The sequence below is a fragment of the Haliotis rubra genome, unplaced genomic scaffold, assembly GCF_003918875.1.
Source record: "Haliotis rubra isolate DU_JTF1 unplaced genomic scaffold, ASM391887v1 Scf14, whole genome shotgun sequence".
In the NCBI taxonomy this organism is placed as follows: domain Eukaryota; kingdom Metazoa; phylum Mollusca; class Gastropoda; order Lepetellida; family Haliotidae; genus Haliotis; species Haliotis rubra.
The window spans coordinates 4,004,948-4,141,477 of record NW_025765336.1 but is presented as its reverse complement, the minus strand read 5'-3'; the positions used below and the strand labels follow the sequence as shown (position 1 = coordinate 4,141,477).

General features: G+C 39.7%; 5 protein-coding genes across 8 annotated transcripts in view; 3 read left to right on the top strand and 2 right to left on the bottom strand.

Moving 5' to 3' along the window:
* Positions 1-18,851: 18,851 nt before the first annotated feature.
* On the bottom strand, positions 18,852-38,253 carry LOC124268803 (cleavage and polyadenylation specificity factor subunit 6-like). The gene is given in 17 exon segments (XM_046703825.1): positions 18,852-19,199; positions 20,525-20,735; positions 21,064-21,211; positions 21,588-21,703; positions 22,877-22,956; positions 23,297-23,433; positions 24,474-24,546; positions 24,685-24,737; positions 26,533-26,757; positions 27,754-27,865; positions 29,041-29,153; positions 30,740-30,910; positions 31,282-31,451; positions 31,825-31,928; positions 32,356-32,448; positions 33,956-34,033; positions 38,136-38,253. Coding segments are annotated over 16 exon segments (1,938 nt in total). The 5' UTR covers positions 38,193-38,253; the 3' UTR covers positions 18,852-19,199; positions 20,525-20,527.
* A 2,049-nt stretch (positions 38,254-40,302) lies between these two features.
* Positions 40,303-48,277, top strand: LOC124268764. 2 transcript variants are annotated; one of them, XM_046703790.1, is made up of 5 exons: positions 40,303-41,142; positions 42,635-42,747; positions 43,095-43,200; positions 45,396-45,491; positions 45,821-45,902. In XM_046703790.1, the coding sequence occupies exons 1-5, from the start codon at positions 40,425-40,427 to the stop codon at positions 45,823-45,825; spliced, it is 1,038 nt and encodes a 345-aa protein (XP_046559746.1). In that variant the 5' UTR covers positions 40,303-40,424; the 3' UTR covers positions 45,826-45,902. The 2 variants fall into 2 exon arrangements, with proteins under 2 accessions (XP_046559746.1, XP_046559747.1); XM_046703791.1 differs by lacking the exons at positions 40,303-41,142; positions 42,635-42,747 and adding exons at positions 46,789-46,912; positions 47,975-48,277 and having other exon boundaries at positions 43,122-43,200; positions 45,821-45,931.
* Positions 48,278-52,595: 4,318 nt separating this feature from the next.
* Positions 52,596-89,464, bottom strand: LOC124268742 (tyrosine-protein kinase BAZ1B-like). Its single transcript, XM_046703772.1, is given in 34 exon segments — positions 52,596-53,230; positions 54,570-54,629; positions 54,631-54,714; positions 56,049-56,126; positions 56,555-56,763; positions 58,178-58,260; positions 59,390-59,547; positions 60,330-60,395; positions 61,189-61,329; positions 62,369-62,523; positions 63,132-63,249; positions 63,955-64,062; positions 65,671-65,734; positions 66,042-66,206; positions 67,214-67,370; positions 68,268-68,382; positions 68,845-68,911; positions 69,175-69,358; positions 70,197-70,303; positions 71,051-71,208; positions 71,704-71,948; positions 72,950-73,118; positions 73,839-73,935; positions 74,816-74,980; positions 75,761-75,873; positions 77,822-78,394; positions 79,009-79,106; positions 79,108-79,196; positions 79,883-79,959; positions 81,235-81,333; positions 81,789-81,840; positions 85,888-85,990; positions 88,368-88,543; positions 89,279-89,464. Coding segments are annotated over 34 exon segments (4,602 nt in total). The 5' UTR covers positions 89,392-89,464; the 3' UTR covers positions 52,596-53,074.
* A 172-nt stretch (positions 89,465-89,636) lies between these two features.
* LOC124268741 lies at positions 89,637-121,851 on the top strand. Of its 3 annotated transcripts, XM_046703769.1 has the most exons (12): positions 89,637-89,688; positions 93,095-93,255; positions 97,902-98,085; positions 98,870-98,959; positions 102,731-102,817; positions 103,785-103,969; positions 105,460-105,562; positions 106,921-107,004; positions 108,217-108,350; positions 109,641-109,702; positions 117,020-117,151; positions 118,022-121,851. In XM_046703769.1, exons 2-12 carry the CDS (start codon positions 93,095-93,097, stop codon positions 121,486-121,488), a joined length of 4,689 nt encoding a protein of 1,562 aa, XP_046559725.1. In that variant the 5' UTR covers positions 89,637-89,688; the 3' UTR covers positions 121,489-121,851. The 3 variants fall into 3 exon arrangements, with proteins under 3 accessions (XP_046559725.1, XP_046559726.1, XP_046559727.1); XM_046703770.1 differs by lacking the exons at positions 89,637-89,688; positions 93,095-93,255; positions 97,902-98,085; positions 98,870-98,959 and adding an exon at positions 102,058-102,087; XM_046703771.1 differs by lacking the exons at positions 89,637-89,688; positions 93,095-93,255; positions 97,902-98,085; positions 98,870-98,959; positions 102,731-102,817 and having other exon boundaries at positions 103,840-103,950.
* Positions 121,852-126,789: 4,938 nt separating this feature from the next.
* LOC124268763 overlaps positions 126,790-136,530 on the top strand; it is a 13,136-nt gene continuing 3,395 nt past the window's right edge. The window contains exons 1-2 of the mRNA XM_046703788.1: positions 126,790-127,038; positions 131,623-131,775. Of these exons, the coding sequence (XP_046559744.1) occupies positions 131,665-131,775 (111 nt within the window). The 5' untranslated portion in view covers positions 126,790-127,038; positions 131,623-131,664. The remainder of the gene's footprint in view (positions 127,039-131,622; positions 131,776-136,530) is intronic.

Here is a 136,530-nt window from a genome sequence, read left to right as displayed (position 1 = left end):
CAAAGTGTAAAATGGCTGAATATTGATTGACTGTAGATGTAGATGTATTGTTGGAACTGCGAGCTGCATTCTCTCGGAAATGTAATCACCATAAAGGTGTTCACTAATGCTGTAACTTTAGATACAATTGCAAAGAGTCCTTTCCATATTCCGAGCAATATTCCAGAGAACATTGGAACACATGTAATAGATGTTTTGGAATTAGGGAGTTTTGATATCTCTTCAATACAAAATCTCTCTCAACAGCAGTTAGTAAAACGGTTCTTCCCACCAATAAGACATCTTTTATTTAACACTTGCAGTTTGATAAAGTGTAAATCTATGTTTCTTTAAAACATGATTGACTTGATTAAACTATGAATGAGTCAAATCTGAGGCAGCAGCTGAAATGCTTTTTATGCGTCTTGTTGCAGGTATTGTTAGACTAGTTTTGTAAACCAGACGGATTGTTTTTGTTTATATATGTAATGAGATGCAAACAGATCCTTTATAATCCACAATGGCACGTTGTCAGTAGATGACAGTTATTTGTGTTCAAAACATACCAGTGTCCATCTTGTAAAGAACTGGGGTCAGTAATGGTGAAAGTATGCGATGTAACAGCACCTCGGCCTTCATGATGAAAGTCTCAAGAACTTTTAACTTACATTTGTCTTATTACATTCTAATAGTGTATGCTGTTGCATTTTGTGTGAATTGACAAAGAAGACGATGCTAGGCTATACATTCTGCTTTTTACATCTCATGGCATTCAAGTTCTAGAGAAATAATTTCAGCGGCCCAAAAGGGACTTTCTGCAGTGTGAAACTCGACAATTTTTCATCAAATGTGGTTTTGAAGAATGAACATAAAGCTGTTTAGGATCTCCCGACTATTTACCCAAAATATACTGGGAAATTAAAATGTAAATTGCTTCAGGTTGGTTTTTGAAAGATGCTCATAACAAAATTCTTTGGTTCAGTCTGCTGAGTATTGGTATCCTTTTCGGAGAAAGTTTCGCTTTGCGTCCCACAAAGTTGTACCACAATATTAGCTTTATCTGCAGTGGCAAACATGTTGTCTTTGATAATCTTAGGCTAGTTATATTCCATGATGCAAAATGCATTCTGTTTAGAGGAAGCCTGATTGAATCTGAGAGCATAACAACTTTGGGGTCATGAAATTTGTTCCTTTTCTCTAATGTACTGTAAAGGTAACTTGCAGTCTGAAACCCGACATTGTGTGTGCCAGCAAATTTTCTCTGCCACATTCACAGATCTCTCAACAGCTGGGACCCTATTTAAGCCTTGTACAAATGTATCATATCATATGTACAGATATATTTATAAATAAACTATTGCCGTGTATATACTGTGCGTGTGTTATCAATACACTGGTTTCATGGTACAAAAACAGTTGAACAATTTATGGAATCAAATTAAGTTACCATGACCAGGATGCCCTTCTGTTGTGACATTTTGCATGAAAAGAAGTCATTGGTGGACTCTGGGATGGAATTTTACCCATGCTTGCATGACTCATGTCATCGTATCCCATTTGCGTAGATCAATGCTCATGCTGTTGATCACTGGGTTGTCTAGTCAAGACTATTTACAGACCGCCGCGATATAGCTGGCATACTGAGTGCGGTGTTAAGCAACCAACAAATATTAATGGTGGACCTGGAAGAAACTGGTAGCCAACAAAGATATTTAATAAACATGTATTGTCACTGGTTGGAAAAACAAATGTAGCAGAATGAAAATATTCTGTACATACATTTATGTATTTTAAACATGGGTAGATAATTTAGGTAAGTACGGTAACAGATTTTATTTAACTCACCCAAGCCCTCTGTACTAATCCCAAGGTGAAAGAATAATGTAAGTTAGCATGGGGTTCCTGGTCGAGCCATGGCTTGGCCACTGATTGTTTTTATTGTATCTGTAGCATGTGACCAGATCTGAAGTCTTATATACTTCAACATTTCACTACTCTGGTTACTTCAGCACTTCAACTCAGCATTACTATCACAGCACTGCACCTGTTGGGGTAAGTAACATTTATATTTCTTCCGTATTTATATTTATTACAAGGAGGTTAGGAGCTGGTGTTTTCGTCTTAGTTATCTAGAGTTCATCGTTTTAGTTCACCTCTGTGGTAAGAGTTCCGCCCGTAAACCCCGCTTGAAAAGTATTCTATTTATTATGATTATTTCAAGGGTTTAGGTTTAGGGTTTAGATTCAGCATTATGTTAGGTTTAGGTTTAGGGTTAGGATAGGCTTTCTATAAAAAACATCTATTCTTAATATATATCTTAGGCATAGAATGATAATAAAACGGGGGTTACGGGCGGAAATCTTTCCAGCTGATGTCGACTGAGATTGTTAGGTGTGAATACGGTGACTATGCAGTGATTACTGTCATGAGTGGATAATCAAATAAAGAAAACTGCTACGTTACAGCAAACCCACCGTGTTTCAGCCAACACTTATGACAGACATGGGTCATATGGACTGAAAATATCGTTAGTCAGAAAGTATGGACTGAAGAGTGAGTGAGTGATTTTAGTTTTACGCCGCACTGAATATTCCAGACAATAATCGAGTCTGGATCAACAATCCAGGGATCAATAGCATGAACATCGATCTACGAAAATGGGATATGATATGCGTCAACCCAGTCAGCGAGCCACCCGATCCCGTTAGTCGCCTCTTACGACAAGCATGGGTTGCTGAAGACCAATTCTAACCCGGTCCTTCACGGGTATTGGCTGTTCTAAGAGCACTTGTCAGCTGGGATACAGTTGGCCTATCGGGACGGCAGCATTCAGAAATTCACCCCCTTGAACCCAGAATCCATTACTACATGGAAAGATGTAGCATTGGATACTACGTGATTTGCATGAAAAAATGTAGCAATAAATTAAAATCCTTGGTTAAGTTTGATGATAGACTTGACAATGTTTAATTTTTACTGCTGTTAACAACTTTCAACATTTTCAGATATTTTCTTTATTATCATTAATACATAGTATAAGTTGTTGTTTTTTCACCCAAAAAGGTAATGGGTAAAGATTCTAAAAATCTGTGAATGCATAAACAAAGTGTAAATGACCTACCTTCCATTACTATCTTTCATCTGAATATCAGTTATGTGGAAATCTATTTGACATAATTATTTAATACAAGTATACCATGAAAACAAGTGTAGAAGTGAGCACAGCTCACATATCCCCGCTTCCCACTTTGGGACATGGAAATGACTGATATTGATATATATAATGCGAAAAGGATCAACAGCTCACAAGACTTTCTCCTTGACACCATCAAACGGTATATTAGATAATAGTTTTGCCATTTATTGATTACATTAATATATGGAAATAATCACATTTTGCAAAAAATAATAATAATAAACTTGCACAAGACACGTATGTGGGTGGTCATGATTAAATTGTGTATTATAGTTTGGCATGAAATGCATGTGGACCCGGTTTTTTGTAAATATCTCTTCATCCAATGACCCAATCGATCTCAAACTGTGCAAGTGGATGTTTTGTCAGACAACCTAATCACATTGTAAATCACCGATTTTATGCATTTGTATTAAAGAATCTGTCTATGTAACTGTCAACAAAATAAACAGCAGACCGCAGACTGCTTGCAGAGGGAGGGAGCCAATGACCTGTAACAGCGGCAGTGTTGGGTCATAAAGGTAAATGCACGTGCAGTTCATGATAGTTACCTGTGCACTGCACAGTGATAGACCGTTTGGATCATTCACATTGACTACTTCTAGCTGTCATCATGAAAGCTTATTCAGATGATGCTAAACGTTTAATTAGAAATGCGTTCATTTTTTTTTTAAAAGAGAGCAAACGTAGCCAAACCGATTTATCAGGTGTCGGATTACATGAAACGTACAACTTTTGCTCTTGGCATGAAAAAGATCATCGTGCTAAAAATTGTGAAAAATAAACCAACAACCAATAAACAAAACCTTGTACAAAAAGGTAGGCATCCAAAGTTAGATTCTTTTGACATCAGGGTAATCAGAGATGTCATTCGCCGGCTATTTGCTAGAAATGAACACCTCTTCATACCTGTCACGTGCATAGCTGACCTACATTGACGAACGTTGACCTTTATGACCCAACACTGCCGCTGTTACAGGTCATTGGCTCCCTCCCTCTGCAAGCAGTTTGCGTTCTGCTGTTTATTTTGTTGACAGTTACATGGACAGATTCTTTAATACAAATGCATAAAATCGGTGATTTACAATGTGATTAGGTTGTCTGACAAAACATCCACTTGCACAGTTTGAGATCGATTGGGTCATTGGATGAAGAGATATTTACAAACAACCGGGTCCACATGCATTTCATGCCAAACTATAGGTTTGCAGTCTAACTAAACTTAGTCTCAGTATTATTCGTTACACTGCTAGACCGAGTCTAACAAAACCTTGTAGAAGGTCGCGTCAGCTAACCTTTGAGCGACCTATGACAGTCCAATCACACGCGAGACGGCCGAACGGATTTAACCAATCAGACAACGACTACTTGTTAAAGGTCACATGCAACCAAAAAATCAAACATAATTAAAACACAATTATCACTTATTCATGACATATAATATACATTGCTGGTTACGAAAAAATATATAAACAAAATTATAAGCGTACAATCGCAAATCGAAAGTGCAATATTGTGTACTTGGGTTTACTTCCCAAGAAACGAAGCAGCCGGGATACCGAACCCAGTCAGAGCGGGTGGGTGTGCACTCAAGTGTAACGGCTGGTTCATTTGCAGATGCCTTCACGGCTAATTGTGTGTATATATATAGAGAGAGATGTTGGGTTTTGTAAATACATGCTCATTTTTGTGTATAACATTTTGCAATCAACAGACATCATAACATGTCATGTGTTCAAGTATCACACCTGCCTGTCTGTGTAATTACATAATGTGACAGAGACCGAACTCGGGCCATAACTCAATGCATTTTGTTTATGGTGAATAGCCTGATTGGTGTTAAGTTCAAATTGCATGTGGTCAGTGATAGCAGCTGTGTTTTGAATATTGTCATAAGCAGACAGGCAGGCAGACACACAGGTGTCAATAAAACAAGACATTGAGATTTGTCTGTGACAATGACATATCTATATCACAGTTAGAAATTCTGTCAACGCTAAATAATGACATTGCTTTTAAGTATCGAACTGAGAAAGTGTCTCGGTAAGAAGAACGTGTGGTGAAATAGACAAATGAAATCATATAAACAGTTAATTTACTGTCATAACATATAAAAAGCTCGCGCCTGTGAGATATCAACAAAACATTAGAAAAATAGCTCACACCAAAGCCTTCACCGAGTATTCACCCGACAACCCGCTTCCAAGCTGCGCGAACCTATTTACTTGCGCACGTGCTATGAGCGCAGCCCAGCTGTTGAAACCCGTTTTCCCCAGAAAAGTCTGGGGAAAATTAGTGAAACGTTTGAACTCCGATTTCGCGCGTTTTTTATAAGTTGAATTTGCAATTTTGACGATTTGTGTCCATACCGAAAGGTATCAGAATCTGCAAAGTTGTGTTTTACGTTGCATGTGACCTTTAAGGTTCGGCGGGACTTACAGAAGTTTTTGGATTTTCTCTTCCCTGATCGCGGACACTGATCTATCAAAAAATGAAAATCCGCATAAAACAGATATTTGACCTGCAGTATATACGCTTAGGGGTTTCTAATGACATGGTTACTATTAGCTTATATTTCCGCACGATGGCATCCTTGAATATTGACATAAACGCTATTTTCAGAGATTGACTCATTTGTAACATTTGTCTATTTCATGTTTACTCATTGCGTCCTCCATGTGTATCAATCGGAAGCGATCGTGCGGAAAATAGCATTCGGAATCGTTCGAGTTTTTGAGGTAAAGGTTCAAACGGTATGCACGAATGTGAACTTTCGCGATTTGGTAAGGTTTGGTGAACCTAGCATGTATAGCTTCAGAGATATGCTCCGGACAAGATAACCATCGAGTCGTCTTTCCATGGAAACAGCAAAAACATAAATTCTGATAATTTTCAAAACAGCAAAAGGCACATCTATGGGTAATGATTAACGTGTGTGTGAAGTTTGGTGAACCCGGCATGTAAACTTTAAGAGATATGCTCCTTCGGGACGGAAGGACAGTGAAGGCTATATATCCTGTTTCTTCGTAAGCTGGGGTATAAATATATTGACACGTCTAACATTGTTTTCGTGTATTCTTTTCACAAAAAATCTTGTTAAATACAAAATAGTCTATTTCTCAACAGTAGATATTTGTTTTGTGAAATATGTTTAATCACGAAGACCTGAGGTCACTTTCGCTGTAGAGGTTATGATATTAATCAGAAAATGTTTTATAGTGAGCGAGTGTGTTTAATTCTACGCCACTCCGCAATATTCCAGCTATAAGGCGGCGGTCTGTAAATAATAGTCTGGACCAGACAATCAAGTGATCAACAGCATGACCATCGATCTATGCAATATACTGGGATACAATGACATTTGTCAAGCAGGTCAGTGAGTGTGACCACCTTAACATGATAGTGGCCTTTGACAAGCATAGGTTACTGAAGATCAATTCTAAGCCTAATCTTCACGGGTTATTGTTTTGCAAAAGTGAACAAGGCACATGTCAATTTTTCCTGAAACAGTACATGGAAATTATCTTACCTTAGGATTTTTCACTGGATTTTTTTAGCAATGACATTAATTAGTCCACAGAACTGTCAATATTGCTGTTTGACGAGATGTCTGGCAGTATTATGCTCCCATTTACCTCTTCTATGTAAAATTGCCTCTGTTATTGACAGTTCCTTTTTAGTGATGGCAGACGTCTTTGAAGTTAGAAAAGTCATACCTTTAGCACTCTTTCGTCAAGATGTGTATATTGTCAGTGCCAGACAGGTATGTCAATAAAAAGAAAAGAAATATGAATAAACTGGCCTACAAGAGTAAAGCAAAAATAGTTTGTGCTAACTTTCAGCAGGGAACAATCTAGGAAAATGAAACCTATTTTCACCCAGTGCAACCTCAGGTGATAACCTTGTTGCACCAGACAAAAACAGGTTGCACCTCTTGCTCAACATAAAATATCTGAGGTTGTTGAGAGGAATATAGAAGTTGGTATTCAAGTACAAGACAAAATATTATGGAAGTCAACTTCTTGTTTATTCTATACACAGAATAAACAAGTTGATATCCATAATATGTCCTACACATAAAATTACCTGTTATTTTGGGTTTTGATATCTATCTGGGTCTGATATGATCATTTTATATTAATTCATAAAAATTCATGACTTAAACATTAAGTCTCTCATTCAATCACTGTCTGTGTTGTCAATCCAGTCCCTCGTCATTTTGTTCCCAAGCTGAAGTCTTTGAAAAGCAAAATATGGCCATGACTGGGTGAAATTTGGTATAAATATGAGGTTACACTTTGCAGTTTCAGGTTGAACCAGTGAAAGTTCTTAATGCTTAAATCGAAACCTGCACTGGGTCACTTGATTGATACACCTCAAACGATGTGAAAAACTAGTTTGAATTATAACTTTGAAATCTCTACTTTCTGCGGCAACTGAATTGTTTCAATTTTTGTCATTTGTAGAACATAAGATTTATTGTTTATCTAGCTTTCTAATATAAATCTAATTTAGAAAGAGATGATTTCGAATGGACGAGGTGTATTTCTTGATCCAATCATTTCTGGAAACCCAATTACAACAATGCTAGTTTCTTACACTATATCTGGTTTCATCAGCTTCTGTGTAATACATCTCTTTTAACAGGAAAAGGTTTTATGTATCTATCTTTTCAATCATCAGAATTGTCCGTGTAACGATACATAGAACATTAGGTTATTGTTATGACATACATATCTCCCGATTGTTAGAAAATTATTCGAAATTCATTAGCATTTCTGATTTGTCAAAAAAAAGAGGCCAACTACAGATAACACCTTGGTCAATTAACAGTAACCAAGTGAAGGTGATTAAAAGGTTTCATATTTTGACCCGGTGGGTGCAATGCCGTACGTTTTTGTCCGGTATCAGCAATGATGGATTAAATTAGCAAAATATTGTAACTATTTTTCATGATCTGCAATATTTAGCAATTGAATCGTTTTGCAACGTATTCAAGTTCAGATTCTGCTTACCAGCACGTATTTTCAAATATCTATCGTCTTGTCAAATAAAAAGATCGCGAGTTAGGCCACTCCTTCATGCGTTATGTACAGCTGTCAACAATGTCCACGTTGGAAGGGTTGAACAGGATCATTTCCAAGAAAAGCAAGATATGTGGATATCAACTTCTCAAAATAAAGAAGTTGACATCCACAGATCTTGCTTTTCTTATGCATTCCACTTCTAAATGCCCTTCAAAGATAAGGCCATAACCAACTCCACAAATATGTGATTTTTTAAAGACTTACAAGTTACGTTATAAGACCATGTAATCAATTCCAGCAAACTTAGATATATCAAAAGAATTGCAACATAGTTTGTAGGCATCACAATGCATGTGGAGTTGTTTACAAAGTTCCTTGATTATTACGATTCATCCAGCTGATGAACTAACAGCCACGATGTTTTTGTCTATAACTTAATTAACCAAAAGTTGATAATTTTTACAAAATGAGGAACTTCGGCGTCTTCTTTTCACAAAACAAAAATATTAAACTATACGAAATGATTACATTATGAAGAAAATAACAGACTGCCTACCACTCAACATGAAGTGCCTGAAGTTAACAATGGCCGTTGTTTGTGGCTGTTCTCTCTCACTCACACACACACACACACACACACACACACACACAGAGCTAGTTTCTGGCATGTGCCACTCAAAAGCGCTGGAAACGAGTCTGGAAAGACATTGGTCAAGTTCGGTAGGCAGTACTGAACAAATGAGTTTTCAGTTGTGACTTAAATGCTGGTAGATTCTCTTTGCGATCTCAGGTGCATAGGTAGACTGTTCCACACTACTGGACCGGCTTTTGCGAATGAGCGGTCGCCAATGTCTTTGTTCGGGTAGTTGGTACCTCCAGAAAATACTGGGAACCAGACCGTAAGGATCTGGGAGGGTAGTGTTTTTAAGAAGATTTGAAAGGTATCTGGGGGCAAGTCCATTCACACACTTGAACACTTACAACAGTATTTTGTACTGGATCCTGTGAGGGATAAGTCAGGCTGTTCGGGTTTATCACAACTGGGGACACCAAAAATGGGCTTCACACATTGTACACATTGTGAATTGAAACCGGGTCTTCGGCGTGACGAGCGAACGCGTTAACCACTACGCTACCCCACTGCCCCTTGAGGTATATAAATTACTTGAAGTTGTATTAAATATATAAAAATTAAGTATCACTAATTTGATGTGCATTTTAGAAGTTAAAGAAGGTATATACCCATCAAAATTATCATTCTTCTGTGAAAGGCAACGTTGCGACATTCTAAGGACTTTTCAAGCAAGTCACGTTTCACAGAATGAAGAAGTTGTATATCCATCAAAATTATCATTCTTTAAACAATTAGTAGTTTATGTACATCAAAAATCCTACTTGGTAAATATGCATTGCGAGTTTTATTTGGGGATGGCATTATGCTATTATCCTGTCGATTGGGTTTGACACCAGCATTTTGAGGATTTCTTTTTTGTCAAGTGCGCCATCATTCAAACTTAAGCATAGAAAAATCACCATATACCAGGAACAGCTCGTCATGACACTTGTGATGTCAATCTTCTTGCCACTAAGGCAAGTAAATTTTACATTATAAGAATTCAGTAGTAAATGTACAATCTAGAATTGCAAAGATGAAAGATTTATTGTCTTTTTCAGGATTTCATTCTCTTTCCACAATGTGCACGAGTCTGGCTGTGTGTGTGGGCCAGAGCTGGTTTATCACTGCTTGCCCACCGATATACCATACCACACCACAGTTCAACTTGGATACAAGGATCAACTGATTCCTACCTGAAACTCCATGTTTTATACGTTTAATGGCATTCACAAACAAGGGTAACAATGTGTTATGCCATTTGCTTTCAGGTGTCAAGAGCATCTTACCATTCTGCTCTCCTGGTAGATGACACCATCCACGAAGCACAGTTCATATTGCGGCCATTCCTTTTCATCAGGTTTGATCTACCACATTCTGCCCACGTTACCAACATGCCCAATCCATTGACTTGTATGACGTTTGTTTTCAACCACTGACCACAACGTTCGGACGTGTGTAAAGAAGAATCAGTTGACATGACATTTGAAGAGTTGCTAACAAAAATAACTTTTGCATTACTGTTGGTGGACGTCCCTCCATTGTTAAATTACTTTGGTGGTTTTCACGAGTCCAACAATTACATCATTCCTTCACATATTGTTCCCATTTGTATAGTTTGGTTTCTTTTTGGTATCTTTAAATCTATAAAACACTCTGATGATACAGGGTTTTTTATGACCATGGAAAGGTTTTGTTGTTTTATTACATATTATAATCCATTGTTTTTCTTCATTATTGTATGAAAGTTCTTTTAGGGAGCATGCTTCATTATTTCAAGAGTCAAGGGATCACAGTATTGTTAATGACACTTAGATGATTTACTATATACTTGAGAGTGAAATACTGACACAACCATAACCATTGTGGTTAACTGTGATGTTTGCTATATTTATGAAGTATGTGTTGGCATAATCTGTATGTGTATATTTCAAAACCTGCAAAAACTGAAGAACTGACATCCAAAAGCAGTTAATTCAGATCCATATCCTTGTGAAAAAATATATAATATCTCAAATCATAGAAATGTACAACTGAGTTTCTGCTGGATAGTATTTATTTCAGAAATAGGTGAAATTGAAATAGTTGTTCTAGTGTGCATTGAGCAAAGGTGGAATTGGACAGCAAGAAAAAGAAATATCTGCTCAAGAAAAGCCCAGATATCCACTTCACTGAGGATTTTCCTATTAGAAGATATTCCACTTTCTAACTCAACCAACACCCAATTGCACAACACATTCTTGTGAAAACCTCTTCTAGATGTTCATCATATGTCCAAGTTCCCGGTGACAACGATCCAACAACCATGGTATGACACACAGACATGCCTTTAACTTTCTGGACAAGTTTGAGACAAGTCACCGTAAAATACCAGTGAGAATCAAGTTCCATCCAGTTTGTAAGGTAAAGATGGGCCAGAAGTTTTCCCAATGCAAGTAAGATGTATGTGAATTAAAAGTTAACTCTCACGGTATTGGATGCCATTGAAAGATCGCACTGAAATCCTTAAAGTCACAATTGTGTATATACAGAACCCAAAACAAAAAATAAGTGAGTGAGCGAGTATGGTTTTATGCCGCTTTTAGCAATATTCCAGCAATATCACGGCGGAGGACACCAGAAATGGGCCTCACACATTGTACCCATGTGGGGAATCGAACTGAGGTCTTCAGTGTGATGAGCAAACGCTTTAACCACTAGGCTACCCCACCGACACCCCCAAAACAAAAATAAGAAAGTACAACATAAATGCATGAATCTGGAAAATGAAAGCAGTGAATGGTTTCCACAGTGACTTTAAGGATATCAGTACAATGTAATAATACTTCCAACTACAACCAGTAAATATACATTTTCACAAACTTATTACTAAAGATGTACAATGATTTAGACGAAGTTTTCAGGTTCAAGTACGCATAATTTCACTACGGTACTATTTACACGCGACCAGAATTTTATACTACAGTTTATATACTAAGGTGAGGTGAAAGTGGGTTCTACGTCGTGCTTGAGAATATTTCGCTCATATGACGACGTAGTTTAAGAAGTTTTAACAGCATTTTAATCATTGTACTTCCAGAATTAATTTATCCAGCATCATGTGTGATGATTACTGGTGGAAAAATGTCGGGGTTTTGATTTTTTCTTCAGGTCCTCCTCTTCATTTCATAACCCATTGTTTCATCTTAACAAGGCATCCTGGGATATACTGTGACAACAGTATTCAAGTCAACCCCATAACAAGCCTCTTATTTGGGCCATGGTTGACGGAAGGTATCCATAACCACTACTAGGAAAGATGTAAACAGCTCATGTTCAGTTTTCAAGAGATCCCACACACACCAACTGTTGTCTCTGAACATGTGGAAAAAGTGTTACCTACACCAATACAAAGCCTTTGTTTTCACAATGTGTCCATGATCTGGTGGGCGTAAGTTCGTAAGCAGCTTTCATCACTAACCAGGTTCTCGGTCTAAGGAGTGAACTACAACCACATTTCTCTACATATGCTACTCAAAAGAAGTCAAAGAACAATTATTATCACATGACAAAAGTTGTCATAAATTTGGTGTCTTGAATTTCTTTTGAGTAGCATGCACATTATGCAGTACGTAATACACTTGTGGTCTTTGGTATATAATCCAATTTGCATATGTCAATGTTAACTGAAAAACTTACCTGCTGCCGACTTACCTTATCAGGAGATGAATTTGAAAAGATCCCCAATTACGCGCACGCACACACTAAGCCATGCATGCATTCAAGACAACCTCAATGAAAGGTCAATCTAATCTAATCTGGTCAGCATGAAACTGTTGATAGGACATTGTCATCTAAATTGTTTTCAAACAAGACTCTTAAATAACTTCATTCTCAAATTATAAATAAACATCTGATTAGGTTTCATACACTTTTAAAAAGGACAAAAAGGGTTTTATGACCAAACTGTCACTCTCAATTCCATAACTGATGGAAAGCAAAAGTTTCTTTTGGCTTACATACTTTGATGTTGAATGATGCAATCAACAGGAGTCGGGAACAGTAAATGGCACCTGGAGACTTGATCTATGCAATTGGTAAACCACAAAATGAAGTCTGCAAGCCTGGCCACCCGATCCCATTAGTTGCCTCATACAACTAAGGCCTGCTGAAAACCACTTCTTGCAAAGGGTGCCTTTCTAACACTTGTAGACAGATACAAACAGCAAAAACTTCATTCCTCTCACCCAACCTAATGTGTTGCTCTCAATAAAAATTCACAGATGCAACAAGATGAATTAGCTTCCTTCTTGTATTGCATTTTGAACCCTTACACAATACATAAAGTTTTAACATTAGTTAACTTGAACAATTCAGTAGGAATCAGACACGGCATACTTTGATCCTTTTTTAAACTTTAGGAATGCATATGTTACACAAAGATATAAATGAACTCAGACTAGCAAGCAGTAAAACAAATGACTGAGCTAACCTTATGCAGAACAGACCCATCAGCGAGTATGGTTTTACGCCGCTTTTAGCAATTTCAAGGCTGGAGACGCCAGAATTGTGCTTCACACTAACCACAAGGCTACCTCCCACACTCATATATTCACACTCAGTATTTCAACAGTATTTCAGTTATATAATAGTACCAACTTATGTGGGAAACAGACACAAATTTGGTGAAAGCAAAGACAACTTTTAAGCTGAATCAGCAATTTCATAGTTTTGCATAAAAGAATTGACTAGATGGTCATATGCGAAATGTAAAAAAATGCTCCTTTCTTCTCGAACATTCAAACAAATTGTCTTTCCCGATTGATACACAAAATCATGACAATTAAAATTTGTTGTGCAACATGATTTTTCTAAGGGATCTTCCCTTTAGATCAAATAAGAATCTACCAGTCAACAACACATTTGCATATACAAAGTCTAATTTGAGTCAATGTCTTCCATATATTTTTCCAGAGAGAAGGATCGAACAATTATGCAAGTGGGTGACAAATAATGTTTCCCACACATTTTATATAGAAACTTGAGCTTCCAACAACTGACAGCCTGTCTGAGAACTGCTGAACCACATAAGGAATCAAGTGATTACGATTTTACACCACTTTCAGCAATATCATGGCAGGGGAACACCAGAAATGGGCTTCACACATTGTACCCATGTGGGGAATCAAATCCAGGTCTTCAGCGTGACGAGCGAACACTTTAACCACTACTCTACCCCACTGCCCCCACATAAGGAATCAAATTGTCTGAGGTTCTGTTATTTTCAATTTCTGTATGGAAACATTCCCAATTGATAGTATAATGTGATGCAGCAATTCCCATGGGAAAAGTCTATTTAAGAAATGAAAAAAATGCTGTAGCATAACTGAAATGGTGAATCTAAAACCTGTGAATGTGGAACTGTATAAATGTACCAAATAAAACTTACTCTTAGGGGTATTCCACTTATTTATATTCTTGCCCTGATACAACAGTATGCCATATTCCTTCATACTTCAATCATGAAACAGTGCAGAACAATACAGAAACACACTCTGCCGTTTTTCTTGCCACCTTTTCCTACAATTGCCCAAATGTGAGAAATTGGAACAAACATTTTCAAGCAAGACATCACCTATTTGGATAAGTATATTTTTACAAATATTTCTCCACAACAGTATGCATTTATTCCTGGTAGGATGGTGGGTTAGATCCACTGCATTCTACCTCTTGTGATTACGATGGTCAAGCCAGCACACGGATTGTCACCAGCTCATGGTGTTTCAACTGTGATCATTAAAACATCACCACATTGCACCGGGAGGTACTTGAAAGTCCAGGAACACAATACAGTTCCCTCAGTACTGATTTATGAATTACTGCATAGACAAATGGGTGTAACATGCAAGAGTACTGGTATGTTGTAAGTTTGATTAGAGGTTGGACATAAATGGTCTTCAGCTGACAGATCCATGTGGTAAGTTGCCAAATACATCCTCAGATAATGTTCATGACAGATCTGTTGATGTGGAGTGCCTTTCACTCTCACTCAAAAAGAGTGTGTCAGAGTAGCTGAGGGAACCATGTCCAACAGGGCCAATGTGGATGCATAATAATCTAGGCAATCCCACTTAACAGGTGTCTTAGCAAGAGAGCCTGGGACGGGTGAAATTCTAGTGCAAGATTGGTGGTTTGGACAACTTTGGGCTGGTCTTGAAAGTGTCTGTCCAGAGCAATATAAAATTCAAAGGGTGCAGCTAACACGTCTTCTCACTTGAGCTAATATAGGAAAAGATGACAAGTAAAGCACGAGCATGCCATAAGACGTGGGCCGAGGGTGTAAGCAAGTGAATATACATTGATCTACACTGCTTAAATCAAGAAGAAATGTACCATACTGTTACAAGTAATAAGTTAGCATAAGTTCAACACATTTTGTGAAGTATCCTGAAAGGGAAAATGGTCATAAATCAATCGCCAGTCTTCACACACACAATGCCACCTCAGATCTGAAGATTAACACAGTATATGGCTTTGTGTGCATGAAACTGCATCCTTATAGTTCTTGTTTCAAAGTTACATACAAAACTACATTTTTGATAAACTACCACAGCCAACATACCAAGACTGAAAAGTAAGCCAATTTAGAAACTATATTAAACATCTCGACAATTTTTCAACAAGAATCAACCATGAAACAAGATCAACAGATCTAAAGTGTGTTAGAATAACAACAAGGATCTCTGCAGGTATTATCATCCTTAAACACTTCTAATCAATTTCAAATTTGTCAGACTTTTTTCTTCACGATGAAATCCTTAATGGATGATCTGAACCTCTGTGGAAACCCTTAAATGTGAAAAGTATGCAACTTATTTGCATAAAATGTGCTACCAACACAGACGTATGAATGTACGACATGTAAGATTTCAAAACTTGTTTGACACATTGCATTATAGTCATCACTTTCTGTGAAACTACTTTTGTATTTCTACATGGACACAAAGTTTAAAATCTGGGTATATTTGGACTATTAGGGACTATGGATAAATGCAACAAGCACAATTTCCAATTTTGTTTAACAAAGTACCAATGTCTTACTATGATTCCCAACACACGCACAGAATTATACCGTCACACACAACACAACTTTTAACAGTTTGACATCTTTTCCAAGCTTGGTGTTTTAGATTACAGGGTCACCAAGGATCCCCATTTATTTTGTTGAATAATAGGCATATAAAAAAAATCATTTGAGCACTGCAGCCTGCTGGTACATTTTTTGGGGGGTATCTCAAAATGTACTGACATTTCCCAATCCAAACCAAAGTAGTAGTGTCTTAGCATGAACTACATGCAAATGGACACAGTTTACCAGGTGACAATTTCTTATGAAATAATTTCCTATCTCCAAAACACAAACTGTTATATCAACTGATACAATATTGAAAAAGAATATTTCACAAAAGAGAGATTAAAAGCAATTACATATCAAATACAGCGAGAAAAAATAAAATATCTGTATGTGTTAAGAAACAAAACAAACTCTGACTAGGACTACAGAAAAAACTTACCGGTAAATCTTACAAGAGGTAAGAAGTAGACTTATAATTTGTAATGACAGGAAAAATTAATTCTCATGGAACATATTCTGAGAAGCCCACTACCCCATCACTGTAACGGTATTTAACATCAATTTGACATTCTATTAAATTCACGGATCTTCCGAAATCAATAACATGCTCACTTTTGTCGTGTATATTGTGCACAAGTATGAGTATGAATCAACAGGGTTCTTTTAGGTCATATTTACAAATGTTAAGTTATAATAATATCATGAGGGTTGTACTGAAGTCAAACTTCATGTAAATATAGACAATTCATTTGACTTTGGAAAACAAAACATGCAGTCTAAAAGCAAGTCTTATTACTTTAGTAACCATGTGTAAATCAATGAGATTCAAACATGACTGTGAAGTTGTCCATATGTAGATAACAACTTGTCAACTTAAAGGAACTTTTGAAAAAAAGAAGAAATTATGCAAATACAAACATTGTTATATAATTAACTATTACATACCAGTAACTAACTTTTAAAATTTTAACAGACTTGCTATCATTTCAATGGACAACTTCAAATTCAATCCCGATCTTGAAGCAAGAAATTTATAAAAGAAAATCATTAATGCGTATCTAATTATTCATACTTTTTCAATTCATGTAAGTGTCCTCTTTAAAAATCAGCTGCTTAGTAAGGACCCATAGAATCTCACACACCAGGTAACCATCCACCTTGTCCATAATATCACACACAATACCCTAGGGAACCAACTTCTTGCAAAGCAACTGTCTCTCAAATAAATCTGTTATGCCACCAAAATATATATTAACATTATGTCTTAGCAAATATTTCCATTCTCAATTCAAACTGTCATTGATATTTCCTCAAAGTTTTTCTGTCAGTGAATTTTTAACAGCCATCTCATTTGCATAATAGCCTGAACAGGTTGTAAAGGGTAAACAGTTTCCCTAAGTGTGTGGTACAAAATGGAACAGGTTACGGTCATTAAGGATTGCAAAAAATACAAACGACTGAACAGTTATTTCAACTTGGATCTCCTTATATTGTTATTGTGATGGGGTTCTTGCCAAATCAGAGGGTACCAGGTACACCTTCCATTCACACCACTACCTTTCATTAAATGTGCAACATTTCAAGCTTCAGAAGGATTAGTGAATAGAACCCCTTACTATGCTGTGAACAGAACATGTTGTGTTAACTATTCTTGCAATGACATAGTTGCTATGCCACTCAAACAGAACTGTTCAAAGACGATGAGGGATAGCACAATAACACCTATCTGCCACACAGGTAGGTGATACATTATAGGACTCTAGAAGGTAAAGTGTCATGCACGATTGCAAAGGAAATGCTGAAAACAAGCATCAGCTAACAACTTCAGAACATTAAAATCTGCACAGTTTTTGCAATCTGTGCCTCTTATTATTCTCAAATGATAAATTTAAAAAGATCTACCTAAGAATCAATTATTCTAGGAAAGTACTTATTAACTGTGTAAAGCCCATATAAATACCAATATACTCATATTCTAACAGGTATATATGACGGCACCATCCTGTAGTGCTGATGGTATTGGTTCAATACTTACCTGATATTTTTCAAACTTAGACAGTTTGAAACTACTACACAAGTACGTACAACACATTTAATGACAGCCAGCCATAGTTTTAAGCTCTAAGTAATGCAAATAATCAATCTGAAAAACACATCTGTTCATCCAAACAAATTTAGTCCATCAAGTTTCATATTTGCTGCAGGATTCTTTAGAAACTGACCCACAGTTGAGCACAAACACCAAGTTTGATACAAACTACCTTTCAATTTGCTAACTGCAAATGTTTTAAAACTGATCTCTATGTACAGCAAAGAATCATGGCCACAAGATTATCAATTATTGGACAATGCACATGGACGACACAGTGGTATGGTTAAAGCATTCACATATAACCTCAGACTGTCCTACAATGTCTGTGAAACATACACATTTCTACTGTTAACCTGAAAGGTGGTAAGCTTCTCACATTCAGTTTAAGTCAACTTTACACTTTCCTGAACATTAGTTTCCAAAACTTTAAAAACAGTGCTCAGTCAAGGTTGCAAAAATGGTATCTATGAAGTCTTGCTAAGACAGAAGGGTTCCTAAACCATGCCAACTGTTACTGAGGCAGAAATGGAACATTTCTCATGCATACCTCGGTACCATCGGAAACAGTTTACAAGGCATCCCCAAAACTATTGTGGTTCTTACAGCCATCCAATCTGATATTGTTTAGAAGCCGATCTGATTATAGTCAGGACAGATCAATAAATAATATTGCATCTAAAACGCCATGAAATCAGTGAAAACCACAACAATTCTTAAGAGAACAAAGCAGCTTTTGACAATAATCTTAAGATCCATAATATCTAAATTCATCTAACACATTCTAACTAAACCCTTGTGACCAGGAAACATTGTAAATAACAAAACTATACTTATGAGCTAAGAACTTTATTCTGAAAATGAAACAACAGCAATTGGAAAGCGTTAAAACTCCTTCTTGCTACGAGAAGATAAGACGACGAATGATTTCAGTAAAAGCTGCATGATTGTAGCAAGTGTCTTTTCCATGGCGTTGGGAACAAGGAAGTGTGGTGATACTTGAGTCTTTCCACTGTAATCCATAGCTTGAACTCTTGATCCATATATGATGATGAAGTGACGATGACGTTTAACAAGTATTTACGGTACATTCCACAAGATATATCATGTGACAATACAGTCTAATCACTCAATGTAGCATGGGACAATCGGTTCAAATCACATTGGACAGCATGTATAACCTATAAGAAATGGAAAGACAGATTTTCATCCAGAAAAAACATTAAATGGTATTGATGAGAGGTCTAGTTCCCAAATTCCAAATTATTCCATTTTTAGAGCTTAGGATTTTAACAAAAGACAAAATACAACTGCATAAAGGGAAGTCAATAGAAATCCACCAAATCCAAAGATGTTTTCAGTCCAAATTGCTAAAGGCTTTTTTATGCAACTTATAGCATTATTACACAAATAATAGGCTTAAGACGTGGGGAAATTAATCCAGGTGTTGGATTAACCAACCACAAGAGAGATGCATGATCCTTTTTACTCTGAACTGGTTGTAAATCAGTTACCAGTTTTGGAATTTGGGAAGCCAAAGTTATTATGAAGACAATGTCCCCCATCAAAAGTTCAAGTGGAGCAAGCACAATGACACGACAAAATTATGCAATGAAAACAATTCAATTAAACATTCAAATAATCACATCATTGATGTCAAACAGAAGGAAAGGCAATCAAACACAACTGTGTTGACGGTAAATACAACGTTCTGCTAGTGTACATGTAAAGGGGGACTTCAACAAAAAGCCAGTCAGTATGAAGGACAATAATTGACTGGCAAAACCAACTGGGGTACACTAGAATAAAGAAATCTGACAAAGAAACGCATCATTTAAAGTCCCCCCTTAACACAAAGGATAATGCTTAGTATATATTATATATATGCAGAACAGTACAGAAGCTAGTATCTCTCTACTTCAAATACATTTCTATCATTTTGATACAGAACTGACCCCTGGCTAAATCAGAACAATTCCAAATGTAAGGGATCTGCCATGACAAATAACAATGCCCAAAGTTACTTTACAAACACAAACAAGCTTAGGTTGAAACCTTATTCATAAAATGTACTTCTTGAATTCAAAATTTACAGAACTCTGTACGGAATTGGTGGGTTCACTGGTTACCTACAGCCACTCTGAAATGAAATGCTGGAAAGAAAAATCTGTGGGAAGAGCAGCTGGATCACGGAGCATTCAACACTCTGAAAGACAGTCACAACATGAAGCTAGCTGATAAATCAAATCTGTTAAGAGCTGAAGCAAAAAATATTAAAGTACCAGATTTAGAGAGAGAATGAAAAGGAAATCAGCTCTTTAAGCATATCCACAAAGCCATAAAATTTATAAGCCCTGTTATAAAAAATCAATTCATTTGAAAGGTAAATTAGTCTGAATTGTTATACCTCGCTTGAAGTAACTTAGAATAATTATATTGCGAAACTTTCAAATCAGGTCAACTAATTCCAAACAAATGATCAAATGTTTACCTCCAACAAACCGACCTGTTAATGCCGCCTGCTGTAATCTCGCTCTCCCCTATCCCTTTCCCTTTCTCGGTCCCTCTCTCGGTGTCTCTCATCATGGTAGCGATCTCTGTCCCTGCTCCTCTCTCGGTATTCTCGTTCACGACTCTGCGGGACCTGTGACGACTCCTCTTTTCACGGTCAGCGGTCACGATCACGTTCTCGTGACCTAGATCGGCGACTGCTACTGCTCCTGAAACAAGAGTTGAAACAATGGTTATCCCCATATGAATAACCCTATCCGATGAAATATATTCTTTAGAATACATGGTGTGTTACATGCAATGATACAGTGGCATCAATCTTCACAGACAAGTGAGGAAGTAAGTTTAGTTTTACCCTGCTTTAAGCAGTATTCCAGCAATATCATGGCAAGGACACCAGAAATGGGCTTCTCACATTGTGGGGAATCGAACCCGTGTCTGCTGTGTGACAAGAGGATGCTTTAACCACTAGGCTATCCCCTAGGCCCTGAACAATTGTATGATCCAGCAATAGAAGACTATCTTGCTACTCACTTGGATCCATAGGATTTCTCCTCGATGCCATGGAGGGTGTCTTGGAGTGAGCTGATGAGGATCTTGCAACGGTCATCAGCAGCAATCTTTGACTGCTTGATCAAAGAAATTGCTGTCACCAACGTCTCAATAGCACTAGCAAAGTCACCTGCAAAGAAATTAGTTCTGATATTGTATCATCATTGTTAAACCAGGGGAACACCTTAATTCACAGCAACACAACAGTTTAACCTCATAGACTTCATACAAAGAATCCTGTTTTGTGGCTTGGTATGCTTGATGTTATTTAATGCTAAGTCAGCAGTCATAATATCTACAACAGAGCAACGATCTGGCCCTGGGCAAGGCAAATGAAAGGCTTACTGTATGAGCTATGAGCTACAATCCATGGCATCATGGCACTGTGACCCACAGGTGTTAATTTCTATGCACAAAATCTGATTTTTCAGTATGCACTTTGAAGCAAGGAGTTTCGCACACAGATATGCATTCCGTTCACGAAACGTCTGTCTGCAGAACTTTACCTGCACTTGCATCCTGTACAGCCCTATTGATAGCACTGCTGGATACAGTCTTGTTTCTCTGGAAGATCTCCTCAAACTCTTGCTCACTCAAAGCAGGTGGAGGAGGCTCATGTCGACTGAAACCAAGGGAAATTAATACCATATATACTTTATGATTTCCATCCTTATGCCATGATAAAAATAACATGCTTATTTCACTAATTAGTCCTTATATAGAGAACATATAGGAAAAGATATGTAGACTTCTGAAGTGACACAATACCACATCTCATTCAAGGCAAGAAATCATTTTCCAATGAACATGTCAACGTGGGCATGAAACAGAAAAATAATCTAATACAAGGAAGAAAGAATGTCAAAGATTTCCTTGACCTAATTACATCAGAATTAACAGTAGATACATCCACATCCACAAAGTGTACAGCTCATAAAGCCTTTCATAAACATGCATCTGTTCAATCTAATATAGCAGGGTTCTACAACACTTCAACCAATTCATTACTTAACAAGTGTTTGCCACTGATATGGCAATGTCCCCCTCCGCTAAGGAATGGAATATCTATATTTACTACTTTTTATTTTTTGGTCACAAACAAGATGCCTGAAATGACCGGTGTCTGCATAATCACCCAATGTAGGCTGTCGACATAATTGAAAACATTGGGTGCAATGTTTTATGAGATATCGCGTTAACAAGAGTTTGAAAAGTGGTCAAAGTGTCGTGGTGACCTTGAAGATAAGGTCAAGGTCACCCAAATCGACTGGTGTCTGGGTAATCCCCCAATTTCGAAGACATTGGGTCCAACAGTTCATGAGATATCGCGTAAACAAGAATCGAGATGTAAGTACAGACGCCACTGAATACATAGTCCCTCGTTCCGTGTTCCGGCAGGGGACAAAAAGGGGATACCGGTGTAATGGACTTTTACTGACTTTTGTTCAAATTGATTATTTTCCAGTCAAAGAACTGGAATATAGATTCACAAGTGTCATCTTCAAATATTATCCCGGAGAGCAGCTGACAGGTAAGTGACACAATTTGGTGTTATTTCCTCTTTAATCAGAGATTCAAGTATGAAAACAAGGCCCTGACCGTTCTACAGGGATCAGAATGAAGTTTTGAGAAAACTCTGAAAACTAGCGGGGGTTTAGCATCTATCAGATTTAGACGATTCACAAAAATTACCCTTGGCCTTATGAAATTCCCGGAATTCCGCGGAAAATTCTCATCCCTGCTTCTAACTCAAAGCCATCTGTACTGTTTTGCAGCAGCCAGTCAAGGAACTTACCTTTCTGGAGGAGGTCGGCCCATGAATGGATCATTAGGATATGACTGAGGTGGTGGACCCCGTCCATATGGATCACCAGGCTGAAAATAAAAACAATAATGCTTCAAAAACACATTAGCTTTAAAAAAATATATATATATATTAAAAACATTACTTTAGCATATTACCAAAAAGAAGCATTTTAGCCCTAAGGCATTTGCATCATATAGCAGCACTCACACATTAAAATGACAGCAGCATTCCAGTCTTATGGTTTTAAAATGAACAATTATTAAGCAATGGATGAAAATTCATGGGACCAAATTTCCTTGCAAGCTTTTTTCACGCAACTTCAGTAGTTTCCAAGAAACATGATCGTGAAGCTAAGAATATGTACATGTAGCACAACCTGCATGATCATGCATCTACTGTGGTACTTACCGCTGGCCCTGGTGGTGGAGCTTGATTGTGGGGGGGTGGGAAGAAGGCTGGGTTGACATGGGGGGCTGGCGCTTGCATGTGTCCAGGAGGAGGGCCAGGCACGGGTGGCATCTGTGACGGAGGGCCACCAGGGAATCCTGTCGGTAGTCATCAATCAGTTAATAAACAAACATATATGTTTCAAGCAAGTTAACAAGCAGTTACAAACAATGGCTTAACAAAACAAGTCAGGACAAGACAAGTGAATTCTGTAGAGCTATCCTCACTCTTGTTGAACAGGAAAATTTCTATTGTCAGAAAATCATTGGATTCTTTCTATTGTTGTTTCACATGTTTCAAAAACATTACCAACACAAAAAACACTTTACAGCACAAGTCAACTATGAAACATATAACTTTATGGATGACAACTTCTTGTTTATTGCATAGAGCGACGTCATAAACAAGAAGTTGTCTTCCATAAAGTTGTATGTTTCATATTTGACCCTCCAACTTCTAGAATGCCGATCAAACAATTTTAAGTCAATTAATGTCACAGCATTGGAGCATGTCATAACTAAACAAAATAAAAAAATTCACAAAACGACATGACAAGGATAGTGGCCCCAAAACCTCACAGCACACCATTGCACACGGGCAGGCTAACAAAACAGGTTTGAAACTTGATAACATCAGTCAGTGGTATATATTTAATACATATCCTTGCATATATATCAAACATTCATGCTGATATTCTTACACAATAGCACTGGGGTTTTTTCAGGAAGTCATCAGGACCATTGTTAATAATGCCAAATATCCAAGGGTACAAAATATCATACATAGTTTTCATACATACATGTTACAACTTCAGTAAACAAACCAAAGAGCCACACATACAATATTTTCCACAGCACATCTCAAAATTAACATTCTGGTCCTGATAAAATTGTACAGGAATAATTCGGTGGAAATTGAACTGAAATTTGTATAAGCCTAAATTGCAAAAAAGGGATAAATAAAAAAACAAATGCCAAATTCTACAAGCCCTCATAATATTTTTAACATGAGTCCAAATGCCTCAGTGTTAAGGGCTTGTGCAAATTTCCATCCCTGGCCAATTCTCGAGTGCCAGTACATTTGTCAAACCCTGCTGTACAGTGTAATCTCCTAATCCAAATATAACAAAGTGCAGTACCTGGTCCCATAGGTCTTAGACCCGGAGGGGGGACCGGCTGCGGGGGTGGAGGCCCAGCGTTGGGGGAACGGAGCTGAAATAATCAAGGTCACAATCTAAATTCAACAAGGTCCCAATTCCTGAATTACTCATTGGTTGACAACCATGACAAGATCATGTAAAATGTTACATATATATGCAAGTTTTGTGCAAAAAATGAAGTCATTCCTACGCGACAGGCCAAAGGTTGCATTTTTGTACTACTGGAGATTATGTGCACATGCTCTATGGGTAAAAAGTACAGGGATAGAGAAATCCTGTCACAAAAGGAGGCAAAATATATCCCAGGATTCTTAATGTGGATTGGTGTCTAATGAAATCTAAGTGCCATAGGATAAACAAGTAACATCTGAAAATCAAATCAGAGTTGATGCCTTCTGGTTACTTGTATCAAAGAACAGACAAAAACTGGGATAAGCCTTTTTAAAACTGAACAACTCAGAATAAACAGTACGATGATGTTTACAGTCATATAAGAAACCAATTATTGTATACATACGTTTTAGTTTTCATGTTATGAACTGAGGTTAGAATAGTTTTCTAGGGTGGCTACTAATCTAATTACTATCCATACTTTGACCCATTGTTTGCCAACTGATACCCGGATAAGTCAAATTACACTGCAAATATTCACACTGACATATCATTTTTGAACATTTCCTTTCTAAAAGTTAACAACTCTGCATCCTATCACAATATGCTCCATTGAACACTTCAATGATGATGAAACATATTAATTCTACACTAATAATACACTGGTAACTGGTACCAACTGTCACCAACATAGCACTGTCGTATAGCTTAATAAAAATAACTAGTGTGCAACTAGAACCAATATTCCAAACAAAAAACAACTCCTGTAAGAATCTGATTGGACTGAGCTCAGCTGATAAACAAAACAGTAAATTCTACTGAAAATTATGCCAAGAGCAAGTCTGAATGTCTCAAATTTCTTTTTGCTCAGACTGACATGACAGTACATGACAAAAGGTATTTTGGTAAGTAATACACACATCTCATTACATGACATTCATTCGTGGCTGAGCATCTTTTGACAATAAATCAAAACTTTACTCATTTCTAGATGAGGTAGATTAATGAGAGAAGTATTCAATATGCAGTCACCAGGTAAGGGAGGAGGAGAGAGCACCCATCACTGAACATGTGGACAATAGGCTGGGGACATAACATACCAGTTTCTACTTACCTCAGAATCCTTACTACCACAAAATACACAGAATTAGCACCCTGTATATGTCAACTGATTAGCATATTCAATGATTTCCTCATTGATGCAGTCCTCTTACTGAATTACTATATTGCCAAATTTTGAACAGGTAAGGTAACTGCATAGGTTGGGTCAAGTTTGGGTGTAACAATTCCAGACATTGCAATCATGTCCTGATACTGTCAGCAACTGTCAATGTCATTGTTATTGTTCCTGTGAATAGCTACGTCTGGATAACTTACTGATTTGAGAAGTCCCTTTGAATTTATCACATATGGACCTACTTCCTTTGTGTATGTCGCTCATTTGGGACTGACAATTACTTCTGAATTTTTACATACAGAAGGTACATTTCAGCAAGCCTGAGTTTCCATGTTTTGAACATAAGAACATTAACTGATCATTAACATGAGCAAGGAACTATACATTAGCTGCAAAGGTTTTAAAAAACATTTTCTGCCCATTTGATGCTAATAAGGATTCTGATTAGGTATGTATCACCACAACCATGGGTAGAGTTGAAAAGCCCTCAAAGAAATATCTATCTACTTACTAAAATCAAAAACAAGAAAAATGCAACATGACATAGTCTTTTATTACAATATGATTACATCGGAAAAAGACAACCTGTCAACAAGGAAGCCAAGAGTTGTCTGCCCTCACCTTAGGCAACCAAGGTCAACTAAACAGCTAACACCATTTCAAAATGCCTAAAAAACTTCTTGAAAAAATGTATGACATGACACTTCACATAAACTTACCTTATAGTTGCACAACAGTTTTGACACTAACCAGCCAAAATAAATTTCTTGCAATAATTGTAAAGTGTCAAAAGATTCAGTAACCATAGTAACACTACTCTGAGAGTAAAACACAGGGGGGAAATGATTGGCATGCTCTTTTTAAGGATTACAAACAAAATGCAGGAAGAGATGGCCCATGATACCACATAAATAGGAGTTATCTCCCCTAACTTACCCCCCGGGGGTGGAGGTTGACTGGTTACAACCATGGTTTCTAAAAGGCAAATAACAAAAATGGTGCGGATAGTGGGATAAGATAATAAAAAAATAATAAAAAAACCAACCCTGTCTTAAACGATTTAAGGGGATAATTCACTTATTAGAACAAAAGCATAAAAAGACGAAACAAAAAGAACATGCAGAAAAAATGAAACACCCTGTGTAGGATAAATATCAAATGTATGGATAAACATGAAATGTATCATGTACTGTGGCTATTATGAAGCTAAGCAGAAAGATCAATGGTGTTTGTGATAAACATGATCTGAGATGCACATATACTTAAATCTGTCGGAATAAGTTAAATCTAATCCTACCACAAAGTAAATTGACTAGTTGCCCTGGGTATGAAATGACCTACATAAGCAGGATGCAAATTAAGCCAGGAGAAAGCCCAAGACCAGTAATATTTGTTTTTGTCTTGTAGTGATAGTAATGATGGTCCATGTGATAAGAAATAAGTACAGAGTGATGAAATGAATTGGGAAAGGACATCTGGGAGCTGGTTGATACAACTAAATCTTTTGTTCAGAAACTTGTCACATGTCAGATATAGTATGAATGTAAATATCTTGAAGTTCAGTTGAAGTGACTAAAAATATTGAGGTCATAATGATTTGTACTGACGTATCATATGTAGTTTAAATAAAAAACAAATTTTAAGAAAGGTGACTTCTTTTTCATACATTTTCTCAATACCATACATCAATAGCTAATATGAGTTAACACCACATGATACAGCATCAGTAACTCTTCATTATCACTGTGCAGTGATGTGCAGATAACTTTAACAGTTTGTAAAATGCTATGTTCTGACAAAGTGAAGGGTCATCACTAACCTAAACATTGTGGCTTTTGTGCATCATATCAATATCAAAGCTAAAAAACAAGTGCAATACATGTAGGGTATTCCCTGTAGGACCTCCCCCTTTAGTTTGAGTAAAGTCTACATTCATGTCTTGTAACACTGTTTCAATAACTAACAACCTACCTGGAGGTCTATCCCACTCTGGCCTAATAGGTGGGGGCGGACCCCTGGGGTCAGGACCTGGACCTGGGGGACCACGAAGATGGGGAGGGGGTCCAGGGCCCATTCTTGGAGGCTGCAAAAATACAGTCAACTTCTGATACATCGAACTCGAAGGGGACTTCAGGTTTATAGCGAATACTTTTCGAATGTATTTTGAAATGAGATAATTTATATTAGGTTACAATATCAAAATATTTTATGCACCAAAACCTTGTTTCTAATGTTTTTGTGACAGATTCTCATTAATTAAACAAGTGTAGAGTATATTTTTCCTATCATGGAAGTAATTTCATCTTACAATCAGCCTACACATATAATCTCAAGTCACTTAGTAAAATTTGATTTTTAACTGTGAAAGTTCAAGCTGGACCAGTAGTAAGAATAATAACTTATTCATCATGCAATATCACATCGTGTTCTTAATCCAAGCAGATGAAAACAAGAATAGGGGTTAACAAAGGGACTTAATATATGTTTTTCAGTGAATGAATTCATAATATGAGAAGTTGACTGTAATTCATTTCATTGGTCACAAGGCATAACATGACATGGTAAAACAAATTGTCTACCAAAGCTGAAAAAATAAATTATTAAAATTGGCTGAAAGAAGACAATTTTCCCTTGAATGAGCAGTGCACATTCTACATGCAATTGTATGAATCGGACATATACATTTTCATGCTTAGAGCAATATCTTATTTGTATCATGGTTGCTCCAAATCTGTAAACCTCAAACTGACACGCCAGTGACAGCATTATCCACAAACAGGTATGTTACTGATAAGTATCTATCTTTCCAAGAGTTGTGTACCATACATATACAAGTACTTTTTGTATCAATTTATCCCAAAATATCTTGCCCCAAAGACAAGGATCAAGTTCTGTGGACCTTTTCCACCATGAACATCCCATTTTACACAGCAGAGTTCAAATAGTATGTCACATTTCAGTCTACATCCAAAGGAAAGACAAAACTCACATGGTGAAATGGATACCAAATGACATTTTCAATCATTGTTTATAAGAGAATTCCCCATAATGTCTTTAAGGGTTGTTCCCCAAACTCTAAGCTAGATGCAAAGCATATCTGAGAATGCACCTCTGAAGGGAAACAATTTCCATGTACTACACTGGACTGAATTTTGTGAACATTATAAGCCCACCCCACCTTAAAACTTCTTCCTATACTTTGAATAATAGACAAATTGCATCAGTCTAGATGAATGAGTAAGCTTGTCACATACTAACCTCTACCATTCCTGGTGGAGGGGGTCCCTGTGGAGGTCTCAGAGGGGGTCCTCCTGGGGGTGGGAGCCCTCCAGGGGGAGGAAGTTGTGGCGGAGGACCAAGTCTGGGTGGTCCTGAAATCAAAGCAATCGAATAGTCAATAACAATCTTCATATTTCAATTTGTGCAACTAAGCATATACAGTACAACCAGAAATTATTGAGAATTTAAAGATTGTAAATTTGTTATTTTTTTCACTAATTACTCACGTATTAAATGTGAATATTAGCAGAACATAACTCCAGATTCAAAGACAGGGGAACAGTTAGTATTTTGTCAAGTCACCATGGGCAGCAATGCAGGCTTCAATGCGGCAGGGCATACTACTGATCAAAGAAGTTAGAAAGTCGTGGTCCATGCTGTCCCAATATCAGACCACCTCTTCTTTCATTTCAGCAATATTTGTCAGATTTTTCTTATTGACACATTCCTTCACAAGTTAAATTTCGGACTGTACTTTGGGCGATGATACGAAGGTTTTTCAGTTTGTTTGGTCCAGAATTTCAGTGTATTAGGAAACAGCCACACAGAACTTTCATCTGAGAAAATCACATTGTCCCAGTTAAAATTTCTGTGCTGTAAGCACCAGTTCAACCGTCGCTCCTTTTGTTCAGGTTTCATGATCGGTGATGGAATTCCTCGACTTTTCTGCCAACCCACTGCATGCAGCTCAGTTCTAATTGTCGCCTTACAGACAGCCACAGTTTCTCTATCAATCATATCCAGCTTAAGTTTTCTAAACTCCTTCGTTTGTTTTTAGAAACAAGAATACCAAGCCGCCTCCTTTCACTGACCGTCAATTTTCTGGTCCTACCTGCGCCTCCCTGGTGCTCAATGCCATATCCATTTGCAATATTTTTCAAAACACGATAAACAGTGGACAAAGGGATGCCTGTTCTACTTGAAATCACTTTAGCTGATCTGATGTCCTTGTTATAATACTCTAAAATCAACTTCCTCTTCTCTAAATCATCCATACTGAGGATCCCTGAAAATGTTGTCTGCTAGCAAGTAAACAAAGGGGGATAACTCTTCACAAACTAATGAAAAATGATTAACGGAGTTGTCTCTCTTGAATGAAACCAAGCACTTGATAGCTAGTCAAGGTTGTTTATACTAGAAATCCAATTAAACATATTCCTAAAATTCTCAATAATTTCTGGTCATACTATATATATATCTAAATCGCGCCCTGAATAGCACTGTCACAATTCAGGAATGTAAACCATTAAGAGTTTTACAAGTATGATATGTGCTATCTCAAAGTATAGTAATCTGGAAACAAACTGGAAACAAACTGGAAAAATGCTGAAGATTCCTTCACTTCTTCATAGGCACTTGAGTCAGTTGGGTTTTACGCCACTTGTAGCAATATCACAGCAGGGGATGCCAGAAATAGGCTTCACACATTGTACCCATGTGGGAATTGAACCCGACTTAGGCATGATAACCAAACGTGTTAACTACTGAGCTACCCCACCACCCCTAATGAGAATTCAATCAGGGACATAAAAACATGTACCTTTAACACTGCGGTTAGAAAAATGACTTGTCTGTCATGCTTAGTTTCAAACACTTGAAATATGGTTAGAAATAGTTCCATGAATGAGCCCCATCATCAACCTGGCAACACGTCTACCAATACTGCACTGTGACCTACCTCCATACATGGGTGGAGGGCCACCATGAGGGGGTCCAGGTGGGGGTGGACCTTGTGAGACTTGGGGAGGAGGACGCTGCATGCCACGAGGAGGGAAGTTTCCAGGTTTCCCTTGTTGGTTGGGTGGAGGCTGGTTACGAGGATTGCTTCTCTGATTTCTGTTACCTACACCCATATAATCAAAGCTCGTTGAAAACATTAGCATAATGTAACAAAAGTGGCTAGAGTTTTTTGTAGGCCTGGATAATATACATATGAAGAACATATACTCTTATCCACCATCTATATATATATCACCTTAAAAAATATATCCACTGCAAGAAATTATCAAGACATTCGTATAATTATTTTGTGAATCATGTCTTTATTTTGTGAATCATGTCTTTACGACACGATGTTATTATTTTGCAAAACCTTCAAACCATACATGCTTCATACATCTTAGAAAACTATGTCTACATGTGAAGGCTGTTCTTATCAAAGGTCTTATCACATTTCGAACTCAATGACCTAGCCAAATTTACACCACTGAAAAGTCTAACCATTTTGTGGAGGTCCTTCACCGCCCTTCCTGGCTGCGGCCTCAAACTGGCTGAGAGCCTGTCTACTGTAGGGGGTCACCTGGGGCACCTGGCCATGCATCTCCTTCTTGGGCAGCTTCTCAAATATATGCCTGGAGGATGACTCTGAGCCCACCACAACTAGGGCAAAACTGAAATATTTGCATATAATTTCATAATTAAGAATTATATATGTAGTTCTAACTCAATAGAACATAATCTCACATTACACGAAACATTTGTAATTCAAAAAGAGTTGAAAAAAGATGTGGCAACAAGACCGAAGAACACACAATTTGGCCAAAAGAACATTTGAATAAGCCAGAACATTTCTTTCGGTATATAAGTGTGAAGTGTCAAAACATATGGTATATGGAAGACGGTAAGACTAATAGTAGGTAATGTGATATGATTTAAATTTTACACAGCTCCGTGTTCAGACTACCAGGTAAAGTCGTCATAAATGCCCAAGAGTTGAGTTGAGTTCTACAGCTCCCAGCAGTTGCTAAATGAGAGGTGACATACCCTTTGGATTGTCCATTTGCTCTGTTTTCATAAAACTTGATTTCCACGAGGTCATGGACTCCAATGGAAGTCAATGCATCAGTCAAATCTTGATCTGTCGTCCACTGATGAACAAACAAAAACATATCACAAAATGGTCCAACACTGACAATGTAACACAGTAATTTCCTGTACCTCTATCAGCTTCTCACATCACTTCAGTGACTCATACTCCATGGTCATTATAACACAAACTGCTGTGTGGACAGCATATACGATGTGATAACTTCCACAAAGGATTCTAATTATTTCTCAACCTTTCAGTCAACTATGATCTAATATATCAAAATTAAATAACCATTAAATGTCATTCTCAGATCTTAAAGTCACATTTTCTCTAATTCAAAAACAGTTTAAATCCCATTACAGTCCATTCATTCAAATATAATGTGTGAAATCTTGTAAATATCTTTTGGGAATACAGAAATTGTAATGGACATGTGTCATCATAAATTATGCAAGAGCGGACAAAATTGTTACTCTGTAACTCACCCATGTTAAGTTTCCCACATAGCACATGAACTTCTTCCCAGTATATTGTGTGCTGGAAAGCATTGGCGTGTGTGACTTGGAATCTGTATTCCTCTGTGAAAAAAAATCAAATGAAACGGTCACCCCAAAGATTTCCACATATTTTATTTGGGAAGTACAAAACAAGAATGAAAGTCAATGGACCTTTGATATAACTCTGACATCAAAAAGATGATAATGCAGGGAGTCCTGCGATTCAGATATTACCAGAGGTTAGGTGAAATTGGGTTTATCGTCGTGCTTGAGAATATTTCGCTCATATGACGATGTGCATGCGTGTGTATGTGCGGCTGCTTGTACTAGCCCAGACTGAAGCTGGTTTTAAAGTGCTAGCCCACTGAGATACCATGCCGCAGTGAAGCATGAATACCCCACTCAGACACATTATACTGACTCCGAGCCGACCAGTCCTTGTTGTACCTATAAATGCCAAGCGCCAGGCAAGGACCAACAAGTACCATATTTTAACGTCTTTGGGTATGACGCGGTCGGGGGATCGAACCCGCGACCTGCCGCTCTCTCGGCAGACGCTCTAACCACTACGCCACGGAGGCGGTTAGATATTACCACAAGTAATGAAGCTCATAATTACTGGATCAGGGAAGTGGAACTAAGAAATTTGTGAATTTGACCCAGGACAAGCAAACTGTCAAAATTCATGAACATAGAGACTTTTCTGGGTTTCATCTTCTTTTTATTGTTTGGTACCAACTTCTTTACATTGTTTGATGAAACCCAGAAAAGTCTCTATGTTCATCAAATAGCATCTTCTAAAATGCCAATCAAACATCTAATTTGTCACTTGTTAGCAGTCACTAAATTTGTCCAGGTTGACAAATAATGTGTCCTCACCAAAACAGATGTCAACCTTTCATATGCAATATATTGTAAGACTGTTCCTGACACGTAAAATAAATCTGTCCATTGTTAACCTGTAATCATATGAAAACCCTACGGTTTGAAGAGCCAGTGAGACGAATCAGCTGGATTGGCCATACTCCCAATGTTTCACTTATTTATATATCTTTATGAAAGCCCTGAGGCACACTTGATAAAATCCCAATAATAAAAGCTGAACACTTAGGGAGTCCTTGATTACTATACTTTGAAATACAACTGCAGCTGGCCCCAAAGTACACCCAAATAATTTCAAACCATATCAAATTCAATATTAGGCCAGACCAATTTTATTTCTTGTTTTACGGATTTTTGTCCTCAGAAAACCTAAAGGCAGGAGGGGCAAAACATAAAAATAAAAACCACCAGTCAAAGTAATATTCCTTTTAAATACTAAAAGTATTTTACTTTTGGCAATTTATGAAGTGTATATGGGGCAAAAAACAATCTAAAAACATTTCTTGCACATTTACACTTTTGGCCAATAAAAATACTAAAATTTTATTTTTTGAGCGGGGAAAATTATTTTATTTTATTTTCATATTCTTAAAAAAATATGACTGGCGGATCTGTCAAACAAATTAAATTGGTCTGGCCTTACATTAAGCCATGGCAGAATAATTTTTATTGTTATTATTATAACAGTTCATCAGCAAATACTCACATCAATGCCCTCACTACTAGAGCCAGCTGTGATGACATCATCATATAAGTCGTCTCCATGGTTGGCAAAATCTGTGTCCTGAAATGCAACATGAAAACAAACTAGTGATAAATACTTTTGCATAGAAGTGAATAAATACTGTCTAACACAGAACTTGATCATGCAAGTGTTATATCTGATTTTTATTTCATGATATACCTAACTAAGGAGAACAAGAGATGAAAACTTGACACATGTAACTACTAGAGTCAAAAAAGACACAGTAATTGCGTCCCCTATGATCTGATGATTGTACTATATCAAAAGAATTTACAAACACTAATGGTATGGTCTATAGTATGCATAACAATCGATAATTTGCACTGTCACACATAATTATGAATAAAACAAATTATGCATCAGGACACTTATTTCAAAGTTGCCATGTTGCATCAACAGGAGGGAAAATGACCAACTGTAACATTGTTGTCAACACTGTGACTTTATAATTATGGAGCAATGAAGTCAGTTTAATTTAATAGTAATACCACTGCAACAATTGACAATCATCGAAATGATATTGCAATAATGCTTCGTCAAAAAGGAGAGAGTGAGCGGGTTTAGTTTTACGTCGCTTTTTGAAATATACCAGCAATATCACAGCAGGGGACACCACAAATGGGCTTCAAACATTGTACCCACATGGAGAATGGAACCCTGGTCTTCAGCGTGACGAGTGAACGCTTTAACTACTAGGCTACCCCACCGCAACTCGTCAAAGTCATAGTTAACAAAAGATCAAATCACTCAACAAATATCGATTGAAATCTCTTCGCACACAATGATTGGGTAACGGTAACCCCAATAAGACCTCATTTTCATGGTGACTGGACAGAGGCATGCAGTCATGGGCATGATAAACAGAACATGTTTGAATGTATCGTGACAATCACTGTACATTATCATCAGAAAGCACAACATTTACTTCTGTGGAATTTAACTAATAGCACTTATGTCCAGCATCAACACTGTTTGTCTGCACATTGATGAAGTAATGATTATGACAGTAGTAACAAGCTATAACACAAATAAATATTTTTTTTAAATTCTCAAACAATTTCAAAGCACCTGAATGTGGGGTTGGTGCCAACAAGGGAATACATCTTAACTGGAGAAAATTGTTAAATCCAGGTAAAATGGGTCCAACAGCTAACATCGTAGTTTCGTGCAAAGTGATTTTGCTGAAGACTAAGGACAAAAAGATATTTGCATGACTTCATAAACTTTTCAAAGATATTTGCATGACTTCATAAACTTTTCAAAGGTAATTCTTTCAATCATTTCCACTTGGATGAAGCATAAATGCTAATAAAATGCACACAGATATCGGAGTAGTTATCAATTATCATGGTTATGTGGTACCAACATTATGACATGGTAAATTACATTCAGATGTTATATATGAAACTTTTTGAAAGTCTCCATTGATAACAACTAGGGTTGGGTACCACGAAAATTTCAGTACCACGGTATACCAAGGCTTTTGTTCAAGTACCACGGTATACGGTGCGGCAGTAACTACTAACTAATGAATCCAATTGTCTTGTTTAATGATTTTGAATGAATTGGACCATGAGGTAATGTCATAACTATAATAAACAAGTATGAAAAATACAAAAGTGTTTTAGACTTTTTTATTCTGTGAATTTCAGTCATCACAACAGGAAACTTCCACAAGAAGATGAAATCTGAAAACTTCAAAACTGAGCTGACTGCCAAGTTCAACAATTCAAACGTTATGAACAAAATACACAATCTTGTTAATTCCAATAAGTCAATGACATTAAGCTAACAACTTGACAATATCACAAAATGACTTCACAAAAATCACACTGACTAGAAATATTACACGATTCATGGCTGAGCAATGAGATTCTGGAATTCAGCATTATTCAGGTATTAAATTACTAGGAGTGGAAGTTTTAGTTTGCAAAAGCACTCATCACTAGTTATTACTCATCAGTCATCACAAAAAGGAATAGTAAACTGAGATGATATCCTTCACAAACTTCCAAGTTCCATATAAAATTGAAAATTTCAACACTGAACAACAAGTTAACAACAAAGTTACATCAATGCAATTGCCAGTACTTTTCGTTCGAGTATTTTCTTCATTCAACCTACATTGGATAGCGGCATTTTAAAGAAACCATGTAAAGAGAAACTAGTGAGATTTTGCTAAGAAGTATCTTTGTGAAGAGATAATAGTGTTTTATTTAAATGAGAAAAAAACCCCGTTTTCTGCGACCTTCCGTGGTACATACCGGCTCATGCAAAAAAACATGGTTTACCCATAAAACCGCCCATCTCTAATAAGGGTTATAGCTAAAACGGCACCACAGCAGAACGGCACCAAATTTGTTAGGCGAAAACGGCATGATATTGGCGAAAACAGCTACTGATTTCTGGGCTAAAACGGCACCATATATAAAACAAAGTATGACGTTGACTTATGTTTTATTTCATTTCATTATAACATTAGCAAGATTATATCAACATATGAGTCATTCTCAAAATCCGTGCATATTTATGTCAGATGTTTGTATCCGACAAACTTAAGTCAAAATCAAACAAAATTGTTAATGGTATCTAACTTATCCCAGTATCTTCTACAGTATTTACAGTTCGGGAAAATATATTTTTATATTTACTTTACACCACCCAATTTCACTCAATGTTCATGTGTCACAACTCCAGAGGCTGATGTCACAGATGTGGCATTTGAATTTTTTTGTCTTTTTCATAAGCAACAAATATACAATTTCAAAACTCACTGGCCATGTTATATGGTAAAACTAGATATTTTAATATATTTGTACATTAAATAAATATTATCTTTGGATTTTTTTGACACTGAGTTTGACACTGGGCGATTTCAGTTGAGTAAATGTACTTAAAACATCAAAGGTTGCGATGTTTTCACGCTAAATTGGGATGCCCTTTCCAATCACTGTCGGCACAGTAGATGTATTTACTATCTAAACATTCTGAAATCCGATTATCAGCTATGGGATGCCCATTTCCGCAATCCGATTATTTTATAACAAACTAGTTTTCCCCATAAGATTTTAGTTGGTGCTGTTTTCGCCATAAGATTTGTAGCCATTTTTGCCAAGTCGAGGTTCCGTTATGTCCAAATGGTGCCGTTTTTGCCAGGTGCCATTTTGCTATGGTGACGTTTTTAGCCTGAACCCTCTAATAAAAACACTTTGGAATGACACCAAATGTTTTTGCTCACTTCATTGGCTTGCTATCTACATCCACTGAGCTTCGGACAGGCCATGCGATTTTCTGACGGCCAATATCAACACCAAGCAGACGACTTATCACACAGGTTTTGATAGCACTAAAACTTCTTAAAACAGGAAGGTGCTAGTTGATAAACAAGCTCCCAGTAAAGTCACATTTTGTAAATTGCGAACTGTGATTCACAATGGTCAAGCAGAAATGTATATAGTATGTCAACAGAAAACATGTGACGGTACATTTAAAAAATCTGAAATACCATCAGGTATTGGGATATTTTGGCTGCTAATGTTCTTGAAATGAAAACCTTGCAAACCTTAAAAAATAGCACGTAGCAATCAAACTTCAGACAATGTAGTACACTGCAATATTTTTCTGAACTCTTTATTGCAAATATGTCAAACACATTGTCCTTGAGCTGCCCCAAATATTTGCGCAATTTCAAACTGGCATATGCCATAATGCGAAAAAACACAAACAGACCCTTTTCGCCATGCACCCGTACGAAGTGATAAAATGAAACATTGTATTTTAGAAAAAATAATTACTCCGGGGCAGGATGCGTGAAAAATTTTTTGTGGCCGGTGTATTTTTAAACCCTATTTTCAAAAGTCCGGTACAAGTTTTCATAACTGGTGCGAAACAATCGGCCACAATCGAAGTTGAATACATGTTTAAGATATATATTCCCCGCGATAGCCAATTTTGATTTTGCCGGTTTCAGGCAGACGACAAACGACGCTGTGCGCAAGGAAAGCGAAAGCTTGCGTCCATTCTTTGCCCTGCAATTAAGAAACTAGGATGCGATTTTACTTATCGACATTAGTTCTTTCTGCGGCTAAGAAACACTCCAGACAACATCAAATGTTATGGTAACGTGTAAAATATTACGAACCTGATTAAAATCGTCTTCAATATTTGCATACAAATCTATGTCCACACTGTCCGCCATTTTCTTTTCCTTTCAGCACAATGCGTTTTCACTCCGAAGTACGTTGCGAAACTATAAAATCTCGGAGACGAGCACCAAATGTTGAATGCCGAACACATCCGATATATTCCAAATGCATACTCGTGTTACCACTCGCCCCTTTCCGTAATCTCGCCATTCGGCTTGTCCCGGAATAACACGAGTGTGTTACGAATGTTTGGTCACGTTTGCAAGTTACGAATAGCGGCGAGTAGTGACGAATGCGAAAGCCCAAAGCATTAACCAATTATTGAATTACTCAACGTGATGCTAATTCAGTTCTTATAATCTGTCAAATAAAAAAGAGACTAGTTTCATTGTTCAATTACGAGACCGGTTCAAAGCGTCCTGTATCGTATAGACAGAGCCCCAGTTTAGAGCATCATCGGCGGAAATAGACGAACATTACCCGAATGGTCCGCGCTCTTTCTTACGAACAAGTAAAAAACACTGCTGAAGGCAGTAGAAATTGGCGAATTGACAAAGTTTTTTGAAAATATATATCGCCATTTCTGATTTCAGCATTCACATACAAATTCGTATATTGAGATTTTCAGCCCATTTTACTTCAAAGGCGATCACTGCCTAGCTGCTTCCACAATATGGTGAGTGTCAACAAACACTTAACAGAACCTTTGAGTTTTCATTTACAACATAGTCCACACCTTTCAGTTCTCTCTTGGTGTCACTTTCAGACAAAAAGAAAAGTAAATTCTATTTCGACCATTTTGAACAAAATTCTCAAAACCGAGTAATATGAATAGACAGACGAAACATCAACACAGAACAAAATAAGTCCAGGAGCCGATACAGCTTTTTAGTTTTCTGAGAAATGAGTAGTGGTGTGTGCGTGCGTGTGTGCGCACAGTTCATTTTCACCCGCTTTCACGAGAGTTCCAATGGTTATTTAATAAACTTTCAAGACGGGGTTTAAATCCTGCTAAGACAGATATGTAAAATGGAGAGAACAGCTTAATTACACACCACCACTCCCCCGACAGATACGCACTAGTGTTGGCTGAAAAGTTCAACTAAACTATGACAAATCCCTTTCAGTTGTACTTCCTTTCTAATGAATTTGGTTTTTTTGTAATGTATATAGTCTGTTTGCAGTGAAAACGTACCGATGAATTTCACTCTAAACAAAAAAGTAAATCAATTAAACCGAAATTAAGATTGCGCATCCTCATAATTTTACCTTGCCAATTGAACATTCAAATCTCAGAATTTTATTCAACTTAGGATAAAAGTTGTTTAACAAACGATCATAGTTTCAAATCGCTATTATTGGTTTGTATTACAAGGGGGTATGCACATTAGATGAAACACTGGGAACAAGTAGGGCTGGTCTAAGTTAACGCTCATCACGTACAGCACGTGCATTTGTTTCACTGTTCCATCTACTGCGCTTACCCCCTTGTAATACAAACTAATAATAGCGATTTCTCAATTGTGACATACCCTAGGTATCGTGTCTTCAACTTGAGCCTGAGTTTTGTCACAGGGGTTCCAAACTTGCTACGTTGCATGCCACAAATTTTATACAACAAATTGCACCGTGGAAACACGCCTAACGGGATCGGGTGATAACTGATAAGGCTCAACATGGGTGAAACACGTCATCGTATCCCAACCCTGTAGGTTGATGCTCATTATGTCAACCACTTGAATGTCAGGTCCAGATTCGACTATTTACAGACCGTGGTCATAATGGATCCATTTGCATAATGCGATCTCAGCGAACTCCCATACTTACTTTAACAAAGACTTACGATTCTCATTTAGCTCTAAGATCGCTTTGTGCAAGTGGATCCTGGGTCTAGATTTTCGAAGCTCTCTTAGCGCTAAGATAGTCGTAAGTTAATGTTAATGTATGGCACTTACGAATATCTTAGTGCTAAGAGAGCTTCTAAAACCTTGGCCCTGGAAGAGTGCGGCGTAAGCACAACAAAGAAGAAAAATCACTGACGTCATAAGCATTGTTTCTCTTATGACGTCATTGTCATGACATCATTCCTTTCTACAACCGTGACGTCAACGACATTCTCAAGCTGCAAGATGGCGTGCGATGACCATTACGTTTATGTTTATGAAGATGGTTATAGTTCAGACGACGAGGATTTAACAGACGCTTTGGTGACGGGAATTGTCGCTGATGCCTTTAGACATGAAAAAGAAGGCAACAGAAACACAAATCCACGTTTTCAGGACGAGATGTGCACCCCAACCAGCAGTGACATTGACGCGAGTTTACAAACAAGACGGCAGTGTTCAGAAGAATGTTTTCCAACAATCACAATAACGGAGATTACGGATGACGTCAAAACCATAGAGTCATCATCTTACGATGACGTGTGTGGCAGCACCATCCGTCGTACCGTTAGTGAAGGTACCCTTCCCGAGAAGACAGTAAGATTTACACCCACAACGCCCACAGAGCCGCGCCAAGACAAGAAAAAATACCCAACGACTCCGAAATACGCGAACCGGAATTTAGGTCCGTCACTAAGCCCACTAAAATCGCAGGCAACCGACATTTCGTCAGCTAGCGAGGACCAGGGTACAGGTATGACGTGTCTCGGCTGTTTCCCAGAGAGTCCTGGGGACATGTCCCCCCATAATTCCTCCCCCTGTTCACCTGCCCCCCTGACGGATCCGATAAAAGATGCCGAGACCCACATGGTTGCTCTTGAGGAGAACCTTATCAAACTAAACAGTGTTCTTGCCCATGTTGTGGACACGGTCCTTCTGAAGTTGGCAGCAGAACCTTCAATAATATCAGATACACCCACGGATTCCGACAACTCACCAGAAACTGCCAATTTGAAGAATGAAGTTAAGCTGAGCGAGTTTGAACTCCACTTTCAAGATGTACTAGACTTGCTGCAAGGCGTCAATATGAAATGGACAATTCACAAGAAAAACCTTGAAGGTTGGCACTAATTTTAGATCATTTGGGGACCGAACATTCGATATTCCGTAGGGTGGGAGGGGTGGTTATAATTTCACGTGACATTTGTGTAAGACATCCTGCACGTCCACCATACATTACAGAAAACATCTAACCGTGAAGAACCGGGATAGAATTAGTCTTCAGAAACCCATGCTTGTCACAGGAGACGACTAACGGGATCGAATGGTCAGGTTCAATGACTTTGTTGACACATGTCATCTATCCCAATCGCGTAGATCGATACTCATGCTGTAGATCACTGGCTTATCTGGCCCAGACTCCATTATTTACAGACCGCCGCCATATAGCCGGAATATTGCCGAATGCAGCGTTAAACAACAAGCAAAAACAGAAAACATCACATCCGCTTCCAACCTTCAGACCCTTTGCGGTCTAATGCGTGTTATAGGGGAGGCATACTTTGCCCTTTGGATCACACATTTCAAAGATTCCTGACATGCTGAACATTTGGCCGTACATTTTGTGTCATAGATACGTACATTTGATTGTATATTGACGGTGCACAAATATGGGCAGGCAAAGTACGTTCTACCAGAATTCAGCGAGTTTTATAGAATGCCTACATACCTTTATGTAAGTTATATTATATTAAACCGTCGGTTATAGATGGAGAGAGTGCGTATAACGTTTTTGAGAATACTCCGGCCCCCATTTCACAACGCGCAGCGCTAAGGTGATCATAACTCACATACTTTAGCATAGACTTACGACTGTTGTAGCGCTAAGGTGATCGTAACTCCCCCACTTTAGCATAGACTTACGACTGTTGTAGCGCTAAGGTGATCGTAACTCCCACACTTTAGCATAGACTTACGACTGTTGTAGCGCTAAGGTGATCGTAACTCCCTTATTTTAGCATAGACTTACGACAGCCGTAGCGCTACGAATGCTTTGTGAAACGGGGCCCTGGACCAGAAGTACTTTAAAAGCATTTCTTAATATTAACTTGAAATAATATGTGTCAATATTATTATGTCCATTCATTACGTCCATTCATTATTGTTCATGTTTCTGATGGGAGCGGGCGGAAATAAGTAACATAACTTGTGCCCAATCCATTTCAACACTGAATAAAATATGTTCAAACAAAAAGCACTTCGTACACCACACGTATTGTTCGAAATTCTGTCACGTCCCCAAATTTCTGTCTTGTGTCATTAAAAGTCAAACTGAATTCTAAACGATTAATTCCAACATATATTTGTATTCATGGTTATGCTGCTTATAAGGTCTTGATGGTCTGTAAAAAACAGACACGGTGGCCAAATGATCTCGCTACTATTGGGTTTGCGATAAGGCAGGACTTAGTGTTGGCTTATGTCGCAGTTTAATCCTTGGTTTGCCATCTCTGGGTTTTCGTTCTCATGAATGCTGCATCAATGTACAGATGAAAGTGTTCCGAGTGGCGACATTAAACCGACTCACTCATCCACTGCCTTCTTATATCCAGAGTTGCTGAATGAATCCGAACAGCGGGAGGAGGATTACGGCATCATTGGGAAGCGCGCCAAGCAGCAGAAGGACCTCATCCTCAAACTGAAGCACGAGCGGCGTGCCCTGGAGGTGAGTCAGGGCAACTGGTTTGTCACGTGCGATGGATTTTATACTCAGGGCAAGACAGTTGTCACGTGCGACGGTGTGGTGAGAGAGTCATTTAGTCAGGGAGACAAGTTTGTGACGTGAGGTCTGTTTTTTCAGTAAAGGCAAGATGTCTGTCAGTGCAGTTAATCATCGAGTCATCACAACACGCTTGTCACGGGCAGCGGTGATACTTTATGTATTTGACATACCTTCTGCGAGATGCATGCGTGTTATCTGAATAGCTGAATGCTACCATTACCGTTGACTATTATTTATTATTATAAGCTCTTCCCTCTTGTTCCTACCAACTATGTCCTCTGTACATACAGTTGTGTCTGGAGGACAGGGAGTTGGAGTGGATGGCCGTCAAGAAGAGCATCAGAGCCGACTCCAACTTCCTCAAGAACGTGTTGAGAGAAGCGGAGCAGTCCAGAGGTAAACATACCGATGAAAAAAAACCCCGACCAATATTGCCCCAGCAAGTTATTATGTAACGTCACATCGGCAATATCGTTACGTGACGAGTATACCCTGAAATAGAATATATATAGATATTATAAAAACCTGCCGACGAAGGACAGTAAAACAACTAGACAGTCTAAAACATTCTAACTATAGGGGACAACACACTATAAAAACAGGATATAGATCGCCAACAACTGAAGGTAGATCACCATACTAGGGACATGGGGACTTAGAGTACCTTTGCTACCTGCATTGACCCTAGCTGGATTTACACCATCCCTCCAGCCGTTGGCGATTGTAGGAAGAGTTTATCCGAATTTTAAAAGAACAAATATACTACGTTTAAAAAATCAGGTAAGCATCAGTTTAGCTTTGAAAGTTTTCGAACTCTCAGGACCAACATTGCCCCAGCAAAGCTGTTGGTATCGTTACATGAGTATACCCTGCAATTGGACATGTTTGGGACACTTGTTACTGTAAGATAGCCTAAGTAAGTGGTGAACGACTTTGAAACTTATACATGGAATCCACAAATACAGGTGTGTTGCTGGCAGTTGAATGGTAATAGACCCGTGAAGATCCGGGTTAGAATTGGTCTTCAGTAAAGCCATGCTTGTCGTAAGAGGCGACTAATGGGATCGGGTGGTCAGGCTCGCTGGCTTGGTTGACACATCGCATCCCAATTCGTAGAACGATGCCCATGCTGTTGATCACTGGATTGTCTGTCAAGACTCGATTATTTCCAGAGCGCCGCCATGTAGCTGGGATATTGCTGAGTGAGGCATTTATACCCCACCCAGACACATTATAATTGACTCCGAGTTGACAGTCCTTGTTGTAACCATTAATGCCAAGCGCCAGGCAGGGACCAACAAGTACCATATTTTAACGTCTTTGGCATGACGCGCGTTTAGGATCGAACCCGCGACCTTCCGCTCTCCGGGCGGACGCTCTAACCACTACACCACGGAGGCGGTCTCCCACGATTAGGGGATCCTGGGCCGGCTGAACTACTGAATTCTGTTTAAAGGTCACATGCAACGTAAAACACAACTTTGCAGATTCTGATACCTTCGGTATGGACTTACCGAAACAAAGCGTCAAAATGCAAATTCAACTTATAAAGTTGAAAAATAACGCGATGAAAAAAACGCGCTGAAATCGGAGTTCAAACGTTTCACTAATTTTCCCCAGACTTTTCTGGGGAATACGGGTTTCAACAGCTGGCTGCGCTCATAGCACGTGCGCAGTGAAATAGGTTCGCGCAACTTGGAAGCGGGCTGTCTGGTGAATACTCGGTGAAGGCTTTGGTGTGAGCTATTTTCATAATGTTTTGTTGATATCTCACAGGCGCGAGCTTTTTGTATGTTATGACAGTAAATAAACTGTTTATATAATTTCATTTGTCTATTTCACCACACGTTCTTCTTACCGAGTCACTTTCTCAGTTCGATACTTAAAAGCAATGTCATTATTTAGAGTTGACACAATTTCTAACTGTGATATAGATATGTCGCTGTCACAGACAAAACTCAATGTCTTGTTTTATTGACACCTGTGTGTCTGCCTGCCTGTCTGCTAATGACAATATTCAATACACAACTGCGATCACTGACCACATGCAATTTGAACTTAACACCAATCAGGCTATACACCATAAACAAAACGCATTGATTTATGGCCCGAGTTCGGTCTCTGTCACATTATGTAATTACACAGACAGGCAGGTGTGATACTTGAACACATGACATGTTATGATGTCTGTTGATTGCAAAATGTTATACACAAAAATGAGCATGTATTTACAAAACCCAACTTTCTATATATACACACACAATGACCCGTGAAGGCGGTGATCTCGCTAATGAACCAGCCGTTACACTTGAGTGCACACCCACCCGCTCTGACTGGGTTCGGTATCCCGGCTGCTTCTGTTTCGAGGGAGGTAAACCCAAGTACAAAATATTGCACTTTTGATTTGCGATTATACGCTTATAATTTTGTTTATTTGTTTTTCATAATCAGCAATGCATATTATATGTCATGAAGAAGTGATAATTGTGTTTTAATTATGTTTGATTTTTGGTTGCATGTGACCTTTAAGATTAATGGATAGTGTTTATTTACAAAGATCCCAGGCTGACTGATGTGTCTCACGATTTCAGACTCAGGAACTCTATGGAGAGTTCTCGACTCCCTTGTTGCGCGTGCAGTTCGACCGAGAGAAAGCAATTGCCATGGACTCCGCCAAACAGAACAAGGTAACCCATGCAGGTCTCGTACGGTGTCCATTAATCTGACACGAAGTGATATACATGTAATTGGAATATTGTTCATGACTAAAAATATGATCAGGAAGGAATCTGGGAAACCCCAATCATAGGTTTCTGGCACACCTGACGGACTGACGAATTTGATAAAAAGGCAAGGGAGATAATTGATTGAAATAGAATTTCTTTATTACCATCACTAAGACGTTTCTGTGTATTTCAAGTTAAAACAAGACAACGTTTGCCATTTGATAGGTGTTTAGCTTTTTATATTGTGTCACAGCATGATAAATTTGTTTAGAGTTGATATAATGTTTCAGATTAACGAGCTCCACCTGCTGATCTGCCGCCAGCAGCTCCACCTGGCGGAGGTTGAAGAGAGGAACAGAGAACTGGCATGGGAGCTACAGCAGGTGACAGGACACGCCCAGGTATAGGAGTGGTTCCCTAAGTATCACCTAGTGACGCTCTTCACTACCTTCTGCTGCTGCAAAAGTGCTGATGGGCCTTTACGCAATTTTCACTCACTCCCCACCTACTAATTTGATTCGTCCTGTGGTTTCTAGTCCTCCCCCTGTGGTCATTATGAACAAATCAGTTATTCCCATTACTTCAATTTCCACTACCGAATAGAATTGGTCTTCAGCAACACACGCTAACCGGGTGAGGCGACTAACGGGATCGGGTGGTCTGGTCGACACCTGTCATCGTGTCCCATTTGCGATGCTTACGGCGTCAATCACTGGATTGATCCAGACTCGATCCTTTCATAGATCGTCATCAATAGCTGCATCTACTCAATGTTAAGTAACAAACATGCTTCTGCTACTACTACTACTGCTACTATTAAACGTTTGTTGTTTATTGTTTATCGCAGCACACAGTACCTAGCTTTGTGAAGACGGTCTGTTAATAATAGAAAATCCAGTGATTGACATCATGAGCATCGCCACGATGACATGCATCAACCAAGTCAGCGAGCCTTGTAGTGTGAGTGGGTTAAACGTTAAAGTCACATCGGCAGGATTTCAGCTATAGTGAATACCTAGTAGTAGTAGTAGTAGTAGTAGTAGTAGTAGTAGTAGTAGTAGTGTAAGCTATATGGCGGCGGCCTGTAAGTAATCGTGTCTGGACCAGACAATCCAGTAGCAATCAGCATACGATGACATGTAGTAGTAGTAGTAGTAGTAGTAGTAGTAGTAGTAGTAGTAGTAGTAGTAGAAGTTTGTCCTGTTGCTCCTGCTGTGCCTTCTGTTTTCTCACTTTATATCAATGCCTGGTGTTGCAGACTCCGTCACGCGACTGTAACTCCTCCTGTCTGGCAGACGTCCTGTTCTGCGACCACACCATGTACTCTCCGAACTGCTCCACCAACCCCGAGTTCGCCAGTCTACAGACATACAAGATTGGAGGTGCGCATGTCCGAATACCTGTAGCTTGCACAGTTCAAGGGAGCAACCCTTTAGTCACCTCCTACACTACATCCACCCTACCCACCCCTCTGGATCTGCAAGTGTAAATCATCCAGCAAGTCCGACAATCGACTGTTCTCAATTTGTGAAACCAGATGAAAATTCGATTATGAAATTGTCGAATGGTCGGTTGGTCCGTTCTTATTTCCTGTCATCATTGCTTGTTAATAATATTTCAAGTTAAAGAACGTAATTATTTAACGCATAAACATTTCAAATAAAACAAATCTGTTGATATTTCACAAAACAAAATGTACGTTTGAATTCCATAAATGCAAAGGGCTCGGAACTTTCACGATGATACTCTCATGATACCTATACTGCAAACGTAATCGAGCGGTTTTCCTTGATTAATAGCCGTCAGTCGGAATAAATGTCGAAACTCCAATAAACTCCTGGTTTCGATAAAATACACCCGTGAAGATCCGGTTCAGCAACCCATGCTTATAGTAAGCGGATTGCAACGGAACCGAGTGGTCAGGCTCGCTGACTTGCTAATTGTTTGATCGGCATTCAAGAAGTTGGTGAGTCAAAAATGAAACATACAACTTTATGGATGACAACTTCTTGTTTATTACGTCGCTCTATGCAATAAACAAGAAGCTGTCATCCATAAAGTTGTATGTTTCACTTTTTTCTCTGACTTTTGACACATGGTTGGCACGACTTGGTTGGCACGATGTTAATCACTGGATTGTCTGGCCCAGACTCGATTATATTTACAGACCACCGCCCTATAGCTGGGATTAATTCGGTCTGGCATTAAATGACAAACAAACCAAATTCGATATCATACTGGGTAGTTTATATTTTTCCGATATCTATGCGATTGAAAGTGTCTGCAAGAATATACGCGTGTCTCTTTAGCGCTAAGATAGTCGTAAGAATTAACACTAACATACGCCTTAACGGAGCTTCGACTTAATCAACTCTTAATCAAGGAGTTCAAATGTTCTTCTATCTGTTGCGACAACTGTGAATAAAGGAGGCCTGTCGTTTCAGGGACTCACCAAATTCTGAGCAATGATAACGAACGGGTGTTCGATGGATCCAGGCTTTACTCCTTGAAGGGCGACGGATGGGACACACCAGAGGACCTGGCGGAGTTTGACCAAGCCATACTGAAGGAGCTGACAGAGTCAGGGCCAGGAAGCAGGAACTTCCGGTTGGAGGAAACGTCAGTGTAACTGTATCTGTCCCCAGATAGGGCGGGGTGGATGCAGGTACGAGTGCCTCATAGCCAGTACCAACTGAACGTATCTGCTGAAATGTTCTTCTTCTACCTTATGACGCAGCGTCATAACTCTACAGGGCCTAGATTTTCGAAGCTCTCTTAGCGCTAAGATAGTCGTAAGTTAATGTTAATGTATGGCACTTACGACTATCTTAGCGCTAAGAGAGCTTTGAAAATCTAGGCCCAGATCTTCAGCCGATCGAAATGGAGCCGATGAAGTTTTTTACATGCAATGCAGCTTTTCGATTCTCTTTGGGATGGTCTTCAAATTCGTACCATGGTGACTTGAGGTAGCATTCACTTATGACATCAGTCTCATTACTGTGCGTCTTTTTAATAGACTTTCAGTTGTAGCAGTTCATTAGGATCGAACCATTTTGTACCACACTCTTCATGCGTGTTTAAAGTAACTGTTCTTTTCACCTTCACGCTTGCACTTATCGTTGATTTTAAAAGTCGTCCATTTTACAAGTTTCATAAAAGAATCCAATTTCTAAGAGTCAGTGAGTGAGAGAGAGTTAAGTTTTACGCCATTTAAGCAATATTCCAGCAATAGCACAGCGTGGGGACACCAGAAATGAGCTTCACACATTGTACCCATGTGGGGGAAGCGAACCAGTCTTCGGCGTGACGAGCGAATGCTTTGGCCACTAGGCTGGAAACCCCCAATCCACCCATGTCTAAAAATTTGCCACATCTTTCCAGGGCTGTTGTGGAATTTAACGAGACCTCATTCCACAAAACTATCTTTGCTCAAAGGTGAAGGTCACTCCAAAACGTTACCATACATTGGCTTACTAATCATAGTGCTTTGTGGAAAGGAGGAACACTTCGATGTCACAGCGATAACTATACCCTCAATTCAGTGTTATAATTCCACAACATAAAGTTTGGCAATGAGCTGTGATGACAGGGACAACTTGCAGAGGTCAAGTTAGACTGACTGAGTATGGTTTTATGCCCCTTTTAGCAATATTCCAGCAATTTCACAGCGGGGACACCAGAAATGGGCTTCACACATTGTACCCAAGTGGGGATTCGAACCCGGGCCTTCGGCGTGACGAGCAAACGCTTTAACCATTAGGCTACCCCACCACCCAGGTCAAGATGGAACTGGTTGGCACTATGATGAGTAATGGGTTCAATTCCAGCCATGAGAACATTGGTTTATTCCGAGTATCAATGATCAAGTGGCAGTTGCCTGATAAACATCATGAGCAACTACCAAAGGGCGGTGATGACAGCCTACCAAACTACTGCTACTTTTCCCAGGTGTTTTGTCTTGTGTTAAAATAAGATCAGCTGGACTTCACTGACTGACTGACTGAGTTTGGTTTTACGCCGCTTTTAGCAATATTCCAGCAACATCAAGGCGGGGGACACCAGAAATGGGCTTTACACATTGTGCCCATGTGGGGATTCGAACCCGGGTCTTCGGCGTGACGAGCCAACGCTTTAACCATTAGGCTACCCACCGCCCCAGCTGGACTTCAAACTGCGTGACCATGGTAATACCAACTCTACTGAACGTGGAATTGGTTTGTATTTTCACAGACAAGGCAACCTAATTCTTCTCTGAGACGCTGTCCATCTTCAATTGCCATGTACATGGCACAGCAGAATCTCCCCAGGAAACAAAGAACACAAAACACAGCTCAATGTCAAGTTAAGCTTTAATTTAAAGGATGACATGTTATAAATTACTCTTTGTCAGACACACTCTGTCAGCTGCTCTGCAACCTTTAAGTACACACCCTAATATAAAATAGGATACATTAGACCACTAAACAGACGAAAACATTGCCTCTACTTTACAGTTGTAGTTTGTGTGCAACAAAGTCTGAATGAAGCTTCTTGGTATTTACCTAATGGACTGTATAAGTTTTCAAGTTAATGCCCATTTCATTAATCACTATTAGATTAAGCCTATGACTGTTAATCACACTATGGACAGGTCTGTCTGTGTTATGCTACATTCCAGATAGCTGACCTTACCCTGTAAACATACCAATCAAGACGGGACAATCCAATGACTGATAGAATGAGCAAGTGTCCATGCTGTTGGGTGCATTGACATGCCATCAAATGAGTTACCAATAATTACCATCAGATCCATTAAGTTTCCACTTAACAACAGCTGGGATGCTTGGTGAAAATCTAACCCAGACACCCCAGAGTTTCACTTCCTTCACATCAACTGAAATACATATTGCCCTGATATTTCATAATTCAAACCATTTCATGGAGTGTCTTTGTAAATATTCCATTAGTTTTTTTCCTTTCATGTGTCAAAAGTAAACAAAACGAGGGGACCGAGATATTTGCTAAGAGATGGTGTAACCATCTGATTATTACAAAATCATGACCCCAATATCATTACACCAGGACAATACCATTAAAAAGATCAGATTCTAACAAAAATAATTTTCACAGTTGCTGAAAAACCTCGTAACTGCCATCAAGAATGGCAAACCCTACATACTTCTGTGATGAAAGATGATGATACTTTCAGTGTTAGGTTACTTTCATTTTCCCCAGGTAACAATGTTTGAAATAAAAATTATTTCAGAAACATCCTGGGGCTTGTGTCATTGAAAGTAAATACTGTCAAAGTTAATACTCTTTGAAGTTGGCTACAGAAAGTACATGACCATGTTTTTTGCCCTTCAATGCATCCATCACTCATTCTTTCTCTTCAAATATCAATGTAAAACGAAATTCATTTTCAAAGGATCTGCACATTCAAACAGGTAGACTGCAGCTGAAATATCCCATGTTCTTAAATTGTTTGTTTTTTTTAAAAAAAACCCCAAACATTAACAGATTTTTATTAAATTGAATTCATGCTTCTTGATACTTAATTAAAGTAGAGTCATTCGAAACAAAATCGCATACAAAGGTCAGTGATGACACTCTGGTAGATTTCAATCAAAAGAAACATATTCAGTGTACAAGATAGGGCTGGGACGATACATTTAAATTTGATACAGCTATCGTATCGTCGACCGGTGTATCGATACACAACTTTTTCAAAACAATATTATCTTAAACATGTTAAAGTACTTATTTAGAGAAAAATATGCACGTTTTAAAAGTTTACAACTCACGTTAAACCAGCTGTCTGTTCGGTAATATTTGGCCACTACCAGCCATTCATTTTAAATCATGGTACTGTGTCATTCTTTCAAGGTGTATGTATCGTGATATGTATCGTATCGCAGGTAACATATCACGATACGTATCATATCGTGACAAAGTGCCTCTTCCCAGCCCTAGTACAATGTTAAATAAATTCCATCAGTCAGGAAAAAAGAAGGGAAATTCCACTGAGACTTGACGCTGTAGGTGTAATTAAACTGGAACTAGTGCCACAGTAACCCCTGAACCACCTTATAGTACAGGAGACCACCAACAAAACACCTGGGCAAACCTTCTCAATGACTCACTTAACAATATCAATGCAAGTAATTCCTGAATTTGTTGAAAGGCGGATTTGTTGAAATTACTTAATCTCATTAAAACGAAACTTGAGTTTTACGTGCTACTAAACAATGGTGACATCTCATCACGGGTCGTGTCAGAACGGCTTTCATCCAATCAATCAGAGCGTTGCTAACATGATTGGGACAGTGAGAGTCGGAATGAGATTCCTAATCTTAGAACAATTGCTGGCTGTATGACGTATTCCTTCAAACTAATTGCCCTATTGTCACTTCAATGGGATAAACATTTAAAACATAAGAGACTGCCATACAATCTCAGCCACTTATTAAACAATCGCAAAAAAATTTTCTATTGTTCAGTTGCAATCTGAAAATCAATATTTTTCAAAGCATAGTGAAAAATGCCAGTCTGAAGTTCCTGACTGAAAACAAAGTTGCTTCCTGACTGGCAAATGTTGACTTCTTGTTTGTCATTTTATTTGTTAGTCATAGTTTGCAAACCTTTGTTCTGAAATGACCATGATGTGATGTTCTCATTGAACAGCGGTAGCGAGTATCTGATTCTAATGACACTGATATAACTAAATTATTTTTGATACAATTTCAACTGCCTTCATGTATATGTCGGATAATATAACATAATCTGATATCATGTGTCAGTTGACCATGAACCACTCAACAATTCATATCCTAAACCGAGCCTAGGAATAGTTTTAATATGGATGCATGCTTCTGACCACTAAGAATACCAGGTTAATTCTGTCATGAATAAAATGCCTACAATTATTTCTCATGCGTCAGCAATCCCTTTGAAGTGATGGGGTTGAATTCGTGATCACAACTACATTTATACACTTCACATAAAATAATATATAAGTTGACGGATTCGTACCCAAGACTGTACAGTTTACAAAGACAACATGAAAACACTATCTCACGACTAAAATAGAGTATTTACAATGAAATTTTATTTTCAACTGAATTTGTGTATTTTGATGTGAATTGATACATGCTGCTTTTCCTTCTGAAAAACAAAATTACTCGATGTTCCTTTTCAACAAAGTTTAAATATAAAGGATATCTTCACCACCTGATTTCATTTTGTGAAAAAAGTGAAGTGTGAATTCAAATATGTTTACCACATGAATACACTGAACATGTACGCTATTACTACACACATAAATTTCTGCACCAAAGGATATGTACATACTCTTTAACAGAACTAAATATTCACATAACTTGTGCTTTCTTCAGCATTTTGAGATGAGAAAAACAACAACAATGAATTAACTTAATTACTGAACAACTTTAAAATGACAATATGCTAATTTACACCCAATGTACAGATAACTACTTCACAAGAAGCCAGGTACCATGACGACTGAATCCAGGATGGGAAAGATGTACATATGTGACTAAGACTCTTCATCGTCGAGATCGTTTCCGATTGCTGTAGCCATGGTCATCGTAACCATTGGCAACAGGGTCACGACTGTAGTGATAGAAAGGCAACTTCTTGCTGAGTATTTCCACGAACACCTTCTCCACTTCTAGCATACACTGGTAGACCTCGCTGTCCTCCTGCAACACAGAGTGAGTGAGTGAGTGATATATTCTCACACATAGAACCAGAGTTTAAGTATAGTCTTATTTAACAATATCCCACAGTATCATGTTTGGTAATAGCAGAAATGGAAAATATACATGTTCCGATGAGGGGAATTAAACCCAGAACATCACATACTTTTAGAACAAGGTGGAAGTCATCTTTTGTTTGACCTTATTTAAAATCTTTTAACAAAACAAATATCCAAGAATTTCAAAAGATTCCAATACACTTTTGACGCTGGGTGCTATCAGGTGAAGTAGTTCACCGAAGGCCAACATAGACGTTCATTTTGTTTGTTGCTTGTATAACGCCACACTCAACAATATTCCAGCTGTATGGCAGCTGTCTGTAGATAACTGAGTCTGGAGCAGATCATCCAGTGATCATCATCACGAGCAATGATCAATGCTATTGGGATATGATGACCTGCATCAAATCTTTTGCCCACACATCACTGACCCTCAGAGGGTGTACCTCAATAGCCCTTCGGTAGGTGTCAGATGTCAGCCATTTGTCCCCAAAGTGGGGACTTGAGCGCAATCGGTGGATATTATAGAAATTTGTTTGTTTATTTTTTGTTCAACGCCTCACTCAGCAATATTCCAGCTGTATGGTGGCAGTCTGTAAATCTTGGAGTCTGTACCAGAGAATCCAGTGATCAACAGCATGAGCATCGATCAACGCAATTGAGTTACGATGACCTGCATCAACCAAGTCAGCGAGCCTGACCACCCGATCCTGTTAGGTGAGGTGAAATTGGGTTTATCGTCGTGATTATAACGAACTGACAGATAGCATGAACTGTGGGTCCCTGCCACTTGTATATTTTGCTTAAGATAGACTACGGTTATATCGAAGTGTTATTAGTGGTCCCTGTGAAGTGAGGTGAAATGGGGTTTAACGTCGTACTTGAGAATATTTTGCTCATATGACGACGTGCATGCGTGTGTATGTGTGGCTGCTTGTACTAGCCCAGACTTAAGCTGGTTTTATAGTGCTAGCCCACTGAGATACCATGCCGCAGTGAAGCATGCATACCCCACTCAGACACATTATACTGACTTCGATCCGACCAGTCCTTGTTGTACCCATTAATGCCGAGTGCCAGGCAGGGACCAACAAGTACCATATTTTAACGTCTTTTTGTATGACGCGGTCAGGGATCGAACCCGTGACCTTCCGCTCCAACCACTACACCACGGAGACGGTTCGATCCTGTTAGCCACCTCATATGACCAGCATGGGTTGCTTAACATCAATTCTAACCCAGACCTTCAAGAGTGACAGCATGAAGTCAGTGTAACAGCTTACCTTGTTGTACTGAGCAGCATTCCTGAAGACGAGGGCGGTCTCTTTGATGACTTCCTCGGGGGGACGAGTAGCTGAGGCGGGCCAGCTTGTTCTTCATAGTGTGGAAGTCCATGGGATGCTTCACTATCACATAGTAGTCTGGGACCTGTTGGGTGGACATGGGTCATGAGCTGGCATTGTCAGTGAGTGGGTTACCTTTCACTTTAAAGTTATGTCACGAGTCAGCTAAATGTAGGGAGTCGTGGCCATGGATGTTTACCACTTTTTTGAAAGTCACATGCATAGTGAGGTGGTGGATTGAATTGGTTGTTGTTCAAAGACTCAGCAATGTCCCAGCTAAATGGTGGTGTTGTCACTCACTCACTCATGCATAGTGCTAACAAACCAAGTGCCAGAGCAAGCCAGGGATTAAAACCCTGGGTCCTGATCCACAAAACGTTCGTAGCCACAAAACGTTGATAAGCTATAGAGTTACGACAGGTCTTAACGTTACCAACGCTTTGTGGATGGGGACCCTGGTCATTGAATGCTTGCATGCCAAACTTTGCCCATAAAATTATGTTGGAATCTTATAAGAGAGCAATTCCAATGCCTATGACTCAGTATTTTCCAAAATGGTTTCCAATGGCTAGTGTTCATTTATCTTAACTACAGTCCAGCTAATGTGTAAGTATTGCAGTTGCATACTTGGACAAGATTCAAAAGACAGCTGTTACACCAATATCGCATATAAACATACATTTTCTTTTACTCATTTACTGCCAATCAGTCAATACAGCATACAGTGACAGAGGCGGATTAAATACAGCTTGAACGGCATTGAAGATCATTGCACAGATAGAGTGACTGGTACTTCTTACCACCTTAATGCCCATTGCCAGGAGGCAGGGGCACAACAATCATCACCTTGTTAAGGCATCATTTAGTATGATGCAGTAAGGAGATTGAACCACGAACAATGGTGGTGGCGCGTGGTCCTGTGCTCAAAGCTCAGGTCACAAATCGGTTAAGTTAAGCAGCGTCGATCTCGGAGAGTCCTTGGATGGGTGACCGTGTTTGGCAGCTTGACTCCTGAGAGTTTCTAAGACTTGAGTCCTGCCCCACAACGAAGCACATGTGACACATGTGGTCTCACCTTAGGCAAGTGAGTTTGTTCAAAACTGTCTCTGTTCACCCAGCAGGAAAATGGGTACCCGGTGGAAAAAAGTCATATGACTATAACCTTCTAGCGCCTAACAGGCTGCTTGGGTTATCCCGGGTAATAATGTGCTGTGCCTTGATTGTTAGCGCTATGAGCATACCTAGTGTGGAGTTTGGCGCTATATAAATGGACACATTATTATTATTATTACAATCCACTTTTGAGAGCTGCAATATCCACTAGATAACAGATAGGAAATATTCTTGTCGTCAAATGGTTCATCAGCCCACATTAAAACTCCACTTAACGCTATGGAAGATAGTGAGGTCATGACATACCTCTTTCTTGTCCACAGCTTCCAGGAATGGCCACGAGGACTTGTGCTTCATCACCTTGTCTAAAATCTCCTCACATATCTGAAACAAGGACATACCAGCTGACAACAAAGCCATATTTACACAACATAGAGAGAGGATTACATGTTTGACCACAGTTGCTGTTTCGTAACATTGCCCTTAATAAGTCCATCCTTGCAAACAGAAATGAACTACACAAAACTACACCCTGTCCTTTTGACAATACATCTATTAAAATAACCAACACATCAACAAAACACATGGGCAGCTGAAAAACCTTCTGATAAGGTAGTTGAGGTGTCTCGGAAAGCTTGAAGTGATGCAGGGGTCACTCACGAGTTCGAGTATAGTGTTGACTAACCTAGAACATAATTGAGGAGAACTTGGTTTTGACCCCTGAGGTAACATTTCTGATGAGCCCTAGGGATGCAACTGCACAGCCAACTGTGCCCCACAGGATTAAAGAGTGACAAAGCTTAACCACTTACAGAGAGTTCGGATGGAGGTCTACGAGAATAGATGGGCTTTTGGTCCAGTGCTTCGCTGACAGGTTCCCGTTTCCGTGATGATGAACGTGTACTTGACGATGTGGTTTCTTTCTTTGATGAAGCTGATCTTCGACTAGACTTGGTCTGGCGTTGATTTTCAGCATCTGACTCATCCTCCGAAGATGACTGATTGTACTTAACTCTTGCGGCTGGAGACAGGAAGACAACAAGAGTACAGCTTTGGTAACTCAAACTCAATACACATGCATGGCTAAGATTGGGCCACTGATAATTGCAATAGGACATATATTAAACACAAGTTAAATGTATGATGTAACCAGCTCTAATCATATATAAGTAATTGGAATATTTGGAGAGGTATTGAAAAATATGGAAGGATTCTGAATGAATGACAAATGTGGTAGTGCCAACTTCGAAAAACAGCGAGTTTGGTTTTATGCTGCTTTTGGCAATATTTCAGAAATATCATGTTGGGGACACCAGAAATAGGCTTCACACGTTGTCCCCATGTGGGGAATCGAACCCAGGTCCTTGGTGTGATAGGTGAATGCTTTAACCACTGGGCTACCCCACCGCCCCAATAAACAACAGGTGTGTCAGTGGTTGTGATGATGAGATACTTTGCGATCTGTCAGTGAATGATAAGAATGTGAATGACACAGGTTAAAAAAGCGCTTCATATGAGGTGAGGTGAGGTGAGGTGAAATTGGGTTTTACGTCGTACTTGAGAATATTTCGCTCATATGACGACGTGCATGCGTGTGTATGTGTATGTGCAGCTGCTTGTACTAGCCCAGACTTAAGCTGGTTTTATAGTGCTAGCTCACTGAGATACCATGCCGCAGTGAAGCATGAATACCCCACTCAGACACATTATACCGACTCTGAGCCGACCAGTCCTTGTTGTACCCATTAATGCCAAGCGCCAGGCAGGGACCAACAAGTACCATATTTTAACGTCTTTTTGTATGACGCGGTCGGGGATCGAACCCACGACCTTCTGCTCTCCGAGCAGACTCTCGCTCTTCATATGAAGGTATATGTACAATTCTAAACATTTAAAAATACTTGCTGTATTGAATGCACTGTAGTAACGTGAAAATGGAAGGGCTGTTTCAATTGAGTCACATATTCAGTGAATCAAACAGTATCCTTTCCTTTCATGAATTCAATTCACTATTCCCAATCACTTGAATCAAATATTTGGAAGTTTTTTATAAAAAGGAGTGTTTTTACTTGAACAAGGGTGTTATTTATCAAAGCAGAATGGATTGTCAGGCAGGATAATAGTTACAACACTTATATACTGTAGATGGCAGTAATATGGTCACTGATAGCAGTCTTGACAAAGTAACAATGTAAACAAGGTTGAAACATGTCAAAGAATCTATATGGCTTCTGCTATTGCTTCACTGAATATAAAGAACACATACGTATACTGACGTGTATTTGTTACCCCCTGAATCCAGATTGCCATTCAGAGAACCAAGTACCATCTTTAAATGTTTTTCGTATGTGGTGCCAAAGATAGAAAAAGGGAGAAAGCAATTTTGGATACGACAGAAAATTTTATGTGCGGCTCATCTCATTTTCCTTTTTTACCTCTAGGTTTTCTTCGTGAAGATTTTCCTCTGTTCCGTTGACTTCTGGTTCCACCTTTACAGTTCGAACACTCCCAGTACCCCCCTGAAAGTGGACACAGAAATTTAACCAATGACAAATAACAAAACAAACACCACCCAAACAACTCATGACCATGGGCACTGGATAAAGTGAGTGAGTGAGTGAGTTTAGTTTTACGCCGCACTCAGCAATATTCCAGCTATATGTCGGTGGTCTGTAAATAATCGAGTCTGGACCAGACAATCCAGTGATCAACAGCATGAGCATCGATCTCCGCAACTGGGAACCGATGACCTGTGTCAAGTCAGCGAGCCTGACCACCCGATCCCGTTAGTCACCTCTTACGACAAGCATAGTCGCCTTTTGTGGCAAGCATGGGTTGCTGAAGACCTATTCTACCCCGGATCTTCACGGGTCGGGCACTGGATAAAAAAGTGTACATATTCTTGACGTTTTAATACTAAAACAGTACCAGGTCATTCTTGTTCCCATACAGGGATTTACGGGATGCGAATTCCCGCGTCATATACACATAAAAATAGACAATGGACGCAAAGAAATGTATTAGCGCATCCACGGGGACGCAGAAAAAGTCCAAATATACTTTTGGTGAAAATTCTCACTGAGTTTGCAACTAGCAGGGTTATTGTATCATTTGCAACTGAATTATTGTAACAATGTGATGATCATGATACACAATACAATAACAGTATTAATGATAATATTTAAGTGTCTGGGACCCCCATTTTGTAGTACAAGACCCCTGAAAATTAGAGTATGAGTCCCAGGGACCCCTCAAATACAGGACTCAAGGTAAATCCCTGTCCCATACAAAATGAAAAAATGATCTCAAAGGGGCAAGACAGAATCTGGGTTGTGGGTCAGAATTCCCAATTTGCCCTGATTGTTATCCTACCAGCACTGTGATTGCCAGCACTGGCCTAAGGGGTAAATGTACAACACTAGGAACATTGCTGTTTTTCCTCCCAGTTTAGTTTACATGCAATGATAGAATTAAAATACTGTTCAATAGGGGTCATTTCTAAAAAGCTTTTAGTCAACCAAAGAATTATGGTAAGGGGACAAAAAGAAGAAAAGAAAAGGATTTTACATCACATATAGGTACTGAATTTTGATTGATAATTGAATTGTGAATTTGAACTGCCTCCTGTTTTTATTTGTGTGACGTACCTAGGTGGGTGTCGGAGGGGTGGATTGTGGCAGTCTAGATGATAGACAGCAGGACAAACTCCACACTCAATAAGGTCTCCCTCTTCTCCGTCTCCACACTCATAGCACTCCTGGTCATGCTCGATGGCCTCTCGCTCCTCACCGTTGTCACTTTGGTCCTGCAACAACAAACTCCTCCATTAACATCAGCAACAACATCCTCCTCCTCCAACATCATCAGCAACGCCCTCCTCCAACATCAGCAACAACACCCTCCTCCTACATCGCAACAACACCCTCATCCAACATCAGCAACAACACCCTCCTCCAACATCAGCAACAACACCCTCCCACATCAGCAACAACACCCTCCTCCAACATCAGCAACAACACCCTCCTCCAACATCAGCAACAACACCCTCCCACATCAGCAACACCCTCCTCCAACATCAGCAACAACACCCTCCCACATCATCAGCAACAACACCTTGCTACATCAGCAGTGGCAACAACACCTTGTTTCATCAACAACATCAACAAAAAACTTTATCAACATTGACAACACCACGATTTATCAGTACCCAATTTCATCCACATACAAAACCCATTTTCACAAAAACTTTTCAAATTAATCTATTTATGAAAACCCGTGATCACAAGGGACTGACCCTTAGATTTGCAACTGTTCACAAGACATCCAAAAACATTAAGCTACAAATCCCACATAACAAAATATTTCCTCAGAAAAAAACCCTGTACATCTAAATGTAGTGACATTCTATAAACATATCAAACACATAAAATTATCCTTCTTGCAGACTTCGAACTAAAGCCTCCAAACATAATGAAGACATACAAATCTTACAATTCATACAAATGGATACATACAGGGCTTGTAAAGATTATTCAGATTTTCTAATTTCAAACCAGTAAAATACTTCCCATTCAAAAATATACTCACATCGTCTGATTCAGCATCTTCATTGTACCGCTTAACCTCTCGACTGTGCCGTCTCTTGGACTGAGGCTGGAGACAACACAAATATGAGGTCACTGTGCTGTACACATTTTGTTATTAATACTTCAAAATCCATACTAATTCTCCTGTACTTAGGTAGCAAAAGAATAGGTTGAAAGTGATATTGAGATACTGAATTCTAAACAAAATGACTTATGTTTAAAGGGAAACCATATTAATGTCAGTCTTCAACTTAGACTGAGCACCAGGGCCCTCTTTCACAAAGCACTAAGGTAATCGTAAGTCACAAAGGTAACCTTAGGGACCGTTCATAATTTATGGCCGGTGTGTGTGTGTGTGTGTGTGTGTGTGTGTGTGTGTGTGTGTGTGTGTGTGTGTGTGTGTGTGTGTGTTGTGTGTGAGAGTGAGTGAAAATGATGATTTTTATGGAGAAGCATGTACAATGTGAATGACCCCCCCCAAAAACATTTATGTACAAAGTGACCCCCATGCATGTCATGTACAAAATCAATGACCCCAACCCCCTCCAATGTTTTAAGCATAATTTTATGTACAAAATTGCTTACACCCTTCCCCCAGAATGTGTGTAAAAAACCCCCCAAAACAACCCAAAAACAAACAAACAAAAAGAACAAACAAAAAGAAAGAACAAAATGGGTGACCCACCCTTAAAATCATCATCACCCCCCCCCTAGGCACAAATAATGAACGATCCCTTAGTGCAATGTTAAAGAATGGGAGTTAAGGTTAACCTTAGTAAAGGTTGCCTCCGTGAAAGGAGCCGCTGGCTGAGGAGCCTGTCCTCTGCAATGAGAGTTTAAAGTTGAGTTTGTATACTCACTATACAAGCCGGGCAGAACCAGTCTCCCTTGGGGATGTAGAGGAGTGCTGGACGTAGGCAGTACATGTGGAAGGCCTGGTTGCACTCATCACACAGCAGTACGGCCTCGTCGTTACCCTTCTTACGACATATCTTGCATTTCTGGAGGAAATCAGACAAAAGGAACTCATACTGATCTAACTCACAAGAACCAAAAATATTTGGTGTGAAGAAGAATGATTAACAAGGTCAATGGAACAGTGTTAATAGATTTTCATTCTCAGCTCCCTGGGGAGTACACAAACCAAGCTGCCTGTCAGATGGTAGAAGGTCAACAGTCACAATACCATCTTATAGAACAATGTCCTTAATCACTGCTGGGTGAACATAGTGTTACACTTGCTTCAGTTGGTCGGTCGGTTGTTTAACGCCGCACTCAGCAATATTTCAGCTATATGGCAGCGATCTGTAAATAATCGAGTCTGAACCATGTGATCAACAGCATGAACCTCAATCTACGCAATTGGGATACTGACTGACTGACTGACTGAGTTTGGTTTTACGCCGCTTTTAGCAATATTCCAGCAACATCACGGCGGGGGACACCAGAAATGGGCTTCACACAATGTACCCATGTGGGGATTTGAACCCGGGTCTTCGGCGTGACGAGCCAACGCTTTAACCACTAGGCTACCCCACTGCCCCTCCAATTGGGATACCACGACATGTCTCAACAAATTTAGCGAGTCTGACTACCGATCCCGTTAGTCGCCTCTTACGACAAGCATGGGTTACTGAAGACCAATTCTAACCTGGATCTTCACAGGTAATAAATCTAAAAAGCCTAATTAGTTCAGAGTAAGTAGAGTAAGTGTTGTAGCTTGTTGTATTGAAACTCAATAATTCTTCACATGAAGATTATAGCAAGGCTACATCATTAATTCTGAACACTGCTTGAGACATTTCAACAATTTTGTTTTAGTGAGGACATCTTCAATATCATGAAGACCATGAATTGACAGTACAGAAACCTTTATTAATACTTTTCTGTAGTCAGAGTTGGGGAGTACAGCTTAATGTTCCATTAATATCAGCGCTGAGTACAGTAAGACCATATTTTATATTAGAATATCAAGCTGACTGAACTCGTCTGATTTAGTTTCAATTTGAAACTGAATCCCTGGAGTGTGTCCAGACTTACAGCATTTTCGGCTGACTTCTCCCACTTGATGCATGAGTCCAGCATGCCTAACAACACGTGCAGCCTGGAGAACGTGGGGCAGGTCTCCAGGGCTTCAAACCAGTCAGCTACAGCCTTGGAGGCAGTCACGTCCTCCTCCACATCCTCATCTTCATCTGTAATACACACAACACACATTCAATATCATTCTCAAACACAGCGGTGCACAGCCTCGAGACTCACACTGCACCTTACTGTGATACCTAGGTCTGTTTTGTGGTAACATTATAGCGAGTGAGTATGTTTTTACGCCGCTTTTAGCAATACTCCTGCAATATCACAGCGGGGATCACAAAAATGGGCTTCACACATTGTAACCATGTGGGAAGTGAACCTGGTCTTTCAGCGTGACGAGCAAACACTCTAACCACATGGCTACCTCACCACCCCAGCAATATCACAGTGGGAGACACTAAAAATGGGCTTCACACATTGTAGAGGAATCGAGTCTTCGTGACAAGTAAATGCTTTAACCATGAGGCCACCCCACTGCCCTGTAAACATTATAATGAGTTAACAAAACAAATTTCATGTAACTATACAATAAACAATAACATATTGGACTGCTGTTGTTGGAGGCCAAGATTGTGTTGCAAAAGGGCGAAGCTCATGAAGGTGTTATGACATAGTTTGTTCCTCGAGAACAATCACCACCACATGAAATTGAGGACATACATTTTGAACCAGTATCCAACATGCCTGTCATTTCAAATGACTGATCTACCTTTGTCTTCTTCTTCCTTTATTTCTTTGACTTGCGTTGTCGGGACGTTTCTAGGTTTCATGAAACCTTTCAAAAACTTCTCAGCTACATTTTTCTGAACTTCTTTCAAACATGCCCCCTGAAATTAAAACCTGAATATCAGCTTTATTGACACAAAGCACTTTTATCAGGAAAATTAGTCTGACAAGCAACAAGGCAACAAGAAAACACTTGTGTTTATCCAGCATTTCTAATGAAATAGAAAACCAAATTTGTCATAGTGATATTTTATTTAGGAATTCCATGATTAAAATATTCTTCTGAAAAGAAGTTAACGGCCTCTCGATTCGGAAAGACAGAAATTCTGAAAACAACAAAAGCCCCCAAAACAACAACCTCAAAACACACAGATGGGGCATGTCTGACTCATCAGATCCTTGAGATCTATACGGACTCTAACCTATTGTTAACAAAGTCATGTGCTGTCATTAGCTTGATGTTACAAGACAGAAATCAACAACAGATGGCATTTAAACATGTGTCAAGATAGAAATTAAAAATAGAAACAAAAAATAAAAAAATAAAAAATCCCCCCCCCCAAAAAAAAAAAAAAAAGAAATGGAAAAAAAGAGTGATTGAGTGTGGTTTTACGACGCTTTTAGCAATATTCCAGCAACATCACGGCAGGTGACACCAGAAATGAGCTTCACATATTGTACCCATGTGGGAAATCGAACCCGGGTTTTCGGCATGACGATTGAACGTTTTAACCACTGGGCTACCCCAACGCTCCACAAAACCAAGACAAGTGGCTACAGTGACAGACGGAGCATGCCAGACTTACCAGATCCTTGATATCTGTTGCTGAGCTGACTCTGGCCTCCCACTCATCAAACAGCGGTATGCCGCCTAGCCCACCATTTCTCAACCGCAACTCCGCGTCATTCAATTCCTGCATAAACAGACATGACATTCAGTATGAAAACACATAATTTAAGGTCTTCCAAAACTTGAAAAGATAACAGTTGTGATTGGTCAAGCAGCTCATGTTTTGTGTATCCACAGAATGAGTGATTACTTACAGTTAACATCTGAGGCTTATTCAATTTAGGTGAAGCTATGTGATTTTTACTCATGCGGCTGAAGTACTATAAAATAACAGGGCCACCATCCCGAAGGGATATAATTCTATAATGCAAACAGTGACACTTCAGAAAACTTGGATATATGTGTCTAAGGGATGTAACTCTGTAAAGCAAACTGCGGCACCAAAGAGAGCTGGAAGACCTTTGTCTAGGGGATGTAACTCTGCAGAGCAAATTGTGTCACCCATGTCTAAGGGATGTAACTCTGCAGAGCAAACAGTGTCACCCATGTCCACTGCAGAACAAATTGTGACAACCATGTCTAGGGGATGTAACTCTGCAGAGCAAATTGTGTCACCCATGTCTAAGGGATGTAACTCTGCAGAGCAAACAGTGTCACCCATGTCCACTGCAGAACAAATTGTGACAACCATGTCTAAGGGATGTAACTCTGCAGAGCAAACTGTGTCACCCATGTCTAAGGGATGTAACTCTGCAGAGCAAACTGTGTCACCCATGTCCACTGCAGAACAAATTGTCACCCATGTCTAAGGGATGGCAGATGTAACTGTCTGCAGAGCAAATTGAGACAACCATGTCTCTGCAAAGTGTCACCCATGTCTAAGGGATGTAACTCTGCAGAGCAAACTGTGTCACCCATGTCCACTGCAGAACAAATTGTGACAACCATGTCTAAGGGATGTAACTCTGCAGAACAAACTGTGACAACCATGTCTAAGGGATGTAACTCTGCAAAGCAAACTGTCTCACCCATGTCTAAGGGATGTAACTCTGCAAAGCAAACTGTGTCACCCATGTCTAAGGGATGTAACTCTGCAAAGCAAACTGTCTAAGGGATCACCCATGTCTAAGAGATGTAACTCTGCAAAGCAAACTGTGTCACCCATGTCTAAGAGATGTAACTCTGCAAAGCAAACTGTGTCACCCATGTCTAAGAGATGTAACTCTGCAAAGCAAACTGTGTCACCCATGTCTAAGGGATGTAACTCTGCAGAGCAAGCTGTGTCACCCATGTCTAAGGGATGTAACTCTGCAGAGCAAGCTGTGTCACCCATGTCTAAGGGATGTAACTCTGCAGAGCAAGCTGGGTCACCCATGTCTAAGGGATGTAGCTCTGCAGAGCAAGCTCTGTCACCCATGTCTAAGGGATGTAACTCTGCAGAGCAAACTGTGTCACCCATGTCCAAGGGATGTAACTCTGCAGAGCAAGCTGGGTCACCCATGTCTAAGGGATGTAACTCTGCAGAGCAAACTGTGTCACCCATGTCTAAGAGATGTAACTCTGCAGTGCAAACTGTGTCACCCATGTCTAAGGGATGTAGCTCTGCAGAGCAAGCTCTGTCACCCATGTCTAAGGGATGTAACTCTGCAAAGCAAACTGTGGCACCTCAGCAAACCATGCCCACTGAATTTGCGACAAGAAATAATAATCCAGACAAGTTTTCACCACTGACCTTTCTAAACGCGGTGACAAGGTCCTCTTCAGTGATTTCAGTGTCAAGAACATCCCTGTCTGGCCTGATACAAGAGGAAATACTTGAAAGCTTTTACATTTAGATATAGACACAATTCTACTTCCTCCTTTGTGGAGCCACCACAGACACAGAAGAAAGAGAGCATTATTTGTTAAATATGATCGTAATATTTTTTACAATTTTTCTGTCTTGCACTTTTTGAAGCAAGTTTCCAACAGAACACAGAACAAACTTTGATTGCCCACTTTGTACACAAGGTAAAAAAGATATTTAAAATCAAATTGAAGTTTATCTTCGCTGGGATTCACTTCGCAAATACATTTGTTTACTTCTCTGAAAATGTTCCCCACCTCTTTGCGCCATTAATGGCTTTAGACAGCTCGTCATACTTCTTCTCTATCTCAGACTTAAGCTGGCTCTCTCGGATGCCCATCGGCACGAGTGCCTTCAGCAGGGCTTCAAGCTCTTCCACTGTGTCGCAGGTGAACCACAGGTTCTGACCAGGTCGTGGAAAACTGAAACAAATATTGACAGTGTTGTTACGAGTGATGTTACGAACAGCGTATGTGAGTGATGTTACGAACAACGTATGTGAGTGATGTTACGAACAGCATATGTGAGTGATGTTACGAACAACGTATGCGAGTGATGTTACGAACAGCATATGTGAGTGATGTTACGAACAACGTATGTGAGTGATGTTACGAACAACGATGTGAGCGATGTTACTTAACGTATGAACAACGATGTGAGTAATGTTACAAACAAGCGTATAAGTGACGATGAGAGTGATATGTGAGTGATGCTAAGAACAACATATGAGAGTGATGTTACTAAAAAACGATGTGAGTGATGTTGCGAAACAACGATGTGAGTGATGCTGCGAACAACGATGTGTGAGTGATGCTAAGAACAACGTATGAGAGTGATGTTACAAACAGCACGTATGTGAGTGATGTTACTGAACAACGTGATGATGTTACGAACAAAGTATGTGAGTGATGCTAAGAACAACGTATGAGAGTGATGTTATGAACAACGTATGAATAACGATGTGAGTGATGTGATGTTAAGCACGATGTGAGTGATGCTATGTGAGTGATGCTAAGAACAACGTGATGAGAGTGATGTTGCTTAACAACGTATGTGAGTGATGTTACGAACAACGTATGTGAGTGATGTTACGAACAACGTATGTGAGTGATGTTATGAATAACGATGTGAGTGATGTTACGAACAACGTATGTGAGTGATGTTATGAATAAGTATGTGAGTGATGTTACGAACACCAGAAATGGGCTTCACACATTGTGCCCATGTGGGGAATCAAACCTGAGTCTTTGGCGTGACGAGTGAACACTTTAACCACTAGGCTATGCCACAACCCCTTTTCTGATTATAAACCCTCCAAGCAATATATAAAGAGCATAAACTATGAACACAGAGATGTAATGAAAAACACTGAAGGACTTTTTGGGCATTGCACAATAATTTGAACAACTGACGAAGGCTACATGTGTACCTTGTCTCAGTGTCTGATTTCCTCTTCTTTAACTTCAACGGTGTGTTTGGCTGTGATCCCGATGTGACACTATCCGCCTTCTTGGGCGTGCTCGGAGCACTTGACGCCCTATCACCCAATCCTTGACAGTTGTAGTCTATATCTGCATTCACCCAACCTAAAAGAAAGAGAACAAGCATTGTCACTAAGGTGACATAATCCCCCGCTGCAATTTATCAAATCAAACTTAAAAAGTAATGAAAGTTTAAGATGAAGTTAAATGTCAACAAAAACATGACCAGTCAACCTCTCTTGATATCTTGCTCTTTAGTTGTTCAAACACACAAACATTTTCAAGACTGACTTTGACCCTGACATGAATGTCTTAGTGTATGAAATATGCAAAAATGGTACTAAAGAAATTGCTTATTGAAAAATATTTAAGGGAAGTCTTGAAAGTCTATGAAAAAAATCCAGTGAATTCAGGTTAATATGCTGAAATCTTCAAAGTGTCACAGCGACCTTGAAAATTATGTGAAGGTCACCAAAATCAACTGGGCCTTGCACTTTCCCTAGATGAAGCTTGGTGTCAACATTTTCTGTCAACTACACTTCATTTTGAGGCGTTGAGTAAACACAATATGATTGTGAATTCTTTGAATAATGCGAACCGAAGTTGTAATTATCGGTAACTGCCAGTTGTCTGTGGTCTGAGTTTGCCACGACCAGGACCCCATCACAGGGAGTTGGCTTATGCATGATACATACCATTTTGACACTGATTTAAGGGTCAAGTTAGGGGTCATCTTTTCTACGGTTATATACAGTATCTTAATATTACATCTTGACATATACTGAAAACCAGTGTTAAAACACTTGCTTCTTGCCAGAATAATGCAAAACCTGTTTTTTAAGCACGACATCCTGCACCTCCCACCCGAAACCTAAACATCCTGAAGACAATTGTTTTCTGAATTAATATTTGTGTGTGTGCGTGCCTGAAGTGAAAGACTAACAAAACACAACATTATATCAACATTGTACACAAACGTGCAAGTAATGGGTAAAAGGTCACCTTTCTCAATAAACAGCCCAGGTGTAGTACTGTTGAAAATCCAGTACCGACAATGGTTCCTGTCGGTTCCAATCGGGCTCTGTCGTAACACGCTGCGTGCCAGAGTTACACTATCCTGGAACACAAGTCATCAATATCACTAAAACAAAATTGTATCTGTTAGAAAAGGTTGACATAAAGACTCAAGTTTGCCACTTGGCTACTAGAATATCAGTATCCCAACCAAACCATGCTGTAAGATTAATCTTGAACTTGGTGACTGCCATCTGACCATGTCTTTGAGACTAAAGCACAAGGAATTTTCAAGCCTGAAATGCTATTGCTGTATCATATGCTGGCCTGTCAATAAGTAAATCTTGCCAGGAAAGAGTGATGGCCACCATCGGCAACAATTCATATTGTAAGGAGACACTAAGATGCAATTAAGGTCACTATATGCCTGTCCAACTATCTCTAAGTTAAGCTTGATTACAATTAATCAGTGAATCCTAATCAGACGAAGTCATTATATTTTGATATTTTTTAATTTTTTTTAAATTATCCAAAAAAAAATAGATTGCAAAAAGTAGACACATACTTTGTACAATTTCTGCAACTTTTCCCTCTCAAGCTGTTTACGATATTCTTGGTATTCTTTTTCCTTCCTGGAAAATACAAGACAAAATTAGAACAATATTAGATTCCAGTATTTACTTTTCACGCTTTTCATATGCAGGAAATCAAACAGGGGTCTTCAGAGAGACAAGCTATCACCAGCCTCCCCTCAGTTCCCGAATTCAACAAATTGCTTGTGGAATTATGTCATTCGTAAGCAAATGATGTGGTAAAAAGTTACGATTGGCTATAATGATACAAATACTTTGTAGACCAGGGCCCTGTGTCTAAGCTTCACATCTTGTCCACTTACTGCTCTTTTCTCTCTTTCTCCTTCTTCTCCCTCTCAGCGGACTGCTTGGCTGTCATTAGTCGCCTCCTCTTGAGAACGGAAATGAGGTCATCCCCCTCGACGTCGTCCATGGAGTCCCCGGCAGCTGACCCACTGTCAGTCTCACCTTCCTTCTTGCCATAGAAGTGGTTCAGTGTTGCACCTGCTGAGCCCAACAAACATACGTACATATCCAGGGGTGGAAATAAACCACTGCCCGACGTCCAATCCAGTGTTTTTTCAAGTCGGGCAAGCAAATTTGCATATCACGCTGTACCAATGTCCAGTTGACTTTCCTATGTTAATTATGTTATTTATTTAAAATATCAACAAGACAATCGGCCGGTATAGAGGAAAAATGATCAGGGCAAGTGATTTTACATGTGCCACTCTAACGATGTACACTAGCAATTTTAAAGTTATTTCCTCCCCTGATATCACTTGCGTATCAGAATTCTACGTAAATTTGGATAATCATGATTGAAGTAAAATTATCAACACACTGCATTTTCATTCTGAAAATTGTTCCAATAACAGACCCCTAAACATGCCTCTTCTGCGTCTGGGGTGCCCCCTTCTGTTGGTTACTACACGGGAGTTATCTGTCCCTGATCCTTACATTAACTTTAACTCAGCACCAAGTCAAATCATCACACAGGTGGTAGACAGAAAGTCAGGCATGATTGATTGATTGAGTGATTGATCGTTGTTTAACGCTGAACTCAGCAATATTCCAGCTATATGTCAGTGGTCTGTAAATAACCAAGTCTGGTCCAGACAATCCAGTGATCGGCAGCACGAGCATCGTACAAGTAATTGGGATATGATGACATGTGTCAACCAAGTCAGACCACCCGATCCTGTTAGTCGCCTCTTATGACAAGCATGGGCTACTGGAGATCAGTTCTAACCCGGATCTTCACGGGTCTGGGAGACATTGAAGGAAATTATCAGATTTCCTGAAATGATGGTGACAGTAAAACATCCCCCGTGTCTCCACCAACCTGCTGGCTTCTCCTCGGGTTGATCCTCTCCCTTGCCCTTCAATTCGCCCTTCGATTCACCCTTCTTCTTCAGCTTCTCCTCTTTCAGCTCCGCGTTCTTCTGACGACTGAAACATGCACATGCCAATAAATTACAAATTTCGCTGTCATAACTAAGAACAATAGTCAATAAAATATCACAATGGAATGTCATTGAAATCAAGCAATTGTTTTTGCGAGAATGGAAAAAAGAAAAGTGGCCACATACATGGAATATTTCCCAATCAGTCAATAATAAAAGGAGTGGGTCTTTTAATGCATTAATGGTGGGACCAATGTCACTACTTCTGTACAACAGTTTATGTGTGTTAATGATTACATTAACAGTCTGTTTAGCAATAGTTGTTGACATATACTAGTACATTACTAAGAAGTGATGTTTGCATGAGGTATAAACTTGAAACAGGTATGCACCCTCTGAGGATGCTTCAGCTGATAACAAGTGAGTTTAGTTTTATGCCACACTCAGCACAATTTCAGCTAAGGGCAGCGGTCTGTAAATAATCGAGTCTGGGCCAGACAATCCAGTGATCAACAGCATGAGTGAGCGAGTTTAGCTTTACGCCACACTCAGCAATATTCCAGCTATATGGCAGTGGTCTGTAAATAATCGAGTCTGGACCAGACAATCCAGTGATCAACAGCATGAGCATCGACTTGCGCAATTGAGAACGGATGACATGTGTCAACCAAGTCAGCGAGCCTGACCACTCCATCCCGTTAGTAGGCTCTTTCGATAGGCATGGATTACTGAAGATCAATTCTGACCTGGATCCTCACAGGTTTGGCTGAGGTGTAAGGAAGCCATGACTTACGAGAGCTGACTGGCTTCCTGCTGTTTGTTCTCCATGTAGTCCTGCATGGAGTAGGTTCCGAGGATGCGCAGACACAGCCCACTTAACACCTTCAGCTTGGCCTCTGCTTCCAGCTCGTGAAATTCCTGGGTCTCTAACTGATGGATGATCTGGTCCGGCTGCACACATACATTACAGCTCTCAATCATGGACATTCGGAAATAGTGACCCCAAAATGACAAAACAGTGGGCGATTTAGTGAGTGAGTTGTGTTTTACACTGCGTTTACAAGTATTCCAGCAATATTATGGCAGGGGACACCAGAAATGGGTTTTACACAATGTACAGATGTGGGGAATTGAACCCTAGCCTTTGGTGTGATGAGCCAAAGCTTTAACCACTGGGCTACCCCACCACCCAATAGTTGGCCAATAAAAACACTTACAGGAACAGGCGACCTCAGAAATGTTTGAACTAAATGAAAGTTAAACATTTCAGAAGTTAGATTTGTAATTCTCTGAATTTGGCATGTGTCCTTAAAACATCCTCCAAATTTACACATATCAAAAGCAGGTTAAAGTATGCAGAGATTATCATGCAAGCAAGCCACAGAATTATTGGACATACAGTGTGACAAGGCATGACGTTTGTGGAGGCTTCAGAGTCTGACATACCACTTCACTATCATCCTCCTCTTCAAAGGAGTCGTCGGTGTGGCCAGAATCATTCCGTCTGAGACATAACCTAGCCAGCTCGGAGGCAGTGTATGGGTTGACAGGAACGTCGCCCAGCTTCACACGCAGCTCCTTGTAATCTTCAGCGATCTCATCCTGCAGCAACGTCTGTAGCAACACCACCAGGACACGTGCCACGTATGTGGAACCTTGCAGCCCTGAAGCTAGTGCCGACATCAAGTCGTCTGAAATAACAAGGAGTTTGAATGTTGCTAACTGGTGGAGAACAGCTGCAAAATAGCAATATTAAATAAATATTACACCCCAAATTTCATATGATTCAGGGATTTGTCTATGATTCCTAACTAAGTGCAAGCAAACTTGTGTTGAATATTGACAGCTGAGCAGGTCTAGAGGGGTTTGGGTCGCGAAAATTATCAAGAGAAGGAATGTGGTTTTATGCCACTTTAACAAAATACCAGCAATATCACAGCTGGGGAAACAGATATGGGCTTCACTCATTAAATCCATGTTGAGAACAAAACCCTAGGCTTTAGTGTGACGAGTCAACACTTTTATCACATGCAGTATACAGTATATCAAGTGCAATATACTATATATTACATACACTATACGGTGCCATGTGCAGTGTGTGCTGGGCAAACTCCCGGCTGGGTCGTAACACTCATGGTTTTGCCAGATTACCATTTTAGGAACACAGTAAGATTGTCAGGACTGATATATATTCACGCTAACAAGTGCGAGTAGTTAGTAAGAAACTGGGAGCTGAGCACTGAGCTCCTAGTTATACAGCTCACAATAAACCGTGGACCTGCAGACGGACTTGTGTTGTCAGTTTGAGAAAGATCCACCAACAAACAACAACAACCACGTAGTAGAAGACAACCTGAAACTTCTACAATGAAACTTCGAACCAAAACCTTCTACGACGGATACTTTAACCAATAGGCTACCAAACCACCTGGTTGGGTGAGTGAGTTTAGTTTTACGTGGCTTTTAGCAATGTTCCAGCAATATCACAGATGGGGACACCCGGATGGTTACTTCAAAGGTGGGCTCAAAACTGTTCCATCTTTACTGCAGCAAACAGGGTAAGTTATAAGCACAATCAAAGTTACCAGTGCTGGCTAAACTAAATGTAAATGTCAACAATATTCATACTAAAAACAGAAGATTTTATTACAGACTGAAATATTTTTTTCAAATATCTTCAAAGGATAATTACCTGAATAAATAGTATATTCATTATCTGGCATAAGCAGTCCCCCATAGCAACTCAGGAACTCTGTCACCATGGTAACATCACCAAAACATTCATTAGGAATGCCATCTGGTGTAGGAACAGGTTTCGGAGTAGGTAATGGAGATGAGTTCAGGTCAAGGTCTTCAAATCTCTGCAATATCATTAAAATGAAGAAAATATTCATTGAGATAGTGTTGTCAAAGATGTTAAAAACATTTTGTCATAATAGCCCTTTGAATAAACTAACGAACTGAGCGCAGCTTCCCAACAGCCATTGACTATCACAGTCAGAATTGTCTCCCCTTAAAACTTTGCAACAAGAGGTTCTGATAATCCGATATCCGAATGGTAGCTAGCTGTAACTACTTACTATGTAAACCCATTAACTGTTGATTCATTAATCCAGTGCTTCACTCTCCGGATCTGGATGTTAATTAGCAGTAAAGGATTAGCTTATTACACTTGATTTTGCTTCAATAATCTGACGGTACATCAAAAAGGTTCGGACAATCCCCTTACCTCGAAAGCACCATTGACTAGCGCTGATCTTCATCAGTAAACTTCAATGGTAATTGATAAGTGAGGTGACACTTCTGAGTCAAACAGGTCGTCAGTTTGTGATTTTAATCAATTAACAGGTACCAATTTTTGTTAGTTTGAGTAATACCTGCCATGCTTACCTGTTGTATAAATACCATTGTCTCGGTATGTTAAAGGGAAGTAACTCTACTGTAGTGGTGTACATAATGGTTCATTTCAGTAGTCTGTACGTTTCACTATCCGAACGTTTTTGATGAAAAGCGGAAGCGTTCAGAATAACGCGGCCTGACTGTATTACACTTCTAACACCAGAAACGGCAAGAACACCTACCTTTTTCTGCTCCTGCAGTTCATGCTGCTTCTCGGCCTTGACCTTCTGCTTCTTTTCCTTTATGTAGGCATCTCTCTCTTCGGGCGTCATCTTCTGCCTGAACACGTCATCGGGCGTCATTATACAGGGCAATAACATTGAGTGGATTTGAAGTCACACCAGCGTGTTTCAACCACATCATGACCATGAACAGTTTATGTTTAAGAAATACTGGGTATTGGTGTTGGGAATTGGGTGAATCTCACAATTGATGATTGCTTCATTACCAACAAACAATCATCGAAAAAAATTGGTTAGCGTCATTTTTCAGACTTTCCTATCCAGGTTGTTATTGCAGCTATGTATAACATGATGCAACTTGCTACTTTAAAGTGATGACTAATATATCATGCACATAAACTTCCTGGAGTCTTAGAGAAATATTCAGTCATGACTTTTCAGTTAGTGAAGTGAGTTTTCTAAGAATTAAACATGTTTTTAGGCCCTGACAACTTCTAAGATAGTTTCCATCATCAAGTATTTCAAAGACTAAAACAGAGGTTTCAAAATCGTTTATGTTTGATTATGAGAAAATGTGATCGATTGCTTGGTCGATAACATCAGGCCCGGATTTCTCGAAACAAACTTAAGTCTGAGTTTTGACTTAAGTTAGAGTTTTTTACTCAAATTTGAGAAAACGCAGGAAAATTCATTTCCCAGAATGAACTGAAATTGATATTAAACTCAAACATAGTAGACAATTTCAGTTTGGTGGATAAATTACTTAAGTTGTTTGGGCATTTGTACTTTAAAAAATAAATAAAATGCAATTGAGTTAAAAATTCAGCTGTTTCAAATTGTCAAACTCAGTTTGTTTCGAGAAATCGGAGCCAGGTCTTAATATCAGGGCAAGACACCATAAAGGGCAAGAATATTGGGTCTCATGGTCTCAAAAGTTTTTGGGCACAGACTGTGGTCCTACATTGAGAGTTACGTACATGAGCCTCTTTTCCTTGATCTGGTCACACTTCTTGAGAATGATGTCTTTGATGCTGGCCGGCAGGTTGGACTTCTGTTGTGAGGTGAGAGTCAATGCTGCTTGTTTCACCAGCAAAGCATACTTGACACGATAGCGGTCACTCTCAGCGTTCAACTTCAGTAACCTGAAACAAAGAAACATACTTTACATGATACAGGAATTCTCACCCTATTTGTCAACTGTTAAAGTCAAAATGCTAAATATCAAATGCTATTACTTCAGAAGTTTAGTGAGTTAGGAGAGAGTTGGGCCCAACACTGTTTTAATATAAGTTGTATGCTTCTCTCGAGGTTAATATGGTCTGATGTACGCCTTTTTGTAGCAGTGTCACCCAAGCCGGTAGGCGAGGGATTACACTGCTACAAAAAGGTGTACATCAGACCGTATTACCCGAGGGAGAAGCATACAACGTATTTATCTTACCGCCATGTAAACGTATGAAATATTTTATTTTATTTTGAAGATCGATAACCTGGCTACAGACTATATGACATATAAACAAAATGGTGTCTGCCTCTCGACTGGATTTTTAACATCAGTAAAACATATTCTGACAAGCTTAAAACTGCAATAAAATGATTAATTATGTTTAAGTTGAGTATGCAAACGATTCAAAGTATAAAATAGTTTAAGTAAAGCAGTGAATGTCGGTAAAATAAATGTATACATAGTGAACTCTAAAACAGCTAATCGAACGGTTTTCCCACTCCAGACACTGCATGGGTCATATTATGACGTCATACGATTGTTAGCGATACAGCTTCTCAGCGGACAGTTTAGCGGTTAACGTGGCAGCGGGATTACTTCGATTACTTCAATTACCCGGAACACCACTACTAGTCACCCATCTGATTAGAACCTTCCATCAACAGGTTGTACAGCGAGGCCAGCACTGTTTACTTACTTCCTAATGATCTTGGGAGTAGGAGGAGGGGCCGATTTCCTGACCGACTTGCTAGGAGTTCTTGGACTTCCCTTTTTCCCAGCAATGTCTAACAACGTCATCTGCTTCATTCCCTGAAACGATGGCATGGGAACATTCTGGGGTTGTTAAATCCAAAGAGCTACTGTTGTACTGTCATTTCTGATTTTCAAATTTGTAACATACATGAATAATAATACATCATAAAGTTCAAGAGAGATTAGTGATAAAGAAACAAAATGCAAGCTATATTAGTACATAACATTTTCAAATGGTTAACAGGACCGAAGCATATTTAAAGGCTGTCACGTACACATGTATCTGGTATCATCATGATCATGTCGTATGTATATATATGTATTAATATTAAGGCTGTTACGATTCACTGGCATATTCGGTGAATTGAACCGTTAACGTTCATAAATTCAATTCGTTATTCGTGGTCACCAGAATCGGATATTAAGGATTTTTTTAAGGGAGTGTGTTTTACTTGATTGAACCCTTATGTCATTTTTCAAAGTGAGACATGCAAGAATGGAATATGTACTAGCCTTGCAGTAGCGCAAGTCATGTTAGTTTGCCAAGGCCACACATGGTTTGTCGACCATAACTATTACATACCAAATCAGAGTGTCATGAGATCACTGGTTATTGCTGTGACAAATTAACCCTTTCAACATGGGCGTTCCATATTTGGCATCAATCACTTAACTACAATATTGTATTCGTGAATAATTATTCGTATTCTTTTACCCAAAATTCGTGATGCATATCACATTCGCCAAATGGTGTATCCATTGCAGACCTAATTAATCTGATTTAACTTTTGTTGTAAAGGTACTTATTTAGTGAGAGAGAGTCAAAGTGGACATTTGACTAATGATGCTTGCTTGGAGCACTGGTTATTCATGCTAAAATATCAGATCAGGTTTAATGTCTGAAAGAAATACAAGTCCTACAAAAATATCATACACCTAAACCATAAACATTAAATAAGGACTGAAAGTACACATATCTGTTCAGATGACTGTTGAGTGAGTGAGTGAGTTTAGTTATACGCCGCACTCAGCAGTATTCCAGCTAAATAATCGAGTCTGGACCAGACAATCCAGTGATAAACAAGAGCATCGATCTGCGTAATTGGGAACCGATGACATGTGTCAACCAAGTCAGCGAGCCTGACCACCCGATCCCGTTAGTCGCCTCTTACAACAAGCATGGGTTACTGAAGACCAATTCTGACCCAGAGATCTTCATGGGTCAGATGACTGTTGGTTGATTACAGCGTTATGTGGCTCTGGTAACAAACATTGGGTCATTATGCTTATTAGGTCACTACGGAAGTAGTGAGTGAGTGAGTGAGTGAGTGAGTGAGTGAGTGAGTGAGTGAGTGAGTGAGTGAGTGAGTGAGTGAGTGAGTGAGTGAGTGAGTGAGTGAGGAGTGAGTGAATTTAGTTTTAGGCCCCTTTTAGCAATATTCCAGCAATAGAATTTTTCAATAAAGTCAATATTTTCAGTTACGTTGTCAAACCCACATTTAGAAGGTTACTACCAAACATTGTTGGAACGAACCACAATGACCCACCCTCGCTCTTTATTTTTAACATTGCAACAATCAGATTTGTCTCAGCCTCAAAGTAACTTCTCACAATGTGTGCATCCCGCCTGACCCACTTTATCAACAATACATGAATATATCATGGCACGCGGAAACTTACCATACCTTTACAATAGAGTGAGTGAGTGAGTATGGTTTTTCGCCACTTTTAGCAATATTCCAGCAATATCATGGCGGGGGACACCAGCAATGGGCTTCACACATCAATATTCCATCTATATGACGGCAGGCTGTAAATAATTGAGTCTGGACCACACAATCCAGTGATCAACAGCAAGATAGTGAGCCTTACCACTCGATCATTTTAGTAGCCTCTTACGACAAGCATGGGTTACTGAAGATCAATTCCAAACTGGATCTTCATGGATCACAAGCAAACAGAGGTTTCCATAGAATACTAAAAACCAACGTATCTGAAGACATACCTTCTTGGTGGGTGTTCTCTTGACCTTCTTGGTTGGCGTTGCCTGTGCATCCTTCTTGGGTCTGCCTCTCCTTTTAGTACCACTGGCTGCACTCGATTTCCTTCCAGACTTAGACGCCGTCTTTGTGGGTGATTTCTTGGGTGACCTTGACTTTTGAGATCCAGAATCTAACTTTAACTTCTTCTTCTTGGGTGTCAGTTTACTAAGAGGGGTATCGGAATCGGAATCAGATTCTTTCTTTTTCTTCTTCTTTTTCGGCGTCAGCTGATTTTTCAAACTGAGCAAAGGTGTGTCTGAATCTGAATCATTGGAATTTTTCAGATTCGCAAGCACTTCATCGTCTGAGCTTTCACTATCAATAACTATTTCTTCCATAACTTTCTTCTTTTTAACTGGGGATTTCTCCTTTTCTTTCTTCTTTATCTTCGCTTTTACACTTGAGCTTCCTCTTTTGCTATCAGACAGTTTGGAGGACTTTTTCAGTTTTTTAGCAGACATAGGTTGTTTATGTTGCTGATTATGTTTACGTTTTCGCACACCTTCCTCTTCTGCTCGCTTAGCTGCTTCAGCCATCTGCAAGAATAGATAACTTAAAAAATATGTCCATACTTTGAAATGAGTATGTCAATTGTTTCAATGTGTAATAACAGACATCTACATGATACAGGAGTGTTCTATATTATCTTTGTTGTTTAATGCCGACCTCGGCAATATTCCGGTTATATGACTGTAGCCTGTGAATAATCAAGTCTGGACACAACAATTTACCAATATCACTCTGTTGGCCTGTAAACAGAGTATGAACAAGATGATATCACACTGCAAGGGTTAAAAGACAAATAGTTGAAATAACAGCTTGAGCACTGATCCTTTAACTTGGCTCCTATGACCAGCAAAGGTTGCTGGGTAGTAAGTCTCAACCCCATGATAGGTCCTAGATTTACACAGCAACCAACTTCAATGAGTCCTGGACCCTATGATTTGAGTGATTGAGCTAGTATGGTTTTACGTCGCTTTTAGCAAAACTCCAGCAATATCAAGGCGGGAGACACCAGAAATGGGCTTCACACAATGTACGCATGTGGGGAATCAAACCCAGGTCTTCAGTGTGACGAGCGGACGCTTGAACCATTAAGCTTCCAATCCACCACCTGTATAATTTGATAACAGCTGAAAGAACTGCTGACCTTAGCAGGTGAAACAAGGAAGTCGGCAAATTTGCTGGGTAAGGAGTACTTCTTGACCAGTGCATGATCGTTGACGTGGACGTGGTGCCAACACGACTGGTGGATTTTGAAGAATGCCAACACGGAGGGCACTGGCTTGGAAATATGAAGAGGCGCAGCAATTCTTTGGACGGGGGCGATCAACTCGCCTGGAAATATAAATCATGAAAGAAAATGACAAATGGACAAAATCAACAATATTACACCTATACCACAGCCGAGAATGAAGTTTTACATGGGCCAATCCCGGGACAGACAAACCAATGATCAGTATTAAGACAAATGAAGGGCTAAACAACTGTTTCCTAAATTTACTCCTGGTACCCAACTGAGAGTTTATAGGACATGTTTCACATTTCGGGTATCATGTATACAAATTAGAAATCTACTATCATTAGGCTGGACCTAATGAGATATAATCAGGGCTCCAGATAATTTTTCAACATTAGGGGTACGTATTCCTTAATTTTTCAATACAGGAGTACTGGAAAACCATGACTACATTTAGAGTACTGAATGGAATTTAATGGAGTAGCAGTAATCTTGTGTTTCGTTTCATATATGCACCACGACATTGCTAGTCTTGTGTAAACAGGTCAATAAACAATAAAACAATACTTTTTCAGATAAATACGTCTGTAAATGATTCTAAGACCTGTTATGTTTTCTAAATAATTTCCTATTTATATCCGTACATACGCCGATACGGCCGTTATCTGGAGGTCTCATAATACACAATGAAAATGGTCATGTATTTGTGAGTGAATACAACATGGCTCATCATCATCTGGAGACCTGGTGAAGATCAAAGGTTGCTATAGTGAATGTGTCTTACACTAAGTCGCAGGCAGGAATACCGTTGATGATTTTATCTTCCTCATCAAGCTTGATGCTATACTTGTAAGGCAGCAGCTGAAACAATGAATAATGATAGAAAATGTTCACACCTCCTTTATTAGCTGTTTAATGCTGTACTCAAAAATATTCCAGTGCTCTGCAGACTATCAAGTGATTGATGTAATTAGTATTGACGTATGTAACTGGAAATTTTCCCATGAACAAAGACTGACCTTCGACATGACGTGTTCTGACACTAAGGGGTTCCATTCATAATTTATGAGTGAGTGAGTATGGTTTTATGCCGCTTTTAGCTATATTCCAGCAATATCATGGTGGGTGACACCAGAAATGGTCTCCCCACATGGTACCCAAGTGGAGAATCGAACCCAGGTCTTCGGCGCGACGAGCGAATGCTTTAACCACTAGGTTACCCCACCGCCCCTCATAATTTATGGCTCAAGGGGGGTGATGGCAAATTTCATAGAGTAGCATGTACAATGTGAATGACACCAAAAAAAACCCCCCAAAGCCCCAAAAAACCACAAAGTACATGTCAGGTACAAATTCAATGGCCATTTTTCATTTCTGAGATTGACGATGGGATACTGTTTGGCTGACACATATCAACAAGAGGACACAGTACATTTTACATTATTTAAAGACATGAAAATACAGTGAAATCTGCTTATGCTTGTACATCCATTACTATTCATTAGTGGTGTTCCGATGATCGAAAAAAAATCAAAAATCGATCGAAAGAAGGATTAAAAATGATTATCGATTGCAAAAAATATATTTTGATTAATGAGAATTTTGTTGTTTTTGTATAACACACTTGAATTAAGTATACTAACCATTTAATTTGATGAATATTCACAAACATGTGCTCAACAGCTATTCACATTGTAAAATTTTAACCACTCATTGTTTAATTACAATTCCAGTGTCTTACTTGCATGTGTGCATTTCATTGCATGACAGTATTAGTTATAAAAAAAAACCCATTAATTAGAAAAACCCTGGGGAAAAACCCTTAAAATTGGTGATTACATTAAAAATGTATATATTTCGATCATAATCGATAATCATTCACCACAAGTCCTCTGATAATCGATAGTGGATTTGATTTCCGATTCCCAACACTACTATTCATATGTCTTTGCTCGAAAATTATCTGGGAGCTCAACAATACATTTGATGACTTAACCTTGCCAGAAGAGACACTTTGGTCATCGAACTAGTTGGGATGTCATCTTATTTGGGATTTGGGGAGAAAATTGGCCCACTTTTTGTTTTACTCCTCTCAGACTAACGATGTTGTGTCCAATAATAATGTTCAAACCATACCTTTGGGGGGACCCACTTCTTAGGTGAGGACTCCTTCCCTTCCCCAGAACTGTTTTCTTTGTCACTGGAGGGCGAGCTGCAGTTGCTGGTGGGGTTGGCCTACAGGACAGAGTAACATCGTAGTAACATCGTAGTAACGCTATCATCATGATGGCAGAATCGAAGCCACATCATAGTCATGAGTGAGTGATTGACTATGGTTTTATGCAGCTTCTAGCAGTGTTCCAGCAATATCAATTATTCACACACTGTACCATGTTCAATTGAACCTGTGTTCCAGCAAAGTGAGTATAGTGAATATGGGACACCAATATTCCAGAAATGGGGTACACCAGAAATGGGCTCCACACATTGTACCCATGTGGGGAATCGAACCCGGGTCTTCGGCGTGACAAGCCAACGCTTTAACCACTAGGCTACCCCACTGCCCCCATTGCTAAAGTACATAAGCAATATTATAGAGTGATAGCAACACTACTGTCTGATTACAGCAACCGATAGCTAAGTAACACTGCAATGACTTCAATGAGGAACATTGACCAGTCCAAACTTACCTGCACACCACTTGTGTCAATGCTGACAACTGTTCCAGAAAATCCCTTTGCACTGAAAAGACAATTGAAATATTTTATTTAATCTAGCAACTTTGTTAGTATTCAAGATCACATGTTAAACCATTTATGTCAAGTGATTTAAACATGGTTAATTCAGAGCGTTGGCATTTTGGTACAAAGCAGACTCTGACATGTCCGGAGGTAATTCAGACAGAGACAGTCTTTCCCTTTCCATGGATTGCCAATTCTCAGGCAGTGACTCTTTCTCGGATACCAATGAAGAAACAATCGCTAGGTGTTATTTGTTCGAGCCAGACACTAGTGAGTGAAAACAATGATCAGCCTCGCTCATCATGTTTACAGGAAGAAGATGGACTAGTATCTACATACTGGTGAGTGGAATGTAGGAAGAAATTTATGACACAATATTTGACCCCACCTCGCTTATGTGGAAGAAATCGTTATGTTACAAGTTGTGTCATACAAAATACTTTTGGTCATGATTCAAATTCATATTTAACTACAAGTAGAAAGCAGTTTTGAGTTTCGAACTCGATGAAAACAAACCATAATCTAATTGATTCTCGAATTGACGTCACGATTTTTGAAAAAGGGCGCCTCCCTGTAGTGAATATCCGCCAGTATGAGAATAAATGCTAGTTAGATGTGTTTTCAACGAGTTACAAAATCAAAACTACTTTCTGCTGGTAGTAAAATATGTATTTGATTGATGGCCAATAGGTTTTTGCATGACATAGCTTATTACGTAACAATTTCTCTCTTGGAAGTGAGGTGGGTGTCAATATAATACTACTTACAACCTGGCAGGAAAGGAGAAGAAATCATTATGTTACAAGTTGTGCCATGCAAAATCCTTTCGGTCAACAATCATTTACTACAACTCGTAAGTATTTTTTAACTTGATGAAAACAAATCTAAATAGCATTTTCTATCTTGGAAGCGAGGTAGGGGTCGAGCCATCCGATTTTTTAGAGCTGTGACGATATATTGTAGTATCGATACTTTATCGTGATACTTTATCTGACGATAAATATATCGATACATTTTTTCGTATCGTGATATGTATCGTTGACCTTAAAATTGTTCATTTTTATTAGATAATGACGGTTATGTCAAAATTTCTTGCTATTAACATATAAGTTTTTAAAGAAAATACCTAAAGAAAGCATATCATGATATGCATCGAATCGTATTGTTTCAAGATATCGCGATACGTATCATGGGCGTGCCCATTTTGATGCTTGTGTGCATAACAGGAACTACTGTTATAGATAACACATATTTAGTGGGTTAGTTTATGGGTCCAGGACAACTGAAGCTGAGCTCTTCTTGCAGTCATGATAGTGTTCAGGAAATCCAGCTCTCAAGTTTACAGGTGCACATGTTGTTTACTGATTACACCTCTACGCTTTTTATATACTACATGCTTCCACACTGCTCGCTTCGCACTCACAAACATAACCCATTTAGCACGAACTGTGGGGTCCAGTGGAAATCTGTGCATGGTGATCCCATCACCCGACCCCTAGGAGCAATTGACAGTAACACAACGATTTGGCATGACTTCCTTGACGTCGCGAAATCAGCAAAATGATGATCTTGTTACACTTTATATACAACTAACTGAAAATCCTTCCTCACATACATAACTTATGGTTCGCTACAGTGCTCTGGCGACAGTTACGTAACTTGTCTGTGGTTTCGTTGGCGGGCGAGTGTGAAGCAGACGTTTTGGCAACTTTTGATCGCTCGGTATTAATTAACCACAAGTTTTTTTTAAGAATGAATTTGGTGTTACGCTTAAGACTAACAACAAGTCTTTCATATGTAATGGTTAAAAGAGTACAAGAAACAAAAGTTTATTTGTTCTTTCACCAATCTCAAATCAATCAATTTCAGTATTTGTAGGCCATGTGCCATCATGTACAAAATACAATGTAAGTGTAAACAGTACTGAACATGTACACAACTGTACTTAACAAATTCTAAGATGAATAATATCTGTGAGGTATCAAAGCTTGAGCATTTGTGTTCAGACAGCACTGAAACAAATACTTGCTATGTTCATCTTGATGAAATGTTCTGACAGCACTGAAACAAATTCTACATGGATGAAATGGTCTACAATATTCTACATGGAAAACACAGGGATGAGAATTTTCCTTGGATGCTCAGATTTGATTGGATTGGCCCCCCACGATCCCCAGCTCATTTTTTCACTCATACCCATTCTCATCCCTGAATCCAGTTCTCAAAACAAAGACATTGATACAGTAATGTTTTGAATGACAACTAAATGAAAGAGATGAATTCGATAGCCAGAGAAACATTAGCAATACAAAGTTGTCACTGAATGTGTGAAATCGAAAACCACAAACTGTAGAAATAATCATTGAATCGCAGTTTCCTCATTTACTCAGTGAGTGATTAAGTGAGTTTAGTTTTATGCTGCTTTTTTAGCAATATCCAGCAATATCACAGGGGGGGAAAGAAGAGAGAAAGACACCAGAAATGGCCTTCACACATTACACCCATGTTGGGAAATCAGACTTGGGATCTTCGACGTGACGAGCAAACGCTTTAACCATTAGGCTACCCACCACCCCTGATTTACTCAGAAACAATAACTGCATAAACCAAGGCAAACCCAAGAATGAACAACCAAAGGAAGAAAAACTCCAGGGATCAAAATAGTTCCCAATTTGCATGCCGTGAAACGGTAAATATTGAAATGGCACGGATGAAATATTGTCAATGACGGCACGACTAAAATTAAAATTATAATAATTCTCACCAAAATTCATTTGTGACTGGAAAATGTGATAAATTTGACTAACCAAACATTTAAAACGTCATTTTGGACCCCATCAAACTGTTTATCAGAGGCACCCTCAATCTTACAGCTTAACATGGGCGTGCCCATTTTGATGCTTGTGTGCATAACAGGAACTACTGTTATAGATAACACATATTTAGTGGGTTAGTTTATGGGTCCAGGACAACTGAAGCTGAGCTCTTCTTGCAGTCATGATAGTGTTCAGGAAATCCAGCTCTCAAGTTTACAGGTGCACATGTTGTTTACTGATTAATTAATTAAACAATAAATTGAATTAATATAATTGTTGTGATGTTTAAAGTTTCATTGGATCATCAAAAGGTATGAGCACACTTATTTTCACAATGCACACTTAAATTATCTGTCTGGTGCACAATCACACCGAAAAGATGACAATTCTATCCCTGAACACATACTAATGGTAGTGATCACAAAGAAGCTCAGGTTGAAAATATGAAAATGACTCGATTATATAGAAAATGATTCCATATAAGCATAAGCATATCAAGTTTTCAATTCTACGACCTCTTCGGGTCAAAATTGGTCTTCAGAGATGACAACAGAATCGAATGATCAGGCTTGCCGACTTGGTTGAATGACACAGGTTGTCATATCCTGAATGTGTAGACCGATGCTCATACTGTTGATCACTGGATTGTCTGATCCAGACTCAATTATTTACAGACCGCCACCAAAGAGCTGGAATATTGGTGAGTCGAGTGTTACACAACAAACCAACAAAGTGAATCTGTTGCATCTCTAATAGTGGTGGTCCGATTAATTGAAATAATCAAAGATTGGTCGCAATGACTAAACGACGAAGCAATCGATCATGTTTTCTCATAATCGAACACAAACAATTTTGGATCATTGGTTTGCATTAACAACCATTTTCACAAGGTTGGTTTTGTCTGTTACATTTCACAATCACTACAAGCTCATTCCTTGTCATGAGTGAATTATCCATGAAATTTAGGTTCATACCATACTAGTCATCCTTTAAGATGTGAAATTTGTAAATGCATTTTGTGCAATTTGCAAAAAGAACAACCGAAAGAACTAGACGTTTTTCCTATATTTTTGTGCATTAACAAACATAACCAGGAGAATTTGATAAATGGCACTAACCTATTATTTTCGATGATTGATCAATTGTAATGAACCAATTATCAATTGTGAGATGTTAACCAATTCCTAACACTAATCTCTAATGTGAATGCTGTACAGTGTTGCTTCACTTACTTTCCAGTATTCTTGATGCGCAGGTTGATCTTCTCGGTCACACACAGCACCTGTTGTAGCTTCAGCCATGCTTGGTCTACCAATGTGTCCAATGAGAGGGTGCCTGAATTACAACAGATTAAGTTTACAGAAGCAGAAATATTAGCATTAATGTATCAACTCAAAGAATAATCTGGGTTTTAGAATCTATGCTTGTTGTAAGAGGCGACTAATGGGATCAGGTGGTCAGGCTCGCTGACTTGGTTGACATATGTCATCATATCCCAATTGCGTAGATCGATGCTCATGCTGTTGATCCCTGGATTGTCTGGTCCAGATTCAATTACTTCAGACCGCCGCCATATAGCTTGAATATTGGTGAGTGTGGTGTAAAACTAAACTCACATCAACTCTAATGAAAACCCCCACAAAAACATGAGAATTATATATCCATTAAGAACTAACAATTAAATTATCTGCCATTTTTTTTGACCATTGAAAATATAGTTCATTTCTAGGGCAGTGAATTATTACAATTAAAATTCTTCAGTTAATAAATTCACAATAAAACATTATAAACGAACGATTTTGTTTATGTTTTTGATAAAAGTACATATGTCGTAAACAATGAATAAAAAGAATGTTGTACTGTTATACGGATTAAATCATTGGAATGCAATCTGAACATCTGCATCTGGGAAATATATCGTTGTCTACAGTTAAAGGGGAGACAACTCTGTATGAAATCATCTTACATAACACATAAGAAAATAATTCTGAATGCTTTTGGCATCACAGGGAATTTGGTCAAAATGTTACTTCACTCAAATTGGAGATTTTTCCAAAGTTGTTATTCTTCTGAAATTCATATCTAGAATATATTAAAAAAAAAACAAATAAAAAGAAATCTACATCAAAACCTCTTCCTATTAATGGTCAATGAAATACAAAACACCTTTATAAAGTCAAAGTATTAGTTAAGCCTATTTCACAGGAAGTGGGAAACTTTTAACCCAATTTGGGAGATGGGATTCATCACTGTGGTGGCAAGCTATTTGCTCATTAGATAAAGTACAAAAACAATTAACAATAAAATAATTTCCCCAAAATATTTAATCAACACAGGCATGTTTTTAAACACTATCAGTTTTGTTTCAATTCCTGTTTTACATCTAAAACAACACAGAATTTGATAAACACTGTATTAACACAGAAATTGACTCAGTTGGTTTCTTGTTTAACGCAGCACTCAGCAATATTCTGGCTATATCAGCAGTCTGGAAATAATCAAGTCTGACCACACAATTCAGAGATTAACGCAACTGGGATATGATGACATGTGTCAACCAAGTCAGCGAACGTGACCACTTCATCCTGTTAGGTGCCCCTTACGACAAGCATTGGTTGCCGAAGACCAATTCTAAACAGGATCTTCATGGGTCAAGCTGTATTTCAGCTGATGAATCAGTACACAGGCACTGCCCCTCTCTGATTAATGTGGCATGCATTTCAGGGTTTAAGCAAAACGATAAAACTGAACAACTAAAAATACGGAGAATTTAAAAAAGTTCTAGATCAAACGTGACAAGTGAAATAACTATTTACAAATGGAATAGAATGTAGTTTCTATTCAATCGAATAATGCCTAATTTTGATTTCCATCAAGTCACAAGGTGTTTTCAGGAAATTATTAGAAATCAACACAGTCTCATTAACAATGAGAAAATAAAAATACTTGTTCGAAAGCAATATTCATAATTTTTCATACACTTCACTATTCTTTGGTCCAATGTGTATTGAACTCCAGGTACTTAACGAATTCATAAACTATGTTGGAACTCCTTAGAAGAAAATCCAAAAGACCCCTTCAGCCATAATAATGGATGACAAGCAATGTTTTTTGGTTTGTAATCATGATCATGGTGATAACAGAATCATCTGAACACCAGAAAAACCTCAGTGAATTGTTTCAAATGTTCAAAAACTCAAAAGTTTAAATTCAGCTTAAGTAGATTCTAAACAGAAAATCATAATTCATTAACATTGATGATTTTCTTAAACACCTTTTCTACAAAAAGTATCTTCATTAACACATAAAATGCTTCACATAAATCAGCTATATATAGTCTTAAATATTCTATAGTATCTTACGAAATACATTGACTTGCAATGGTTGACTTCAAAGAGCTATGTGAAGCCAGCTATGATCAACATGATAATGGGCAACATTCCAAAAATAAATTGAACACCTTTCCTAATCACCCATTTATCATCTGGACACACAGGTATCACAGCATTCAAAATAATATTTGTTTGACAATTTCGAAAATCTCACTGAAAGAACAGAAACAAAAAAATATATTGCAACACAAGGTACGCCAACCATGCTAACAACTCCCCCTGGTGGGAAAACATGGCACTAGCAAGACAACAAGCTGCTCAATGAGATATACGTTTAAACTGGATAGTTAGATGACAAAAAATTATAAACAAATACTTACTGTGATGAACAATTTCAAGGACAGATTTCTCATAGCATGAAGCAAACTGATTTTTCAGTGTTTTCTGTACAGCTTTCTCCGAATTCCATGCTTCTTCATGCGTCAAGTTGATGTGTCCTGTGCACTGACAGGTCCATATCCTCTCCTCGTAGAGATCTTTCCGTTTTTCAAATTCACTCGTTTGGTTAAGGAACGAACAGTAATTATGGCCTACTATTCTGTAAGTTACTGACAACGTGTGTCACGTTTACAAGGTCCTCAGATGAACACATACGAACTCGGCCTAGCATCGAAGTATATCACGTTTTACACACATTTCCTTAATTTTGATTCGTTGAATTGTCAAAAATTAAATGGGCATATATCAAATTAATACCCCAAATCAACACAATATAAGTTTGTTCCAACGTAGGAGTGAAGTCAAGCTTCAATATTTGGTATTTATTGAATGTTACAGTGGTAAATAAGTCAGAATCGTGTTTTGACAGCAGCAGACGACGCGATTTCGGCAGAATCTTGCAAACACAAAATGGCGGATCGCGGAAGGGTGTTGTTGAACTGCGCGTTATTGTGGTCAATCTGATAACAATGCTCAGATATAAATATGGCCAAATAACAGTTAAATGGTTAAAATTTAATATTTTAATACCACGTGATCACCATAGAGATGTAAACAATCACTCCACGCCGTTTTCGGCAGAATTTAGTACTTGAGATATTTTGGTCATTTACGGTCCGATTGTAGCAAATTTTGACTCACCGTTCAGTGTCTTGGATTCCAGCATGCATGCAAACTTTCATGACGATCGCGACATAAATGTGGAAAATATGATAAATTTATTATTTCTACAATGAAATCCATGCGCGCCGCCATATTGGATGCTGCAGATGGTCACTTGACAAAAGGATACGCTTTAGATCGGAACTGTTCCTTGGTGTGTGGGATGGTAAAAACGGCCTCCTCAGCCTTAATGTCATTTAAGGGCTTCAGACAGTTGAAAACCTTTTTACCTAGGAGAGGCATAATTAGTAAAATCCATGAAATTCTTCTAAATTTCACAGGTGTTTAAAATCTGGCGCGCACCGGCAGAGTACTCTTTCCCGCACTCCAATGTAATGTCACGTGACAAAATATTGATTATTTTAAAACGTTTTTATGATACAAAAACATTTTTTATAATGTATTCGTTCATGCCTGCCTAATTAATCACAACATTTAAAAAATACCGTGAATTTCATCAATATCGTATAAACGAGAGTGATAAATATGGCGGGAAATTGAAGAGGACAGGTGAAACAATCAGCTGGGTGGGACAAAGAGGTAAAGGAGAAGGCCCTAGCCACATGCGCAGCAGTCACGCTTAGTGCATTATTTCATTCAACATAGTGTTGACAAGGACATTTCATATTTTTCATATTAAAAATAGACAGTGTGACTCCGACATCTTTCAGAAACGTATGGATCTGAGCCAATATTTTGGTATAAACATCAGCTGTCAATATAGGGCCCTCAATATATACGTGATGGTGGTCGGGTAGCCTTGTGGGTGAAGCGTTTGTTTGTCACATAGAACACCAATGTTCTGTCCATTAGTTGTTACAATGTAGGAAAAACAGTCAAGGTGTGACCCATTGAATACCATAATATTATAAAAAAAGCCAGGGCTTTGACATGAAAGCTTGCCAAAAAGGTTGGGCAAGTTGTCAATACTATCTAAATAGAAAGATTTGCAACCTATCGGGCTTACACGAAAAAATTGGCTTGCTACGCGCTTGCCTTTTAATTACACAGAAGGGTTCATTGTTGGCACAGTTACTAAAGATGTGTACAAAACTGAAACCGAATGTAGTTATTGTAGAAGGGCGTGGAGTCATCCCACAGATGACATCCTTACCTTGTCAACTTGCTGACGGGGTTAACCTCTTTGGTCATGTGGACAAGGCGTCCTGACTTAGAAGGTCCATGGTTCAAATCCCAGCATGGGACCAGCACCTGTCCTAGTGTACGTTTTTATGAAGAGTTTGGCTAGTCTGTATACAGAACGTACATGGGGTACACATCTGTAGTACGGTACCTGTGCCGACAATGGTGTGACTGACCATGCTGAGTAATGAATACTTCCGTAAATGGGATCTGAATGTGCAGTAAATCTCCAAAATATTGGAAGATCCGGGTTAGATTTTGCCTCCAGTAACCCATGCTTGTCGTAAAAGGCGAATGATGGGATTGGGTGGTCAGGCTGGCTGACTTGATTGACACATATAACATGTCATTGTATCCCAGTTGTGTAGATCGATGATTATGCTGTTGATCACTAGATTGTCTGGTCCAGACCAGTGTGCGAAATAGTTTCCAATTTTTGCTTGCCAATCGGGCTAGCTATGCCTGAAAGTTACTAGCCCACAAAATAATTCAATAGGCTGAAAATTTGAATGTAGAAACTAAGCAAAAGATCACAAAAAGATAAAATATTATCAAAAACAAATAAGAAAACACATGGCTAAATTTCTGAAATATTGTGTTTATGCTCAAATTACTATATGATGATGAACATTTTTATCAGGCCATTTAAAGGTGTATTATAATTTAACAAGTTAGGAGAGAGTGATATATTTACAAAGTGACCACATGAAAATTCACTAGCCAATCGGGCCAGTGACTGTGGAGATTTACTGGCCCGACTGGAATTTTACTAGCAACAGGCACATTTGTGACAGGTTCACTTGTTCAATATATCAAACATACAAAATTTCCTCTTCAATAACCGGTCCGAACTGTCAGTACTCCCATTACTCTAAATGAAAAAAGCGTTGGCTCGTCGCCAGATCATCCATCATAATTCCAGTGATTTCCTGGCTGGAATATTGCTAAAAGCGGCATAAAGTCAATAAATGTTTTTGCTTGTTTGTCATTTGCGTAAGTGTCTTGTTTTGGTGATTAAATGTTATGTGCCTAAAAAATTAGGTGTGCCATAGAGGCACCGAGAACATTTTTATCCATGGCACGTTAATATATGGGGTATTTCAAACCCTGAAGATCCAGGTTAGAAGTGGTCATCAGCAACCCATGCTTGTCGTAAGAGGCACCAACAGGATCGGGTGGTCAGGCTCGCTGACTCTGTTGACACCTGTCATTGTATCCCAACTGCATAGATCTATGCTCATCCTGTTTATCACTGGATTGTCTGGTCCAGACTTAAATATTTACACACCTTGAGTCCTGTATTTGAGTGTCCCTGGGACTCATTTTCAGGGGTCCTGGACTAAAACTGGGGGGTCCCAGACACTTAAATATTATTATTAATACAATATTGTAATATTGTTGTAATTCAGTTACTGGTATTGTATTGCGTATCATGATCATCATCATGTTGCAGTAATTAATTTGCAAATGACACCATAACCCTAGTAGAAAACTTAGTGATAACTTAAATAAAATGAACACAGATGTTTAATGATACAGATTTATTACAACCTGAAAAGAACCATATAAACAATTACAATAATGCTTCATGCTAAATAACACTGACTAGTGTTACTGGTACTCAAAAACCCAAAAATTCTAAATCAAAATGAAACCACGATCTCTTGGAATAGCAACTTGATCACGCGAACTGTAACGATAAGAATATACGAATATTATGTTTACTTAATCAAAATTTTTACAAGAAGTATTTTCACTTTTTCTGTGCCCCTGTGGTCAAGCTAATAAATTTTGTTGTGTCAGTTGTTAATTTTTATGCATATAGGACGCGGAAATGCGTGTCCCGTAAATCCCTGTTTACGTATAGCTGGAATATTGCTGAGTGAGGCAACGAATAAACATTAGGCATTCCTTGTGATGCTATATATATTTTTCTGCATCCATTTGTATGTATGTGGATGCATGCTTCAAGGTCATGTAAAACCTTGAATTATTTGTTGCTGAACATTTTCTGCTTTTGAGTGCCATATAAGAACCAAAGCGTCTCACAGATGTCAAAGATTTGCTTTTGTCACACATATGCCGACTGGCTGCTTGAATGTGCGAACCTAAATTCTGTTCAACATGGAACTTATATGCTGTTCAAGGCATAGTTACATTAGTTGTGTGACGATTCATCAATACGCATCAATGCATCGATCCATGGGCCGCCGATACAGTGAATCGATACAAAGTTTTACATTGTCGTATATCCTGATACCATACTTCAAATGGGCCACGATACATCGATGTTTAACTTTGTATATTGCTGAATTGTGATATTTGTCAAGAAAAAAGACCTACTTTTATTTGATGATTAAAATATATGCTTACTTATTTTCCCTTCATAAGTAAACGTTTTCTCGGAAACTCTTGTGTCAAGAACTGTGTCAGACATAGCGCTCGCATGTTATTAACATTCACAAAGCCCGTGTATAAAGTTAATTATCTAGTTTCCGAATGAACATTGAAAAATGCTGGTGGAATTTGACGAAATACTTTAAAATGGTTTTGTTTTGATCTAAAGGTGTTTTATAGTTGGTGTTAGAATTAAAGATTTTAGCATCGTGATACGCATTGTATCGCCACCCATATATCAGGATTTTATCATATCGCAGCTTCAGTGCACAATACATTGGCAATATATCGTAGTGACTAAAATTTTAGTATGGTGATATATCGTATCGCAGGTTGCATGCCAATACCAGCACTAAGTTACATCCACTCACACAAAGGCTAATGACGATTGTGACATTATTTTCAGATGGGGGTGACGAACCTGTGGACAATTCTGGCTCCAGTGAAGCAGCACAAGCCTCTGTCATCCCTTCGAGGTCAGACCATCGCTGTGGACCTCAGCATCTGGGTGTGTGAGAACCAGTGTGTCAAGTCTATGCAGGGAGTGGTAGCCAGGCCGTATCTCAGGTCAGCTCATTTTCTCTACTAAAATCACTAGACTTAGGAGGAGTGAGTTTAGTTTTATGTTGCTTTTAGCAATATCCCAGCAATATGACAGCTGGGAATCCCAAAATAGGCTTCACACTTAGTGCCCATGTGGGGAATCGAACCCGGTTCTTCGGAATGTGAAGTTAATTTGAGTAGAGTGACTGAGGTGGTTTAACATTTTGTTTAGCGATGTTCTAGCAATGTCATGGCTGGGGACACCAGAAATAGGCTTCTTCACACATTGTGCCCAGGTTGGGAATTGAACCCAGGGTCTTTGGAACATCGAGTAAATGTTTTACTACTAGGCTACCCCACCGTCCTCTGTATCTTATATGGGCGTCGCCTGTAACATGGAGGCCGAGGGCTTGTATCTTATGGGCGGTGCTTGTAACATAGAGACCGAGGGCTTGCATCTTATGGGCGGTGCTTGTAACATGGAGACCGAGGGCTTGTATCTTATGGGCGTTGCTTGTAACATGGAGACCGAGGGCTTGTATCTTATGGGCGGTGCTTGTAACATGGAGGCCGAGGGCTTGTATCTTATGGGCGGTGCTTGTAACATGGAGACCGAGGGCTTGTATCTTATTGGCGGTGCCTGTAACATAGAGACCGAGGGCTTGTATGTGCAGAGTTGTGTCCAGTGGACATACTGGGAATCTGTTATGGGTTTGAATCCCAGTTAACTTTGATCATGTTTCTTGGTTGGTAACCTACCACTGGTTATAGGTTTGTCATATGAGACCTTCTTTCTTTCAGGCTTTCCTTCCACATTAAATGCTGTTACAAGCAACATGAATTCACTCTTGCGGTGGGGTAGCCTAGTGTTTAAGGCATTCACTTGTCACGTCGAAGACCCGGGTTCGATTACTTCACATTGACACAATGTGTGAAGCCCATTTCTGGTGTCCCCTGCCATGATATTGTGGACTACTGCTAACAGAGGCATAAAACCAAACTCACTCACTCACTCACTCACTCTTGTAGCCTTCTCACCGGCCCACTGGCCTGAGGCTACTAAATTATGCTGTGGACATGTCAAAATCCAGCAATGGGGCAGAGTTTCTCATAATACTGTTTCAGGGCTATATTTTGAAACCAGTTCTTTGGACTTCTTTTTTGTGACTAATTGGAACAAAAAGTGATGGACAGAAAATGTAAACAGAAAACTTTTTTTGTCTTGTTCTTGCAAGACTACATCCATGACGACTAATCAAATAAGGTTTACAATAACCTGCACCAGTTTTGAGGAAAACATGATTTTTGGTTGTCTTATGGGATGTCTGTCAGTGTTTTACAGGGCTTGTACGACTCCGGACTTATGAAATATGGTTTACTATAATCTTCTGCACTGGTCTGAGGAAAACATTATCAGCATGTTATAAGGTTGCCCCCAGTGATGTGTAATAATGTATAATGTCCTGAGAACAGCGTTTAAAATTCCAGCCTGCCCGACCGCCCGGAACGGTCTGTTTTCATGTCGGACAGTCAAATTTCAAAAGTAGCCTGTCCGGAGGTCTGGTAGATGTTTTAACCCCTAACAGTAAATATTTCATAATATCAGACACGTTCTCTTGTCGTCAGTTTGAGGTGTTAAGGTATTATGATAATTTATGTTAAACTATTTACAATTGGACAGTTCATTTTACAATAACCAAACACAACACATGTACTTTCAGTTAACCTAAACTCGGTGCATTGCCTGTTAGTGCTATGTTGTTCATTGCGATGCTTGCAAACAGTAAAGTATTCAGAAACCTGATTTTTGTTTTCATGTGTTGAAAACCGGACAGGCAAGTTTGTGTCTGGACTGGTAATTTTTTTAAGTTTCCAGTCCGGCTGTCTGGCTTGGAATTTTGGGAGTTTTAAACACTGCCTGAGATCCATAAGAGTCATTTCTGTCTCATTTGAATCTGGAGACCTCTTAAGTCTTTAAGTTGTAACATTAGGATTAAACCAAGTTCCCTATATTTTAATGGTTAATTCCAAACCCTGTTCTCAGTGTATCCCTTTTTATCCAATTTTATTTACAGTTAATGCATATGTTCCTGATAAAGCATGTGTTAAAGATATGGTCAGATTTGACCCATTTGATGTGATAAGACCCAGTCACCTACTTTGATAAGTGGCCCTGAACTCGGGTCAGATGCAGAAGCCAGGCTTTACTGCTTGTTTTATGGAAAGGGCTTCTATTGGTGACTTAATAGTGTAGAGTTCCAGTCCTTTGGCACTCCAGAATCTTATGATTGTGGATTTGAATCCCTGTTGGGGTGGTAGGGTAGCCTCACGGTTAAAGCGTCTGCTCCTCATGCAGAAGACCCAGGTTCGATTTCCACATGGGTACAATGTGTGAAGCCCATTTCTGGTGTCCCCACTGTGATATTGCTGGAATATTGCTAAAAAGCGGCGTAAAACCTCACTCACTCAGGTGTCTAGCTTTGTGGGTTTCACCTGCATCACTTCAGGCTTTACTGCTGACGCTGTACGTCATAGAACTGGATTACCTTTAAGACCAGGGTTCAACCAAGCACACCCACTCACTTGCTTGATAAGTGTCCCTGAGCTGATGTCTTGAGTTAATATGCCTCGCTCGAGTATTCGGTGAATCAAACAATATCCCATCATGAATTGTTTTGTTATTTCCAATCACTAGAATTGAATATTCATTGTACTTAATGTTGATAATATTGTAGGCACTGGTCATTGTCATGACACATTAACACTGTCAGTATTCTCAATACATTTGAAAGAATTTATCTTGTTATCGTTTCACTGAAAATAATGAATATATAACTTGCTGACTTTGTTGCCCAATATTTGTAATATTTATCAGATACCCGTTAAGATCTGTGTTAGAGTTGGTCTTCAGTAACCCATGCTTGTCGTAAGAGGCGACTAACGTGATTGGGTGGTCAGGCTCGATGTCATCGTATCCCAATTGCGTAGATCAATGTTCATGATGTTGATTGCTGGATTGTCTGGTCCAGACTCGATTATTTACAGACCACCGCCCTATAGCTGGAATATTGCTGAGTGCGGCTTAAAAACCTAAACTCACTCACTCATTAAACTCACTAATCGTTGCAGCCCAACTAGGGTCAGATAAAGGGGTGAGATATTTACAAGATACTGCAGCTTATAGTCTGTTTGCAGTGAAAACATACCGATGAATTTCACTTTAAACAAAAACGTAAATCAAATAAAGTGAAATTAGAAGTGTGAATCCTTATGATTTTACCTTGCCAACTGAACATTTAAATCTCAGAATTTTATTCAACTTAGGATAAAAGTTGTTTAACAAACGATCATAGTTTCAAATCACTATTATTGGTTTGTATTACAAGGGGGTATGCACATTAAATGAAACACCGAGAACAAGTAGGGTTGATCTAAGTTAACGCTCATCACGTACTACACGTGCATTTGTATCACTGTTCCAATTACTGTGTTTACTCCCTTGTATTACAAACCAATAATAGCGATTTGAATCGATGATTGTCTGTTAAACAACTTTTATCCTTAGTTGAATAAAATTCTGAAATTTAAATGTTTAATTGGCAAGGTAAAATTATGAGGATTCGCAATCTTAATTTCACTTTATTTGATTTACTTTTTGTTTAAAGTAAAATTCATCGGTACGTTTTCACTGCAAACAGACTATAAATGGGGACATGTTTGGCCCTGTTATCAGCAGGCTTACAACTCACTGTGCAGAGTTACGTCCCTTAGGCATGCATCCTGGTCGTTTTCATGGCCCATGTGCACCATTCCTCATGGTTTTTACCACAGTGGTAATTGTCTGAGACCTGCATCAATTTGAACCTTCCTCTGACATTGAACTGACCTTCCGTGTTACAAATGACAATTGTTCAAACTGATGTTAAGGGTGGTGGGCTGGCCGAGTGGTTGATGCGTACACTTATCACTTTAAAGACCGGGGTTCGATTCCCCACATGGACAATGTGTGAAGCCCATTTCTTGTGTCCCCAGCTGGGATATTGCTGGAATATTGTTACAAGCGGCGTAAAACTTAACTCACTCACTCAATTGTCATGCATTTCTGAGTGATAATGGATTAGTTATAACAGAAGAGGAGTTCACATCAAGGTCTAGGTTATACAGGGATTTACAGGACGTGAATTCCTGCGTGCTATACTCATAAAAATCGACAATAGACGCTAACAAAATTTCTTAGCGTGTCCACACGGACGCAGAAAAAGTACAAATATTTTTGCAAAAATTTCAATCAAGTAACAATAAGTTTTCACTGAGTTTGCTGCTAGCTGGGTTATGGTATCATTTGCAATATAATTACTGTAACAATGTAATGATCAATACAATAACAGTAACTGAATTACAACAATATTACAACACAGTATTAATAATAATATTTAAGTGTCTTCTTCTTCTTAACATGGGAACACTTGTATCAATTTTGTAGTCCAGGACCCCTGAAAATTAAGAGTTCGCGTCACTGGGACCCTCAAATACAGGACTCGCGGTAAATCCCTGGTAATATATATATATATATCCCTGCTTTTAAAGTGATAATGGATTATTTAGAACACGTATTATTGAAAACTCACTCAAACAATGTTAAACCCAAGCCATTCACCTGTTTTCTTCAGGAACCTGTTTTTTCGAGTCAGCTACCTGACCCAGCTGGGGGTGAAGCTGGTGTTCGTGATCGAGGGTGCGGCACCACAGCTGAAATGGCAAGAGATGAGGAGGCGCCAGCAGGCTCTGGGGCGGGGCAGAGGGGGACGTGCAGGCAGAGGGGGGCGCTCCAACTTCAATGCCCGACTGAGAGAGGTAGGTTGTACGTCCCAGTTTTCTAGTTTGTTGATTGTAACCATGACGATCATTCAGAGATTGAACATTGTATGATGTCACAATCAGCAATATTCTAGCCTGCACTTACAGATATTCCTACCATTTTGGTCACTGGTTGGTTGTTAGGTTACATGTCAGTTATCAGCTAACAATCTACACTTGCTCGTACAGCCAGGGAGCTAAAGACATGTACATTGATGTTACTTTGGCGCTTGAAACAACTCTTTGTCTTTCTGATAAACAGTTGGAGATTTTACCATGTGTTTCAGGTCTCTTCTCGACCTGATGAAAATGTCAAAGTGAAAAAACCCATGCTTGTTGTAGACTCGCTGGCTTGGTTGACACATGTCATCGATTCCCAATTGCGCAGATCGGTGCTCATGCTGTTGATCACTGGATTGTCTGGTCCAGACTCGATTATTTACAGACCACCGCTATATAGCTGGAATATTGCTGAGTGAGGCGTAAAACTAAACTCACTCACTCAAAGTGAAAAACCTCTTCATCTCAGAATTACTATTAACAATAATCTATACACTTATGATAATGCTTCTCTATCCTCAACCCGACCCCCCCACCTCCCACCCCTCACCAGACAAAGAATTTCATAAACATGACACAATCTTTCATGACATCATGACATACAACAGTAAAGAGTATGACTCATGGATAATGGTTCTATTAATTAATAAATAGGTCATCTCTACAAGATATAGTTTGATAAGTTTCTTTTAGATGCAGTTATTGATAATCCATATTTCAGTGCTGCCAGCTTTTGGATCTGCTTGGAATCCCTTACATTCACAGTCGTGGTGAGGCGGAGGCCATGTGTGCTGCCCTCGATGCTGCAGGGGTGAGTCAGATAGATCTTAGGTGGGGGCAGGGGCTCCTGAAAGACGAGGGAGGCGGAGGCCATGTGTGCTGCCCTCGATGCTGCAGGGGTGAGTCAGATAGTCTTAGGTGGGGCAGGGGCTCCTGAAAGAGAGGGAGGCGGGGCCATGTGTGCTGCCCTCGATGCTGCAGGGGTGAGTCAGATAGATCTTAGGTGGGGCAGGGGCTCCTTAAAGACGAGGGAGGCGGGGGCCATGTGTGCTGCCCTCGATGCTGCAGGGGTGAGTCAGATAGATCTTAGGTGGGGCAGGGGCTCCTGAAAGACGAGGGAGGCGGAGGCCATGTGTGCTGCCCTCGATGCTGCAGGGGTGAGTCAGATAGATCTTAGGTGGGGGCAGGGGCTCCTTAAAGACGAGGGAGGCGGGAGCCATGTGTGCTGCCCTCGATGCTGCAGGGGTGAGTCAGATAGTCTTAGGTGGGGGCAGGGGCTCCTTAAAGACGAGGGAGGCGGGGAGCCATGTGTGCTGCCCTCGATGCTGCAGGGGTGAGTCAGATAGTCTTAGGTGGGGGCAGGGGCTCCTTAAAGAGCGAGGGAGGCGGGGGGCCATGTGTGCTGCCCCTCGATGCTGCAGGGGTGAGTCAGATAGTCTTAGGTGGGGGCAGGGGCTCCTTAAAGACGAGGGAGGCGGAGGCCATGTGTGCTGCCCTCGATGCTGCAGGGGTGAGTCAGATAGTCTTAGGTGGGGGCAGGGGCTCCTTAAAGACGAGGGAGGCGGAGGCCATGTGTGCTGCCCTCGATGCTGCAGGGGTGAGTCAGATAGTCTTAGGTGGGGGCAGGGGCTCCTTAAAGATGAGGGAGGCGGGGGCCATGTGTGCTGCCCTCGATGCTGCAGGGGTGAGTCAGATAGATCTTAGGTGTGGGGCAGGGGTCTCCTTAAAGATAGACGGCTTCTGTCAAAATCGATTGGTGTCGTTAGGGGCTCTATTTGTATAATGACTTATCCAAATTGATCCCATTTCTGTGTTTTTTACCTCGATATTTAATCATGTCATGTAAAAATCTGTTTGTATTCTCAAAACAGTGTTGGCCCATACGTTTTCACATGCAATACAGCAATTAATACTCCCTTGTTGTAACCCGTGTTAGGTGGTATAAACCTACACACATGTTATTTGTCATCATTCACTTGATGGTCAGTTAATGAATTTATAACAGGTATAATTAGTGGTAACACACTTAGATTACCCGGACAAAGGTTCCCATTTGGCATTTCTTGTGTCTGAGTAAATATTCAACATTATAAACATCGATCAAAGGATTAACCGATAACACGCTGATTGATTAATTACTTTTATCTTACACAGCGGGATTGTCAAAAGGTAGTGTTTATGTATGTAGATTTACTAATCTATACTGAATACACTCTGTCGTGTCGTTGTCTGCGTAATAACAACGTACTTCTTTCAAAGGATTAACCGGCAATACATTGATTGATTGCCCATTATTGGCTAACTAAATTACTGTTTTTAAAGAAAGGCGGACATTACGCAATTAGTTGCCAGGTGTGCTATCTTGGGTGACCAATGAGACTATACACCAATACCTGAAAAGATTTATCACTTTTTCGTATATTAAACTGTTAAAAGACACATCATTTGGAACAGTTTTGTGGATATTGATGGATACATTCCTCGAACAAGGTAATGGCCTGATATTGTTTAATCTGTTTTAATTTTAATATTTGCATTTTGTTTTTATTCATTTGTCGTAGCATTCAACAGAATCATTGTTTTCGCCATGAAGTGTAATGAGACAGACAACATGCACTAGGGTGTGTGTGCGAATTATGATTCACATTGGCAAACTATAAAATGTCTAGATATTACAGTTCTGTTATAAATTCACTATAAGTATCAGTAGATCGTCTGCTTTTTTTTTAGTTTTAAAATGCATACAAGTGTGATAATAAACTAATTAGGATTATAAGACCAAATATAAAGACGCACATTGACTAGTATCTACATACTGGCGAGTGGGTATTAACCATGGGAATGTAGCAAGAAATTTATCGCGCAGTATTGTGACTTCGACCCCCACCTCGTTTCCGTGGAAGAAATCGTTATGTTATGAGTTGTGTCATGCAAAATCCGTTTGGTCATGATTCCAATACATATTTAACTACGAGTAGAAAGTAGTCTTGATTTTCTAACTTGATGAAAACAAACTATAATCTCATTAATTCTAACAGATTTTTTTATTTTTAAAATGGCGGCCACTTCTGTCGGGAACTTCCGCCAGTCTGAGGATAAATGGTATTTAGGGTTTGTTTTCACCGAGTTACTAAAATCAAAACTACTTTTCTACTGGTAGTAAAATATGTATTTTATTGATGGCCAATAGGATTTTGCATGACATAGCATATATCATAACAATTTCTCTCGTGGGCAGCGAGGTGGGTGTCAATATAATACTACTTACAATATTATTGTTACTCGACCACAACCTCACTTCCGAGGAAGAAATCGTTATGTTACAAGTTGTGTCATAGAAAATCTTTATGGTCATCAATCATATGCATATTTTACTACAACTAGTAAGTAGTTTTGATTCTTTAACTTCCGTGAAGCGCTTTAAAACACAAGTAAGATATCGTTTCAGGCTTCCACAGCGCTCGCTTAGCACTCACAAACATAACCCTTTTAGCACGAACTGCGGGTCCTGTGGAAATCTGTGCATGGGGACACCATCGCCCGACCCCTAGGAGCAATTGACGACAAAGCAACGATTCGGGCATGTCGTCGTTGATGTCGAGAAATCATCAAAATGATGAGCGTGCTACACATTTTCTATGCAACTAACTGAAAATCGTTCCTCATATGACGTCACTGCAGTGCTCTGGCGACAGAGTTACGTAACCTGTCTGTGGTTTCGTTGGCGGGTGAGAGGGAAGCAGGCGACTTTTTGGCCACTTTTAATCGCTCGGTATTAATTAACCACAAGTTTTTAAAGAATAAATTTGGTGTTCCGCATAAGACTAACCACAAATCTTTCATATGTAATGGTTAAAAGAGTAACAAAAAACAAAGTTTATTGGTTCTTTAAAGACGAGGGAGGCGGAGGCCATGTGTGCTGCCCTCGATGCTGCAGGGGTGAGTCAGATAGTCTTAGGTGGGGGCAGGGGCTCCTTACAGACGAGGGAGGCGGAGGCCATGTGTCCTGCTCTCGATGCTGCAGGGGTGAGTCAGATAGTCTTAGGTGGGGGCAGGGGCTCCTTACAGACGAGGGAGGCGGGAGCCATGTGTGCTGCCCTCGATGCTGCAGGCGTGAGTGAGATAGTCTTAGGTGGGGGCAGGGGCTCCTTAAAGATGAGCCTAGTGGTTAAAGCCTTCGCTCGTCAGGCTGAAGACCCGGGTTCGATTCCCCACATAGGTACAATGTGTGAAGCTCATTTTTGGTGTCCCCACCATGATATTGCTGGAATATTGCTAAAAGCGGAGTAAAACTAAATTCACTCACCTATTTGGAGGATTATCTCCCCTTGCAAACACATTACTAGTTTGGGATGGATTACGAATAATTGAAAACCAACATGTCTTGGCAGTATGATTTTCCACCCTTATATTAAATGTTGGGAGCTGTGGGGTGGCTTGGTGGTATACTGAAGGCGGAGGTTTGATGCCGAACTTGGGGATAGTTGGTGAAACCCTTTTCTGGTATCAGTTTCTGTTGTTTCCGAAACCCAACTCACTGTATTAAGTGTTTGTGTTGTAGAGAGCCTCATTGTGGTTTCAGCTTGTCGATGCATGCATCACAGACGATGGAGATGTGTTCCTGTATGGAGCTCGCACAGTGTACAAGAACTTCACCATGAACAGCAAGGTGGGGACTTCACTGACAGTAGAGTGATTGTTTATTCAAATACACCCAGGTTTTAAGAGGCCTTCAGGTTCAATATGTGAAAGAAAGTTTATATATAGATGTTGCTGTTCTGATAGTCTGTCTCACAGTCCCTGAACCACATTATTTTCCCTACTGCCTAGCCCTCTCTGCAATGCTGGTGTCCCCCACCCTGATATTGCTGGAATATTGCTAAAAGTGGCGTAAAACCATATAGTACTCACTTACTCACTATCTGCAATGCTAAAGCCCTAAATGAAGCAAGTCTGATTTCCTCAGATTCAGGAATCTCTGATCTCCCTTGGGCTCCTTTTCAATTTGAATGGGTATATATGTTACAATTAAACTATAGTCTAAGCGTTAGTCTACCGTTCTGAAAATGTTCCAAGATAGTGTGTTGATAAAGTACTCTTCCTGACCAGTCCGATCATTGCCTTAAATGTAGGCCTTAATCAAAATATTCAGTTTGTATGATTCATAAATCAACATAATTAACAGTCTACAGCAGTAATTGTATAAAATAGAATCACAAAACATAGAATATTAGATAAACAGAAGCTAACTTATACATTGATTAAATTTACAATGGCGGTTTTGTTCTAAGAAAGCAATTTCATAGTTAATTAATTCAGTTTCATTGAGGCCTGGTTTGAAAAGTGATCAGTGTTTCAAGGGAATTCTTTGCATATTGTGTTTTAGGATGTCCACTGAGGATGTGATATTGTTTTTTAGGATGTCCACTGAATTTGTGATATGTTAAGTAGGTGGGGTAGCCTAGTGGTTAAAGCGTTCACTCATCTTGTGAAGCCCTGGGTTCGATTCCTCACATGGGTACAATGTGTGAAGCCCATTTCTGGTGTCCCCCGTCCTGCTGGAACTAAAAACGGCGTAACACTAAACTCACTCATATTTAAATTGTTACATTTGTTCCGACGTGATCTTTGTTCAGGACCCTCATGTTGAGAGCTACAGCATGGCTGCCATTGAACAGGACCTGGGGATATCGCGGGAGTCACTGGTGGGTGTGGCACTACTCCTGGGGTGTGACTACCTGCCCGGAGGGGTCCCTGGGGTGGGAGTTGACCGGGTCATCAAGTATCTCCAGTCTCTCAAAGGTGTGGATATACTCAAAAGGTTAGACAATGTCTGGCATCAGTATTAATGTGGGGTGAGGTGAGGTGAAATTGGGTTTAACGTCGTGCTTGAGAATATTTCGCTCATATGACGACGTGCATGCGTGTGTATGTGTATGTGGGGCTGCTTGTACTAGCCCAGACTGAAGCTGGTTTTATAGTGCTAGCTCACTGAGATACCATGCCACAGTGAAGCATGAATACCCCACTCAGACACATTATACTGACTCCGAGCCGACTAGTCCTTGTTGTACCCATTAATGCCGAACGCCAGGCAGGGACCAACAAGTACCATATTTTAACGTCTTTTGGTATGACGCAGTCGGGGATCGAACATGCGACCTTCCGCTCTCCGGGCGGACGCTCTAACCACTACACCACCGAGGCGGTCAGTATTAATGTGGGAGTAGAATTCCTGTATGTTGAGGATGGTACCAGAATGCATTTTGATATCACATGTATCAAAATAAGGCCATTTTTAAAATGCTAAGGCTTAACACATATATTGACATGTGTTATATTGACATTTTCGTCGTGTTCTGAGACATTTCCTTGTTTGAACCAAGAAGATATTTATACAGATAATTTCGAATTGGCTCTATATTGTTAGGTGGAAGCAAAATTTTTGGTAAACAGCAACTATTTTTCTTCCACTGGTCTAAAAATAAAGCGTATTAGATTATCAGCTTGTTTTCATATTGGCCTGGTTTTTACATCAATTTTCTCTGATGTGCATTTTCAGAGAAACATAATTTGAGTATTTTCAGACATTGTATCAATGAAGAATCATCACATATAAATACTGTTTAAGGCAAATAGGTGTGTGCATTCAAATGGTCTCTCTAGTCCACCTTAGGGGCTGTGGGGTGGTCTAGTGGTTAAAACGTTCGCTCGTTACGCTTAAGACCTGGCAGGGTTCGAAATACCCCATATATTAGTGTGCCATGGCACGGTAAATACAGAAATGGCACAGCTAAAAAATGTTCTCGGTGCCCTTTTGAGACGCCTAAGTTTTTAAGAGACATAATTCACATTTAGTCATTTAATCCCCCAAACAATTATTTTTTTTCCAAATTGAATAATACCATACATATTTGAATGCTCATAAACCCATTTCTTTATTTAACAATAAATTTCAAATGATCATCATTGTCATTTATTCTAAAAATATGTGGGCCTACTCGATTTCAGAAAGGTACACTTAAAATATTTGTCTGGTGCCCTAAGGCACACTTAGAAAAAAAAGTATTTCTATCCCTGCCTGGGTTTGATTCACCACATGGGTACAATTCCCCAGCCATGATATTGCTGGAATATTGCTAAAAGCGGCATAAAACTAAACTGACTGACTGACTCACTAGTCCACCTCACTGTAGCAGGCATGAGAGATTAGCAGGCTGGGTTCTTTAAATGTTACCTTGTGAGATTCAGTGCAGAAGCATGAATGGATAGTGAATCAGTCGGTAATATTGCTATTTCGTGTACGTTCAGGTTTCTTCAGTGGGGACAGATGACAGTCAGTCAGTGTGTCAGCAAGATTGAGATTTTTATCCGACAAAAATCTCTTGCAACACAAGATTTCCCCCAGTCACAGGTGAGCTTCAACACAATTCATGTTCATCATTGGGATAATTGTAAAAGGTGCAGCAAAAATATCGGGTTTTAAATCAAATTGTTTGTCATTGTTCTCCAAGTTTAGTTCCTAATGTTTTATATGTCACAGAACTCGTGAAGATCCGGGTTAGAGTTGGTCTTCAGGAGTGTTGGGAATTGGTTAAAATCTCATAATTGATGATTGGTTCATTACCACCGATCAATCATCGAAAATAATTGGTTAGCGTCATTTATGAAATTTGTTAATGCACAAAAAAAGAAGGAAAAAAACATGTAGTTATTTTGGGGGTGTTTTTGGTAAAATTTCACATCTTTAAAGGATGACTAGTATGTTAGGAACATAAATTTCTTGGTGTCTTTAAGATGAATTCAGTCATGACTTGGAACAAGCTTGTAGTGCTTATGAAATGTAATAGATAAAACCAACCTTGTGAAAAATATTGTTGATGAAAACAAGTGTTCGATTATGAGAAAACATGATCGATTGCTTGGTCGTTTAGTCACTGCGACCAATCTTCGATTATTTCAATTAATCGGACCACCACTAGTCTTCAGCAACCCATGCTTGTCATAACAGGCGATTAATGGGATTGGAGGGTCAGGCTCGTTGACTTGGTTGACACATGTCATTGTAGCCCAAATGTGGATGTCAATGCTCAAGCTGTTGTTCACTGGATTGTCTGGTCCAGACTTGATTATTTACAAACTGATGCCATATAGCTGGAATATTGCTGAGTGCGATGTAAAAACTAAACTTTCAGTCACTGAATTTCCCAGGTGAGACAGTCTGCAAAATAATTTGCAGGTCGCTGACAGGGCTGGAATAATGCTCAGAGCTGTCATTCAGTCATGCTGGGTGTGAGAAGTGACCAAATGGTGACATACAGGGTGACTTGGTTTATTGTGTATCTTGGTAGCTCGAGGGTTGATCTTTGCTCATGAGGGGCGGTCGGGTAGCCTTGTGGTTAAAGCATTTGCCTGTTATGCCGAAGACATGGGATCAATTCCCCACACAGGTACAATGTGTGAAGCCCATATCTGGGGTTCTCCGCCGTGATATTGCTGGAATATTGCTAAAGGCGGCGTGAAACCAAACTCACTCCCTCACTCTTTGCTCATGATATTAATCACTGGATGGTCAGTTCCCGACTACATTTTAACAGACCATCATCACAGCTGAAATATTGCTGTGTGTAGCTGGAATGTATAAACACAAAATAAACTCTGAATGTTGAAATTACTCATGTCAGAATCTCCTCTACCATTGTGAAATGTCATCTGTTCCAGGTTACTCATGTCAGAATCTCCTCTACCATTGTGTAGTGTCATCTGTTCCAGGTTATTGATGAATTTCTAAGCTCACAAGAAACAATTCCAAAGCAGGAATTTATATGGAGACGTCCACACATTGCCAAAACACAGGTCAGTGAGATAGTCAAACCATCAGTGCCAGTCAGGATTTACACCAATGGCCTTGGCAGATTTACACTAATGGCCTTGGCAGATTTACACTGATGGCCTTGGCTGATTTACACCAATGGCCTTGGCAGATTTACGCTAATGTCCTTAGAAGATTTATGCTAATAGCCTTGGCAGATTTACACCAATGGCCTTGGCAGATTTACACCAATGGCCTTGGCAGATTTACACTAATGGCCTTGGCAGATTTTCACATGGCCTTGGCAGATTTACACCAATGGCCTTGGCAGATTTACACTGATGACCTTGGCAGATTTACACCTATGTCCTTGGCAGATTTATACCGATGTCCTTGGCAGATTTACACCGATGGCCTTGGCAGATTTACACCAATGGTCTTGGCAGATTTACACTGAAGGCCTTGGTTGAAGGTCCATTGGTCTTGAATTATAAGTGCCACTGGCATGAACTGGTGACTTGTGCTGTTTGTGGGACTCAAATATTTCACTGTGCTCTTGGACGGGACTTGTGATGGTACCAGTACCTGTTCTTGTATCAGTTCTTTGCCCACAAAGCCTTTGGGTTGCTACTTTGAAACTTTGTGTGTCAACGCCTCGTCCGTGCATCTGTCTGTCATCATTTTGTTTCTGGACCATGACTTGAAAAGCGCTCAATATCTATGATCAAAACTTGGCAGACATATCAATCAGTGGTGCCTTTTGCTATTTGCACATTTTTGGCATTTTTATTTTTCTCGGTATCCATGGAAACGGTTTGGATTTAGTCTAAAAAAATCAAGTTGGACTTAAAGTAACTGTCAGATGATTTGTTCTTTCAAATTTATGGGGGCCAGCAAGGGTGGAAATAACTTTAAAATTGCTAGTGTATTCCGGTATAGTGGCACATGTAAAATCACTTGCCCTGATAATTTTTCCACTATACCGTCCGTTTTCTTGTTGATTTTTTAAATAAACAACATAATTAATATTGGAAAGTCAACTGGACACCGGTACAGTGTGATATACAAATTTGCTTGCCCGACAAAAAAACCCACTGGACTCAGGTGTCGGGCAATGGGTTATTTCCACCCCTGGCCAGGGAGATTTGTCATCTTCTCATGACTCTTGTTTAAAGATAGCTTTGAGTAGGTGAAACATTATTACAAACAACATTCATCCTCCATTAAGATATAATCCTCTACGTTGAATTTTCCAGGGGTATGCCGAGACAAAGATGGAATGGCCGCCGGACTACACCACGGAGAAGGTCCTGCCGCTAGTTACACTGTGGGACTTGGTACATATAGCTGACAGACAGTTACAAAATGTGCCCCACCTGAAACCTACTAGGTGTGTGATGTGTAGTGATTGGAGTCTGATATTAGTGTTTGAAGCACACATAAAATCACAATGCCTCTGCTTACTTCCTGGTACTATTGGAATATTTCAGTGGTTTCTTTATTCTTTCCAAAGCAATAGCTTGTATAATGGTTTTATGAACAGACATGACATGGATAAACCGAAGTCCAAGCAGCTATAAATAGATATACCAAACTTGGAATAAACCCTTGCCCAATTTGTGCTAAAACACTATAACCAATATCATGGCATTGTAGGGATGGCTTAATTTTTCAAAAAAGAACAAATAAAAATACACTTTTCTAAAAAGTAATATATTTTTTCCCAACCGACCTGCCTCATGCACTAAGTTCAGTATTTGGGGTATATCCCTGTAGACTGAGCTGATGTTAGTTGTGAGGGGTATATTGTTCTGTGCTGACATGATCAGGGACCATGACCTTGGCCTTGTCATCCACGTTGCTGCAATTTGCTGTGCAGAGTCGCGATAGTCTTGGGTAGAAATCCAACAATGTGGCCTGATCATGTTTTTTGATTTACCAGTAGAATACGTTTGTTGCCAAATTCATAAAGGTCTAAGACCTGCATCACTTCAGGCTTCTTAGTTTCCTACCTTTTTCATGTGGGCACTCACTAACTCACTCCGCGGGAGGTCGTGGGTTCGATCCCTGGCCGCGTCATACCAAAAGACGTTAAAATATGGTACTTGTTGGTCCCTGCCTGGCGCTCGGCATTAATGGGTACAACAAGGACTGGTTGGCTTGGAGTCAGTATAATGTGTCTGAGTGGGGTATTCATGCTTCACTGCGGCATGGTATCTCAGTGAGCTAGCACTATAAAACCTTAAGTCTGGACTAGTACAAGCATACACACGCATGCACGTCGTCATATAAGTATACGACGTCACTTCACCTCCCACCATAAGTACAAGTAGCTACACATACACACGCATACACGTCATCATATGAGCAAAATATTCTTAAGTGCGACGTTAAACCCAATTTCACCTCACCTCCCCTAGTTCAGCGATTTGTTTAGTGAGAGAGCTGTTACATGTGGTGTATTTCCTGCACTGTCGGCTCACTAAACCAATGACATGATTTCCTTTCTAATTTCCTAAATGTTTTCAGGGGTAGCCTTAGGGGTCAGCCTAGTCACGCAAAGTATTTGCTTGTCACAATGTGAAGACCATTTCTGGTGTTCCCTGCCATGATATTGCTGGAACTCCCTCCCTCCCTCACTCACTCACTCACATACATCTGAATTGTTTGCCACACACAGGATTGTGAAGCCTCGTGTCCGACATGGAGTACCTGTCTATGAAGTGGAGTGGTTCAAGTCAGGTGAGAATTAACATTTATACATTAATTCTGAACCACGCAAAAAATCTTACAAGCATTTCATGTCATATAATTGGGTATAATATCTTCTGATATTTATGATGTTAATGATATGTGTAAATCATACCATGAATAGCTTCAGCCTATCATCTGTATGTCGCAGGGTTTTAAAACACGACCACTGGACTGGTGTTCAATCTCTTTATTATGCCATTTGCCATTTCCATTTGGGGTTTGTCAAACACGAACGTGCCATAAACCTGTAATTAGGAAATTACATAGAGGGCTGCCACTGCCAGCATGGTGTGTCTTATAAATCAATACGACAAGTAAAACTATTGTGACATTTTACATAATTATTAGATATAAATAATTATGAAAGTTAATGGTTACTAGACCATTATTAAATATAATTATTTGAATACAGGGTTACACCTGACTTAATTATGAGAAATTGTTTTAATATGAACAATTCAAACAAACTTGCGTACCTGTAATTAGGGAAATTACATAGAGGGCTGCCACTGCCAGCATGGTGTGTGCCGGGCACATGGCACATGCAGCTTTTATATCACCTGAGTGCACAGACTGCAGGAGCAGCATGTGCCAGAGCCCAGGATGTACCTGCTGGCAGCCAGCTGATCTGTATGGCAAGCTGTTAGGGACAAAAATTGTAAAATGTGCCAGTGGTGCTGTGCTGTACATTGTGTGAACAATTGAACCTGTGACACTTTCCCCTCCTCAGGAAAATATCGTCCCCGACATTATAAAACATCTGAAATACAATTATTACATGTCTTCGAATAATTCCTGAAATGAAATTGGGAATTACACAAATATTTCATCATTTTCATCATTTTGCAACAAAATATACGCACCACTCCTGAACCAGTCTGGTGGCCTCCTTTCACGACCTGAACGTCGAGGAATAAAAGGACTGGCACCTGGATCAAGAATACAATCTTGGGGAGAACCCGTTGAATTCTGTTCGGAATTCAAAACAATTCCTTAAAAGTCATTTACAGTAGCCTCTTCAGTGCTATTTACAGTTTCTGTATCTGAAGAACTTGGTTGATCCAAAATATGAGAATCAGCATGATCCAACTCGACAGAAGATGAAGTGATAGAAACCTCTGGGTTACCTTGGTGATCTCCAATATAGAGAAATGGAACTAAATCCTCATACTCACTTGCATCTTCAGAAGAAATATCTTCAAAATCCATCTCCTTGAGTTGTGTTCTTGTGTACTGAGCAGGTATAGTCACATCTGGACCAGGTAGAGACATAAAAGATAGTAGCATATTTCGATGCAATGTCTTTACTTTACCTTTTCCATTCTCTCTTTTCACCACATATACTGGTATGTCCTTATTTGGCTGACTGACAACTGTATATGGGTCACTGGACCAGAAATCTGCCAATTTGTACTTTCCTTTTAGACTAGTTCTTCACGAGTACTCTATCTCCTTCTGTAAGAACTGCTTCGCTTACTCTCCTGTCATATCTCTTTTTGTGTCTGCATGCAGCTTTACTGGACTCTGGAAGCAATGATATAACCATAGTCTAACCTATTCTTCAACCTGGCTACATACACGACACCTGACTGCTCTTGCATGTCATCTGGATTAATGCCAAGGAAAGCATCTATAGCCAAACGGGGATGTCGCCCAAACATCAGATAGAATGGTGAATAACCAGTGCTATCATGCCTTGTAGCATTGTATGCATGTACTAATGCTGGAACATACATTTTCCAATCTGCCTTTCTATCTTCCTCCAAGGTACCTAACATCTTGAGTAAAGTCTGGTTAAATGGCTCTACCATTCCATTTCCCATTGGGTGATATGGTGATGTGCTAGTCTTGACAGTGCCAACCAGTTTACAGAGGGCTTTGATAACCTTTGACTCAAACTTGCGACCTTGATCACTATGTAGCTGTGTTGGAAACCCATAGTGAAGAAAGAAATCAAATAATGCCTTAGCTGTTGTAGTAGCTGTTTGATTCCTGGTGGTAACTGCATGTGCAAATCTCGTAAAATGATCCGTAATCACGAGAATATTCCCACATCCACCTGCTTCCTCAAGAGAAAGGTAATCTACACAAACTACAGTCAAATCCCGATGAGTCGAATCGCTGGGGACCAAGTAAAAGATTCGGCTTATCGATGTATTCGAGACATAGGGATGTCTATGAGGGTAGAAAAAAAAGATGATTCAATATTGAACAATTCCTTTATTCCGCACATCATATCTAAATATAGCACAATACATTTACAGAAAATAGAAAATACATTTACCTCTTAAAATCCATGAACAAACTCTATCGGCAATCGATAGATATACTTGTACATGCCGCCATCTTGAATCTTATTAATATACAAAAAGATGAATTCACTTCTGAAAAAAGTCTGACAGTAACGTTTGTTTCTGTGAATTTACCTTACATTTATCCACAAATTCACGGACGCTTGCCAAGTGGGAAAAATGTTCGTTGTTTGTACCTGGAACCGACTCGAGAAATTCCTCCAGTCCTTCACAGAACTTTATCGCTTCCGATACGGATGGTGGTGGTTTGACCGATTTGATTGAGTTAACTCAATGTCATGTGCTAATTCTTCTGCTTCCGTAAAATCACTAATCTGCCTTTTGAACTCACCCGACAATAGCGGAAAGGTGCGAGCCGCGCTGGTTTGTTAATTGGATGAGTTACATGTAGTTGGATCACCAATTAACTTCTCATTGACTGACTTCGGCTTATGTATACAAGATTACTATTGTTTGAATCTCAAGGGACCAAATTTCCATTTCGAGTCATCGTGTGTATTTATGAGACAAATTCGTGTAACCGGAAATCAAATGATGACAAAAACAGCAGGGAATGGTCGGGACCGACAGGTACTTCGTGTTATGCATAATATTCGAGACACCGGCATTCGACTCATCGGGATTTGACTGTATTCCATAGGTTGACTTGTAGAAATATTCCCAAGTGGAGCTGCAACTTGATTAGGAGAACATTTTCTGCGAATACATCTACCACAAAGCCTGATCTTTGTTTCGACATCTATGGACAACCCTGGCCAATAAAACCTGGACTGAACTAAATCTACTGTTCTGTCTCGACCCTGATGTCCCATGTCATCATGTAGCGCATCCAAAACTAATTTCCTCCATTGTGTTGGTAATACAAGTTGATATCTCAAATCACCTTGATGTAACTTTTTTTCTGTATAAAACACCATCCCTAACCACAAGTTTCTTCCACTGTCCTAAAAGCCTACGAACTCCATCGGATTCTTTGCAAACTAGACGAGCAGTTGGTTTTCTTCCCTTTGTGACAAAATCTATCACTTTGCCAACATCCAGATCTTTACACTGTTCTAAGACCCAATCTACATTCCTAAAGGAACAGTACTCTCCTCCACAACATCTGGTGAAGTTGCCAAACATTCAACCATATTCACAGACTGAGAACCACAAATAGCCTTAACAACATTGGACTGAATATCTGTAGCAGAAAAGTTTGGGTGACGAGATAAAGCATCTGCATCCTTGTTAGCTTTTCCTGCACGATAGATAATCTTAAAGTCATATGTTGACAATGCTGCAAGCCACCTGTGCCCTGTCGCGTCCTAACTTGGCTGTTGACAAGACATATGTGAGGGGATTATTATCAGTTCTAACCTCACCCTTAGATTTAACTTTCAGCAAAGTATCTTGAAGTCTACAGGACCAAGTTGCCAACGATTCACCCTCCTTCTGGCAATCTGTGAAAACATTCTGCAGCAACGTATCAGCTGAACTAACAACAGTTTTAACTGTCAAGCTTACTCAAAATATCATCCACTGATGCATGTTCACCAAGCAAAAGGACAGCTCTACCAGCTTCACCCTTTAACGACTTCCTAACGCCCTGTGCTAAGATAGAGGCTGGATAATCCCTACTATTCAACAAACACTTAACCTCAAACATCCAATTCTCAAACTAAGACTCCCCCTTGGCATCACTACCTGAGAATACAGATATACGGGGTGGTTGAATGTATTGTGTGTTAGGTGGTAACAAGAGAACTTGCCCGATGCCTGGGACTTGAAGGTTGAACTTGATATCCTGAAGTCTCTATGTACTTGATCATCTTCTGAATATCATCTTCACTAACTCCAGCCTTGCTTCGCTGGGATTCCCAATCCTCTTCATTTCCGCCGCTGGCCATTGCTGAAAGGGCCAGTGATAAAAGTAGACAAATAAATACAAGTCCTGAAAATCTAGAATACATAAGTCAGCAAACATCAAAATTCCACGAATAAGGATAAGAATCACATCTGGTTCCCCAAGACTGTCAGCTCTGAAAACAAAAAGTCAAGTATTAACATGGTATGAATTTGTGTTCATAATTCAAAATGTGCAATGCAGTTGTTAAGACAGTTAGGCATGTGATAATTTCCCTATGACAATTCTCACACTCGCACCAAGCTTTCAATCTCCTATCAAAAGTCTAAGCTAAGATGATGGACTAGCAAAACATTTCAGAACCTATTCATTGTGTAAATAGTATAAAGTAATATTCAACTATTCCGAAACATGAAAGCAGTAATGTCACAACCCAGAACTACTTCACATATTACTTCAGTGGCATGTTAAACAAATGGCACAATAAACATTAAACACATTGCGAAATTCAAATAAGCATTCTATAGTGAACAGCTGAAAAAGAAACAGAATGGTCGATACATTGATCAAATGTTCAACAAAAGTTCATGTGACAAAAGTCACGTTCACACGTTCAACATAAGTTCATGTGATAAAAGTATCACAAAAAGGTCAACTTCACAGACGCGGAAACGCGAAGCAATCCATGGATAATATTCATGAAAAATTAAAGTCACAGAATAACACAAGTGAAAGTTATTCCAAAATGTCAAATTAAATGTCTGTTCACAATATAATATGTACATCGCGAAACGCGAGTGTGCACACCCATGATGGGTAGTACTAGTACTCGACGTACTGTTAATAGTACTACTGCCGGCAACATATCATGATGTTATCGGGCTCTACCACAAAACCTGGTTACCGGAACACTGACAGGAATACTGTATCCATCGATGAAACGATGCCCATGGCCAGTGGTTAAAGTTGTCATGATGTTGTGGCAGTCATTTAGTTATGGCGGTCATGTTGATGTTATGGCTGTCAAGTTGTTGATGAGAACACCAGCCCCACGTTGGGCGCCAAAATGTTGCAGGGTTTTAAAACACAACCACTGGGCTGGTGTTCAATCTCTTTATTATGCCATTTGCCATTTCCATTTGGGGTTTGTCAAACACGAGCGTGCCATAAACCTGTAATTAGGGAAATTACATAGAGGGCTGCCACTGCCAGCATGGTGTGTCTTATAAATCAATACGACAAGTAAAACTATTGTGACATTTTACATAATTATTAGATATAAATAATTATGAATGTAAATGGTTACTAGACCATTATTAAATATAATTATTTGAATACAGGGTTACACCTGACTTAATTATGAGAAATTGTTTTAATATGAACAATTCAAACAAACTTGCGTACCTGTAATTAGAGAAATTACACATGCAGCTTTTATATCACCTGAGTGCACAGACTGCAGGAGCAGCATGTGCCAGAGCCCAGGATGTACCTGCCGGCAGCCAGCTCATCTGTATGGCAAGCTGTTAGGGACAAAAATTGTAAAATGTGCCAGTGGTGCTGTGCTGTACATTGTATGAACAATTGAACCTGTGACATGTATCTATACTAGTATTCGTTGATGATTACACAATGCCATTTAGAAAGTGGTCAAATGTAACATATATTATATTTTGGATTACACTTTCTTAGTAAAGTACAGATTCTAGTACTTTTGTTGGGTTGAGTCCCATTCGGGATTAGAACCCACACCCTCAAAGTCAGGCACCTAATCCGCTCAGCCACCGCAACTTACACAGAAATGGAAGTCAGACAACTGGTACTTTAGACCCCTCCGATAAGTGTATATTGGCACGGCTCCCCCTGCCGAAAGCTATGATTACAGAATGCCATTTAGAAAGTGGTCAAATGTAACATATCTTATATTTGGGATTACACTTTCTTAGTAAAGTACAGATTCTAGTACTTTTGTTGGGTTGAGTCCCATTCGGGATTAGAACCCACACCCTCAAAGTCAGGCACCTAATCCGCTCAGCCACCGCAACTTACACAGAAATGGAAGTCAGACAACTGGTACTTTAGACCCCTCCGATAAGTGTATATTGGCACGGCTCCCCCTGCCGAAAGCTATGATTACAGAATGCCATTTAGAAAGTGGTCAAATGTAACATATCTTATATTTGGGATTACACTTTCTTAGTAAAGTACAGATTCTAGTACTTTTGTTGGGTTGAGTCCCATCTGGTATTTGAACCCACACCCTCAGAGTCAGGCACCTGTGGAAAGTGGTCAGATGTAATATATACATGTATTATATTAGGAATTACACTTTTTTAGTAAACTACAGAAAAAACATCCGGGATTCAAACCCACACTCAACCCAACAACAGCACTAGAATCTGTGCTTTACTAAGAAAGTGATTTTGCTGGAATATTGCCTTGTAAAGCATTGTAAAAAATAACTTTCACTCACACTCGTATGAGAAAGGTGTCATCAGCAACAAGATATGTCTTGCATTTCTAGTTGGTGCTGTGCTATATGTAATATCAATAACTGATGCTGTCCTTGAGCTAAAATCAATGAGTTGCTGTTTAGCATTTGAGCCATGAAGCACAGTATGATGAAGAACTTATCTATTCTGCAATCTGTTGACATTACTCGTGTCATTAAATTTTAATGGTTACATTTGCAACCAAGTTGCTGTGTGGCGACTGTTTCATCTCAATATAAGACTGGTAAGATATGGTTCAATAGTGTACAGACCCATGAAGGTCGGGGTTAGAATATTGATCTTCAGTACCCCCTGCTTGTCGTAAGAGGCCACTAACGGGATCAATTGGTCAGGCTCGCTGACTTGGTTGACACATGTCATTGGTTCCCAATTGCGCAGATCGATGCTCATGCTGTTGATCACTGGATTGTCTGGTCCAGACTTGATTATTTACAGACATCTGCTGGTGTTAGTCACTGTATTGTCTGGTTCAGACATTTACAGACCACTGTCATGTAGCTTGAATAATGTTGAGTGGTGTTAAACAACAAAGTTGTATGAGCTGGGGTAAATAGGTATAACTACTGGTGTAAGAGAACGAAATCACAGGTATTGAAACACTACTTTTCATAACTCACAATTTCCTCTTTGGTAGTGGATGATGTGAACACAAGCAGTGAATTTTACACGACTTTGGAGGAGCAGGGCCTCTTTGCACGAGCCTTCCCAGACCTCGTCCGCCAACTTGAAGAGGAGATGGATATGAAGAAGGAGAAGAAAAAGAAAGGTAATTTTCTGCTTACATGTATTAAAATTGAAATTGCCTTGTCCTGTATTTCTGACACCCCCATGTTGGTTATGGGTGGGATTTGGTCTACTGTTTAACATTTAACAGGACTAGATAGATTTTGTGGTGTGCTTGGTGTCATGTAGCTAAAAGTTAATGAGCAAAAACGTCAGGTGCATATTTTAACAAGTGTGCAAGTTTGAAGTGGAGTCATGAGGGACACCAGGAACCAGTAATAAACACAGAACTGGAGGAGATATACCGGAAATGAATTACTGACCAAAAAATATTAATGAAAGTGTGAATAGGGTTTTTGGCAGTTATAGATCCTTATCATGGCCTGGAAAAATCATGAAACAGCTTGAAGCTCTAAAATGTTTACTTAGTAGTTCAGCTGCTAACTAACCTTTTGTGCAGCCTTCACTGCAAAATAACATCAGAAATTAGGGTCAGGCCATTTTTCTGGGAGCCTTGCATTTAAATAAATTATTGTTAATTCTGAAACATTAGCACGCATGATTTTCCGTCTTAAATGATGTTTGCTAAATCTTTGATTCTGCTACTCGCCTCTTCTAGAAAACAGATTTAAGAACATTTGACAAAGGAAATAATACAATCATAAATTTGGAGAATATAATTTGGTAGAACCCTTGGCAAAATGACAATTGATTTACAAGGTTTGAAGTATCAAAACACAGAATGAAGCCTTAAATGTTTATTTCTACAGTAATCTCGGATAATGCATCAAGAAGTTCGTTTCAGTACAATCAATATTGAATTAGTACAGCTTTTGCTGTTCTTGAAACAGCCTCCAACGTACTCTGATATCATTAAACTTGCTGGTGTTATATACAGTTTTAAATCTTTTAGGCTCGAAGAAATCCAAGAAGAAGGAACATCCAGAGGATGAGCTGGGTGACTTGTCCAGCCAGATGCTGCTGTTGGAGCTCCAGGGTGATAAGGGTGCTATTCAGGAGACTCGAATGAAAGACACAGAGTGTATTCACAAAGTTTCCAGTCACATGTCACATGACACTCAGAGACAAGTCACTCAGTGTGTACAGTCAACCTCCCATCACCTGAAGAAGGAGCCTTCAACACAAGGACCTATTGGTGGTCCACATCCCACAGCAAAGAGTCGACGTAAACCAGGCCGCAGCATCAAAGATGTTGATGAACTGGATGTCAGGGTGAAACAGGAAAACAAGACATCTTTAATGATGAGCAGGAACAGTCATACTGTGTCAGATTGTCCTCATGAAAATGAGTTGTGTTCAAAGATTAAGAAAGTGACTGGACTGGCAGGTGCAAACTTGCACAAAGGCATTTCACTTGAGTTAAGAGGCACACTAGGCACCAGTGATAAACACAGAAGTGGAGGATATATACTGGAGCAAGATGAGCAAGAGATTCCATACAAGTCTAGTTCCGGTGAGGATTCAGACAAACCAGAGTCTGATTCAGATTCGGACAAGGAGAATGACGAGGTGTTCCTCTCCCTGTCTCAGAGGCTTCAGATGAAGCTTGGTCAGTCCACCAAAGGCCGATCTTCGTCTGGAGGCTTTGAACAGTGTCTGGCCCTGAAACAGCATACCAAGATGAAATGTACGTCAGAGAGTGGGGTTAACTCAATGTTGAGTGTAAAGCCTGTAAGGACTAGGAATAGTGAACAGGAAAAACTTGGAGTGGCAAACCCAAACTCACCGGGTGCATTCAATGATGACAGCTGCTTCAAGAAACCTAATGTGTCCTATAATTCAGGGAAGAAATCAGATGTGATGATCCAGTCTCGGGGGAGGAGAAAGAAAGCAAATGAAATCAAAGATTTGTCCCAACCTGTTCTGTGCAGAGACCAACCAATTAAAGGTAGCGCACATGATCCGTTTTCAGATGTAAATGTAGATTCTCACAGAGCTTGCAAGCAGTCAGCTTGTAATGATTTAAGGAATGTTACCAATTCCAAATCAAGTCGACCCTATTTTGAAAGAAAGTCATGGGAGACTGGATGTCATAGTTCAAAGAATATTTCATTACCTGTTGATTCAGCAGATTGTAGACTAAAGGGTTCAGATGCATATGTTGAAGGACAAGATATTGATTCACTGGCAGGCCCAGGCCCACCTTTAACTGATCTGTCTCGGGTCTTAAGATCAGATGAAGAAACATTTGAGGCATCAAACCTGCGATTGCCCTGTCCTAAAGCAAATAATTCACCAGCAGTTTCAGACCTTACTCCAGATACCCTCTGTGGTGAGCATGACTTCAGCCATATTGCTTGCATGACAGAAGTTCACACTCCTGATATCAACAGTAGACCGAGCAGACCTTCTGTCAATGGCACATCTCCCATCTCCTTTGATTTAATAAGTTCTGAGAAAAGTGCCATAAATCATGATTGTTTAAATGGCGTTAACAGTAACAACACCCATGACAATAGTAATACGGATACCCATGTTCACTGTCATGGTAATTCTGCTTCACAAATTAACTCATCCACTAGCAACACTCAATTACTAAATGGGTCACCCCATCAATCTCATTTAAGCCCTAAACCAATGGAACCTTTCTGTGTGACAAGCCATCTATTCCATCAAACCCCATCACCACTGACACATGCAGGGAGATCTACACTCTATCCACAAACCCCTGAGACAGGTTCTCCTTCAGGGCAGTCACAGGCTAAGGTCCTCTTGTATCAGACTCCCTCTCCCATGTTCACGGTAAAACCTTGCAAACCTGACACTGTAAACAGCAGACCTGCACACACGAACCAGACAAGATTCTATCAGACACCATCTCCAACCTCCACCTCTGCAGTCAACTCAACGTTACAGTTCGGCAACTTCAGCATGCAAGCATCACTGTTGAATGACACTTTGGCCAATATTACTGCCAATTCTACCTCCATCGGGTCTTCATTTGGCAGTTATAGAACTCCCGTTGGTGGTACTACCCTTGGTGAAGATCGACCTTCTGTCTGTTCATCCGTCACTCGTAATGTAGATACAGATGAAGGTAGTCCTGAAATGTCTTCCAGTGATTCATTATGTCCTCCGTCTTTTGAAGGCGATAAATCAAAAACATGCAATGGGAAATTTAATGTCGACTTAAGTTTCCACATGTTGTCACTTGATTCCAAGCCTTTAAATGAAAAAGCAGACATTAGTGCAAGGGAGGGTGTGGCTTCAAGAGGCCAACTGAGAAGGGAGAGTTCAGAATCCAGTACATCACTTGAAATTGGAAAGAACAAAATGGATCAGGAAAGTCTGGAACATGATGCATTCGCTTATTGTTCTGTGAAACATCCCATCATTGCTAATGGAAGCGAAAAGCCTGAGACAGAAGCTTCTAATGAACCCGTACCTGGAACTACTACTGAACAAAATACTTCATCTGAAATTATGTCCCCAGGTCACACTGAGACTGATAAACAGATCCCTGATGTGAACATGCTTTCATCTCAAAGTCAAATTCCACCCTGTTCCCCAAAAACAAATCCTAATAGATCCAAGCTGTCCTTGAGAAGAAAGGGCAATAGATCTCAAAGCTCACTGATTCAACATGAAGTGTTGTCATGTGACTTGGGACAGTCACATTCAACTCATCCAGTTTCTACTACTGGCTGGTCAGGAGAGTCGTGTACAGTTGAACAACCTGCAGGGCCATTCTCTATCAAACGTTCCACTGAACATTCTGTGATTGACTTGTGTGAAGATTCTGATAGTGAAAGAGGGAATTGTGAAAATACTGACAGTGAGGTGTGGAACGGTAAACCTGTTTGTGTGCCAACCAACCGTTTCATGACGACTGACAAAGTTTTTGCACTAGAAGGTGATCGTACATTTCTACAGATGCTGGATAATCCGTCTCGCCGCATCAAAATCTCGGCTAAACAACCTTTGCCCAATTTCTATGAGGACTCTGACAGTGATACGTTGCCTGAATGGGAAACCGAAACCGAAACCAAAGGTGCTGAAACATTGTTTAGAGCAATAGATGATAAAATCGGTATGGGTAATAGTTGCCCTAACGGTTCCAGGGTCAGTGGGGCATCGTCCTTCAGCAGTGAGGAGGACTCAGCTGAGGGTAGCTCCACTGACATAGCCCAGACAGAGCCATGTGTAGATGGAATGATCAGAAGGGACGGATTTGTGTCGGACACAAAAGATCGTGCTGTGTGCGGTGCAGATGAGACGACCATGATGGAAAGTCCGGTGTCTCTGTCAGACAGGCTCAAACTCAGACTGCCCAACAATGCTCAAAATGCCCTGAAAGCACTGTCCTCGCGAAGAAACTTCGGTCTTGATGTAAACGTGAAACCCGTAAGGAAAACATGAAGAATAACTACTCAACGTTAAAGAATACCCGATCCCCTAGCACTATAGTTAATGTCATGACCATAATCATTTTGGAAGTTTGCGGTCGTTAGAAAATCGTGGTGCATTGGCATTGTTAACTCCATGACGTTTTGAATGTACAACTTCGATGTTAAAGATAAACTCATCAATTAAAGCTAAGCAACACCCACAAATGTTAAAGGCAATGCAAAACCCACCAGCCTTGAGAGATCTACCATAGTTATGTAAGAAGGTAGGTGTTTTTTTACTTTTTGGAAAAGTATGTAAATAACACTATTTTACCACTTGCTTCAGAAAAAAATATATTTATTCTGTGCCTGACATAAAATTGATACAGATGAAGTGAGTTTGTGATCAGTTCTAGGATGATGCAGTCCGGCTAAAGTAGTTCCGGCTCAGGGGATGAATTTTTGTCGAAGCGCCATGGTACTGTAGCTCACCTGTTACGCGAGTGAGTGACTTTAGTTTTATAGTGCACGCAGCAATATTCCAGCTATATGGCGGCATTCTGTAAATAATGGAGTCTGGACCAGACAATCAAGTGATCAACGGCATGAGCATCGATCTACGCAATTGGGATACGATACCGTGTATCAACCAAGTCAGCGAGCCTGACCACTCAATCCAGTTAGGCGCATGTTACATAGACAATAGGGCCAAACGTCCACACTTCCGGTACAGTCCACATTTTTTCGTGTAAGTAGAACCCATGGGTTTTCCTGGTTAGATTGACATAACCCTGTTGTCCATTGATCTTTGGCGACAAAATTCACTGTGAAGACTGGCAACATGACCATATGTTCGAATCTCGGCTCACTCGGAGTCTCCGATTATATTTTCAGGTTTGTCGGTACTGGCTAGTGGGTTCCACCAAAGTGGCAAACGTCCGAGACCTGTGTCACACAGCTTTCCTCTGTTAAGCTGACCCGCTGTCATGTAATTGGAATACTGTTAAAAGCGGTGTTAATTAAAACACTCATTGTGATTTGTAGCTGGGGTCAAAGCCGATTTGAACACTATCCGACTGTGTGGAAGGATAGGCGATGGCACCAATATGTAGGTAGCTACAGAAGAATCCACACGACTGACTCAATGCTGAGTGCAGCGTTAAACAACAAAGCAAGCAACCAACCAAATCACATCCACTGGACACCTAAGATATAGTGGGTTCGAATCTCGGAGCGCCCCATGTATGTTTTTGGGTTTGTCAGTACCACACCCATCCTCGTAGGTTCCATTATTTTGACTGGTGAAACCAGGGACCCCATCCTAAAACCCTTCGTTGAGTCACACCATTTGCAAGCCTTTGATATTTACAGCTAAACGTTAATTAAGCACCACCAAATTCAAAAGTAAATATGATCAATTAGCGCAGAGTCCACTGGTCAGACGAAAGTCGTTACCTTTTGCACGTCACTGACGGCCGCAGCCGTGTCTGGCGCCGCCGCAATGAAGCTTATAACCCGGAAATGACTGAACCAACGGTCCCCTTTGGCGGTGGCTCAGTGATTGTGTGGGGTTGTGTGTCCTACGACTGCAAGCTGGACCTAATCACAGTACCGGGAACGTTAAACGGACAACGTTATCAACGTGACATCTTGGATGTTGCCGTAATACCCCATTTTGAAAATCACACACTTGCCAGTCGTCCCTGTTCATGGATGATAACGCCAGGCCTCATCGTGCCAGAGCAGTAGTCGATCATTTGAGGAACAATGCTATTGACACTATTCCATGGCCAGCCAGAAGCCCTGATCTTAATCCCATAGAGCATTTATGGGATTATCTTGGGCGCCAAGTGAGAGCCAGAGATCCTCCTGTGCAGAATATGGATGAACTGCAACAGGCTCTTCACGAGGAGTGGCAGAGAATCCCGATGCTGAGAATCAGACGTCTCATTTCAAGCATGAGAAGGCGTCTTGAAAATGTGATTCGTGTTAGAGGTGGATACTCGCAGGTTCGATTCCCGGCCGCGTCTTACCAAAGACGTAAATATATGGTACTTGTTGGTCGCTGTCTGGCTTTCGGCATTAATGAGTACAAGGACTGGTCGGCTCAGAGTCAGTATGATGTGTCTGAGTAGGGCATTCATGCTTAACTGCGGCATGGTATCTCAGTGAGCTAGCACTAAAACCTTAAGTCTAGACTAGTACAAGCATCCAGCCATACACACGCATGCACGTCGTCATATAAGTATACGACGTCACTTCACTTCAAACACCCCCCACCCCCCCACCATGCCATGATATAACTGAGGTACCGTTCCGGGTTACAGAGCAGCAGGAATTTGAACACAACGTTCTTGAAAGCTCTATCTCAGCAACACACAGCAGCAGAAAGAACCGCATAGGTCTAAACATCATATGGGGAAACAGAGTGAGCTGCAGAAAATTGTATAAACGATATCAGTTTTCTGTTCCCCCAGTTGAGTAAATGTCGGATATATTAAGAATGAATTATTGAGCTTCAAGCCCCATCTATGTACATATGGTGAGGGTTTCACCTTTCCGTAGCATAACACGGCACATACCACACGCACTAAGGTGAAAGGTAGGTTGATCTGTTTATGAAATAATGAATAATTGAACGATTATCTGTGAAAAGCTGTCTTTCCCAAAGCGAGAAAGAGTGTGAGGCTGAAGAAGACCTTCGTGTTCCTTCTGGCAAGCATCTTGGCGAAAGATAGGGAATACAACATCCCTTCACGTCGTACCCTGAAAGACCGGGGGAAAGCTGGGATCTGGCATCTACTGATCTCTGACAGCAGTGGAATTTAATACATGAACAAAACGGTAAGTAAATGACAGTGCTCAACCCCTCTGTGATAAACCCGGGTTGGAATTGGTCTTCCGCAAACCCATGCTTATCGTAAAAGGCGACTAACAGTATCGGGTGGTCAGGCTCGCTGACTTAGTTGACATGTCATCGTATCCCAGTTGCGTAGATCGATGCTCATGCTGTTGATCACTGGACTGTCTGGTCCAGACTCGAATATTTACAGACCAGCGCCATATAGCTGGAATATTGGCTGAGTGTGGCGTTACACAACAAACAAACCAACCTTTCTCGCGAAAAAAGTGGCCTAAGCTTTACAGCATAGTGACCACTTAGTATAACACTGTGCAACGCTGAAGGTGAGGTGAAATTGGGTTTAACGTCGAGCTTGAGAATATTTCGCTCATATGACGACATGCATGCGTGTGTATGTGTATGTGCGGCTGCTTGTACTAGCCCAGACTTAAGCTGCTTTTATAGTGCTAGCCCACTGAGATACCATGCCGCAGTGAAGCATGAATACCCCCTTAGACACATTATACTGACTCCGGGCCGACCAGTCCTTGTACCCATTAATGCCGAGCGCCAGGCAGGGAACAACAAGTACCATACAAGTAACGTCTTTTGGTATGACGCGGTCGGGGATCGAACCCGCGACCTTCCGCTCTCCGGGCGGACGCTCTAACCACAACACCACGGAGGCGGTGTGCAACGCTGGAAGGGCCAAACTGGGGCCAAACTGTCACAAAACCTTCGGTGGAAATAAAAGGGACAATACCCTTTCCACGTCCATCAGGATTTAGATGTAAAATGGCCGAGTGCAGCGTTAACAACATACCTTTCTGGTGTCCACGTGTCCCATATTGCAATATACCCTATCCTTCTACCAATACGATGCGTCATTTCAAAAGCCGGGTTAGTGGATGACTTTAGTTTTACGCCGCTTTTAACAACATCACGGCGGGGGACACCAGAAATGGGCTTCATACATTATACTCATGTGGGGAATCGAACCCGGGTCTTCGGCGTGACGAGCGAACGCTTTAACCGCTAGGCGACCGGCGGGGTCCGCCCCGCCCCTTCAACAGCCGGGATGACACGAAGGACTGGGTACGAGTCTAGGAGGTCTGACGATGCATTCCAATATGATTTCTTCGATCACTTCCAGAACATCTATATCAGGTCACCTCGGTCGACATACGATCAGATCGTAACTCACCTCGTAAGGTTGTAGACAGGTTTATTTGGTACCGGAACCGGATGTGGAGGGTATCCATTTCCCTCTACTTGGAGCGGTAGGTATCCATTTTCCTCTACTTGGAGCAGTGGGGTAGCCTTGTGGTAAGAGCGTTCGCTCGTCACACCGAAGACCCGGGTTCGATTCCTCACATGGGTGCATTGTGTGAATCCATTTCTGGTGTCCCCCGCCGTGATATTGCTGGAATATTGCTAAAAGTGGCATGAAACCAAAACTCACTCACTCGCAATCTACTTACGAGAAAAACAACCGAGAAGTCAGATTAATCAAAATGAACACATGCAGAAATGATGCTTGGAAATTGTGTTCAATGTTTTCTTAAGCTCACACAGGAAAGGAGTGATACTTTCGCGCATGCGTAGATGGTTTGGATTTGAGAAGAATTATCTGTCTCAAGACTGACACTGAAGAGGACCTTCTGTTGAAATTCTTAACATATACTATCCCAAAAAAGAAACGCATAGGCCAGAAATCTGTTGCGAAAATTGTGTATTTTCAAACATGTATAACTTGTCCACAAATAGACTTCAGTACATGAATTTTTACTTCGGTATAGAAGAAGGAAATGTCTATACAACCAAGTGGATCATTTTAGATAACGGAGACGTTGGACGACATGGTGACGACGTTGGGTCTCCAGGTTCTCAGTCTCAGGATCTCTCTCAACCTGTTCCGTACAGTTTGACCGGATATCCTCCGAAGTTCAGGCACTCTGGCTGCTGTGCTCTCACCCGTGGCAGTACGAACACGCAAATGTAGTTCCCGGATGTACCGATCTTGGGCTGCAGTGGTGACTCGAGGTCTGCCTGTACGGGGATGGTCATTTGTTGTACCTGTTTGGTTGCAACGAGCTGCAAGCCGTGATATCGTGCTCAGACTAACATTCAGACGCCTGGCAACAGAAGATTGGTAATCTCCAGCGTGCATTCTTTCAGTGGTGAATAATCACAAAAATGATAATATATAACAATAATTGCTCAAAGGAACAGAAGAGAACTGTTTTGAGATGTTTCTTGAACGCGTGACAGTTCGAGATGCTCTAACTCCAATCCACGGTAGCTTTTTAATCCAGTATTCATACTCATCTGGTTTAAGGCCGATGTTTAGCTATTCCATATTTGCCTATGATTGCCGTTCAATATACATGTATTTATAAACAGCGCCAATTTAGCTCAAGAACACCCGTAGGCAGTATCGATCCACAAACGCTTCGACGACTAAGCCACACCGGTTTAGGCGTTCAGCTTCAAGGTGAAATGACGCTATTGACAGTAGGTCTGTGCTACACTGGTGTCTTGTGAATGTAACAGCCCCAACAGATACCATGTATCTTAGCAAGGCTCTTGAACGACATGAAAGGTCAACATGTAAATATTGATGAAGATCATTCTGGGCGCCAACAACTCATCGACTCTCCAGACTGGAGGGAGCTCTCTACACCCGCAGGCCGTTGTTCCAAGCGCGTTGCCAGGATATCTACATAACCCTGTTCTGAGGTATGGCACCTTTGTCTGTGTTTGTTTGATTGTCCTTTTTTAACGCTCCTCTCAATATTCCAGCTATCTGGCGGTCTGTAAAATTAAATAGAGACCGAACAATCCAGTGACTGGCATCAATCTTCGCAATTGTATACGACACCATCGACAAAAACAGCGAGACTGACCACGTGGTCCCGTAGTCGTCATTTGCACGGGTTGCTGAAGATCAATTCTAGCCCGGATCTTCATGGATGCATTTGTCTACGTCGATTAGCTGTATTTCCGAAATATCACGACGAGTGTCAACAAAAATGGGCATGACATAATTTTATCATGTTGGAATTCAAACACGGGTATTTGAACGTTTTAGCAATTAGACAACGAAATCAACTGGTTTTTTTTAAAATACATCGTCTATGAATATGCACAACCGTCTCAGTTTGTACGGACCAACGGTGTTGATCTTACTAGAACTGAGCTGCCAATGCTAAGAAACAGGACAATCTGTTTATGTTTATGTAAACGAATAAATAGGTTCATTTAAGGCTGGTCGTCACGCCAAGGGTTCCGTTGTTTATAGAACATTCAATCCCGAGCTCAAACGTTTACGTTTTCTCATGTTTAGATCTGGAATGAAGGATTCGTGTGCCCCTGTCATGGTCGGCCCATTGAACCAAGACCGCCTCCGTGGTGTAGTGGTTAGAGCGTCCGCCCGGAGAGCAGAAGGTCGCGGGTTCGATCCCCGACCGCGTCATACCAAAAGACGTTAAAATATGGTACTTGTTGGTCCCTGCCTGTCGCTCGGCATTAATGGGTACAACAAAGGACTGGTCGGCTCGGAGTCAGTATAATGTGTCTGAGTCGGGTATTCATGCTTCACTGCGGCATGGTATCTCAGTGGGCTAGCACTATAAAACAAACAGCTTCAGTCTGGGCTAGTACAAGCAGCCGCCCATACACATACACACGCATGCATGTCGTCATATGAGCGAAATATTCTCAAGCACGACGTTAAACCCAATTCCACCACCACAATTGAACCAAACCATGTTTCCTCTGAAGCCATGACGGCATCCCATTATGATCAATAGTTCCGATTGATTTATTCCCGTCGCTATTCACTAATACGTAATGGTCTCGTAGATATTCTCCATATTGAGGACACATGTATGTAGTCCTTACAATCATTGGTCGCGGGTTGGTTGGTTGGTTGGTTGGTTTGTTATTTAACACCGCACACAGCAATATTATGGCTATATGGCCTGGCCTACCAAAGAGAACTTTCCCACTGCGCAGAAAAACGCTGAACAGTCCACATTAATCGTGGAAATAGCAACATAAACATAATACCTCGCTACTGAAACAGTAAAAACGGCAACTTTAAATCGCTAAAACTGGATGAAATAACGAAGAACCTGCTCCTTCGATTTTGCGCATGCGCACATGGAAGAGGAAGTCTTGACCGCATGTTGACATTTACCAGCGTGGACAAAAGTTCCCTTTTTAAAGTATTTCTGTTGTGTTATTTGGCATTTGTAATCATGATATTTGTGTGCACACTTGTTTAGTTTACTTTCCATTCACATTAAATGGTTGACAGCAATTATTTCGACATGTTCAATACTTTTTCTACGCGAGGTTATTGTTCGGGAATTTGAAAGAAGCGCGGATTGTAATGCGCAGTAGAGGTCAAAGTTCGCTGATATAAAAATGTTGCAGTTTCATAGTCTTTCGCTGCCGTTTTTACTGTTTCAGTAGCGAGGTAATGTGTTTATGTTGCTATTTCCACGATTAATGTGGACATTTCTGCGTTTTTCTGCGCAGCGGGAAAGTTTTCTTTGGTAGGCCTGATGGCGGGGTCTGTAAGTTATCGAGTCCGGACCAGACAATCCAGTGAACATCGATCTACGCATTTGGGATATACTGACATGTAAGTCAACGAGTCTGACCACCCGATCCCGTTACTTGCCTCTTACGACAAGCGCGGGTTGCTGAAGAGAAATTCTAACCCGGATCTTCACGGGTCGCGGGGGCGTAAAATATCACACACACTCCCTCTTGACTTATGCAGACGATACAGCACTTAAATCCTGGTATTTCTTGTAGGGCTGCACAATATAACCGGTTTACTGGTATTAACCGGTTCAGACGTGAAAACGATACGTATTGCGATACGCTGATCGAAAACCGGTATTTTGACATGCATTCGGAAACTTCGTAACCCTCAGAAACCTTGACGATCGTGGCAACTGTGGTAATGGTGGTGGGAATGAGCGTTGTTAAAATTACATTTAACTGAGAAAAGCAAGATTTATGGATGTCAACTTCTATATTGTGAATGAAGTTGACATACATAAATCTTGCTTTTCTTATGCATTCCACTTCAAAGATTTTACATTTAACTGGATTGTTAAGTTCGGTTTGAAGTTGTGTTCTTAATTTTTGTTCAAGTGTTTTGCAATGTTTTGATTCAGATTGTTTTAAATATTTATTCATTAATGACCAATGATGCCTGACATGTCCTGACCAGGTCAAGTTGCTGTCTAAAATCTCAGGGCTTTTTTGAGAGTGGAGAAAGTAGTTAAAATGTTAAATCATTCTTTTCCTTATTTCATTTGGGCCAAATATTATTATGTTCTTATTTTGTCATGATTAAAAGTTTTTATTAAAGCTTAATCAAGCGTAGTGATTTTGTTGTGTTTTTGCTGTATAAATAAAGCGTTAACTCGATTATAGTTGTTTATTGTTAAAAAAACAACTTCTTGCAATATATTGCAATACATATCGCAATATATGCTTTCGCATCGCAATATATCGCAATATGAAAATTCTCTGCAATACCCACCCCTAATTTCTTGTACATTGTATCGTACATTTAACTAGCTTTATATACTTTTGCGTGTATCTGTCAATGTAACCCACTCTATACTGTATTTAACTAAACCTGAATATATACTTTTTGCATAAATTGCATAATTAGACCTTAGCAACATATATACTTTTGAAAGAATACTTCACTTTTAATGCATGATACCATAATTATGGAAATTATACTTCTAGAAAACTAGTAATGCATGATATATGAAGTATACAAATATACTTTTGAAAGAATGCTTCACTAAAATGAATACCATAATTATGCTTCACTATTGCATGATACCATAATTATGCATGAAAGAATACCATAATTAATGCATGATACCATAATTATGAAGTATAAAATATACTTTTGAAAGAATGCTTCACTATTAATGCATGATACCATAATTATGAAGTATACAAATATACAAAATATACTTTTGAATACCATAATTATGAATGCTTCACTATTAATGCATGATACCATAATTATGAAGTATACAAATATACTTTTGAAAGAATGCTTCACTATTAATGCATGATACCATAATTATGAAGTATACAAATATACTTTTGAAAGAATGCTTCACTATTAATGCATGATACCATAATTATGCTTTTGAAAGAATACTTCACTATTAATGCATGATACCATAATTATGAAGTATACAAATATACTTTTGAAAGAATGCTTCACTATTAATGCATGATACCATAATTATGAAGTATACAAATATACTTTTGAAAGAATGCTTCACTATTAATGCATGATACCATAATTATGAAGTATACAAATATGGAATACTTCACTATTAATGCATGATATGTTATGCATATACAAATATACTTTGCTTCAGGGCGTATATACTAAAACAAAAATTATTTGTAAGGGTTATTATGTACCACTGTATCAGCTATGAAAACCGGTACATATCACGTGGCACTATGTCATCAACACAGAACGTTTTCGTGAAATTCATGCATATTCATGGACCAAACCAACTACCGACACCAATGAATATGTATGAATCCTGCTAAAAGGTCTTAAATGTCGTTCCTATAGTACGCATTATGAATACATGGCAGTAGCAATTTGAAGCCGAGTAAATTAGTTGTTCATCTACAATGGAATATGTTTGTACCTGAGGTGCAGTGCATTGTATGTGTTTGTTTGAAGGTATTTCAGTTTTGCAATCAAGCCACGTTTCAGTGGCACCATGTAGAAAAGTACACTACAGTTATTTCAATATGATAATTAAAACCCCAAATACCTTACAGAACCAAATTCTAAAAAGGACATAAGAACCAAAGTTCACAATCGATTCCGAAATGTTTGTTTTTTCAGAGAGAAATCAAACATACAGTTTAATATGATTTAATAATAATAATGGACATTTATAAAGCGGGTGTATCCATGCACTTGTGTATCCTCAAAGCGCTATGATTTTATTACCACGCTTAACTCAAGCTGCCTGTAAGGCGCCAGAAGGTTAAGTCATATGACTTATCCCACCGGGTACCCATTAACTACTGTGTGAATTTTTTATCTGTATAGTTTCCGGGAAATGTGTCCTTTGTCAGCCAAGTGACAACATGCGTGCATTAGTTCAATGTTCTTCTCTTCAATGTATGCATTATTTTAAATATATTTTTTGTATATCCATACGAAGTGCTTGAAGATATACTACTATTACTCTAATGCGACAGTCACTCATTAATATATAGTCCTCTTGTTTACTGCAGTGCCAATGTCAGTGTTCTAGAGGCTTCCATCTATCTGCCCTGATGTCCCGGAAACGGAAGTTGTGGTTGCTATGGCCTCTAGGAATTATGGGATGTCTGAATATGTGCGTGTTGTTCGTTATTCAAATGAACACACCTCTTTTCTTCTTCAAGGTAAATATTGATAAATATGTTAGACAAAGAAACGTCCGCAAACAATTAAAGTATGCACTATAATCACAGCCAGGCGTTTCACAATTTTTTGTTGGTGCACATGATTTTCCCATGAATTTAGTTTAAGTGATTTTCACTATGGCTGAGACGGGTCCAAATTTTCTACCCGGGTACCCCACCCCCTATTTACCTAATTGTGTTAATTCCTGAAATCAAATTTGTAAGAATTGGCAATTTCGAGTTTCTCAATTATTCATTAGATCTATATCTTAACCATGTATTATATTCATACAAAACAGGTGACTGTAAATTATGTCTAAATCTTCAAAGACAATACAACCTTGTAATTATGAAAGAATAATATATTACATCGTTTAATCTATTAGTCACATGATCTAACGGGTCCGGGTATTGAGACGGGTACCCGTGTCCAACTCATTTCCCACCCTTCCCGGGTATCCAGGTTACCCGTCCCAGCCCTAATTTTCACATCGAATATGCGTGTCATGGATTTGGGTAGTTGGGTCACATCAAATGCCTATTTCGGTCCATCATTGGTGACTTCGTTTGATTAAACGGAGAAAATCCACAAAACCGTATTCATTCAGTTTTGTTTGATCGTTCACACACACACACACACACACACACACACACACACACACACACACACACCCACACACACACACACGCCCACACACACGCCCACACACGCCCACACATACACACGCACGCGCTTTTTAAAAATATTCAATACAGGTTTTCGTAATTTGCAACGACTTTAATATTACAAATTTCGATAAAAAATGAAATGTTTGACATGGTGATGAGAGAGTACTGACGTACAACAGAAACTACACACCTGGTGTTTGAGGATTATTTAAAAAAATGGAAAAAGGGAAAGGATATAAATATTTTATAAAGTGCATTGATTGTGACTACACAAAGATTAAGTATGTGTTGCCAAGTCAAAACACTTCATAAGATAGTGACGTTTTCTTTTGGAAAATGATGCCAACGTTCCAAGTGTATACTTTCTTGTGCACGTCAGTATACTTGAAGTGACCTACAAACTGGCACACACAGTCCTGCTGCTGTGAAGCAAACAACCAACATATTGATTCGGTCCTCCTTGATGCAGCCTATTCATGAAATATTCACATATCTACCCGATAAGTATAATTTTTTTGACATTTACAGTTTTCTATATCTAGTATCGATTGTGTACATGTACTGATCCCTTCAGCACTGCCTGGTTTGTTGGTGAGAGGGTTGGCTGGTTAGTTGGTTGCTGTGTGTGCCATTAACCCTGAAAAGCTGCATGCCCTGAGAACCCAGGCCCCCGTTCCATGAAACGGTCGTAGCGCTAAGATGATCGTAACTCCCATACTTTAACATAGACTTACGACTGTCGTAGTGCTAAGATGATCGTAACTCCCATACTTTAACATAGACTTACGACTGTCGTAGTGCTAAGATGATCGTAACTCCCATACTTTAACGTAGACTTACGACTGTCGTAGTGCTAAGATGATCGTAACTCCCATACTTTAACGTAGACTTACGACTGTCGTAGTGCTATGATCGCTTATTGTCTTGGGCGGCCTAGATTTTCGAAGCTCTCTTAGCGCTAAGATAGTCGTAAGTTAATGTTAATATATTCCACTTACGACTATCTTAGCGCTAAGAGAGCTTCGAAAATCTAGGCCTTGTATCGCATGTATACCCAATGCCAAACACTGTATAATGTGCCCTACTCAGGAAGGAAGAAATAAACTTCACGAACTGAAACCAACAATTGGTTATGCTCAAAACCAATGGAGATGGACCTCCTAAATGTGTCTCTTGCGATGAAGTGTTCACCATCAAGTATATTCTGCTTGACTGTGGACTTTTGAAATGCAAGGGACTCATTTTATGGAGCATTAAATCTGAAATATCGGGTTCCCCGCGTGATGGGGCATCTCATTGTGAACCACTTAAGAGAAATTGGCCTCTATCATAAATTGTAACTGTGTATATGTGTGATAAGTAGTCTGTTTTATAATTTGGTGTTGTGACTTTTTAATTTGCAAATCATACTGTAATGAAGAAATGTGTATTTTTAAGAAATAAAAGAAATTTTAAATCCTTTAAAATTAAAATGTGTACACGCATACTTGGTCTCATCGCTGTATAGCTGAAACAATATCGATGTGACGTAAAACGTCAACTCAACTTAACTAATGACAAAGTGAAAATAGTAAGACGTGAGTTATTGCTCATACGTATTCCCTTTATTATGGAAGGATGTTTTAGCTTTGTGAGTGAGTTTGGTTTTACGCCGCTTTTAGCAATATTCCAGCAATACCACGGCGGGGGACACCAGAAATGGGCTTCACACATTGTATCCATGTGGGGAATCGAACCCGGGTCTTCAGCGTGACGAGCGAACAAGTTTACTTTAAAATTTAACAAAACTTTATCCTGCTACTTCTCTTTCTCTCTCTGTCTCTCTGTCCCCCCCCCCCCTCTCTCTCTCTCTCTCTCGTTGTTTGTTTTATTACACATAATATGCAGTATTGAAACTGGAAGGTATATCAATGTTGAAATAAATAAAATACTGGGTTGTGTATGACACGAAGGATATGTGGAAGACGAATATCACTTTCTCTCATCTTTCCCTCTTATAGCCAGTTACGTGATATTATATACTTCAAAGTATTACTTATGTCCTTCTAAATCTATAGATGCTCATGCTGTTGATCACTGGATTGTCTTTTCCAGACTCGATTATTCACAGATCGCCGCCATATAGCTGGAATATTGCTGAGTGCGGCGTAAAACTAAACTCACTCACTCACTCTAAATCTAAGTTTAATATCCTTATGTCAACCAAAGAGTGTAGCCCAATTAAGAATCCAGCAATGTATATTTATCATGCAATGTCACACCGTAGAACACTAACTTGAATCTGAACATTTGATCGAATATTGAACTAAACACTTTACGTAAACGTATGTAGTTTTGGGCCAATGGTCTACTCTAACGGATTAAAGAATTGAACTGAATTGAAACAACACAAGATGGATCTCCATGGAATCCGTAGCTCAGAACAATCTGTCATGGTGCGGGGTGAATACCGAGTACGTGTTTGAGTGCCCTTCCTGAAAAATCGAAATCAGAGTTGGCGAATCCGAACACCTAAAGGAGTTAAACTAATGATCAGTAAGTTCTAGATTTTTCGCCACTTGAAACAGAACGATGAAATATAAAGATGAATATTTAACGAAGATAGCTACGTATGTGCACATGCTTCTAAAGTTCAGACAAGCCATAACAGCGATAAAGTGTTTTATTATTCTTAATGGCAAACGTTGCAAAGTGTGCTTTTCAAATTATGACCAATAAACATTACGATCACTTGCTTATCATCCAGGTAAAGGTCTACAGTCACGTGACTGTTATGAGTTGAAGCTGCGCGTTACTCGATCAAGGTCAAGGTCGCTTTTAAGAAGAAATCTGAGCGCATTTATCTGTTTATGCTGATGACATCGGATACGTACGTCGATATTGACTTCGTTGAAGATGCACTCACTGCTAGTATAATCTTTGACAGGCACGACAGGTTAGTCCGTGAATCACGCGAAATCACGAGAAATCACGCGAAATCACGATAAATCACGCGAAACTGAGCGTGTTACTCTATTCCGGTACAGTAGGTATCCACTTGAAAGGGTAAGCTGGAAAGCAGCAGTTATCTGTGGAGTCGGATTTTAGCCACAGTCTAAAATGTTTTTTGTCATATCTGCAGATTATGCTTTCATCTACGCAGAAAATACTTTCATCTTCCTGGTAGGGTGACTGAGTGAGTGAGTTCGGTTTTACGCCGCTTTTAGCAATATTCCAGGATTATCACGGCGGGGAACACCAGAAATGTGTTTCATACAATGTACCCATGTGGGGAATCGAACCCGGGTCTTCGGCGTGACGAGCGAACGCTTTAACCACTAGGCGACCCAACCGCCCCTCTTCGTGGAAGATACTTTCATGTTCCTAGATAATACCTTCATCTACTTCGATGATACTTTCATCTCCTAGAAGATCGTCATTATACATGATATTTTATTCGTTTCTGAGAACGTATCGTCTTCGTAGATTGAGATGATGGCATAAATACGCTTCCGTAGTAACCGACTTGAAAGGGGGAAGTGAAAGAATACCACACGGGACATAAGAGTAAATGGAATGAATCGTTGGCCAGGGTTTGTTTGTTTGTTTGTTTTGTTTAGCGTTGAACTCTGCAATATTCCAGCTGTATGGCGTCAGTCTGCAAATAATCGAGTCTGGACCAGACAATCCAGTGATCAACAGCACGAGCATCGATCTACGCAAATGGGATTCGATGACATGTGTCAGCCAAGTCAGCGAGGCTGACCACCCGATCCCGTTTGTCACCTTTTACGACAAGCATGGGTTGGTGAAGATCAAATCTAACCCGGATCTTGACGGGTGTGGTTGTCAGGGTGCATCACTTACTCCCACTGCGTAATTACTGGCCACCGTCATACAGCTGGAATTAAGGGCCGGTAAGTCTCGCTACTTCCGGTACTAAGCTGGTTCCAGGCGCCCTTTGCGTGTGCCAACTTGCGATATGCGAGACGGGTCCCAGTTTACTTCTGGTATTAGATTTCCGGTGACAAGCATATATATACTAGCCACATAAAGAAACTGTGCATTGTCAAAATATTATCCCAGTTGATAAGTACGATAACAATG

Bases quoted from the DNA above. Each gene is read 5' to 3' on its own strand.
- LOC124268741 (XM_046703769.1), top strand. From the start codon at position 93,095: ATGGGGGTGACGAACCTGTGGACAATTCTGGCTCCAGTGAAGCAGCAC. The intron at 105,563-106,920 runs GTGAGCTTCAAC...CATCTGTTCCAG, and splicing joins AAGATTTCCCCCAGTCACAG to GTTATTGATGAATTTCTAAG. The intron at 109,703-117,019 runs GTGAGAATTAAC...CCTCTTTGGTAG, and splicing joins AGTGGAGTGGTTCAAGTCAG to TGGATGATGTGAACACAAGC.
- LOC124268764 (XM_046703790.1), top strand. From the start codon at position 40,425: ATGTGCACCCCAACCAGCAGTGACATTGACGCGAGTTTACAAACAAGA. The intron at 41,143-42,634 runs GTTGGCACTAAT...TCTTATATCCAG, and splicing joins TCACAAGAAAAACCTTGAAG to AGTTGCTGAATGAATCCGAA. The intron at 42,748-43,094 runs GTGAGTCAGGGC...CTGTACATACAG, and splicing joins ACGAGCGGCGTGCCCTGGAG to TTGTGTCTGGAGGACAGGGA.